The 144,179-nt window shown below is 40.0% G+C and overlaps 1 protein-coding gene across 3 annotated transcripts; it reads left to right on the top strand.

Moving 5' to 3' along the window:
• Positions 1 to 48,531: 48,531 nt before the first annotated feature.
• Positions 48,532 to 126,446, top strand: Amot (angiomotin). Of its 3 annotated transcripts, none has more exons than XM_045140108.1 (14): positions 48,532 to 48,547; positions 58,570 to 58,636; positions 65,108 to 65,256; positions 68,162 to 69,095; positions 77,080 to 77,533; positions 82,729 to 82,873; positions 84,383 to 84,475; positions 90,600 to 90,745; positions 106,702 to 106,851; positions 109,571 to 109,761; positions 119,309 to 119,431; positions 120,392 to 120,624; positions 121,712 to 122,374; positions 122,711 to 126,446. In XM_045140108.1, exons 4-14 carry the CDS (start codon positions 68,224 to 68,226, stop codon positions 122,806 to 122,808), a joined length of 3,168 nt encoding a protein of 1,055 aa, XP_044996043.1. In that variant the 5' UTR covers positions 48,532 to 48,547; positions 58,570 to 58,636; positions 65,108 to 65,256; positions 68,162 to 68,223; the 3' UTR covers positions 122,809 to 126,446. The 3 variants fall into 3 exon arrangements, with proteins under 3 accessions (XP_044996043.1, XP_044996042.1, XP_004659173.1); XM_045140107.1 differs by lacking the exon at positions 48,532 to 48,547 and adding an exon at positions 49,078 to 49,501; XM_004659116.2 differs by lacking the exons at positions 48,532 to 48,547; positions 65,108 to 65,256 and adding an exon at positions 49,078 to 49,501.
• The last annotated feature ends 17,733 nt before the right edge of the window (positions 126,447 to 144,179 follow it).

Raw genomic sequence — 144,179 nt, 5'->3', positions numbered from 1 at the left:
ATTTGAAACTATTGATTCACTACTTCTTCCAAAAGATATTGTCTCCCATTCATTTTGGTTAGTTCTCCTAGTGCTATTAAGTGTCTGGCCCTTTCTCAGTGGCTCTCTCCTCTGACTCCAAAATGTGAGCTTTCTCCAAGGCTTGTTGGCATATTTTTTTTCTCTTTGCTGTCTCCCCTAAGTCGTCTCATTCTTTTGGCCTCAGCTTTCTGCTTAGTCTCTTTTCTCTACAATTGAATTACTATCCTAAAAGACCAACATACATTAAAACAAAATGCTCATAAAGAATACTAAAGTACATTTAGGTGGAATTCATTCTGTTTTTTTCTTGTAGCACAGAAGGGTAACTAATGCTTAAAATAATCTATGAATATATTTTAGGATAACTAGGAAAGAATAGTATGACATTCCTAATACATGAAATTGATTAATATTTGAAAAAACAAAACATCTTCTAATAGAGTTTGAATATAAAATACCCCCAAAGACTAAAGTGTTGAAAAACTTACTCTCAAGCTACTAGCACAATATAGAGATGACCAGATCATGAGGGTTCTCAACCTGCACAACCTTAATAGAAAATAAATAAGGAATGCAGACTTCACATCCAAACACACTAGGTAAAACCACTTACAACCCGTAATCTATGCAGCAGAAACCTTAATGTTTCAAATATTAATGCCTTATACTGACTAATTTTCTCTCATCCATTCTGCTAAATTCCAAGGTCATCATGCCCCAGCAGCTATAAGAAGTTCACAAGAAAGGAAGGTTATGTTACTTGTTTTTTTTTCTTTTTTATTTATCCAATAAATTTATTTTGTACAGTCAACAAATGTGTTCAAAGGTAAAAATCAAAGTTTTCCATTAAATTGCATTGGAACAAATTTTCAAAAGTAAAAAAAAAAAAAATTCCAATATTTCACATTAAATTAGATATGTTTATACTTAAAGTTTCTATGCAATGATGGACAGACAAAACCCTATACAATGTACAAAAGTCAGTAATAACAAGAACATTTAAAATGGGATTCATCAAAACTTAAAATGTATTGCGAATTATGATTTACAGATTGTAAAAATGGTCATAATATATATCTATAAAAACCACTGTACTAAGAGTACAAATAATTACAATTAAGAAAAATAATCATAAAATGGCCAAATCATACAGTATTTTATATTTTTATTGTTAGATATAGACATATTTTGTATGTAAACATCACATGTTGGTACATTCTTTCCCTCCTCCCTGCCCCTTTTCTGAAGAGACTTCCTCATTAAGGATGCAGCTCAACCATATGGGGATTGTGGGTCATGCACTATGGGTTAGCAGTCAGTTACGGGGGAGAGGCAATGTCTGTGCAAAATGTCCCAACTTGTGGCTCTAACAATCTTTCTGCCCCCTCTTCCACAAGATTCCCTAAGCCATGCTGGGAACGTTTTAAGTCTCCTTCAGTGATGGGCACTTCAGAGCATCTAGATGTCTTGTTTGATAGGTGTTGACTGTCCTTAGTATCTTTCTCCATCACCCTTGTGATTATATCAGCTTAAGTAAGAAAGCAGCACTCTTGTTCATTTCCCCAATTCCTCTGTGGTTTCAGCTGGGGCTGGGGTGGAGTGTGCTGGGTTGTTTATCTCCTCAAGTCCAGTTCCCATCTGAAAAAGAGAAGCAGATTTTCCAAAGGAGAGGAAGTCAGTGCCAGTTAAATGGGATAACCATTATTAAATTAGAGAGAAATATAAGGGTTTAGACACTTTTATAGTCTGAGGTTAGTAGTAGCTTGACAATGGAAAGAAGAATCATTATCTGGATATGATTCTGACTTGCTTACAAATTCCAGATATGGTTACCTTTCCACTGAGCAGATCTGTTAGCCCATTGAAGAGCAGTTGTTTACCCACCATGGCTGTATGCCACTATTACACTTGTGTGACTATCACTTCAGGTTGTTTGCTTCTGAGTTGCTTAGACTTTGAGTTACTTGGACAGATGTTGGCCACTGTCCCCTGGTAGCTCATATAGTGCCTTCCAGTACTAGATGGACTAATTATCAGAGGGCTGACTCTCCTCTGAATTCCAATCAGGTCTTTCCATGATCCGTGCCAATAGTGATTGGCATCTTCAGCAGTAGGATCTTACCATTAACCTCTGGTGGGTAATCAAGTATGGTTTTTCAAGGTAGATTCTCACTCTATTCCAGCCTGACCCAGAATTCACTATGTAGTCTCAGGGTGACCTCGAACTCATGGCAATCCTCCTATCTCTGCCTCCTGAGTGGTGGAATTAAAGGCATGCACCACCACGCCTACCTTGTTTTCTTTCTTTTTACAAGAAAAGTATTTGCTTTTTTTGAGAGAGAGGGACTCTTATTTTTTAATATTTATTTGTTTACTTATTAATTTATTTATTTGAGGTGGAGAGACTGTGTGTATAAAAACACATCAGGGCCTCTTGCCACTGAAAACAAACTCCAGATGCATATACCATTTTGTTTATCTAGCTTTAGATGGGTACAAGGGAATTGAACCTCGGGTGGCATGCTTTGCAAACAAGCACCTTTAACCATTGAGCCTGTTTTATTTATTTTCTTTGGGGGGGGGCAGGGTGTTGAGGCAGAGTCTTGCTGTAGTGCAGGTTTGCCTGGAACTCAATTTGTACTTCCAGGCTAGCCTTGAACCCACAGGAATCCTCCAATTTCTACCTCCTGAATGCTGAGATTAAAGGCATGTTCCACTACCCTCGGCTTGTTTTCTTTCTTTAATGGACACTAGTGAGACATCTAAATAAGCTCTTTATTGAACAAGATAAATACATAATTTTTCATCCATCCATTTATTTATTTACTACACATTTATTTCACTTGTTCTATGAATCTAAACCTGCAATTTGCCATAGGACAGAAAAACAAATAATTGAAGGGTGGGGACTCTTATGAACACTTTGTAGTTTCTTTTGAATTTTCATGGCCAATAAATACTTTGACATGGAAATTCACTACCTCTGCTTATACCTTTTGATCATGAGAGCATTAAAGTTTCCCTCTTTATGTCAATACAAGTAGTGACATATGAATTTAACTAGAAACATGAAGACATTAGTCATTTTTTACTCTCCTATCAAGAAAAGACCTACATTGAGTTGCATCCAGTCTATGTATATCACCCTCTTACACTGATTCTGTATAAACAAAAGCCTCAAGGGAAAGGATCAGGAAGGAATATGATGTCTTCACTCAACTGAACTGCACAGCAGTCATAACTCATACTGATGTTGACACTGCAAACTTCAAAGCATGCTAAACAGAAATATAATGTCACTTTTTTGCCTCCGGTGACGTGAAAAACTACTAATTCTATCACTCAGGCATACTTCCATGGATCCTAAATTATACCTTTACACACTACCCTAACACCTTCTGCCAATTTATTTGCATTGTTGATCATTCATTCATTCATTCATTGTAAAATACTTATTAAACCCCTACTTGTATCCAGCCACCGTAACAAGTGCTAGGAGTCAAATTGTTTGCACAGACACATAGTGCTTTATTTTACTGGGGCTTGTTCTACCACTATCTTAATCTGTTTGGAATGCTATAACAGAATAATATAGACTAAATGGTTTCAACGATAAGCACTTATTTTTCACATTTCTGGAGGCTTGAAGTTCAAGATAACAAGGGCAAGTATGGGATTTGAGGTGTGGCTCAGGTTAAAACACTTGCTTAGCATGTGCAAAACTCTGGGTTCAATCCCAAAATCTGAAGAAAAAAATGCACCAGCCTGATAAAGTTCTTGCAAACACACTGAACATGAACTGGTTTAGATACATTTAGAAGTGATTTTATTTTCTTTACTGTTTCTTCACAAGGTACACAGAAATAAAAAGCAAATATTCCTTTGTATCTCTATTTTGGCACTAATCTCATGATGAGGATCCTCAAATTCATGACTTAATTACTCCTCAAATGCCCTACCTCTTAAATCAACACATTTGTAGTTCAAATTGCAGTGTCTTCATTCTGGAGAGACACACAAAAAATATAAGTGTAAAACAACCACCACAACAGAACTCTACAACATTATCAGAAGATAAGTGTCCAATCTCAACATTACTGGTTCCTATACCAGATGCATCCCTTCAAATTTAATATTTTGTTTGTTCTCTCTTAGACATGAAGGTTAGTATTTCTGGAATTGGGCATCACAGGTTAGTTCACTAGCAAGTCTAATTTTATACTATCTGCATATTTGGCACCTTATCCACAATATCCACTGGGTCTACTGCTTATGGAAACCAAAACCAGATGTTGGCTTCCTTTTAGATCAGTTCTCGCCTTTATATCTTTCTGTTTTATTCTATTATCCTTTCTTCCATATCGGTCTCATTGCTTCTTTCTTCCTTCTTGAAATGCTGTATTTGTCCCCTATCCTACGTCCTTTAAAGCCCCAATAATATACCTTGCTTATCTATGGTAAAGTCTGAAAACACACACACAGATATATACATATATACATATATATATATGTATGTATATATATATATCTTCTTTGCTGTGCTCAGGATCGACTCCAAAGCTTTGTTCCAGCACTATACCCCTGAGCCATAGCCCCAATCTCAAAAATATGTTTCGTAATGAACTGTGCATATTTTTCAAACTTCCTTAATTCCAAGGCTGCCACAGCTGTTATGGAAGCCAGCTTGCCCAACCGGAGAAACCTACAATATATGATATCAGTGATATCATCGGTCTCTCAAAGCCAGCTCATCTTTTCTGGAATGTAGGGTTTGTTTTTTTTTTTTTTTTCCAGTAGTTAGCCTTCTAAAAAAACATCATTTTCTGGGTCATTTGTTACAGTCACCATTACTTCATGAATAAATACCCTTTTTTTTTTTTTTTTTTTTTTTTTGGTTTTTCTAGGTAGGGTCTCACTCTGGCCCAGACTGACATGGAATTCACTATGTAGTCTCAGAGTGGCCTCGAACTCACAGCAATCCTCCTACCTCTGCGTCCCAAGTGCTGGGATTAAAGGCGTGTGCCACCACGCCCAGCTTACCACCCTTGCTTTTTGAGCACAGAGTGTTATGGATTCAGTTTATGATCCTCATAAAAAGATTTTGAAAACCTCTCAATTTAATAAAAAATGTCCATAATGCCCCTGTGGAAAATTGCGCCCCATGCCCATTCTCCAACATCTTCTAGAAACAATGGAATGTACTAGAACAGCACTGGAGTCAATATCAGCAAATCTGTATTCTCCTTGTTATGCCATTGATTTACTTACAGACTTTGGACAAATCATTTGCAACAAACTGAAGATAACTCATATGCATGATAACACCGTGTTTTTCATGAAATGATGTCTACGAATTCATTTCTGTATTTTCTGTTATAATAAGATAGATGTCTGTACCCATTTTATTCTATGTGAAAGTACATATAATTTCAACAGCTTTCAAGAGTACTCTTGTGTTCTTGGACAGAGCTATACCTACAAAACAGACAAATGAAACAAAAACAGAATAAATAGCTGGCTGCAGGTGCTTCGGTCTTCTATTCAGATATAGTCAAATTTCAGATGACAGTGTCAGTGTCATGGAAACTGCTGGTGAATGCTGTACTGATGGCAGGTAAAGGCCTCATTGCTGTTGAGGACCTGGAAGTGGAGACCCCTCTGTGTAAATGATTTTCATATTTTAATGAAAGCACTTCAGTGGCAGGAACCAAATTGCAATTTCCAAAGACATTTAAATGGCTCCACACATATTTCAGGGGTTGAACATCAGCTCTGTGAATACCTAAAATGGGACTAAGTGAAAATAGGATAACATTTGTTTGACATTGTCATTGGCCTTTCTCTAATGTCAAAGATGGATTTGCATAATTATGCTGAAAGCTAGGAAAATGCACCCAGCAGGAGGCTTCCTGGCTGGTGTTAGGTTTTAGTTCTACTCCAGCTGTGATTCTCAAGATGAAAAAATCTCCTTTCAGAAATGAACAGAGTGCACACTCTCTAAGGCAGGGTAGTAACTGCTTAACCACAATTTGCTTTGCATACTGATTTCTCAAGTCTAATTAAGATAGGTCTGATAAGCAACTGATTGACTGGGCAACCTTGCACTCAGTATGAAAAGGGCTTCAGAGAGGACAGAGTCCAAGCGATGTTACCTCATAAACCTCTTCCTGATTAAAATTCTTTTCAAGTTGGCCAGATGCCTGATAGAAGCAAACTTCTAAAGACTGCCACTGGAACAGGTGTGGGTTTGTGGTGCAATCATGTCTTCCCAAGGTCACCACAGTCATAAAAAGTCCCTTTTGAATGTGTCTACAATGGGAAAACACTGAAGCCAATAAGGCTTCTCCAAAGGTCTCCAGCTTTGACATGTTCCACAGGACAGTAATTCAGACACTCCATACAAGCTTTTTCATTGCCTGTCTCCTCTCACAAAGGATTTGAATCTCTTCTTTAACGGCCTAGAGAGTCACATTTCTTAGGCATTGAAGAAATCATCTCCATTTTTTAACATCTAGTGGTAAATAACAAGCCTATTCTGCTAAAATTTTCAATAACACAAATATTTGAGCTATGTTATTTAAAAAGTTGAGACGAGTAAAATTCTTAAGCTCCTGGAATGAAGTTACAAGTCAAAGGAAATTCATATTACAGTCAACTCAAAGACAGTGAAGACAGCAACAAAGTCACCTGGCACTTGTGAGGTCATGGCATTGGGAACAGCAACAAAATCTGTTTTCCAAAGCAGTGTTTTTATGCAGGCTCCCAAAGTGGTAGATGCTTACTGATCACTTCCTCATGGATCAAACAGATTTCTTTTGTTTGCTTTTGTTTTATCTAAGATGGGGGACTCTATGTTGCCATGGTTAGCCTTGAACTCCTGGGCTCAACAGAGTCTCAGCCTTAGTCTCCAGGGTAGCTGGAGCTACAAGGACAGGCTATGTTCAGCCCTAAAAGGATTCCTTTAGCACTGCTGGATTTCACTAGGAAATTCATAAATACCCAGGATTCTGTCATAAGGAAAAACAGATGAAAAGTAGCCCTTTCCCTTTCTCTTCCACAACTTCTAGGTTCATAGTGTGGTTGTTCCTCTCTTTGGCTTTACTGCTTATGTTGCACTATTCCTCACAACCTGCCTGTGTAGATCTCTGCCAGTGTTGTCCGGTCTATTATAGGGAGACTTTTTTAACATACTCCAAATGCCACAAAACCAAGCAGACTTTCCAGCTTATTACTGGTTTGAACCTGGGGTTGCAGCTTGTGCAATTTGCTAAACAGCAGTTTGCCTTGGAATATCCTCTTAAACACAGAACAGACAGACTGATTGAAAAATCCTGACATTTTAAAGGGCAAGTGTCTAACTTCTGAGGCAAAAAAAAGCAGCAGTGAAAACAAAAGCCTCATACCTTTTAAATACATTATTATGGTTTTTACCATATTGGGCTTGTATAGCACTTTACAGAGCCTTTTTCCAACCACTGGCTCATGTGATATTCATACCAGCTCTAGAAGACAGGTGTTTGTTACTATAGGCATTTAACAGATGCAGAAATTCAGACACAGAAATGTAAACTGACTTACCCAAGGGTACCCTGTGCACTGGGATGCATAAGAAGCAGTTGCCTTTTGTGCCGGATAAATGAAGAGCAGGATATCTGAAGAACTCACAGTTTAGTCCTCTGAGGAAAATCTCAGAGACATGCAGAGGATTCTGACCTTTATTTCCACTAGTGTTTTCATCTTTATTTCTACCAGTGTTCTCATTGGTATTGCCACTACTGTTTTCATCTTTATTTCCACTAGTGTTTCCAGCTAAAGGCTGTGCAGAAGCAGCAGACAGGTTGTTCAGTGCCACTGACATAATGGGAATATGATAGGTCATATTCAGTAATGAGCTAAGGATCACTATAATCCGCCACAAAATCAATACATACTGTGACCTCAGTACCAGAAAACACACAGTAAAGTGCGAATTTATTTCAATCTCATGATTTTTTTTTTCCTGACACATATGGGGAACTAAAAAATCTGCCCTTTGAGCTAAACCTGGTGGCATGTGCCTATAGCCCCAACTACTTGGAAGACTGAGGCAGTAGGATCATTTGGACTCAAGAGTTCAAAACCAAGGGCTGGAGAGATGGCTTAGCGGTTAAGCGCTTGCCTGTGAAGCCTAAGGATCCCGGTTCGAGGCTCGACTCCCCAGGACCCACGTTAGCCAGATGCACAAGGGGTGCAAGCATCTGGAGTTCGTTTGCAGTGGCTGGAAGCCCTGGCACACCCATTCTCTCTGTCTACCTGCCTATTTCTGTATCTCTCTCTCTCTCTCAAATAAATAAATAAAAATAAAAAAATATCAAAACCAAGATAAAGGTGGAAGCTCTGTCTCAAAGCAAAAATATAATAAAAACATAATGTAAAATAAAATAAAATCTTCTTCTCAAGCAATTAAGTAATAATTTTGTTATGACTGTTTATTTATCATCAGCCAGCCTACTTAACAAATACTGAGAAGTAGCCTGTTATTGAATATTTGCTATGAGAACTATATCTCAAAGGTACTTGCCAGCAAAAGATATTATGAAATATCTACTAGAAATTATTTTCAAACTTTAACTATCCATGTTCCTAATCTCTCCTGAGTCTATCAACAAATACTAATTAATGAGAACATAGGGATACTTCCTGATCCCCCTTGTACTGAAATGTTTTAAAGGAAAAAATAATGAAATAAAGGTTATAGCATAATTCATGTGAACACTCTTTGAGAAGCAAGAAATGGGAAGTTTGAGGCATTTCTAGCAAGAGTTTGCATTCCTTGGAGATATTTCTAAAGAAATTTAATATTCTGTGTTTTACAGGCTACTTCTTTGGGGAGAAAAGATTTATTCACCAAATTTTATTATTGAAAAATAGCTACTAAACCTGCTAACAGAAATGTGTTTATGAGAAAAGGTACACTCTGACAAATGCAATTACCACTTTTATATGTTTCCATTGCCCACTCTTCAAGTCTCATTCTTATAGTTTAAAAAGAAAAGAAAGGACTGGAGTGATGGCTTCATGGTTGCTGAAAAAGCCAAAGCACCCAGGTTTGATTCCCAGTACCCACATAAAGCCAGATGCACAAGGTGACACGTGTGTCTGGACTTTGTTTACAGTGGCTAGAGGCCCTGGTGCACCCACTCTCTCTTCCTCTTTCTCTTTCTTCATTTCTCTCTCTCTCAAATAAATAAAATAAGATAAATAAAAACAATTTTAAATAATGAAATTCTTATTAACATATGAATATAGATGTAATTGTCCCCTTTTTACTCTAAGAGATATTTGGGAATGCCTTATATATAAGTGGCTTAAGGAATGTGCCACATGCACAATTATAACTAAAAACTTTCATTTTGAGAATTGCATCCTTATCCCACTTTGTTTTATTAACATAATAGCTGCCTACCCCTGCACTTTCCTTAGAAGAGCTGTTGTAGGAATATGTGTACACCAGTGAAAACAAACACCCTCAGTGTGTATCAGGATCCTGTAGCCCTCTGTAGTACTGCACATACTCACATACTCCAGGTCACACCAAACAAAGCCTTGAATAATTTTTAAAAAATCAAAATAGCTATTTGGCATCAAGTAGACCCTGAGATAGCCCCTTTTTTATGTTTTGTTGGATTGAGTTTCTTTTTGAACCGGACAAAGCCATTCAAGAAGTTACACAGAGCTGGGCGTGGTGGCGCACGCCTTTAATCCCAGCACTCGGGAGGCAGAGGTAGGAGGATCGCCGTGAGTTCAAGGCCACCCTGAGACTACAGAGTTAATTCCAGTTCAGCCTGGACCAGAGTGAGGCCCTATCTCAAAAAAAAAAAAGAAGTTACACAGCCTGACAGTTCTAGGAATTTCTAAGAAATCTCTCTGATTACCTTTTCTAAGATTCAATAAAAAGTGTTTCTATATAACACTATAAATTTCTCCTTCATGCCAGGTTTGAAAAAAAAAAGTTCTATTTCATTTAAAGACATGTACTTGATACCAATGAGATTTTAGTTAATTTCTGTAGTGATTATAAATATTCATTTACAATGTTGGGCTAATTTGTCTATATGACTGCTCAATCTATTAAAGAAAAAGTTATCTTGTATATTCAGATCTCCTTTAAGTTGTTTATTACCAAATACGAGTTTGACAAATTGTAATTGTTTTGTTAGATGTTTATCCAGAATGACTAATCAAATTGTCATTTCATAGACCCTATATATTTTTGTTTTCAAAAATATCCTTGCTACTATATCCCATACAGCTACTCTTGGGTATATTTGTTCTGCTATACTGACATCTATGGACTCCATAAGAGAAATTCAGCTTTTTAGAAAATTTGTTTTGGCTGCTTATAAGCAACTTAAAATATGCCCTAGCTATGTACATTGAGTGTCCTCTAATCTATTGTGGCTAAGCCACTAGTCAACCTTTGAACCTTATCTTTTGGCACAAAATCATTTTGAAGTTCTTTTCCCTATGTACCCTCTAAACTAGAAGGAGAGGCAATGAGTAAGTCTCCATTAAAGACATGTTAGGATCTCCTCTTTGAAGAACAGTAGCCTTTACTGATGAGACAATCGAGTCTGCTGGTGCATATACATCCATTTGTGGTGTTCATTCAAAACTACCTATTATAATAATTGCTGTGTGCTTTCTGTACTAAACACTAGAAATACAATAATGAATAGATTTTGCCCTAGACTTACCCTCAAGAAACTCACAGTTAAATGTAGGAGGTATAAATAAAACATGCAACAAACAAAATATGATAAGTACAATGATAGAGTATATTTGTCATGATAGGCTAAATATGATAATAATCCTCAAGATTTCAGGGGATTGACTTACTGAGCTTGTTCATTAAGTCAAAGTCCAATGTGGTCAAAAAGTAGGCAGAGGGGCCTCTTCTTAAACCAGTCATATGGGGACCCAGACTCCTTCAATTTTACAGTGCTGCCACCTTCCACACATAGTCTCTTAGATTGTTATGGAATGAAAAATGAGTGTGGAGAAAACACATTCACTATTACTTGTCACAAGCCAGATGAGGCACATCATGTATACTAATATCCTATAAGAGACAATCAGTTATGTGGCCTTACTTATGGAAAGGGAAACATGTAGCTCAGCTCTGTACCAAGGGCTTGGTGATCAACTCTTGATAACTAGGTGCAACAACTGATAGCTAAGCAATGTTAACTACAGATAACTAGATATAATGAGAAATTCAAGGAGAAAATGTTAAAAATCCTTTTATATATAACTTATTTCATGTGAGAATCAAGAATGACAACTGCAGAAAAATAGAAAAGTAGAGGATCAAGTTAATTAGTAACCAGCTAAACACATAATCAGAATAAGTGGAGTAAGTGAAAAGACACAAAATGAGGTCTTGGTGGGGGATTTGAGACAAGGACTCATTTAGTCCAGGCTTGTCTGTAATTCCTTATTTAGCCAAAGATGACTTGACCTTGAACTACTGATTCTCCTGCTTACAGTTCCTTATTGCTGATTATAGGCATGTACCTAATGCCTTACATATAATGATATACATTTATCTCAAGTCCAAAATTAAACATACTGCTTGAATAACTATTGATAAGTATATACACTAGTTTTTATTAGATATCTAGTTGACTAGATATAACAAGAATAAACCAAAAAGATATAAATTCATTCTTCTCAAATATAACTTCTTGTTTCTTATTAGAGTAGTAGGCTAATTGGTTTTTCATTCCAAAAACCCAAGAGAAAATACTAAAAAGGAATAGAAATAGATCTTGGTTCATGCTGTCAAAAGTTTCAATCTATGTTGGCTGCCTCTATTGTTTATGAGTCAGGACCAAGCAGAACATCATTGCAGAAGGGCATGGAAGAACAGTTTCTAGAAAATAATAATATGAGAAGGCACAGGGGACAGACTATCTTTCTAGAGTATTCTACTTGAGACCTACTTTATTCATCTAGGCCCCACATTTTGTTTTCTAGCACCTTTGAATGACATCATCAAATTTAAAGACATCAAATGGTTTACCCACTGATGAAATAAGAACACTCTTAATCCATTTACTCCCCAAAGCCATACCTCTGAACACTAAATTTAGAACAGAGCCTTCAAAACATAATTTTTAAGGGGATACCCACAAATAGCAAGTGATAACTATAAATAGAAAAATATATAATTAGATAGGTAGTAAAACTTAACAAATAGCTACCTAATAGACACCACTAAAAGGAACAAGCATGTAGGATGAGAACCCCACATTATACTTAATACTAATGTCTTGTTTCTTTCTTGAGTTATCATAGCTAACTAGATGTAACTAAGAGTACATAGTTGACTAACAATGGCATTATTGAGAGAAATCCCCCAATATATGAAAAAAAAAACTCTTCTCAGTTTTAACCTCTTATTTTCATATTGTGAATATCAACAACTTCTGGATTATCTTACTATTATACAATTTCTCCTTATACTAGGCTGTCCCATTTTTACATTATAAATGCTGTCTGGTCCTATTTCATGCTACCCTAGTGCTGAAGATCAAATTTCTCCAGTGGATGGATAGTTCCATAATTTCTATTCCAGTGTCACTTGAAAAAGTTCACACAACAGAAACCTATAAATTCTAGTCAATATTTGATTTGCGTTTGATTAATACCTATATATATGAAATCTGGATTCATTATGATATGAGAAATATTATGTTTAAAAGCTTTAATGTATGTACCATTTTGGAGTTATTCCTTGAATCAGTGTTGTCCCAAAATGTGTATACAAGGTAATATTCTACTCAGTCAAGTGAAAATATATGATGACATCACAATATTGTCCAAGAACACTCAAAATCACATGCTGTTTTCCTCTTTTCTAGTGAAAAACGATATTCATCAGTGAGTAAAAGGCTTAAAGGCTATTACAAAGAATAAAATGTCTAAACTGGTGTTGTGAAACACTGCTCTCTGGGCATGACATAGTCATTGCCCTCTTGAACTCTCAGAAGCTGTGATTACATTCAGAAGACCTGGACAAGATTGGAAGGGGAGAGGAGCTCACCAGGCCTTGTCCCTCTGCAAGGATATATAAGCAGTTAGTGTTTACTAGGCTGGTGGTATTTTCATTTTGTTTTCTTCTCTTTTTTTCTTTTTTCTTTATTCTATTTTTTTTTTTTGAGGTAGGGTCTTACTCTAGCCCAGGCTGTCCTAGAACTCTCTCTGTATTTCCAGGCTGACCTCAAACTCACAATGGCCTCCTACCTCTGCCTCCCTAGTGCTGGGATTAAAGGTGTCTGCCACCATGCTCAGCTAAAATATTTTTTTAATTCTGTTTCTTTTCATTTATCTATTTGTTGTTGCTTTTGTTTTTTCTAGGTAGTGTCTTACTCTAGCCCAGGTTGACCTGGAACTCACACTGACCTTAAACTCACAGTGATCCTACTACTTCTGCCTCCCAAGTACTGTGATTAAGTGTGTGCCACCAAACCAGGCAGCTGGTGGCATTTTCTTTACTGGTATAGCTTCTGCGTTGCCCATGACCTCACTCACCAAACTAAACTTAGTTGGAATCATTGGTCTGTTGTTGGTGTCCTATCTACAGTGAAGTTCATTCATGGCTCCCCAGGAAAAGTTAACACAACTGGATTCTACATTGTGTCTTCATTTGAAAGATAGTTTTCTCTTCGTCTTCCTTTCAAATATATATCAATCTGGAAGTCTTTCATATATCAAGGAAAGAAAACAGTCTAGTAAATCGTGGATAAGAAAGTTTAACTGCCAGGTGTGGTGGCTCATGCCTTTAATCCCAGCACTCAGGTGGCAGAGGTAGGAGGATCACCATGAGTTCGAGGCCACCCTGAGAATACAGAGTTAATTCCAGGTCATCCTGAGCTAGAGTGAGATCCTACCTTGAAAAATCAAAAAAAAAAAAAAAAAAAAAAAAAAAAAAAAGAAAACAAAAAAGAAAGTTTATTCATCAACACTGAGCAATGGTAACTGAAGCCCCAATAACAGTTATAAAACTTGAGAAGAAAAGTGAGAACTAGAAAGTAGAAGGCTGGTTCTGGCTAGGTAATCTTAAAGAATTTGAATTTATTGATGTGAAATTAAGTTAAATCTTTTGTCAAAATTGTCTTTGCTAGCATTTTGGATATAGTCTATTAGGACTTGAATAGGAAAATACCTGACTTCTTGGTTATTAAGCCCAGTTTAGAATCTTGATTGGTTTTGGATAGTTAATATAGCCTAGTTTAGATGACTTCTTACACATTTCTTGTGCTATACATGTCACATATATAAAGATGGTGCTAGGAAGAAAAGAAAAATGAGATATATTGGCCAAAATACCTGGGAAACAGTGCTTTATGTGATCAACAAATTGTCTATTCCAAGACTTTTTTGGGGGTTAATAAGCTTATTTTTACCATCAATCTTTAAGAGTGCTATCTAAAATGAACTGTATCTAAGTGTATTTTACTACAGATTATTTCTTGTATCTTTATCAGGAGTACATACTAAGATGAAATAGAACATTTTTTTTCATAAAATCGAGCTTGGAAAATGCTGACCTGTGGTGGAATAGATACAGCACAGATGGCATTCATTGTCATGGACAAATGCACTGCCAGAAGTTTCTAGCAGCCAACTCAAAAACTCTTAAATTATCTCAGAGACAGCTTGATAAGAGTGCTTTCCTCACCAAGCATTATATCTGACAAGAGTCAAGTTCAGCCACCAGGGTATCTAAGCAAGATGCTTTGAACCCTGATCCTTCTAGGGTTAAATATCCTTCCTTTGCCTTGCTCTGGGCTGGAGAACAGACTTGTTGGCTTCCTCAAGTCATGAAGGAGGCTCCTGTTTGCTCTTTGATTCAGAAGTTCTTTTCTACACTTCATTCTTCATGGCATTAACATTGACCTCTTGCCTAATTCTTGTCAGATCCCTCTCCCTAGTGACTGTCAGTAATTAAATGATGAAGCATTATTAGTCAATGATATCACTTATGTTTTAAGATTGTGTGTGAGTGTGTGTGTGTATGTGTACAAATAGAGAAGGATGAGAGAGAAAGCAGTCAACAATGTCACATATGCTGGATGTGGTGGCACATGCCTTGGAAGGCAGAGATAGGAAGATTGCTATGAGTTCCAGGCCAGTTTAAGACTACATAGTGAATTCTAGATCAGCCTAGGCTAGAGAGACCCTATCTTGAAAATTTAAAAAAAAAGTATCATATGGAATACATTTAGCATGTGTTACTTCCCAAAGAGATAATGGAAATGTCTTTAAAATTTTTTTCTACCTGGCCTATGCTTTTACTCTTCATTTCACACATTGAGCAGTATTTGTAATTTTTAATCAATAGAAATAAATTATCTTTAATGTAAGAAATAAAATAACAGAATAATGCAGCCACATAAAGAAATGAATATTAGATGATTTCCCATACATGAAGTACATAGGGTATTCAAAGCGACAGAAAGTAGAAGCATAGTTGCCGGGGAATGTGAAGAGGAAGAAGTAGAAAGTTAATGTTTAATGGATACAGAGTTTTACTTTTGTTAGATGAACAGAGTCTGGAGAGTAGTTGCACAATAATGTCAGTGTACTTAACATTACTGAGATGTATATTTACAACTGGATAAAATGGTGAATTTGTTGCTATGAATATTTTAGCACAATTATAATGTTATAACTCATGATAACTAAATGAAAATGTTTTCTTTCTTTTATGCTTTTATTAAAGATCCCTGTCTTCCTTTTGTCTCTCACTCAATCTTGTTTTTAGATGCAATTAGAATGGTGACTTCAAGCACAACGTTCCTTATTAATGACTACAGGGTAAACCACAAAGATTTTTTGGCTTGATACAACTAGGCTCTCCACCTGATCTCATTATCTAACCTCATCTTCTAACATTATTCTCTTTTGAACCTTTGATCAAGCCATACCAAATTTTTCTTATTTTTCTAAGAATGGTATTGCATGATTTTTGTCTCTGCCTAAAATAAATTCTCAGAACTCCTTGTTTACCTCATGAGTTCCTTGTCTTTGTAAACCAGGCATAGTGTTTGATCTGGAAAGCTTTCAATTTAATTTAATTTTTTGGTTTATTTTTGTCCATTTCATACATGAATATTTTGATCATATCCACCTCCCCATATTTACTCACTTATGTCATTCTCACTCCTGCTAAACCCTGTCTTCCCACCTATTCCCCTTATTGCTGTCATGTCTTTTTTGAGGGGTGACGCATTGAGTTAAATTAGTGTTGCTTGCATAAGAATGGTTAGGGAGTTGAGTATGGACAACTTACCAGTGGCTACACCAGTGAAAAACATGTGACTCTTCCCCCAGAAGACAGCAAAGTCCAATAACTCCTCTGGGAGGAGTGGGTTCTCATGAGCCCCTTGGGGAGGTATTCAGCCCGAGAAGAACATTGCCCCTTTTGTCCCAACACTTTTCAAGTAGAACACCCCATCACTGCAGGTAGCATACCATATTACAATGATGGGTTTCTATACCTACATCCCTCAGTAGACTGGGAAGGGCCTCAAGGACTCACTCATGTTTGCCTGCCCCCCCCCACATGTTTCAGATCACAATGTCTGCTGCTGAGGAATTGCTCCGCACATGGCTATTGAAGTAAATAGACATAAAACACTGGAAGCACAGACCCAAGAATGTTAACCCCCACATCCACTACTATTATAAGTAAAAAGTAATAATAATAGCAATGGAAAAATTAAGACTTTAAAGAATCTCTCTGCATTGCTGCCCATTGTGGCACACACTTGCAATTCCAGCCCTGGGGAAGCTGAGACAAGAGGATTGTAAGTTTAAGGCCAGCTACAACTCTATATCAAGTTCAGGCTAACCTGGTGTCCATGTGAGACCTCAAAAAATGCAGAGCAAATATCAGCATAGAGGGCAAAAGAAACACTGTGTTGTCAGGACAACAGAAAATCCAGTATCTGAGAATGCAAAAGAAAAGATGATGCCAGTCCCAAATGGCTTAGAAACCCTGTAGAAACACGCATTTCTGTCTAGGAGCCCTAGGTAATATCTTTCATATTTGTTACATTGAAAAGGATGAAAGGCTGAGGTAACTGGTAAGACTGAAAGAAAGTCACACAAGAAAGAAAAATGCATTCTATTTTTCTCATATTCAAACTGAACTTTATTTTTCATAATGTCAGTATATATCATGAACCATACTTAAAGGACAATATAGATTAAGTACCATTGAGTGAACTGGTTTTCAAACAGGCCTATAATTTGTAGCCTTGCTTACATAGGAAACTTTTGTCTGAACTAGGAAGAAAAGCAGACTTTTGAAACTTAAGTAGAGGATTCCATGAACTCTTTTTTTTTTTTTTCCATATTCGTGGAAATCAAGAGATATATGAAAAGAATTTTGACTGGGGGAAAGTGACTATGGCAGAATGTAGGTACAATATTACAGACATTGTGGTGGTTTCAATTAGATTGCCTCCATAAACTCATGTACTTTGAATGTATGGTTGCCAGCTAGTGACAATTTGGAAGGAAGAAGTTTGTTGCTGTAGGTGGGCTTGGGGGCGTTTTAGCCCAGTTTCCGCTTTGCCAGATCTCAGCTCAAATCTGCTGCTGCTGTTTTCCAGTTGCTGTGGCATAGATAATGTCCAGCCTCTGCTCATGCCATGCTTTCCCCTGCCATCATGAATCTTCCTCTTGAGACTATAATTCAAAATAAATTCTTCTCATGAGCTGCTTTTGGTCAGGTGCTTTGTCCCAGCAACAAGAAGGTAACTACAACAGAAATTATGACTAAATTATACTAAATCTATTCTGCAGTGTTTAAATGACCCACTCTTGCAACTGTATTAAATTGTAAGACAAAGCTTGAAAAATACATTTCCATCATCCAATGTAACCTATGCTGTCCCATATAAGATGTCTGACTTGCTTCAGGACAAAAGCAGCTTGGAAAACTGTTGCCCTAGCTCCCAAACACTTTACAGCAAAATGTCAGGCCATGCCAACTGCTTGCTGACTGATAGTTTGTCATCAGACTAAAATACTTCCTGAAATGAAAAAGTGTTCTGTAGGTCCCTCTCTGCATAAACAGTTGCATATGAAAACCTAAATGGCTATCCCCCTTTCCACATCCAAATGTTTATGATATGTTATTATGCAGTTGAATGCTACAAGGCAATCTGCATGATTTGAGGGGAAACAGTTCATTTGCTGACAATGTACAGAAAAGTTGATGAAAGAGGCTTTCTTTAAAAAAAAAAAAGAAGAGTTTAAAATTGCTTTTAAGAATTACCCATTTGCTTGTTAGAAAAAACAATCGTTGATATCTGTCAAATACTAATGGCAGTGTGTCAATCACACCACAACCCCATTCCTCCTAGTTTTCAAAAACTTGTCTTCTTATTGTAAAACTAGCTTTTAACTATTTCTAAAGCAACAGAATTATATTGCTGCTATGTGTGAGTGAAATGTGTGACAGGTTGTTTGGATTGTAATTCCAAGGCCCCAGTTATGACCTAGCAGCTAACACACTCACCTTATTCAATAGAGCTTTGTGTCTACATAATGTCAAACAAATGGTAGGGCACTAAACAAATAATGAACTGATTCAGGAACCTACAAACTGTCTCAAGTTGTGATACCCCATAACTTGGCAACCTGAAATACTTCTGAGAGGCACAGTGCAGTCTGGCCCATGGAAGCCCTGTAATGTTAAGGGACTGTCTGGGTCATTCTGCCACATCTTGTCTCCATCATAGAACCAAGCTGTACTCATTTCTTCCCTAAATTTAGAATGAATGATCACCATAGAAAAGCACACTAGTTTTTTGAGGTGGACTAAATCATCTATGCTTTTCCCATTTTAACCATGTGCTTCATTTAAAGTTGTCAACTATTCAGACATTAGCAATGTTTTCTTAAATTTCCCCCCCCCCCCCGAGTGTCCTTAGACTATGGGAAATTAAGATGATTTCTTCGTCTGTCTGGTGACTTGGGTCATGGCTGTTTATGTGTGTGTGTGTGTGTGTGTGTGTGTGTGTGTGTGTGTGTGTGTGTGTATGTATATGTAGAGAGAGAGACCAACCCATGGAAAGCAGCGTTCAGGGAAGGTAATTTTGAGGCTTGGCCCCTATGTTTAAAATGGGTCAAACTTGTCTTTGTCTCTACCTCTTTGTCTCTAAATTCATTTTTTCTTACTTTATACTTCCCTCCAATTTCAATCAAAATGTAAATTTCATCACTTCCCAATCTCAACCTTCCTGTCCTTCCTATGAACATTAACATTTCTTTTTCTTTTTTTTTTTTTGTTTGTTTGTTTTTTGGTTTCTTAAAGTTAGGGTCTTACTCTAGCCCAGGCTGACCTGGCACTCACTCTGTAGCCCCAGGCTGGCCTTGAACTCATAGCAATCCCTCTACATCAGCCTCCTGAGTGCTAGAAATAAAGGTGTGTACCACCATGTCCAGCTCCAACCAACATTTCTAGCACTATTACCACATTTAGAATGAACAACTATGCTGACTAGAGTGGCTAGCACTAGGTCTTATCTACATAATTGGACTTTATTCTACTCAAAGAGAGAGACATTACTATTTTTTACAATAGATATATAAATTTCTGCTCTTACTGAATGTTTTTACTCTCTTTGTTTACTGGAATGTGCAAGCCATTCTTTTATTTGGAAATTTTAATTTTTTGAGAGAAAGAGAGAATTGGTACACCAAGGCCTCAGCCATTGAAATTGAACTCAAGATGCTTGTGCCACCTATTGGCCATGTGCCACCTTTCACTTGCCTCATCTTTGTGCATCTGGCTTATTTGGGATCTGGAGAATTGAACGTGGGTCCTTAGGCATCACAGGCAAGTACATCAACCACTATGCCATCTCTCCAGCCCTGGATTATTTTTGAAACAGTGTCTATATGTACCTATGTACATATGTACATATATATGGCCTATGTAGCTGAGGCTGGTCTCAAACTCACAATGTTCCCTTGTCAGCCTCCCAAGTGCTAGGACTACAGTTCTCTACCACCAGGAACTATGTATAAGATATTCTGACTGGTAAAAACTACAAATGAAACATGGCTCTGCCTTCTCTAAAGTTTTTCTTCCTACTATACTATTTCCATAGGTGACACCAACCACTATCAGGATGTCAACTGTAAACTGTGGGTATGGTCTGTATTTAGCTGTCTCCAGCCATGATTTTGCCTCACAATTTCCTAATTCTTCAAATTAACTAGTGACTTGAACAATTAAATTTTCTCCATTTTCTTTTTTCATTTATTTATTTATTTTTTAATTTGGGAGCGACAGACACAGAGAGAAAGACAGATAGAGGGAGAGAGAGAGAATGGGTGCGCCAGGGCTTCCAGCCTCTGCAAACACACTCCAGACGCGTGCACCCCCTTGTGCATCTGGCTAACGTGGGACCTGGGGAACCGAGCCTCGAACCGGGGTCCTTAGGCTTCACAGGCAAGCGCTTAACCGCTAAGCCATCTCTCCAGCCCAATTTTCTCCATTTTCATACTTCATCTAGGAACAGTATGTTCTAAATTAAGTTCACTTTTCCTATTTGACATGCAGATTTTTCCTAATGGATTATGGCCCTCCAAATTATTGTAAATTCAGTTTATTTCAGCAAATGTAAATTAGATACTGTACTAGTAACCTTTTTTATTGCTGGAATGAATTAATTGATAAAATCAGTCTAGAGGCTAGGGACTGGAGAGATTGCTTAGTGGTTAAGGTGTTTGCCTGTGAAGCCTAAGGCCCCAGGTTCAATTCCCCAGTACCCACATAAACCAGATGCACATAGTGGCTCATGGGTGTAAAGTTCATTTGCAGTGGCTAGAGGCCCTTGGCATGCCCATTTTCTCTCTCTCTCTCTCTCTCTCTCTCTCTCTCTCTCTCTCTCTCTCTCTGTCATAAATAAATAAATAAAAATAAAATATTTTTGAAAAAAATCAGTTTAAGGAAGGTAGTGTTCATTTCGGCTTACAGTAAAAGGTTACCATCCATCATGGCTAGAAGGGCATGGTAGCAGGAGCACAAATCAGACAGCTACATTATGTCCATAATCAGAAACTAGATAGTGATAAATTCTTCTTCTCACTTCATTTTTTTTTCTTTTTATTCAGTTTGAATACAAATTCATGGGATTATGCCACCCATAGGATAGGTCCTCCCACCTCAATTAATGTAATTTAGAAAATCCCTCACAGACATGCTCAGAGTTTTGTTTCTTTCTTTGAAGTAGGGTCTCACTCTAGCCCAGGCTGACCTGCGATACACTATGTATTCTTAGGGTGGCCTAGAACTCACAGCGATCCTCCTACCTCTGCTTCCCGAGTGCTGGGACTAAAGGCATGTGCCACCACGCCCAGCTTCAGAGCTTTGTTTCTATGGTGATTCTAAATCCTCTGAAGTTGACAACCAGAAATTAACCATAACAGATATTTATCATGAGATATGGAGCCCAGGATGGAGTAAAAAAAAGGGGGAGGGAGGTGGGAGGAGGATTAATCAAAATATGTCATGAAAAAGCCATATGGAAATCTACTTCTTTACTAGTTAACAATGTATATATTTTAATAAGAAGAGTTTGGGCAGAAGTATCTTGTGGGAGTAGATAATGTTGTACTCAGAAGCCATAGATTATTATGATAAAAGATTCAGTGCCACTGTTGGATACCTGCCAGTGTGTTGTTGGTTAAGGAGGCCACTGATGCCCCCAAAACATTACAGGCTCTTGGTTGCCCACCAGAACTAGGTGGTCAGACCCTATTCCTGAATATTCCACATGCTTGGGCTGCAGGACACTGAGAAATCAAGCTGGAGCTGAGCTGGAAGTCTCCTGCCTGTTGACTAGCTGTCAGGATACTGGAAAGATCTATGCAGCCTGTTGGGGGAGAAAAGTCATCAGTGATGTTAACCAGCAGTGGATACTGCAAGCTTATAGCTGGCCAGCCAGGCCAAATGTACCAACTGGTGCAATGATGGCATATGTGTCTTGGGGGAAACAAATTTCTCTCTGGACTGGAGGCTTTTCCACAGGAGGGAATTCCTACCTGGTACTGAAAACCTAATCAAATCCTATGGTAGAAAAAAGGAAAGGGGTCGGGCATGGTGGCACATGCCTTTAATCCCAGCAATACACTTTGAAAATTCAAGTCATTCAGAGCTGTGAAGTATGCTCTATGCCTTGTGCACAGCTATTAGGGAGGCTGAAACAGAAGGGGCACTTGAGTCCAAGCATTACTGCATGGCCTTGACAATACAATCAGACTCTGTCTCCTGAAAGTTTAAAAAAACAGTCAATAAACAAGTTGAACCAAGTGGTCTAATGCTCCAGGCTCAAATATGTTGATAGATTGGTGTCCATCCTATCATAAGAGATGTTTCAATCAACATACAAACTAATTTTTCAGGTTCATCACATTGTGGTCTGATTAATCACTATTGATAGTAGGCAGACTGATAGCAAATGGGACATCCAATAATTTCAGATGAGGTTGCTGGAGTTGAGTATGTCCAAGACATATGTATGTAATACATATGCAATAAATGCAAGGGAGGCTATTAACAATGGCACCTTTCCTGTTCTTATACTAATGTTAATATCACTCATCAAACAAAGGAAAAAACAGTATTCTGTTAGTCTAATCTGCTCCTTTGGGCTTCTCAGAACCCAAGGCTATAATCACTATTAGAACCAGAGAAAGGAAAAAAAAAAAAAAAAACACCTCCTACTGACCTTCTGCTGACTGGGTCAGAAAGCCAGGTTGCCAATAAAGATTTGAATGTCCAGAAATGTTGAAATGGGTCATTTATAACAGGAAGCAGCTGTGGGATTGTGTAAAGACCAAGAGACCTAGAGGGAAGGAGCTGAACTCTGTCAGTTAAAATGCCTTTGACATCAGGAAAGTTACTGAGCCTATGTGGTTCACATTTTCTCAAGTGAGATCAGGAATAAGTAGCATAGTCTCTGGAAAAGTATTAAAGAAGAAATGGTAGGCATTCAATGAGTATGAACAGGTTTAAATAACAATTCAAATATTCAATTTATACACTGAGCTCAAAATGCAAATACTGAAACAAAGGGAACTATCTATCTAACTCTTTCAACCACGTTTGATGCAGTTTTTCTTTAAAAGCATATCTTTGGGCTAGAAAGATTGCTCAGCGGATAAAGGCACACTTACTTGCAAATACCCATAGCCTGAGTGCTATTCTGGGTGCTACCTATATGTGTGTGAATGCACACAAGCACATACACACACACAAATAAATTTTATAAAACAGATCTTTAACAGCTGCAGTTGTAGATCAGTGGTAGCTCATATGACCAATATATGCAAGTTCCTAGAATCAATCCCCAACACCAAGAGCAAAATGTAGTATTAAAAATGAGCTTCTGGGCTGGAGAGATGGCTTAGCGGTTAAGCGCTTGCCTGTGAAGCCTAAGGACCCCGGTTCGAGGCTCGGTTCCCCAGGTCCCACGTTAGCCAGATGCACAAGGGGGCGCACGCGTCTGGAGTTCGTTTGCAGAGGCTGGAATCCCTGGCGCGCCCATTCTCTCTCTCTCCCTCTATCTATCTTTCTCTCTGTGTCTGTCGCTCTCAAATAAATAAATAAATAAAAATTAAAAAAAATATTAAAAAAAAATGAGCTTCTTTTTTAATGTTGAAAATAATTTCAACCTTAGAAAAATTGTAAAAATAAAACAGCACGTAAGCCGGGCGTGGTGGTGCATGCCTTTAATTCCAGCAATCGGGAGGCAGAGGTAGGAGGATTGCTGTGAGTTTGAGGCCACCCTGAGACTCCATAGTGAAATCCAGATCAGCCTGGGCTAGAGTGAGACCTTACCTCGAAAAACCAAAAAAAAGCACATAAAATACCTGCATTCTCTTGTTTGCTGTTGAATTCTGAGAGACTCTCACTCTAGCTCAGGCTGACTATACACTAGAGGCAATCCTCCTGTTTTAGCCCCTATTGCAGTTATCTTTTCATTGCTAGGATAAAGCACCTGACCAAAAGCAGCTCATTGGAAGAAAGAATTTTGATTTACTTTCTCAAGGGGAAGCTTCATGAAAGCAGGGGAAAGCACAGCATGAGCAAAGGCTGGGCATCACAATCTGCCCTTGCAGGTGGAAACAGCAGCAATAGAAGGAGCAATCTCTAGCAAGTAGTAGCCGGCTATAACCCTCCAAAGTCCATCCTCACCAACACACCTTCTCCAGAAAGGTTCTACCTCCCAAATTGCCAGCAGCTGGGAACTAAACATTCAAACACCTGAGTTTATAAGTTTATGGGGGAGGGCATCTGATTCAAACTGCCTGTTGCAGTCAGGTTCACATTGTGGGCAGAAAACACCAGGCCAAGAGCAACTTATGGAGTGGGAAGATTTATTTTGGATTACAGACCTGAGGGAAAACTCCATGATGGCAGGGGCAAACAATAGCATGAGCAGAGGGTGGACATCACCTCCTGACCAACAACAGATGGACAATAGCAACAGAAGGGTGTGTCAAACACTGGCAAGAGAGTGCTGGCTATAACACCTATAAGCATGCCCCCAGCAATACACTGCCTCCAGGAAGATCCAATTCTCAAATCTCCATCAGCTGGGAACCTAGCATTCAGAACACCTACATTTATGGGGCACACCTGAAGCAACCCACCACACCACCACAGCCTCCAAAGTGATGACATTATAGACATGCTCCACAACACCTGGCACTTAGACACATTCCCATTAGCCAGATTGTGCTGTTGCTCATCTGCACACCATTTGCTCTGCATTATTATTTCCCTTTTGTTTGTTTTTCTCGAGATAGGGTCTCACTGTAGCACAGGGTAACCAGGAATTCACTACATGGTCTCAGACTGGCCTCAAGCTCATAGCAATCCTCTTGGATAACCTAGATACACTGTCAAATGATGACGAGTGCCCTTAAAAGAAACAGATTAGAAGGAAAAAGGAAGATGTGGTGAAGGAAGAAGAGATTGTACTGATAAGGCCTCCAGACTCAAGAAATCTTGACAGCCACTAGAAGTTGGAAGAGTCAACGAATGGATACTACTACAACCTTCTCAGGAAACTTGACCCCATAGTCACCTTGCTTTGGATTTTGGCATCTCTGTTGTTATAAGTTACTAACTTTGTGGTCAAGTATAGGACTACTGAGAACTAATCTAAACTCAGTCATTCCTACTGGTGTAATCTGTAGGCCAGGTTGAGAAACCGTACTGCTATCCCCTTTTCTTTTCTTTTCTTTTCTTTTCTTTTCTTTTCTTTTCTTTTCTTTTCTTTTCTTTTCTTTTCTTTGTAAAAATATTTCGTTTATTTGCAATGAGAGAGCAAAAGAGAACGGGCACAGCAGGGCCTCTATCTGCTGCAAGTGGACTCCAGATGTACAAACCACTTTTTGCATTTGGTTTTATGTGGGTACTGAGGAATTGAATCCAAGTCGTTAGACTTTGAGGGCAAATGCCTTAGTTGGTAAGGCATCTATCTAGCCCTATCCTCTTTTCTTATCTACTGATGTAGAAATTGAAATTCAGATAGACCCATAGCTAGTTATTGAACTAAGGAAGGGAGGGAGGAGTGATGATTGTAACCCAAAGGCCCTGGTGTGGCATGGAATGCAGCTGAATCTCGATAAATTCAGCCACATTATCCGGGCTTAGCAAATTAAAGTCTAAGGCTGAAAATTTCTCCCTGCATTTGCTGTGAGTTCGAGGCCATCCTGAGACTACATAGTGAATTCCAGGTCAGCCTGGGCTAGAGTGAAACTCTACCTCGAAAAATAAAAAAAGGAAGAAAGAAAGAGAAAGAAAGGGAAAGAGAAAAAGAAAAGCAAGCTTTTATTCAATGGGGGTTGGCATACCATTTTTCCAAGTAAAGAGGGCTGGAGCAATTGCTCAATGGTTAAAGTGCATGCCTGAAAAACCAGATGACTGGGTTTTGATTCCCTAGTCCCCACAAAAAAAAAAACAAAAAAAACCAAAAAAAAAACAGTTGTATAAAGTGTAGCATACATCTGGAGTTTGTTTGCAGTGGATGGAGGTCCTGACACACCCATTCATCCTTTTTCTCTCTCTTTTGCTCTTTGCAAAAAAATATTTTTAAAAAGAGACTGAAATAGTGGAAACTATAAAAAAGCATACATTATTGCCTCAAAAAAGAAAGTGAGAAAGAAAAAGAAGAGCATTACCATGTCACAGATCAAGCCTGAAGTTTGGTCTAAAGAAAATTTGTATTTTGCCAACTTACAAACCAGAAATTATTCTTAGGGATCTGGGCTCATCTGTGCTCTGTTATGAGATAAATTATGTTCCCTGAAAAGATATATTATCGGGTTGGATGATATCTCACTCTGCAAAATGCATGTATAAGCATGAAGGCCTAAATTCAATGCCAGTACCTATGTAAAAATGCTGATCATGATGGCACACACTTATAATGTCAGTGCTAGGCAAGTGGAGACAGGAGGGTCCCTGGGAGTTCCTAGCTAGCTTCACTTGGCCAATTGGTGAGATCCAGGTTTTGGCCTCCACACACACACAAACACAAGTCATGTACATTCACACACATACAAATACAAATATACACACCACACACATATATGCATGCAAAAAGTTATATTTTTTGTTTTTATCGAGTTAGGGTTGACATAGTAACTCCTACATTCTCTCATTTGCTCACTTACATAGAGTGCACAGGTCCCTTGCATGCTGCATTTCTCCTGACATTTCACACTATTCTGTTTATGGAGATACACAGTGACTCATACAACTCCTCCTGAGATGATCAGCAGGAAATCAGGGAAGGGGAGAGAGGCTCTGGACCATTTTCATTTTACTCCCTGACCTTGTACTTCCTGGTGAATTAATTCATATTCCCAATAACATCTTCTCTCCTCACAAAGGCAGATACACTTTAGGGAACTATGTGTAGGGACCACACTGTGGCACTGTTTCATTCCCAGAATTTAATAAAATGCACAGTTTATTTTATGTCACAATATGAAACATTCACTTCAGAGTTTATGTTTTCTGTGTATGTGACACACATATAAAACCAATTACATGTTGATCACTGAGCTTGAAGTGTAGCTCCATAGAAGAGTGATTGGCTAGTATGTGTGAGGCCCTGTTTTTTATTTCCAGCAAAATACAGATGCACACACACATACATACACACACACACACACACACACACACACACACACACACACCCTACAGACATATATGCCAACTTCAGTAACATAAAATAGGCCTTATGTCTTAGTCCCTTGCTGGCACATGGTAACTAATAAAGTATAAAACGTTTATGTTTACGTCACTCCCAGAGTCATAATTAGACACTCCATTATTGGTGGATGCTGATGATAGAACCCAGGGCCTTGTTAGATAGATCTCTACCACCAAGTTATATTCCCAGCCCAAGACCTTATTTGAATAAGCAATATTTGTATATGTACATAATGCATTTTAATCATAATCCCCTCCCACTACCGTTCATCCTCTCTCCCCTACCTCCCTTCCACTTAACCTCTTTTTCTTTCCAATTAGTCCTTCTTCTATTCTGATGCCAGGGTGGGAAGGACAGAACCTCAAGTGTTGAGAGATGATTATCCCAGGAGCCTGCAAACAGAGACAAAAAGCTCCCCCAAAACCTGTGAGCAACCAAGCATTTTAACCTGGCTCCAGGGCTGAATCCAGAAGCCAGAAAACCTGGTTGTAGCACCAGGAAGGGAACAGGCTGAACTCCATGCACACCTGAGTAATTCCAACTCTGCAGCAGCTGCTTCAGACAGCAGTATGAATGTGTGATGTTAACCAGCCACCATGAGACTACATAGTGAATTCTAAGTCAGCCTGGGCTAGAGCAAGACCCTACCTCAAAAAAAAAAAAAAAAAAATAAGGCAGCTCACACTCCTACTGCTATAGATGGAGTTGCCCCAGCCATTGTGCTAGCCCCAAGTTACTTACAAGTGGGTAGCATATGCAGCATGTGTACATTGGCCAAAGACATGCTTCATGTTCCAGGCAGTATAAAGGACAGTGTTAGACTGTATAGTGCTATTCAAATTTGAACTGATTTCTTTTTGAGATATAGTCTTACTCTGTAAGCCAAGCTGGCATAGAACTCACTGTGTAGCTCACACTGGCTTCAGAGTCATGGTGATTCTCCTGCCTCAGTTGCTCCATTGATAGGATAACATGATGAACCATTACACCTGTCTTGAATTTCTTTTTATTTGCAGAAATGTCTATCTTTTTCAGATCTTGTTAACTATAGGTAACTAAAATCACAGAAAGAAAACCATAGATAAGGGATAACTACTGTATATCATGGTCATGTTCTGTACGCATGTAACATCTATCTCCATAAAATGATACAAAGTAGTCAATACCTCAAGGCCAACCTGCATCTCCAGGTTTTCTCATGGATTGTTTTTCCAAGGGATATGAAATGAGAATCATCAGGGTTGGTGACAAGGGGGAGGTGGTTAGCTATGCTTTTACTCAGATGCTTTGTGGTGAAGGAAAATCTGCAAGCTTTTATTCTATGAGCAAAGTCTATTTTCCCATGGTAAGCCTTTGGTTAACCTTCAGCATCCTGTTAACCTCCAATTTCCCAAGCAGTTAGCTGTTTCATGAGGCTGTATTATTATTATTTCTCTGTTGAAACACAAATTCCTGCATTGCTAGGGTCTTCTTTCTCTAAAAATGAGAAGTGTCTGTGGGACCTACTAACACTTCTGCATTCATGAGCATCTCCTAATATACCAGGATCATACCCAAATCTTTGAATCCTTGTCAACTTTATGTTTTCCTTGTCCTATACCTATTAACCAGCTCTCCATGAGGGAGTATGATATCACCTTCTATAAGTCACTGAATTTGTTTAAATCATTCACCCATCCATTCCGGTTATACAAACTTTGAATGAGTTACTACATACAGACACTATTTATGGAATAAAGAACATGGACTCTTTCCCTCAAGCAACCCATTGTCTAGTGAGAGATAAAGATAGACAGACCATTACAGTTAAGTACAATATTATTAGTTTTATGTTCAAAGAATGGCCAGGGTACCACATGGGCCTCAGAAGAACATTGAAGCCATATTAGGATTGTGCCCAAGAATGGTTTCTCAAAAAGTTAATTGTTGGGGACTGGAGAGATGGCTTAGCAATTAAAGCATTTGTCTGCAAAGCCAAAAGACCCAGGTTTGATTCCCCAGGACCCATGTAAGCCAGAGTACAAAGAGAAACATGTATCTGGAATTCATTTGCAATGGCTGGATGCCCTGGCATGTCCATTCTCTCTCTCTCTCAAATAAATAAATAAATAAAGTATAATTTAGAGATGGATAGATTGCTTAGTGGTTAAAGCACATGCCTGCAAAGCCTAAGGACTTGGTTTCAATTCTCCAGGTGTCACGTAAGCCAGATGCACATGGTGGCACATGCATCTGGAGTTCATTTGCATTGGCTAGAGGCCCTGGAATGCCCATTCACTCTCTCTCTCTCTCTCTCTCTCTCTCTCTCTCTCTCTCTCTCTCTTTCTCTCTTTCTCTGTCTCTTAAATAAATAACTAACAAATCTTTCTGTTTCTCTCTCATATTTTCCTTCTCTTATTCCTTCCTTCTCATCCTCCATCTCTCTCCTTCTCTATCTCTTTAAAATAAAAAATGATAAAATAGATTTTTTTAAAAGTTAATGGCTAAGCTGTCTTGAATTCCAAATTATAAAAAAGCAAGGAAGTAAGAAGGGGTGAGCGATAGAGAGAGCATGACATGTGCAGTGAGCAATATTAATATGTGCAAAGGCACTGAATCATGAGCAATAATTTAAGGAAGGAGTAACTGCTCTGTGAAAGGCATGCATGTTGAAGAATAGTATAAGCTAGAAATATGTTTGTGAGCCAAGTGATTTTAGGCTTCATCTTAAAAGAAATCTGGAAGCAAACAAGTGCCTTAACCATTTAGCAATTTCTCCAACCCTATAAAACTAGAATGAAACCTGGAGAAAGAAGAAATAATGAGAGAGAAGAGAAGGAGTTATCTGACAGGTTAGGGGAGAGACAAAACATCAGGGGGTAGGGTTTGGAGGAGTAGTTGGGGAGGTAATTACAAAAAAATTAAGACAACATGAATCAGTTCCATAGAAACCTTCATTATGGTTAGTATTCTACAAGATATAGCCATAAATCAAAGGGGAGGGTGACAGTACAGACAGAAGTTGGAAAAAGCTTAAACTTAAAACCATGGACCCTTGGGGCTAGACAGATTGCTCAGTGGTAAAAGCTCTTGCCTGAGATGCCTAATGACCCTAGTTTGATACCCCAGTACCCACAAAAAGCCAGATCAGATGCACAAAGTGGTGCATGCATCTGAAGTTTGCTTGCAGCAGCTGGAGGCCATAGTGTGCACATTCTCTCTGTCAATCTCTCTTCTCTCTATCTCCCTCTCTGCTTCCAAATAAATAAAATTATTTAAAAAATAACATGGACTCTGGCCAGTAAATCCCAGGCACAGAATTGGGTCCCCCCACCCCCCGCACAGTGAGCTGTTGGCCAGGAAGATCCATGAGGTCCCCAAAACAATGTAGACAATTGCCAAAACACTTGATTATCTGCCAGAGCTAAAAGTGAGACCCTATTGTTGAAGACCCCACAGAATGTAATCATAGGACATTGGAATATTATGCTAGAAACAAAAGGGAAAGTAGCTCCCACCTGGTTATCCCTCATAGTATTGGAAAGCCTTATGGGAGCCAGTGGAGGAAAACGGTTACCAATAGCAATAATGGCACATAGCCTCTGTGGGTAACCAACTGTTAACTGTTCAGACATGAGACCCAGCCAGTGGGAGAGAACTCATATCTGATACTGGAAACCAAGTTAGGATCCCATGGTTTGGAAACAAAGACTTCAGAAAGAAGTCCCCACTGCTCTCTGAAGAAGAGTAGGCTTACATGCCCAAACAAAAATTCTCAAATAAATTTGCATGCCCTCTTTTACCCAAGCTGCTCTTACCTTTGTTTGGATAATCTGCTTTACTTTACAGGTAGTAGAGAAAATGGAGGAGAACCAAAATCCATCGATAAGACAAGAAGATAGTCAACTGCTCACCAATAGATGTGCCACCTCTTTCACATCTGCCAGGGCCCAGGAGAAATTGCAGAGGAAGTGGTGAGATGAATACTGCTCTTATTGCTAGCCTGACAACCAGCTCCAGGGTGATGGTGACAGACATAGTGATCAAACAAAACCTATCAAAGCAGAAATCTAGAGGCTACAGAGAACTCAGTACTAAATCAGACTGCCAACATGCCTTCCATGCCTCAGAGAACATTGTGGAAGAGGAGGGCGGAAATATTGTAAGGGCCATAGAGTGGGTAGGAATACCCTGAGGCGTAGTCCCCCACTAACCCATAGGGACTGACTGAGGCCTTCATGACCACACAATGAGTACCATAACTCTACTGAGGAGGGTCCACAGGGTAACAGGGGCTGGGATGAGGGGATAAAAGAGTAAAATGTGTTATGATTTATATAAGATAAAAAATTAAATTAAAAAGAAAGAAAAAAAGAAATATGGGGTACTCTTGAAGACTCACAAATATTGGGGGTTGGAGCTGAGGAAAAGAATACTCCCAAAGAATGCCATCTTGATACAATGAATATTTTCAGTTAAAAGTAATCTAAAGAGCCTCAGAAACTCTTTTCTGTGTCTCCCCATGTCTCTTCCTTTTTTCTCCACCAAAGTGACTCAAACAAACCAGAATTCCTCTTCTTCAAGATGGGTCATGGAAACTAGAACCCCACTTCCTCAAAACAGAGCACAAAGACTAGAAAGGTCATCTTCTTCCTTTGTCCTTCCCCCTTCTACCTTGATGACTCATTCCAGAAGGACCATGTCCTATACCCAGGAGGAAAGAATGTTACAGAAAGGCCAGAAAGAATCTAGACAAACAGGCCTTGCTAGGTTTACCCCTCCATCTATGACCATTAGATCCATATCACTTTGTCCACTCACATTTCCACATATCCAGATCCACTCTTCAGTGAACCTAAGCATAAAAACAGTTTCTCTGGGATCTTTGGGCATTAGTTTATGAAGGCTCTGTGTCACACAAAACTTTATGCTTCTTTTTTATTCTGTGGTGCTAAGGCTCAAACTCTGGAGGTGTGCATATTAGGCAAGTGCTTTACTCCTGAATGTGTCAGACCAGTGTCACATAAAACATTGATTAAGCCAGGAATGGTGGTACACACCTTTAATCCCAGCACTCGGGAGGCAGTGTATGTATATATATATGTATACATATACATATGATTTGTTTATTTATTTATTATTTATTTATTTATTTATGAGACAGGGAGAGAGAGAAAGAGAAAAAGGCAGATAGAGGGAGAGAACAGGCATGACAGGGCCTCTAGCCACTACAAACGAACTCCAGAGGTAAGTGCCACCTTGTGCATCTGGCTTATGTGGATACTGGGGAATCATGCGTGGGTCCTTAGCTTAAGCTTTGCAGGCAAGTACCTTAGCCACTAAGCCATCTCTATAGTGCCATATTTGTGTTTTATTAAGATGCACTTTTCAGGCTGAAGAGAAGGCTCAGCAGTTAATGTGCTTGCCTGCAAAGCCTAATGACTCAGGTTCAATTTCCCAGTACCCACATAAAGCCAGATCCACAAAGTGGTGCATGCATCTGGAGTTCTTTTGCAGTGGATAGAGTCCCTGGTTTGTCATTATTCATTCTCTCTCCTCTCTCTATCTCTTCCATTGCATATAAATAAATACAATATTTTATAAAATGTGCACTTTTCTTTGATGTGGCTGAGACTTGAGGATGGGATGAAAGTCACAGAGTAGGGAAAGCCAGGAGTGATTTGGGCCTGAATGTAAAACTATGACATTGAGACTGGAAAAGCAATTTGAGACACAGCCATGATGGATTTAATATGGGTGGTAAGGGAGAGAAGAGATTTTTGTAGATCTACTGTGATTTTGGCTTGGCTTATTATGTAATCAGGTGGTGTCACTCATGGAAATGGGAGATGTAGGCAGAGGCTGATGACAATGATGTGTAATTATGGAGACAAGTGACATATTAGGTTTTTTCCTTTTAATGCTCCAGTGGAAGTAAAAGCAGATAGTTTGATACATTGCTCTAATTACAGATCTAGCCAATGGTATTGATTTTGAATTAGCAGTCACTGTGTTCTTTGTCTTCTTTTTTTTTTTTTTTTTTTTGGATTTTCAAGGTAGTGTCTCATTCTATCCCAGGCTGACCTGGAAAATTCACTATGGAGTCTCAGGGTGGCCTTGAACTCATGGCGATCCTTCTACCTCAGCCTCCCGAGTGCTGGGATTAAAGGTGTGAGCCACCACGCCTGGCTTACTTTGTCAATTTTTGATGCAATAAAAAAATCCTTGACTTCTGAATCCTTAAGAACAGCTGGAAGAGGAACTTTTTTTTTGGAAGAGGCATTTTAAGGGGAAATAACTTTCATGTCTGCATGCAGTACTTTCATGGGCTTGGCCAATGGCTGAGTATACCCTCCTAGCCCAGTCTAGTACTCTTGGCCCACCATTGGTGTGTGTAATCTGTTTTACAATATGACAGATACAGCTGTTAAGGTATTCTTCAGAGGATAGAAAAAGATCTAAGAAAATCTAACTTGGTTCTTCTCAGTCTCATTTCTAGCTAAATAGCATGCATGCACCAAAGGCAAGAATGACCTCCACAAGAATAAGTTCCAGTTTCTCTAGATGACATTCACATTCCTCAAAACTTTGTTCATATCTTAAGTAACTGAACTCACCTTTTCTAAACCTCTATGGAAACTGTCTGCTTCTAGCAGCCCCATTACTGTAAACAAACCACACTGTGTTAGAGCATATAACCCTTTTCTAAGGGTATTATTTGTAGGTCGAGAAAGATGCTATATTTTTCTGTAATCATCATATGTATAGCAACTGTTAGTGCAATCGCAAGTTATGTTAATGAAAGACATTACAAATTTAGTGAATCAAAAATATATGAATTAATGTCCTTCAGAAATGAAGACCCTAAGACTCAAGGAAAACTGGTTTTATACTTAGATTCAGTGAAGAATGTGTAGTCATGTAGAAGTGAGAAGAGGACCAAAAGGAATGATTTCCTGGGGACAGACTGAGGGAAAAATCCAGCAAGCTTTGTCTGTTCACATTCTTCTTGGTCTCCCTAGGTAACGTGCCTTCCTTCTGGATATGGGACAGGAGCCTTCTGATCTAAGTCTTCAAGGAGAAAGGAGAATGTGCCCTTTATAGATTTTATGCCTTGCTTTGGTCTAAGAGGAATTCTAGTTTTTTCTTTTGTGTGTGTGCACATACATGTAAGTATGCATGTTTGTAGGCAGGCAGGCACATGTTTTTGTACATATAAGTGTGGAGGCCGAAAGTTAACATTAAATGTCTTCCTTTATCACTCTCCACCTTATTTTTAAGATAGGGTCTATTACTGAGCCCAGAGCTCACTCAATGGGCTAGACTAGTTAGCCAACAGGCCCTGAGAGTCCTCTTGTCTCTGCCATCCAGCTCTGGAATTACAGATGCATACTACCACACCCTGGGATTTTATATGCATCAGGGGATCAGAACTCAGGTCCATATGCTTACACCATAAACACTTTTCCCACTGAGCCATCTTCCTAGCTCAATTCTAGTTTTTCTGCGACCATCTTAGGAAAGAGGAATTCAGATTTTCATGACACACTTTGGGGAGAGAAAGGTTAGGGTGGCCGTAGGGCAGAAAGGAAGAAAAGAGAGAGAGGAACTTTGCTTCTGACAGTTTGCTATCACCTTCAGTTCAAAGTATTCAGCATGCCAAGGCACTATACTTTGGGCTGCCATTTTCTGAACCCCAATACAGTCTATAAGCTTCAAGTGCCTTCCTCTAACTACTCTTCCTACACTCATTCATGAAGTCTTCACTGAACAATTACTATATAGCCTGCTTGCTAATTAAAGTACATGTAGTTATCTCTGTTTTCTTCCTTATTATAACAAGCAGGGTTACAGAGACCATGTAAATATTCATAAGTGCTCTGTGACAGTCAGAAGGTTTTGAAATGGAAGCAGGTTATTCATCAGAATTTTTTTCACACAACCCTCTGTCTACTCATTTAAGCACTTCATCTCCTCAACAGCAGTGCAAGTTTTAGAGGCTGAATCCCAGTTGAGACTTCATGGCTCCAATCACATGCAAGGTATCTGCTAGTCCTTTAGTTAGTATTTGTGTTCGGACTAAGGGCTAATGTTCTTTGTTTGAGTCAGACAGCATTCGTTAGGTGTGGCCCACTCTCAATAACTATGAAGGGACTGCACAAGGAAAACCAATGAGTAAGATTAAATTCAGCAGAAAACACATTTTAACAGAGATTAGCCCTTCTGCTGAGTAAGCTGAGCCCCAGTAAACTGATCCTGCCTTCTTCCAAAGAGCTATGGAAATAAATCACCTTATGGGTAAAACAGAGTTAGTCTCCGTTTGCAGGGGGATTTTAAGTGTCTCCGTGGTTTTTAGCCTTCCTCAAAAGTCTCCCTGTATTTAACATCTGCTCTCTCTTCAAATTACCATGAGCATTTTCCTGAGACTCTGTGAACATGAGCAAGGAGCACTCATTTTGCAAAGTGTCCACCAAAGCCAAAGGAACATTAATTAGAGGTGGAAGAAGGGAGCTAGCTTCCTGAAGAAAGTTAGCTCATTCGCTGGGAAAGAAATGAAACGTGAGTTTAGGAGGTAAAACAGAAAGGCTTTAAACTCTTTGTAGCTAGACAAGCCCTTGAATAAAAGGGATCAATTAGATGGTAAAATGGGGTGATAAATGAATCATAAATTTCCTATAATCTTGAAAGAGAAGGTGATAGGGTCACAAGTGCTCCAAATTCTGTTTTAAGATATTAAGGAATTTGAAGTCAGCAAGCTTTATCTGGACAAAGATGATAGTATTTTAGGCTTTACAAGCAACATTTCTGTTCTCTCTCTCTCTCTCTCTCTCTCTCTCTCTCTCTCTATATATATATATATATATATATATATATATATATATATTGCTAACTAATTACTATTACTAATTTTTATATCAATTTTATCTGGAGTAGCCTAAAAAGCAGTCACTGGTAAACCATCTTTGGCTCACTTTTGCTCAAGACATAGACATTGTTTCAATTTCAATTCAATTTCACTCAAAGAATACTTATTGGGAACCTACTGTACTTTGGGTAAAGGCAGAAAGAATTCAGAATGAAAAACACTTACCCTGCCATTAAATTGCCAAAAGTCAACAACTCTCAGCAGGGAGAATTAGCTAGAGAGGGGACAAGTTTGAGAAAAATCTAAGAGTCTGTACAAAAGCTATTCAAAGTGAAAAAAGTAACTGGTGAGTGTGATTTAAACAGGACACTGAGCATCTGGCCAAATTAAAGCTGGGGAACTCCCTCTGGAGCCTTGAGAGCAGAACCAAGCACAGGCTGGAAGCTGGGGTCAAGGGGAGGCAAATGGTGAGGGTGTTTTTTTTTTTTTTTTTACCATAAAGGCAGGAAAAGTCCTGGGTTTTGTAATTACCAACGAGCTGAGCAGGCACTTTGGGAATAAGTGAAATCTCTGCAAAATGTAGCTTACCTGCCTGGGATCCATCTAAAATACCTCATAGGGTAAACCTTGAAGAATGTAAAGAAATTATACCTGAAAAATTGGAGTCTGGGGACCTTGAGAGTTCTGGTGCTGAGGGGGCAGAAATTGGAAATGTGCTCTTTCCCCTTCCCCCTCAAGAACTTTTCACTTTTCACAAAGCCAGCTGGAAGGTAGAAGCAACAAGATTTGGAAAGAGCCCTTGATAATAAGCTTTTGAAAAAGTAAGGGAGGGGTGCCCCCAGATGCTGACTGAAAAGACCTGAGGGCAACAAGTCTTAAGCCAAGATCAACTTGTCAAGATAGGAAGAACAATGCTTCCCCCACCCAGCAATAGCCCTGGGCTGGGGGGCTTAAGACAGGATCAATGCTTGGTGCCTAACTGGGAGGGGAGGGAGGGACAGTGTGGGTGGTAACCATACTAACCACAGGTGTCCTGAATATAGCCATTGAGTTCATGTTCCAAGATGTTTTCCTAACCATTGTTTGATCAGAGGCTCACAACAAGCCAGTGAGATACCAAGACATGACAGCACTTATTCACTCCACTGTGATTTTAGATTAAGAAGTTGAGAGTCAGAAGGGTTAAACTGCTTGCCCAAGTTTGCACAGTTTTTAAGCAGCACCACTTCTTTCTCTCTCTGTTTTTAGTTCAGTTTAGCTTGTTTTGTTTTTTGAGACAGAATTGATAATGCAGTCCAAACTAGTCTTCAGCTCCTCATTCTTCTGCCTGCACCTCCCTTCTCTCTTATGGTAGGATTGATTATAGGTGTGCACCTCAACACTGGGTGTTAGTTTTGTGTTTAGTTGATACATCCTAATTGTACACATTTATGAGATATGGTGTGATGTTTTCATATATATTTATACTGTGAAATTGTCAGATCATGTTGTTCAGCATATCCATCACCTCATAGGCTTACCATTTCTTTGTTGTGAGAAAAATCTTCTAGCTATTTAGCTATATATAATGCACATTTGTTAACTATCATCACCCTACTGTGCAATAGGACACCAAAATTTATTGATCCTACCTGACTGTAACTTTGTACCTGTTGAACCACTTCTTCCTACATTGTAAATCCAAAGTCAAGGTAGGAGATGACTGGCAAAGAACATTCTTGGGAGAAGTGATCCAGCTGGGAACCTAAGGTGTGGAATGCAAATGAACAACTAGATGAGGGGACCTTGGAGTGGGAGAAGGCTGTTAAACTGAAACAGTTCTGAATCTAAAGTCTGTGTTCCAGGGAAACAGGGAACTGAGTTTGCAAAAATGTTGAGGGTAACCAGAGAAAAGCACTGGGATGGAATTAGGACAGATTGCAGGGGTTTTCATAGCAGGCAGAGGCATGCTTCAGAGCTATAGTGTCGCCTGTTCAGTTGACGATGACGAGAAAAATAGCTTTGTTTCTGCCTTATATGGAAGATAAACTACTCACACACACACACACACACACACACACACACACACACACACACACTCATCATTGAAATAGGATGGCGGGAGGTGGAGGACCGGAGAGATGGCACAACAGTTAAGGTGCTTCTTGCCTGCAATGCCAAAGGACCTAGGTTTGATTTCTCAGTACCCACATAAAGCCAGATGCACAAGGTGACACAAGCATCTGGAGTTTGCAGCGTCTGTAGGCCCTGGTGTACCCGTTCTCTCTCTCTCTCTCTCTCTCTCTCTCTCTCTCTCTCTATATATATATATATATATATATATATATATATATATATGTATGTATATATATATATATGTATGTGTGTGTGTATATATATATATATATATATATATATATGGGAGGGTCTACCTCTTTCTTTCTCTCAAGTAAATAAAATCAAGGCAAAAGCCTAATGTCCTGCAAAGCCGGATGACTCAGGTTTAATTACCCAGTACCCATGTACAACCAGATATACAGTGGCACATGCATCTGGAGTTCATTTACAGTGGCTGGAGGCCCTGGTGCATCCAATCTCTCTCTCCCTCTCTCTCTCTCTCTCTCTCTCTCTCTCTCTCTCTCCCCTCTCTCTTTCTCTTTCTCTCTGTTCTCTCTACTTGCAAAAAATACTTAAAGTACTTTTAAAAAGTAAAAAGAAAACTAAAAATTGCATTATCATGAAACATGTTTCCTTCACCCAGCAAACCTTTACTGAATACTGAGTATGTACATGCCTGATGTAGCATGTGGCAGGTGTGGGGGACACTGCAGCTAATCAGACAGTTCATGACCTCGAGGGAAACCTATAGTCTAGCTGGCAATACAAAACAATGTGATAAGTAATCTGATAGAGATAGGAACTCAGATGAGAAGGAAGCCTAAGGAAAGGGGGAACTAGGTAGGACTTGTGCAGTGCTGTCTCTCTGAACACCCTGACCTAATGCCTGCTCCACTCCTGTGGGAGGTGTGGAGGGATAATTGAAATGCAGAAAATGCAATAGCACAGGAAACATGACACTTGCTGAAATTAAACCCATAACATGTGAAACAAGTTGTCATTCTCTCTTTTTTTTGACCGTAGACAAAGAATTTTAATTTAATTTATTTATTTCAGAGTGAGTCAGACAGAGAGAATGGGCAAGCCACTGCAAAGGAACCCCAGATGCATGCACCACCATATGCATCTGGCTTACGGGGATTCTGGGGAGTCGAACCTAGGTCCTTAGGCTTCTCAGGCAAGTGCCTTAACTGCTAAGCCATCTCTCCAGCCGGATCCTCTTCTTTAGTACGGTAAAAATTGCCATTTTAAGCCACCAAACTGGAAATAATGAGCCATGTAAAACTACTGAGTGCATTGCGCTCTCCTCCCATCTTGACATACTCTGCTCTGGATAAGAGACAATAGAAATATAGGGATGGGACATCAACTTTGTGAGAAATGCCTGGTTGGTGAATGTCACCTGAGTCAGAAGGTAACAAGAGCAGTTGTAGGGGAATGTCATGATTCCACATTCATGCTCTTTTATCTCCTCAAGAAAATGGAGGGGGCTGGAGAGATGGCTTAGCAGTTAAGCGCTTGCCTGTGAAGCCTAAGGACCCCGGTTTGAGGCTCGGTTCCCCAGGTCCCACGTTAACCAGATGCACAAGGGGGCGCACATGTCTGGAGTTCGTTTGCAGAGGCTGGAAGCCCTGGCGCACCCATTCTCTCTTTCCCTCTATCTGTCTTTCTCTCTGTGTCTGTCGCTCTCAAATAAATAAATAAATAATTTAAAAAAAAAAGAAAATGGAGGAAGTAAGCTAATCCAAATAGAGGTAAGCCCTACTTCTGAGGCCTACCCTGGGCTAAAGTTTACCACACAAGCAGCTGCTACTGAGGAAACTATAGTAGAAATAAACACACACATGAACAGAAACTCAGAATGAAAAAAAATATCTACATGTCACCTGCTATTACTAGACCCACAAGCGCTTTGTTTAAGCCATTTATTGTCCCTTGCATAGAAATTACTGGCTTGACATAAGATTTTAAAAAAAATATTTTATTTATTTATTTAGTTGAGAGAGGAAAAGGCAGATAGAGAATGGGCATGTCCAGGCCTCCTAGCCCCTGCAAATGAACCTCAGAAGCATGTGCCACCTAGTGCATCTGGCTTTACATGGGAACTGGGCAATCAAATCTGGCTCCTTTGGCTTTGTTGGCAAGTGCCTCAGCCACTAAGCCATCTCTCCAGCCCATAAGTTTTTGATTAAAGTGGAAAAAGTGATTATTTCTTTATTAAATTATACTAATACTGTTATTACTACTAATAGCTACTATTTATTAAAAGCCTACTGTGTTACAGGACTGTAAGCACATCTGTAAACCTTAAAAATTCTTAAACATCTACCCACCATTCCAACATCCTTCCAAAATGTAAGCTCCATAAAAACATGGATTTTTTTTTCTGCTGTGTTTACCAAGCATTCCAAGTGCTTACAAGAGTATGCCATGCACAGGGGATGTTTAGTACACATTTATTCAATCAATAGGCTACCAAATTCAGGCTCCCAAGGTTAAGTCAATTTACCTAATGTCATACAACAAGTTGGATGTGGGGATCTTACTCCAGGCCTGATTCAAAGTCTCTTTGTTTTTCTACTATATTAGGCTACCTATTGATCAACCTATCCCTGGTTTACTGTCTTGATGGCAGCATAGGAAATGACACAATACATTAAGTCATGTGGAACTGTCTTCTTGCCATCAAAGACATTGAGCAACCAATCACACTATAATTGAGTACTTATCATTTGTGCCTTTCTCATTTGGTAAGTACTGAGTAAACATTCCATTTTCTGCTTAAACAACTCACACCCACATTTTCTAGGTATATTTAAAAATTTCCCATTATATGTTAAGATCAAAGAAGTAAGATGTAGATGACACGTCTGATGCAGGTTTCTACTCCAGCATTCAGAAATCTTGTCACCATTCAGACAGGTGCCATCAGTCAACAGCTGTAAGGAACCCTAGGGAACATATAGTCCAAAGTCCCTCCCTAGAAATTCAGGAGTAAATCGAAAGATACCACTGACTTGGACCACCTTGTAGTCATCCTAAAAGGGGCATACAAGAGGATCCCACAGGATTATACCAAGCTGCAGAATGAACATGAAGTTTCTTTGTGGAAGAGTCAGTAACTAGATTGGGAAACAAATGATTCAGCTATTAAATATTCTCAATCTTGGGCTGGAGAGATGGCTTAGCGGTTAAGCGCTTGCCTGTGAAGCCTAAGGACTCCGGTTCGAGGCTCGGTTCCCCAGGTCCCACGTTAGCCAGATGCACAAGAGGGCACACGCTTCTGGAGTTCGTTTGCAGAGGCTGGAAGCCCTGGCGTGCCCATTCTCTCTCTCTCCCTCTATCTGTCTTTCTCTCTGTGTCTATCGCTCTCAAATAAATAAAAAAAATATTCTCAATCTTACTGTATATGAAAAAAAGAAAAACAAACTCCCATTATAGTGTGTTGGAATACACAATTTTCATGAATGTTTAAAGAGAAACAGGAAGTGAGGATAGAGGCTTTCTTTTTGTTGTTGTTGTTGTTTTTTTCAAGGTAGGGTCTCACTCTAGCCCAGGCTGACCTGGAATTCATTATGTAGTCTCAGGGTGGCCTCGAACTCACGGCGATCCTACTACCTCTGCCTCCCGAGTGCTGGGATTAAAGGCGTGCACCACCACTCCCAGCTTTAAATTTCTTAGTAGAAATCAAAAACTCATAACTAACATTTATTTAAAGATGTTCAACACTTTTCCTAAACCTGCTTTAAGTTAGAGACTGTTCTATAGAGAAAGCATACTCTAACATGGGCTTGTCACCTTATGCCTGTAGTCCCATCCCAGCACAAAGGAGAATCAGGTGGGAGGTCTGTGAGTTCAAGGTCAGCCTGAACTACATAATGAGTTACAGGCCAGTTGATGCTGCATGGAGAGACTGTACAAAAATAAAGAAACAACATTTAGCCAACCTCCTTTAGGCAATCTTACAAATAACAAAACCAAAAAATAAAAATACAAAAGCTGTATTTGCATACAGCTGTCATGTTATCCTTGCTACACCCTCTGAAATAGGTGTTTTTAGTATCTTCATTTTAAAATCAAGGAAAGGAGGGCTCAAAAATTTCCCAAAATCACAGAGATGGTGAGCAACAGAACCAAGGAAAGAGGAATGAAGTCTTTTTGATGTTGAAACCACCATCCTTAGCATCTGACCACCTTGCTGATCAGGGCTAAAAGAGAAGAGTGAGTAAGGTGGACCTTCCTATTAGGTGCTACTAGTCCCTGGAAACCACAAAGCAAACTCTTCATCCTACCTCCTTAAATGTCCTAAAAAAGATTCAATGGAGGAGTGTAAAGTCACTGTACCAGGCATCATGATAGGACTTCCAACTATATCATTTCACTTCATCCTCACAGCAACCTCTTATAGCATGGAAATTGCTCCTAATTTTATAGGTGAGGGAGCTGCAGTCCATGATGATGAAGTAATTTACCTCCTCAATAAACTGTGGAGCTGTGTTGGAATCCAGGCTTGAGTAACTCTGAAAGTCTATACCCTTCCCACCAGAGCTCTCAATTATGGCTTACTATTTAACCCTTCCCAGGTTAGGTATTTGCTCTTTAACAAGGATCCTTCCTGTGCGAATTTCACAGGACAGTAGCAGACCCCAAAAGAAGGCTGATTGGGGCCTGCAAGGTGGGCCTGCTTTAAATCACACCGGAATGGCATTGACCTGCTTCCCTCCCCAGAGTTCCTAAAGTGGGGCAGTGAGCCAGAGAAGATAAATCTCTACTCCAGTCACAGATTTCTTCTCCTCCAACTGGGATAACAACTCTCAGACACTCTGGCAACTGCAGAAACAAAGAAAATGCTGAATCAATCAGGAGTTTATTTGCAAGGGATAATGTCAGAGGATGAACTTCCTTTAAATCTTGCTAACTGTACATTTAGCATGCTTACTGGCTTGGGGGTTTGATTATTTAGCTGACTTACTTTCTGAGTTGTGTTTTGTGTTGTTACTTATGTTATAGTCTCCCTCACAGTCCACTGCCCTTCACAGCACATATTTTACTGTGTGCTCTTCAGGATCTCCACCTCCCTCTTAGTCCAGCTAACCTAGGACTTTGCAAACAAACCCTACTGAGAAGTACGGCCAGCCTGGGTATTTCCAGAAACCAAAGCTACTAAAGGAGATATGGCATTTAGTTAAGTTGAAGTGAAGCCCTGCATAAATCATAAAGAGGCAAACCCAGGTTACTCAAACAGGACCCTAGGACATGCCTGGGGAATACACTTGTAGGCAGTTTTATTTTCCTACAGCCGATCTGCTTCCAAATTCCTGAGGCCCACAAGTACCCCAGGAGTAACTTGGCTTCCAAATGCTGGAGCAGGTCTTGGCCTTGGAGCAGAGATCTGGTGCTGTTTCCTGAAGTTCCACATTGCTGTTTTCCACGCACAGATCAGGCTTCAATCTTCCTGTGTCTGGACTGTGTGTGTGTGTGCGTGCGTGTGTGTGTGCATGTGCGTGTGTGTGTGTGTGTGTAGCACGTGCTTGGGAAGGAGAGAAGGGGAGGAAGGGGATCCAAAAGGAAGAGTAATTTTACTCAATGCTGGTATTATTTATATATCCCTTTGTTCCTTTCCTGTCCAGATAAAGCAATTATTTTCTCATCAGCTACCTTCTACATGCACAGGGCTGTAGACATTGAAAATAAATAGAACAGGTCCATGAATGTGGCTTGTCAGCATTTTTCTGATATATCTGTAGGGGCTTAAGGGGTACAAAAGGAGAGGGCTATGTGTAGAGATGCAAAACCGAAAGATTTATTTTGCGTAGTGTATGTGCTTCCCTCTGCTTTTATTCCTAAATGCATTTTAATACTTTAGTTGTTCACAAGGCGATTAGAGGAAGATGTGCTCATTTCACACCCCCAGTCAAACTCGTGGGTGGGGGGAGAAAGTCACTCAAAGCAAAGCACTATGGCTTTACTTTTCTTTCCTTCATGAAGAACCTACCAGGGGTTGGGAAATGGACTACAAACCATACTCTTTTCTGCTTCTCCTGAAGGTTTGGCAAAGTTTGACTGCAAAGTACAGACTTGTTCCCTCCCTCCCTCCCTTCCTCCCCCCCTCCCTCCCTCCCTCCCTCCCCCCTCTCTCTCTCTCCATATATATACACACACACACACACACACACACACGTGTGTGTGTGTGTGTGTATGTATATGAGAGAGAGGTAAACAGGTAGAGAATGAGCCCCAACAGAGTTTTTTTTTTTTTTCAAGGCATTTATTAGCTGCCAGAAAAGAGAATTATCAGGGGTGGGAGAAATGACTTAATTGTTAGGGCACTTGGCTGTGAAGTCTAGGGCCCCAGGTTAGATTCCCCAATATCCATGTAAGCCTCCCTTTCTCTCAAATAAATAAATAAACTTAAAAAGAACTTTACCAAAAAGCGGGGCATGGTGGTGCAAGCCTTTAATCCCAGCACTCGGGAGGCAGAGGTAGGAGGATTGTTGTGAGTTCGAGGCCACCCTGAGACAACTCCATAATGAATTCCAGGTCAGTCTGGGCTAGAGTGAGATCCTACCTCGAAAAACCAAAAAAAAAGAACTTTACCAAACAAACAAACAGAAAGAGCCATTCCATGAAGATATTTGACTGCTAATTTCTCTTGAAAAGTTAGAAATCTAATATGGGCCTGTGTTGACCTGTGTTAGTGATCTAACTGCCCCTTCACATGGGTCCTACCATCTATTTCTTGGTAGCCCAAATCATTATATTCACTTAAGTGTATTTTAAAAAGCACAGTGTAAGCATCACTGTTATGTTTCCACCCTTCTTTATCATCCAACATAAAATGTCCCTATTAAACATTGTCTTCTCATGACCCCTTTCACCACTATTTTTCCCTATGAATTTGCCAGTTCTAAGTCCTTTTCTAAGTGGAATCATACATTTGCCCTTTTGTGTCTGGTTTATTTCATTTCACATAATGTTTTCAAAGCAGACATTTGTTTCTCTAATAGACCATACATTTCCCAAAGAACAGACCTTTATTTTATTGTTTGCTAAAGGAAGAGTTGCATTTTATGAAAAAATAAAGGTCAAACAGAGCAGGTAGTTTGGCATGGAAAATCTTGAGTTTGGTGCTTTGAATGACCCTCCTTTATTCCTTACGATGATTTTTTTTTTTTAAGCACTCAGTACTTAGGCAACGAAGTGTCTTTACACAGGTGTTTTCCAGCAAGTGGTTAATTCTCCTGGTATCCCCCAGAGGGCTTTCCATATTTTATAGTCAGGACATGAAGACATAGGGATGCTGTGGGGATTAGTTAAATGTGTGTGGCATAGTTTGCTATATAAACTCACTCTCTGGAACTAGTTTTCACTCCCTGCACTTAACTTGCACAGCTTTTACTGTCAATACCATTCATTTAGCACTTAGCAGACCCTTGTTAGTTGTCTTTTTAGGTATGTATCTTGGGAGGCAGGAGCCAAGTCTCATACCTTTTTGTTTTTTCAGTCCAGTCCATAATATCAGTTCAATCAGTGTCTGTTGATGTTGCCTCCCCACCCCCCCTTCTAAGTAGAGCAGGAAATGCATAGCTTTAAATTCTCTCTCAGTTTAAACACACTTAAAGGTTTTCAGGGTAAAACACAGAAGCCTTGCATAGCAGGAGAGAAGACACGCTTAAGACCCTAAGACACTTAGATGACCCAAGGAAAGAAAAAGGACCTACTTGTGTGTCACAGGCTAACAAATAAATGACTCACTATAGCCAGAATCACCATCAACATTTGAAACTGTTGGAGAATCATACCCACCATCCACTTTGCATATGCTCCTGTCTGTGAATTAACAGCTCCTAGCAGAGCATGCTGTAGTCTACAACATGCCAACCACCCAATACTTTCTTGCACCCAGAGGGGTATTTGGAGACCTTGTTTTCCCTGAGACAGTGTTTCTTTTCTTAAAAATAATTTATTTAAGTTTATTTATTTAGTTATTACTAGAGAAAGAGAGAGAGAGAAAGGCAGATAGAGAGAATAGGCATGCCAGGGCCTCTAGCCATGACAAACGAAGTCCAGACATATGTGTCACCTTGTGCATCTGGCTTTACGTGGGTACTGGGGAATAGAACTTGAGTCCTTGGGCTTTGCAGGGAAGTGCCTTAACCATTAAGTCATGTTTCCAGCACAAATGTTTTCTTTATTTTTGTTTATTTATTTATTTTTTGTTTTTTGGAGTTAGGGGCTCACTCTAGCCAAGCTGACCTGAAATTCACTATATAGTCTCAGAGTGGCCTCAAACTCACAGGAATCCTCATTTAAAAAATACTTTATTTATTCATCAGAGAGAGAAAAAGAGAGGGAGAGAGGAAGAGGCAGATAGTGAGCAAGACAATGAGCACACCATAGCCTGTAGCCACTGCAAACAGACTCCAGACACATGTACCACTTTGTGCATCTGGCTTTATGTGGGTACTGGGGAATTGAACCTGGGCTCTTAGGCTTCACAGGCAAGGACCTTAGCCACTAAGCCATTTCTATGCCCCCCCCCACAACCAATCCTCTTTTTTTTTTTTTTTTTGATGTAAGGTCTTTCTCTAGCCCAGGCTGACCTGGAATTTACAATATAGTCTCAGGCTGATCTCGAACACATGACAATCCTCCTATCTCTGCCTCCTGAGTGCTGATTGATGGCATGCATCACCATACCCGGGCAATATGTTTAATTTATTTATTTGCAAGCAGAGAGAGATTGAGACAAGACAGAGAGAGAGAATGGGCCACCAGTGTCTCCAGCCGATGCAAATAAACTCCAGATGCATGCACCAGTTTGTGCATCTGGTTTTACATGGGCACTGGGCAATAGAACTGGGGTTGCTATGCCTTGCAGGCAAGCACCTTAACCACTTAGAGGTCTCTCCATTCCCCAGTGTTTCTTTTGAGCACACTTCTTACTTGTGTTGATCCATGGTCTCTTACAAGCCTTCCTTAAGGCTGACTTGAATTTGATGTCCCTCATTCATTGACATGAGTTCGTTCTAACAGCTATGTGATCACAGAGTCTTTCCACTTAAACATGTTTCCTACTCCAAATGTTTTCTAGGAAATATGGACCTGTAGAGAATGGAGGTTTGTAAGGCAAACATTCCCTCATATTTATTTCTGTTCTTGTTGATGATATACAAAGCCTGATTTCTTCTTTCAACAGCAGCACCTCAAAAGATTTAGTTCGTGGTGCAAGTGCAAAACTATTTGAAAAAGAAATCTCACCATACCTAGTTAGAAAAGGAGTAATTTATTATTTTGAATACAGGGAAGCAATTTCATAGCCTCCCTCCAAACTGTACAAACAGTTGACTTTTCAAAATAAAGCCACAGAACCTACACAAACCGGGATGTAAATGCTTAGAATATACCAGTGCACTACCTGAGCCTCAAGCGCATGTGGGTCTCCATCGTGTGTCATACACTAGCAGAAATACACATGTGTGGTTAACAATCTTCACATGTTTCATTTTCATACAAGGGCCATTAAGCTTTATAACATTTACGTGCAGATAAGAAAATTAAGGCTGAAAAGTTAAGCCACTTAAAGTTGCACAGCTAGCCAATAAGTGCCAGAGCCACTGTAAAGTCTTCCTTTGGTTCCAAATTCCTTGTAATTTTGCTAGCCCTACACTAATTCTTTGTGCTTTCGTTTTCCCAGATGTAAAATGGTAGATTTCTCCGTGCCCCAAGATGCTGTTGTACTTAACCCTCCGGGTTTTTAAGCAATGTCAGTTTTTTTTTTTTTTCCAGCCAGGAAATGAGAACACCACAATGACTTAATGAATTAAGAGGGAAAAGTTACCTATTCCCAGAGAGCTGGACAGTGCTATAAATATAAAGGTGTACCAGAGTCGGCCGACACACTGTCGCACTCTTTTACGAGACTGAGAAACCAGGCGTCTCATCTTTCTATTCCCAGAAGGACCTGGGGGAGAACAGAGCTAGACAATAGTCTCTTGTTTAGTTTTATTAATTTTGAGGGCGGGTGGGACAAAAGGATCGCATTGGCAACTAAAGAGACCAATCGCAAGCGAATCCCAGGCTCGGATCGGCCAATGGGTAATTGCAAAAGAATAGTAGGCGGGATTTACTCTTGGGAACCAGCTCCGCCCAGGCCAGTGCGCCTAGCCTAAGAGGCGGAGCCTCCACTATTTCCCGCCCACTCCCCTCAGCCAGCGCTGCCTGCCTGTGGGAGGGGTCCGGGGCCCCGGGCCAGCCTGAGGGGTGGGCAAGGAAAGAACCGGTGAGTGAGGCTACGGGGGAACGAATAATAGAGGGTATTTTGGGGAGCTGTGCCTTGGGTGGGGGCCTGCCTGTTAAAAGGAAGCCAGAGGGGAAGGAAAACGGAGGAGCGCTGCTCCTTCCTGCGTTATTTTAAGCAGGCTTCGGTGGAAGCTGCCCGCTTTGCAGCGTTTTGCCTTCCTCCCGTGGCACTGGCTCTCCCACGCGCCTCTGCTACGCTGTTGCTGTAGATGATCATTGAAAACCCTTTGCCTTTCTCCTGGGAAGTTCCTGCGTAAACTTTCGAGACTACAATCACCAAATGTTGTTCAGCTAATTGGAAAGGCTGGAGCCACCGGAGGGTTCCCGGCTTGCACTTAAACTCTGGACCCCGCCGTTCAATTGTTTGAAAGTTCCCCGCCCCTTAGCCCCGCCTCTCCTCCGTGCTCGCCCCGCCCCCTTTTCAGGATCCAGGCAGCCTCCCGCTCTTCTCTCCCCGCCCTCCGCTCCGCCTCCCTTCAGAGTCCACCCCCACTCCTGGGCGGTCCTAGCTGCTCACCGCAAGAAGAAAAGCCACCCATTCCTCCCCCTCCTCTACCTCCCATCCTTTGCTCATGAGCTGCCTTCATAGCAGTCACGCCCCTTCCTTCCGAGGAGCTTTTTGGCTGCCTTAGCTGGTAGACCCCTGAATTACTCCTCCATCTCCGCTTCTTTTCCTTCTTCTCCCCTTAATTCTCCCTGCCTTCCCCGCTACCACCACCTCTAGTTTGTCTCGCCTCCCACCATCCGCTGCTCCACCCTCCGGCCCGGTATCCTGCCTGTCCACTGCCACCAAGGAGATCCCAGACGGAGCAGCGAAGAGGGGAGCCGCTGGGACCTGCGGCTTCCTCCCTGCCCATTCCTGGCCTCTGGCCTGGGACTAAAGCCACTTGAGGGAGCAGGGATAGTCGTCACCTTGTCTTCGTTGCCTCCAGGGGTAGGAGATGCATGGTTACTTTCGCGGGGAACTGGGGCAGGAATCTGTGGTGTTATGAACTTGATCTTGCCCTCACCGTGAGTGAAATTGTCTATGTCCATGTGGGATGCCCATGTATTCTACTTTCTTTGCAGCTTGGCCTTGAGTTTTCTGAAATGTTGTAGGGAGTTCAGTGAAAGAACATGGGCTTCTCTCCTGTCCTACTTAAGAAGATGATAGAAGGTACCACAGCTTGATGGTACTTTCTTGCCTCATGGGATCTTTGCAAGTTTCTATAAAATAATTCACTTGAGGAAATAAAGACAGAAGGGGAATCTAAGGTCTACCTCTGGTGCATAATGTAGGTTTGCGCTTATCTTAGATAACTAGATGGCTTTCTCCTAAATGCTTAGGCTTGGGGTGGGAACTCACCCTCCCTGTCCCCAGGGCTATGAATTCTTGAAGTTTTGAAATGTGAGAGCAATCTAGCACACAGCCACTCCATGCATGCATGCATGTTTGTGTGCATTTGTGTGTTTGTGTGTGTATTGTGGTGGTGGTGGTGTGGAGGAGGAGGAAGGGTTGCTCTTATTTGCCTTATAAGATAGGGAGATGTTATACTTAGTTTTGTAACATCAGGCATTTATTTTCAAGGCCCAAGCTGGGGTCACTGAGCAGTGGACTTCAACAAGATCAAATACATGGATATATGAAAATGAAGATAAAGGAAAGTGAGAAAGAAAATGACAGACTTTGTGGGTTGTTGGCAGTCCCTGGTAAATTGCTGTTAATTATAATATGCTAATAATTTGCAGCAAGGGACTGGATACAAATTAATGTATGAGTTAAGGGAAAGTTTGTGAAAAGGAGTCTTTTCAGTCTCTAGTGTTTAGTTCATGTCTAGTCCCTCCGTATCATGAAGAATGGACATGGGGAGTCAGTTTCAATCCTTTTTGAATATACTTTTCTTCTCCATTTAGAGAGGAAGATAATTAGTCACCATAATCTTCAGTGATGAAGGGCTAAGGGTATTTAAATCTCCTTGAGCTTGCCTTTCTGAGAAGTTCTTTCTCAGGCCAGCTTTTGTGAAGTCTTCTCAGTCAGACCTTTTAGTACCTTCATTTAGTAGCTAAAAATAGTCTGAAATGTCATTTTGGACATGGGATAAATTCTCATCCATCTCCCACTTATCTTCAATTGGACAAGTGCCTCAATCTTATACTGGTTGAGTTCAGAGATCTGTTATTAAGATGACTCCCAATCCATTTATTATTTTAAGGAACTAACTACGTATATTTTTAAATAATTTCTTTGGTTGATTTTAATGTGGAAAAGGAAAGCAGGAAGGTAGAAAGGAACATTAGTTACATGGCGACAATTTTAAAGGCTATCATGTTTCAGATCAGCTGGGAAGGGAAAGTTGGCCTGACCCAACTACATTTTAAAACTGGCCTGGGACATTTTAATAGCCAGGTGGTTGTAGAGTAGTTGCATCTATTTACAGATTATAACTCAGGTTCCAGCTATTCTGTAAGGGTTTACCCAGTATCATTTGCAGACACTTTCTGGCACTATATCATACTTCATTTTAAGTTTGCTTCTTTCTTTAGAAAAGTTTGTGTCTTTGTAAAATTGAGTGTACCTTTCTAACATCACAATCTAGGTATAACCACACTATTATATGCAGTAACTTTTACATGGATATTGCAGATTCACTTATCTGCTGAAAAAGATTTTAGAAGGGGTATTAAAATATTTTATATTGTTTGGGATTTGGACATTCGGATCTTTTTATTCCCTTTGTGAAGTAGAATTTATTAATCTAACGCATAACTAAGCATCTTTTGAGGTTGCTTTTCCAGAAGTTTTGTAAAGAATGAAGTGGACTATTTCTACAAGATTTTGAGAATCTTCTAATAAGAAGGCAGAGGGATGACTGTTTTGACTTTGAGGTCCCACTGAGTGCTAGAATTCTAAGTGGGTACATCTGCTTCTATGCCTCTCCTAAGAGCCCTCTCCCAAGGTCTGTGCCTTCTTCAAAAGGGTGTCTTTGTAATTAAGCAGCCCTTCCCCCCCACCCCTTTTTCTCCTTTGATCTAGCCTTTTTAGGCTTGTTTTCCATTTGGAGACAAGGGGACTTTCTCACACTCTTCTGCTTCCCTTTCAGTATTTCTTTTCCTTTACCCCAGAAAAGTCCTCCCATGTTCTCAAGAAGGTTAGACGTTACGTTGTTTATTGGGGGGCAGTAGGGGGCAATGCTACCAATAAACAGGAGTAGAGAACATATTCCCTTTTGGGAAATGCTTGTGCCCAGTTGTCCTCCTCCATGGAGACTGATCATTTGGAATGCATGAGAACAGTCTATTCTCCTTGACTGTCTGGTAGAAATTGTCCTTTGCACCCATTAAGCCCAGCTTAAACCCACTGAATGGGGTGGAGGGAGGTGTGTGTGGTCATGGCCTAGACTTTTAGGATGGTAAATGGGCAAATGTTTCCAAATCTCCTATTATATCACCTCTTTCTCCCATGGATTCAGTGGATTTAGAGATCTGCTTGACAAGTTAATTAGCTGAGGACTAAACCAATTTGTTTAGAATTGTGATCCACTGATTTCCTGTCCCCAGGAATTTTTGTTGGTATTTTACTATGACGTGTTGTCTTAAGCATTACTTACTTTTCATTCCTTTGCATTTTGTGGACTTCAGTCCAAAATCTAGGGTCTCACCCCCAAGTCAAAGTTTAGAATTTGCTCCCAGGAACTAACAGGGCATTAAACAGTCTGGACCTACTGCATTATTCTCCTCCATGGTGGGCTTCTGACCTGTTTACACTAAGAGAAAGGAGGAAACTTGCCCCTTCCACATACAACACGCACCATGTGAACAAGAGAGAGAAAGAGAGAAGGTAGAAGGAAGGAAGAAGGAAGAAAAAGTAAGAAAATAGGGGTCATTTATTTTATAAAAGAATCTACAATAGGTTTCTTATCAAGGACTAGCTTCTCTAGTTAGTTCCTTTAAAATATGACTTGATGGGTGAAAAATTCACTATAACTTTCTCAGCAACATATTTATTGCATAAAGGATTTGTTGTGATATGACTATTGTCTGAACTAAATGAGACCTGTATTTGGCTTTTGAAGTCTTTTTGTTATATGGGATGGAGTTAACTGTCTAAATCATTATGGCTTGCAATAATGTTGGCCACAGGAGACTCAGCCCACAAGTTCTTATAGAAGGGAGCTAGTATTACTTTCTGGAAAGAAATGAGACTGTGGATTTTGATTAAGTCTAAAGATGGACTATCTCCCTCACGTAGGGAAAATGTTTAATTTGGAGTTGTTATATTTGACTAACCCAAGGGTCCAGAAAATTGTTTTTAGAAAATAATGACAACTACTGACATTCTCAATCTAAGAATCTATGAGACATAGGCTTTCTGAATGAGTATGTTGGTGAGAAGAAACTGGGCTCTAGATCAAGCTCTAACTTGGTTTACCACCCATGGCAAGTTTCCTCTACAGTAAATTGTGGAGATGGGACAGAGTGATTTTTTTGTTCTGGTTTTTCAAGGTAAGGTCTTGCTCTAGGTGGCCCCAAACTCATAGTGGTCCTCTTACCTCTTCCTCCCGAATGCTGAGATTGAAGATGTGTGCCACCAGGCCCAACCAGAGTGATTTTTGAGTCAGTTCTGTGAAGTTTATGATTCTCTTTCAAGGCTATAATAATCTGCTGTGATTATGAATGATTACTACTAGAAAGAAGTGCAACAGTTGTTAAAAATACAATCATGTCCCTGAGACTACATAGTGAATTCCAGGTCAGCCTGGGCTAGAGTGAGATCCTACCTCGAAAACCCAAGGGGGCGGGGGAACAACAACAAAAAAAAACCCATGTGGCCATGTAGGTATCCTGTAAAAAAAAAAAAAAAAAAAAGGCTGTAAGAGCCGGGGGTGGTGGCTCACTCATGCCTTTAATCCCAGCACTCGGGAGGCAGAGGTAGGAGGATTGCCGTGAGTTCGAGGCCACCCTGAGACTCCATAGTGTATTCCAGGTCATCCTGGGCTAGAGTGAGACCCTACCTCGAAAAAACAACAACAACAAAAAATCTGTAAGAGTGTATGAGTAGAAATGTGTTGTGATATATATATATAATTATTTTTGTTTTTTCAAGGTAGGGTCTCACTCTAGCCAAGGCTGACCTGAAATTCCCACTCTGCAGTCTCAGGGTGGGCTCAACTTGTGGTGATTCTCCTACCTAGGCTTCCTGAGTGAGTTGGGATTGAAGGCATGTTTCGCTACTCCCAGGCATGATTTATATATATTTTTAATCAATTTATTTATTTATTTATTTATTTGAGAGCAACAAACACAGAGAGAAAGAGGCAGATAGATATAGAGAGAATGGGCGCACCAGGGCCTCCAGCCACTGCAAACGAACTCCAGACGCGTGCGCCCTCTCGTGCATCTGCCTAGCTAGCATAGGTTGTGGGGAATTGAACCTTGAACCAGGGTCCTTAGGCTTCACAGCAAGCGCTTAACTGCTAAGCCATCTCTCAAGCCCATGATTTATATTTTAACAGCATCAAAAACAGATCTAAGACTCTGTCCAAAATTCATCAAGAATCCTTTTCATTTTTTCCTGACTCTTTATCCAATGCTAATATGAAGTTTACATAGTTTGGATCATAGGAACATACAAAGCAATGTTGCTTTCAAATAGGAGCTCACATACAACATAGACCTGGTGTGGAGGAATGAAGTCAGAACCTGAGAGAGTCTGTGTGCAGGAAGAATCCCATACATTTTGTTTCTGGAATGCTAGGAAAGGCAAATAGATTTAAGTGATCTCAAAACATTTTCTGTGATTTAGGGTTTGTTTACAAATCTAGCAAGGCAGTTAATCCTATTCTTTTGACCTCCTCTTACACTTTCCCATTCTTATACAAAATGAATCTACTGTTTACTTTTTCTAAACTGGAAGGGATTTTTTTTTTTTTTTTTTTGGTTTTTCAAGGTAGGGTCTCACTCTAGTTCAGGCTGACTTGGAATTCACTATGGAGTCTCAGGGTGGCTTCAGACTCAGCGATTCTCCTACCTCTGCCTCCTGAGTGCTGGGGTTAAAGGCGTGGGCCACCATGCCCAGCTTGGAAGGGATTTTTAAATAATTATATCAGGGTAGCTCATTAAGACAGTACACACTTGGATAGACTGAAAGACAAAGGCATAGCAGGAAGGGATATGTGTGCTTGTTCTATAGCTTCAAAAATTATGTTCATATCAGGCTGAACAAAATAGTGAGGAAATTAAGGATGGTAGGCATTTGAATATTCAGTATGTAGGTATAGTAGAGTGGCCCCACACAATAGATTCTTCATTTGAGGCCTTCACCATGTAGTGAAAGTTCAGTTCTGCAGACTTTTAATTTTCCTTTGATAAATAAAATGCAGTATAGTGTGATCTCTAATTTTTATAGACTCAATCTATAAATTCATAAATTCAATGAATTTTCTCTAACCAAAATGGGAAAGTTGAGATCTGTATTTTTAGCCCATATAATGTTCTAGGTGAAATACAAGAATAGTTTTTGTACTATGTGTTCATGGGAACAAATGCAAGTGAATCTCTTTTCTAATGGTTCCTAAAGCAAGTTTTGAAAGATCTCACTTAAAATCTCTGCAAGCTTGCCTTGACATTTGTAAAGTCACTTTCACTCTTGTCCTGGCTCCATGAAATGGAATTAGCCCATGTGACTTGAAGCCAGGATCTGGGATTCTCTGCCCAGCCTCTCTCAGACTGGCCCTGTGACCAAGGGTATATGAATTAGCTGCTCTAAGCTTCAGTTACCCTTCTGGGAAACAAGGATATTAATACTTCACAGAGGTGTTTAGGCATCCTTCATATTGGGCACATGCTTTGAGGTCATTGGATGAAAGGTGTTTGCATGATGGCAGAGCAGGCTTATTATAGGGTCCTGAGCAGGTGTTCACTTTTAATGAGCTTTACTCTCTTATAACATACAGTGCCCTTTGGTGCCCCATTGCCTTACTGACTATAATTAAGCATGACCCTACATTTGTATTATTGACCCTCTTGGCTTAAAAAAAAATAAACATTTTCTTAGTCTTGAAGTAAGAAGCCTCTAGTTGCTGCCAGCATGAGAGGAAAAATAGTTTCAGCAAGAGACATTAGCTGGAATGCACCATAGTGACCAGTGAGTTCCTCAGAGCTCCATCAGAATGTTAGAGGAAAGCAGATTTTGGTGTGTCTGTTTAGGGGAGAAAGTCTTGAATAATATTTGCTTGTAACAAATATTGATGATAGCCAGTAACTGAAACTCGGCCATTGTTGTGTATTGTTCACAGCTGGTTTTTATTAATGATGGAATATTTATGCTTGCTGTACAATTCGTGGCTCATTTCCATGTGTATGTCAGAACTTAAATACCCCCCAAGGCAACATTAAGATAACATTAAATATAAATGTGGCCAAGCTAGAAAGGGTAGATTTGGCAGAGGGGGGTCTCCTTTACTTTTATTAGTGTTGCTTTAGCTCACAATAACTGCCCCCCCTTTAGGCACTGATGCTGATCTTTTTCTCTTTATAATATTCCATAGCAAACTTAACATTCTTATGCTTTTGATATGGACAAATAACTGCACCCCCAGTGCAGATGAAACTGATGTATGTGTTTTTTAAGAGCATATTTTTTCTGCACATGCTTCTCATTATCCCAGAGGCCTGGACTCAATCAGGAAAGGAGCAGAGAAACCACATAATTGAAAGGAGAATGACGGTGGTGCATACTTGGAATATTTGTGGGAAGGGGATTGCTGACATCAGAAAATGTAGTGGCCTGAGTGTTAACAGCATTGAAGAGAAATCAGCTTTCTGTGTTTTTGTGTATTGAGAATTATTTTAAGGGGTTACAAATATGGGCCTGCTTTGACATCTTTTTTATGAAGTTGCCCTGGAAACTTTGATGAAGGTTCAAATAGAATATAGAATAGTTCAATTAAAACCTTCCCTATTAGGAAGGTAATTAGTACATCCTTTACTCACTTTGGTTGTTTTCAAATAGCATGGATGTGCATTGAATTAGTGACATTTTTTTTTCATGTGATAGCAAACTGAGATAAAAATCACAGATGGGGAAAATTATTTAAATTGCCTATTTTGAAGAAATCTACCTTCCTCCTTATTACATTTAAGTTTCCAGTTCAGATCTTTGTTTTACTCCCTTTATATACAGTGATCACATTTTAGTTTAGTAGTTAGTTTCACTGGATCGTAGGTTGTAAACCAAAGTGTACTAATTTAAGTTTCCTGTGTGAATTGGATAAATGCAGTGAGTCATAATAACCATTTTATTAAGGTAATATTTGACTTTCTTTCCTTCTGAAATCTCTCTCTCTTTCTCTTTGTGTGTGTGTGTGAGTGTGTCTGTGAGAGAGAGAGAGAGAAAGAGAGAGAGAGAGAGAGAGAGAGAGAGAGAGAGGAAGAGGAAGAGGGGAGGAAAAGAGGGAGGGAGTAAAATATTGAGGGAGGCAGATTGTTTTCTTTAAAGCAAACAATTTTTGGAGTTAAGAAAATATTGATGACCCGCTTTACCCTAACAACATTCTTTCTGCCTGAGGCTGCCAGTTAGGCTTGTGTTAGGGCAATGTGATGAGTTTTCTGACCTGGTGCTTTTTGTGCCCAGGCTAAGCACTTCACCCTTGGCAGCCTGAACAGGAAGGGTAATGTTGGGGCTTGGAGTACAGGCTTCCTTGTCATTTCTTTCTGTTGCATGTCATCTTTTTTTAGGAAGATGAATGTTGGCTTGTGAGGTCTCAGAGCAACTTGCAGAAAAGTCCCTACTCTGTAGCCGAATCAAACATGCATCTGCCATGATCTTCCAGTTTTCCCTCATGTGGTTCCTCATACTTTGACCCATACCTGCATTACTTTCTGTGAGTGGGGCACTTAGTTAGGATTTGTGTCTTCATGGATCTCTCCTTACTTCTTGAAAAAGCAGAGTTCAGATTCACTTCCACAGTGATAATAGAGTCAAGCCAGGTTACAGCTCCCAGATCCATAGCAGGAGGAGGGGCTCTCTCTGCCTTGGGAAAATGACTCAGGCCCTTTGGCATGAAGATATGAAACACTGGCTCCTATCCATGCACCTGCTGGATGCCACACCTGCAGTCAGCACCTGAGCCTCACTCAAACCCAAAACCTGGACTGAAGGCAGATGTGGTTCCCTTCCAAAGATGTATAGCAAAATGGGTAGCTCCCTTTTATGTTAGTGGAGAGTTCCATTCAGCCAGTCATCCTAGGCTTACTTGCATACTTTCTCCTTGGAGAAGCCCACTAATTTGAAGATAACGTGAGAGTACTAAGGGGGCTGACTTTTTGAATGAATTTCTTCTTGTGAACTAACGTGTTCTGTTTTTCTTTCTTTTTTTTTTTTTTGAGGTAAGGTCAAACTCTAACCCAGGCTGACCTTGAACTCAGGGCAATGCTACTAACTCAGCCTCCCTAGTTCTTGGGTGAAAGGCATGCAATACCACACCAGGCTCATTTTGTGAGCTATCTTAAAAAAACTGACATAGCCGGGTGTGGTAGCGCATGCCTTTAATCCCAGCACTCGGGGAGGTAGAGATAGGAGGATCGTCATGAGTTTGAGGCCACCCTGAGACTACACAACTCCAGGTCACCCTAAGCTAGAGTGAGACCCTACCTTGAACCTCCCCCCCCAAAAAAACAGATAACTAAACCCGGTGTGGTGGTGCACACCTTTAATCCCAGCACTAGGGAGTCAGATGTAGGAGGATCACCGTGAGTTCCAGGCTACCCTGAGACTACATAATGAATTCCAGGTCAACCTGAGCTAGAGTGAGACCCTACCTTAAAAAAACAACAACAAAAAGCAAATACTCTGTGGAAGCTTTCACCTTATAACAGCACATAAGGCAGGAATTCACAAGACTGTTTCTAATCCTGGCCCTACTAGTGGGCTATAGTGAAAATCTGATGAAATTAGTCAACATTAGCTATTTGTTTTCATTGTAAAAAGGAATTAATCACATCTGCCTTTACTTCCATTCACAGCTGCTGAAAAGGATAACTGAAACGAAAGTGCTTTTGACTCCTTACAACCAAGGCTGAGGAACTAAAGGTAATATTTGCTATGATTATCATTATCATCATTGCTGTTGTCATTCATTTGTTTGCTTCTCCTGCTTTTGCTTCTAGCAAAGTCTTTGAGAAGTTGTTATTCATTCACTGTGCAATTATTTTTAAGCACATTGAATATACATGTTAGTGTGTTAGGTATTGAGACAGAAAAATCACACACCCATGTCCTAGTAAATTTTCACTTCCATTTCCACTTCAATCCCTTGTCATGATTTCTTCTTGGGTACTCAGAAGCCTAAATGGAGAGAATTATCTTTTATTCCCTCTGCACTACAGTTTAGAACTAACATCCCTGAAACAAGGTTAAGATTGAAGTTATATGGAAGAGGGATTCAGGAAGTGAATAAAGAAATTTGTTTCATATTTACAATGTGCTAGATCTTTGAGTAATTATTTTCTTTATGGATTCACTTTATGTTCCATCCTTGATTAAGTACTGCTCCCTCTCTGTCTGGTCTAGTGCCCTCTTAGGACTTAAGCTGTTACCCATATGCTAGCAGCTTCCAAAGGTATATATCAGCCTGTCTTTGACATCAAGTTGGTCAGCAAATTTGATGTCTTCTACTCAGCTCAGAGATCTTTCCTTTTGTACTTCCAGAGCTATATGCTCATACCTCTGTTGTCTCATTATACCGGGCCTGCTCTGCTTGCCTGGAAGCTTCTTGAGTTATTGTTCCACTGTTTAGCTATAGTACATGCTCGCTAAATGTTTGTGGCAAATACACAGCGATTAGTGTTGTGATTGATGTGTACAAAGTCCAGAAGCCTCATAGAAAGGACATAATTTATTTTTCAGTTAGGGAAGAAACAGAAGGATGGGGAAGAATCTGTCAAGGAGAAGGTGAAAGGTAAAACTTCCCTTTTCTGAGAGTTCTGGCAAAGATGCAAAGAAAAAAAAAATGCCTGTCATGTCTGTTCTGGCAAATCCAGGGTTATCTCTGGCCTGCTGCCTTCTCTGTCTAAGGATGGAATGACTTTTATGGTCATGTTTGCAAATAATCTTTCTATAACACACTGACCACTTAAACAGATGCTACTTAGCCATATAATATTAAGTAGGTTTGGCATTAAAGTGCCACCTTCACTGAAGCTATGAATAGAGGTAGGCACAAAGGTTCCTTGATCATGTACATTCAGTTTTGTATAGCAAAATGCCCAACAGGAAAAATTTAAGATTGAGATCCAGAAGCTAACCAGCTCAGTTCTCAGAATGTAACAGGCTGGGTAACTGGAACTACATGTCTTCAAGCAGACTGTCAGATCTTTCCAAGGGCAAAAATGAAAGATGATATAAGCCATTACAGGCCATGAACCTGTTCTCACCCACCTGATGCTTTTGCTAATTAGCTTCTTGGCTGAGTGGCAATTTGGGGCAAGTGCATACAAGCTGGATTCACAGGGGAGCGCACATTCCACCCTGACATTTCGCAAGCCACTGGGATAGTACACTACCTCTCTTCCCTTAGGTTTCCCTAGAGTCCTGCTCTGCCCTAGTGGAGAAATGAGTATAGGAAAATTTTCATTAAGTGAGGAAAATGTTTCATATATTGACATTTTGGGGGAGTCTTCTTCTTACTATTATTTTTTTGTAGACAATTATACTTGACCCATTAGTTTTTCTTTCGGGATTCTGTTATTAGGAAACAATGCAAACTATTGATGTTTTGTAACATTATTTAGAGTAGCACAGGAGAGAAGCCATTTGAATATCTTAATAATTAGAGACTTGTAAGTGAATCTTGATAGACTTATTTTTTGGACTATTGCACAGCAATTACAATGTTTGTTATGAAGTCTATCCCACAGTGTGGAGAAAGTGCTTATGAAGAAGTAAAAGGTAGGATCCTAAATTATGTGTACATTAATATTTTATTGTCACAGGTACTAGGTATCCCACTTGTAATTCCAATTCTCAGAAGGCTGAGGCAGGAGAATTTCTATGACTTTGAGACCAGTCTGGGCTACATAGTGAATTTTTGGCTAGTCTGCCCTGTACAGTGAGACCCTGTCTCAAAACAACAACAACAACAACAACAACAACAACAACAAACCAAAATACAAATCAACAACAACAAAAAAACAGACAAAAGCTTCATTGCTTTATTAAAAAATATATAAATATGAGGAGAACATTGAGTGATATTAACAATGCCTAGATTGATGTGCTGGGATTGTGAGGTACTTTATATATTTGGTTTGTGGATATAGGGTTTCACTCTAGTCCAAGCTGTCCTGGTATTCACTATGTAGTCTTTGGCTGGCCTAGAACTCAGTGATCCTCCTATCTCTGCCTTCACAGTGCTAGGATTAAAGGTATGTACCACCACACCTGGATGTCTTAGTTATATATTTACTATAAGTATTTTCATGGTATGTCTAGGCTATGTGTGAAAATAGAATAACAATACAAACGTATGCTATACCATAATAGATAGGAGATTGTTAAAATTGACAGGTTCTAGCTATCTTCTTAAACTTCCTATTTTTTATGCTCAATCTGATTTTGTGGATGCCTTACAATTTTTACAAGGCAATAAGGAGTGGGATATGTTAACATGATCTGACCCTCCTGTGAAATGGATGTAGGTGGCAACAGGATTGTGGACACCACCTCCATACTTCACTACTCCCCTTCACTTTCAAGATGATCACCGTTGTTGTCTATTAATATGTGCAGGTTAATTGCTTCAGAGCATGGATAAAGTTAAAAAAATGACCAACCCTTTATTGGAATATTCTAGTATTTAAGTAATCCCACGAGAATTTCAGCCTTTTCTGGAATACTTAGAAAGCACCTTGTAAAGATAGATGAATCCAACTCAGGTCTTTTTTTTTTTTTTTTTGAGGTAGGGTCTCACTCTGGTCCAGGCTGACCTGGAATTCACTATGTAGTCTCAGGGTGGCCTTGAACTCATGGCAATCCTCCTACCTCTGCCTCCCCAGTGCTGGGATTAAAGGTGTGCGCCACCACGCCCAAGCTCCCATCTCAGATCTTAAAATGATTTTCAACCTAACCTAGGCAAAGATAGAGATAGGAACAAAGAGTTGAGGCCAAATCCTTAGGCTTTTTCTTACACTAGTGAAGAGTTAAATGAGAGCAAGTGCCAAACTGGTATATGATGGTCACAAGAGGTGGGTGTCCTCCCAAGAGCTTTTCCAGTTCTGGCTTGTGATAGCATAAAGACCTCTACCCAAAAGACTGAGTTGCAAATAAGTGCTTTAAAAACCCAATTTATAAAATTGCTACAACAGTGTAGAAAAATGAAAGCTTATTTGAAATAATGATTATAGTAATAACTAAGTTTCTTTAGACTGTAATATATATATATCCATGGTTGGCACTTTATATGGAATATCTCCCTTAATCTTTATAACGATTATATGAGTTGTGTGTACTATTCTCTCTATTTTGAGATTGAGAACTGGGAGGTTACTAGATATAGATGGGGTTAGTTAATAAAACTTTGATCCAGGATTTGAACTTGGGCCATGTGACTATAAGCTTCTTTTTGGCTTTGGTTTTTTGAGATAGGGTCTCACTCTAGCCCAAGCTGACCTGGAATTCACTATGTAGTCTCAGGGTGGCCTTGAACTCATGGCAATCCTCCTATTTTGGCCTCCCTAATGCTGGGATTAAAGGTGTGTGCCACTACCCAAAGGCTGACTATAGGCTTCTTAACCATGATGCTTTTGCTGCCTATCCATACCAGTTACATTGTTAGAGATACCCTGCTAAAGGAAGTGAATGTGTGTCTTCTAGGATTGTTGAAAAAAGTAATATACATGACACTTCAGGCTGCAATATAGACCAAGTTGAGAGAACATAAGAAACCACCTGTAGCCTCTTGTTTATCAGAAGATATAGTGGGTGTATGTGTGTGTGGGGTGCACAAATACATATTATTTTTGACCAGTCTGCTGTCTCCTTAGCTGTTAATAAAGGTGTATGAAACAATTCAATTCCAATTTAATAGAAAAACAGGTTTTATCAGCTAGATTCTCTATCCCAGTCTTGGTGGACTAAGGCATGGAGACAGAATGAGAGGAGAATGTAGAAGGGATAGAAAGAAGATCTAATAACCATATTGCGATATTTATTTGAAGGGTGAAAATTTGGTTTGTCCTGGCCACCTTGTAATGTTGACTTTTTGGGGACTTGGCTTGGGAAACATCTGGGCTCTCACTGTGTTTTGGCTCGACCTCCCAGGTATAAAGGGAAAGGCCAGTGGCTGAAAATGGAGTAAGAATTTGGCTTGGCCTTTGTGCCTTGTTACAAGAAAGCTGAATACACACACACACACACACACACACACACACACACACACACACACACACTTGTTCATATGAACTTTTAAAGACAGAACTATTGGGATGTCCTTTCTTCTATGAAGCATTCTCAGGCCAGAGTGTGTGTCCAAGAGCAACAAGGTTATTTCATTGATTGAAGATGATGTCAGAGCTCTGGAAGGGACTTCATTAAAACTGTGGGAAGATTAAAAATTGCAGAGTTCGTATTATTTTAGTTCTTGAACACAAGACAAGGAATCTTTTCCTTACCTTTCTCACCAATAAACTGAGTAGTAGTGTTTTCTTTCTTAGACTACTCAACATGAAGAGAAACATATATTCTTTAAGAAAAAAAAAATCCTAAGATGGACAGGACTCGGCAAAGTCTTTTTTTTTTTTTTTTCCTTGAGCTGACTTGTTTTCCTGTTAAACAGAAACCAAAAAAAGCCTAGTATGAGAGTAGGAAAACACTGTCCAGTTGACATGAAGTGACTTGATTTTTGAAAAAGATGTGGAGGAGAGAGAACAAAATTAAGGGGGAAAGGGAGACATTGGACAAATAAAGTTTTCCCCAATGAAGAGCTGGGTGTTAGAAGAAAGCCAGTTACAATCAGCATGCAGAATCTAAGTAGTTCTGGAAAAGAATTGTGTGGTGGTTTCTCTCTAGGGGCTCCAGTTTAAAAGCCTTGAGCTGTTTTCTGGTGTTTCAGTTGAAAACCAGACAAATGTTTTGTTCCCAATCGAACAATAGAAGCACGGTGATATTTACCATCGCTTTGTTACCAGTCCAGCTTTGATTCCAATTAACAGTTGTTCCTCTGCTTTGAAATGAGGGGAGACACCCTAAAATAATTACTTTACAGATTGGAGGCAATTTTGCTTTTGATCATGATTACACATTGAGCCAAAACAAGATGGAAAGACAAATTTCCGGGTTTGCTCACTCTATATCTGCTCAGTTTATTTTTGGCAACATTGCAAGGAAATAATGTTAAATTAATCACTGTGTGGTTTTGTGGATTTTTTTTTAACTTGAAAATTTTGGACAAACTCCCAAAATATAGCAATGCTTGTGCTGATCCTTTGCATTGCCTTGCCTCTGATGGAGCCTTTGGTATGGATTAAAGTTTTTTTTTTTTTTTCTGTTTAAGTGATATGAGTCATGACTAGGCCAGGATGTGGTTCATGTGTACCTCACCTAAACACAAACTCCCAGGTATTAGAATAATTTGGCTTGGACATGGAGCGGTCCACAGCTAAAAGAAAAGAAATGTAAATGAAGACTACTGTATCAAATCCATACCTCTGGGGCATTTACACCTTTCTAAATAATGTGCGTGTAGTAGATTGCTGTTGCTGAGACGCTGGCTCATCGGAAGTGCTGAGAAAGCAAGTGGAGGCATGTTCTGCTTGAATAAACATGGTTGGAAGATTGTAAGCTCCTTGAGAGCAGGAATTATATTTTGCATGTCTTTGTATGCCACATTGTGACCAGCATGAGGCTGGAAAATGCCTGGAATAGTCAATATACAATAAATACTAAATGACTTGGTTGCAGTTTCGTTTTTCTTCTGCCCATTTGAGGCTGAGGCAGTCAAATGAAGAGCTAGATACTAGATAATGAGTGTTCTATTTAACCTGGAATTCACTCTCTAGTCCCAGGGTGGCCTTGAACTCAGAGTGATCCTCCTACCTTAGCCTCCCAAATGATGGGATTAAAGGCATGTGCCATCAAACCCAGCCAAGTACTCTATTTTGCTTTGACCCTCAAACCAACTTCCAATGACTGCTTCCATTCTGGGATGGAACCTGTCCTGCTACTGATAGCAATTGAAGGTTGTTCCCTAAGGTAATCATGGTTATGGCTCTCTTGTCATCACCTAACATTCCAATAGAGATAGCTTTCTAAGGCTGTGAGGCTAGAACACAGCTGTCAGGCTTGAGCCTTCCTAACCTCTGGAGACTGGCATGACCTTCTGTACCCAGCTGTTGTTCAGATACTTTTTGGTGTCCTAGTGGAAGTGAACTCTGCCACTCATTTAAAAGTCAAGTGCCATGGGACAAGTCATTCCCTTGGAAGGAGTGGTTTGGTTAATATTGGCTCTTGGTGGCAACATAGAAACAACTTTTATTTCTCCCTCCCTCCCCCTCCTGAACATTTCAGAGTGACCTGTTGTTGGACTCTTGGCGGCGCTTCCCCTGAACCTGAGTGTTAGGGGAGAGGGAATCTGGTGCTGCGCTTTCTGGAGCTGTTCATAAGCAAGAGTTCCCTATCCTGATCAAGGCTTCAAGCCTAAAAGAAAGCAGAAATAGGTACGAACACGGCTTGTGTATATGCATGTGTGTTTCTGTATGCGTATGTGTACATATGGATCTGCCCACAAGAGTGCATGCCCAAGTGCCTATGTATGTGTGCTGGATGGGGTGGGGGTGGCATGGGAGGGGGTGGCATATTCATATGGGTCTGATGTCTGGGACAACTCAATGTCTACATTTCCCTACTTTGCAGGAGAGGTTTGGAAGTGATTTTGATTTAATCATAAACATTCTTATTTCTGTCTTTTTTTTTTTCCTAGAAGTAAAGGTGTTTCATGTAATCACCTTTTTGGTTTCAGAGATTTGCTTATTAGAGTTTCCAACAAATGAGAGAGTCTCCATTTGACAGAACAAATATAGGAACCCCAGTGTTACTAGGGTAGAGGGAAATATGATTAAAGAGCAAGTTGGTCATCCTGTTAGTAGTTATCATGCACTTCACAAAAGAATATGGATGGAATTTTAAAATGCCTTTTCAGGCTGGGAGCATAGCCCAGAGGTAGAGTGCTTGCCTAGTATGCATAGACTCTGGGTTGTAAACCAGCACTACGAAATAAATAAAAAATTAACTGCTTAATTAAATGAAAAAATAAATGGCTTTTGGAGGGTGAAGTTTTGTGTCCAAGTGCTCCACAGAACAATTGGAAGTTAGGTACTGATGATAGCCATCAAAAATGAAAAATAAAAGACAATGAGCATGCGCATCTGCCATACACAGTGTGGACTGTGCCCTGCAGCACTGAGAATAGGGCTTTATATTTCTGTGGAGGTTGGAGGCTGTTGACTAGCAGAGATATAGAGGCCTTGAAGGCAAATTCCAGAGTTTTCACCTGAGGCTGGTTAGGTTGACCTTTACTGTGACTTTTTATGTAGCATGTCCATTCATGCCAAATTATAGAGTAAAAATTAGGTTACTTAACATTGGTATTTACTTATAGTTCTTAATGTGACAGATTGTTTCCAAAGAGTACATTTTTTTCAATTTTTTGTTCATTTTTATTTATTTATTTGAGAGTGACAGACAGAGAGATAAAGAGGCAGATAGGGGCTGGAGAGATGGCTTAGCGGTTAAGCGCTTGCCTGTGAAGCCTAAGGACCCCGGTTCAAGGCTCGGTTTCCCAGGACCCACGTTAGCCAGATGCACAAGGGGGCGCATGCATCTGGAGTTGGTTTGCAGTGGCTGGAAGCCTTGGTGCGCCCATTCTCTCTCTCTCTCTCTACCTGCCTCTTTCTCTCTCTGTTGCTCTCAAATAAATAAAAATGAACAAATTTTAAAAAAAAAAGGCAGATAGATAAGAGAATGGGTGCACCAGGGCCTCCAGCCACTGCAAAGGAATGTGTGAGCCCCCTTGTGCATCTGGCTAATGTGGGTCTTGGGGAATCAATCAACCGAGCCTTGAACCAAGGTCCTTAGGCTTCACAGGCAAGCGCTTAACTGCCAAGCCATCTCCCTAGCCCTTGTTTTGTTTTTTATTTTTTGAGGTAGGGTTTCACTCTAGCCCAGGCTGACCTGGAATTCACTATGTAGTCTCAGAGTGGCCTTCAGTTCAGGCGATCCTCCTACCTCTGCCTCCTGAGTGCTGGGATTAAAGGCATATGCTACCACACCCGGATTTCCAAAGAATTTTTGAGTCAGTGATTTTGTATGTGCTATAGAGTGCGGGGAAAGAGATATGTAAGTCACCTTCCATTCATTTTTTTTTTTCAGATGAAAAACTAGGAGTTATGCAAAGAAGGTTTGCCCTAAGTTATCATCCCAGTCAAGTTATAACTACAATTTGCTTTTTAATTTTGCTGCTATTATTACCTATTTTGCTAGATTTCATATTAGTTCATTAAAGACATTGATGGTGATAATGGGGGACATTGTGATAATGTTTCCAGAATGATGACCTTTTTATTTTTCAATTTCTAAACGTTGTGGGAGGCACATTTCAAAAGAAAGAAGTACTTCTGATTTAAGCTTCTCCTACCCAGCAAAAAGAATAAAATTTCTCCATTTCTGACCTTAGATGACTAAGGAAGAGACTGTGGCACTGGTGTTTATCCCATGTCATTCTCTTGTTAGGCTATGAACCATCCAAGTAGATGATCCTAAAAAAGATTTCTTAAGTTTTTTAAAGGGCATGTTTCAAAGACATAGGAGTGGGAAAAAAAAAAAAGTTTCATGAAGGCAGGGTTCATTTCTTTCGTCGTTGTCATCTTTTTTTTTTTTTTTTTTCCTTTTTGGTTTTTCGAGGTAGTGTCTCCTTCTAGCTCAGGCTGACCTGGAATTCACTTTGTAATCTCAGGGTGGCCTCGAACTCATGACAATCCTTCCTACTTCTGCCTCCAGAGTGCTGGGATTAAAGGCGTGTTCCACCACGCCCAGCTTGGCCCTTGGCCCGGTTCATTTCTATTTGGTACAAACTAAGGTCTACTTACACTTTATTTATTTTAGTACTTATTTCTTGTTCTATTTCTCCCACCACATGCTAAGCTGCTTTGTAAATTCTGTTTATGGAGTGACTTTCTCCATCTTTCAGCCCACACTGCCATAATAAGATGCCCATGTTTAAGTAGCCTACAGAGACATGGACCTTGTAAGAAAGGACCTTGGAAAACTGTTCACTCTGCTCACCCTACCTGATTGTCCCAGGTTTGCACATTCCTCTTAGAAATTAAGTCAAGATTCTTTAAATCATGCTAAAAGTTAAAGATAAAAACAGCTCTTTGGCCTACAAGTTCTTCAACATATCAGTACTAGAGCCAGGGATCATGGGAATTAATCTAGTATTTCTGAATTCAATTTTCTACTCTTTTCTGCAATGGAATTCTCACCTTCAGAAGCCCATTATCTTCCCCTTTAGAGGACTGAATTATCCATCAACTGGGTGTTAAGCTTACTGTTTCCCCTTCCCAGGTCAAGGGCAGCCCAGGTGCCCAATTTCTCTCTCTCTTCACAAAGCCCCACCAGCAATAGAGATGAGAAATTCTGAAGATCAGCCAAGTGGAGGAACCACGGTATTGCAGCGTCTACTACAAGAGCAGCTTCGCTATGGCAATCCTAGTGAAAATCGCAATCTGCTTGCCATACACCAGCAAGCCACAGGCAATGCCCCCCCATTCTCCACTGGCAGTGGGAACCCAGGCCCACAGAATGATGTGCTGAGTCCCCAAGAGCATCACCAACAGCTTGTGGCACATGCTGCTCGACAGGAACCCCAGGGCCAAGAAATTCAATCAGAAAACATCATAATGGAGAAACAGCTGTCCCCTCGAATGCAGAATAATGAAGAACTCCCTACTTATGAAGAAGCCAAGGTCCAGTCCCAGTACTTCCGGGGCCAACAGCATGCTAGCGTTGGAGCTGCTTTCTATGTCACTGGAGTCACCAACCAGAAGATGAGGACCGAGGGGCGCCCATCAGTTCAACGGCTCAATCCTGGGAAGATGCACCAGGATGAAGGACTCAGAGACCTTAAGCAAGGGCATGTCCGTTCCTTGAGTGAACGATTGATGCAGATGTCACTGGCTACCAGCGGAGTTAAAGCCCATCCACCTGTGACCAGCGCTCCCCTCTCTCCACCACAACCCAGTGACCTCTACAAGAATCCCACAAATTCCAGTGAATTCTACAAGGCCCAAGGACCACCGCCCAATCAGCATAGCTTGAAGGGCATGGAACACCGAGGCCCTCCACCAGAGTATCCTTTCAAGGGCATGCCACCACAGTCTGTAGTGTGCAAGCCCCAAGAGCCAGGGCACTTCTATAGTGAGCATCGCCTGAACCAGCCAGGGAGAGCAGAGGGGCAACTGATGAGGTATCAGCACCCCCCTGAATATGGCGCAGCCAGGTAAGAGAGTTCCCTTTCTGTCCTTGCCTGACCTCATTCCCAGCCAGCCTCTTCTGCTGCCTGTTGGGATTCTTAAGGGAAGGTGTTTGACATAACAAACTCTGCAATGCATGGCTCACCCCTCAGCTGAGTAAATTGTCAACCTGAATTTCTAGTCTCTTCAGCCATAATTAGCACTATATTAAAATTCCTTTCACTTGGTAGGTTGGGCATGGCCTCCCTTGACTGCCTAATGGATGAAGAAGAGAGCCAGGCTTAATTTTAGTACCTATTTGCTCTCCTAATTCCTAGGATATTAATGTCCTTCTTTTGAGTTTTTAAGCCCTTCCTTAAGAAACTGAAACAAATTATCTTGGACTTTAGTCTGTACTATCATATCACTTTCATGCATATCCCTCCATAAAATTCTCATTACTTTTTGGTGAACAAATCTGTTTTCTGTTTTTTGTACTTATCAAAGAATTATTGTGATTATTGAAAACAAATAGCCAGATATTAAGGTGGTGAAGGGGGAGGATTATCTGTGTGGGCAGTTTCCATTAAGTTCTTTGCTTTGCACTTCTTGCAATCCATGTAGTGTCTGGGTTGCTGCTTGTTTCTTCTATAGAGTTTGTCAGTTTCCTGTCTTATTTTAAACATCTAAGTTACATTCATACTATATCATGTACCAGTTTTGTCCAGATGCTAAAATGCGCAAGGTAAGATACTTCTAACACTTGTGTTTTATATATTTCATTCCTTAAGTATACATCTTAATCATTCGGAACACATTTCCTTTGGCCTTAGGGTACCACTCATTTTATTTGTGCTTTTAGTTTTTGGGCCATGTTGCTGATCAGTAGAACTTTAGCACCTGGGCAGGGGAAGGGTTTGAACCATGAGCATCAATGGTTGCAGTTATTTGTGGTGTCACTGCACTGGTTACAGGGTTATATAATAATGGGTGATCATAAGGTTTGTAGTCCTGCGTAGCCCGAAGACCAATTCTGTCATATGTTTCTTGTCTCCCTCTTTGCCTTTTTATGTACTCCTCATTCATTTGGGAAGTAATCTTTTTACTTGAAATCAGTGACTCAGGAGAGAAGGTGTTTGGAATGGAGTAGGGCAAAAGTAACATGAAGTTACTTAGTATTTCCTGATATTTTCATTTTCTCTCCCTGCAGATCCTGTTTATTTATTTTTAACCAGAGGCAGTTTACTTTAGGCTCCTCCCATAGCTTTATCTGTTTGGAATATTTTATTTTGCCTTTACTCAGGTTGGTTTCCTAACCCTTTTCAAGCTCCTTTGAAGCTCCCAAAGGACAAGAGCCTAAGTTCTCTTCAGTGTCTTAGAACAGGAAATAGGATAATGACAGAGCCATTCAGCTTTATTTTTAATTATTTTTAATTTTTTTAAAAAATTTTAATTTTTATTAATTAGTTTTGTATTCAGCAAATACAGTCAGTTTGGTACCATTATTAGGCTCATCCGTGATCTACCCCCTCCCTTTGGCCCCTCCTTGTTGAGGTATATGGTCATGCATTGTGGAGTTAGCCCACAGTTATGGGTAGGATAAATGTCTCTGCATATCACGACCCAACATATGGCTCTGACATTCTTTCCACCCCCTCTTCTGCCAAATTTCCCTGAGCCACGTTGGGTTCATTTTTGGTCTGCTTCAGTGATGAGGTGTTGGGGGCCTCTGGGTCTCTGGCTCTCTGATTTGGTAGGAGTTGATTTTTCTCTGTGTTGGTCTCCTTCACCCTTGTGCTGGTACCCAGTTCACCAGGAAAACAGCACCCTTGCTTGTTTCAACAATATTTCTTAGTTTCAGCCAGGGCCTTTTTGAGGTATGATGGGGTGGCTCTCTCCTTAGGATCTACATCTGTCTGAAAAAGAGAAGCAGATTCTCCAATGGAGAATAAGTGAGCACCAGGACAAATGAGATAACCCTTACTTTTTTATATAGAGAATCTAATAGGTGTCGGCCCTCTTGTAGCCCATGATTGATGGTAGCTTGATAATGGACAGTGGGCTTATGTTTGGATATGGTTCTGACTTGTTTCTGAGCTCCAGCTATAGGTCCCGTACGACTGAGGGGATCAGTTAGCCGAATCAAGAGCAGTTGGTTCCCCACCATGGCTGTGTGCCACTATTGCACTTAATGTGGGCATCACACCAGGTTATTTGCTGCTAAGTAGGTTAGACCATGAGTTGCTTGGACAGATATTGGTCATTTTTCCCCAGTCGCCCATGTAGCACCTTCTGGCACTAGATGTGCTGACTGTCTGGGGACTGACTCTCTTCCAGCTTCCAGCCATGCCAGTCCATTTTACGTGTCAACCGCATAAGGTGTCTTCAGCAGTAGGGTCTTCCCACTAACCTTTGGTGGGTCATCAAGTACTGGGACAGAAATCTGTCTTTCTTTTAGGAAACCTTGTAGGTCTCTCTGATCAAAAGCTCATTGTGGATGATAGCCCCGTGTTGGTACTGGGAGTTACAGGTCTGTGCCCATTAAGAAAAAGAAGAAAAAGATAACTAATATTCAAGAGTTAGAGAGAAGAAAGAAGAAAGAGAGAGAGAGAAAGAAAGAGAGAGAGAGAGAGAGAGAGAGAGGCAAGGAGAGGGGAGATGGAGGGAGGGAAGCTGTAGAAGATGAAGTTCAGTCTTCATCATACCCTTTCCAGTGCCTTGTGGTTCAGGCATTCCCTCTAAGGGCCTAGTGAAGGTTCAGCCATTTGGTCTGCCTTTTAGGAAGTAGAATTTTATGGTACCATTGCTGCTTGGGTCTAGATTTGTGTCCCCCCCCACTCCATTGCTCTCTCATTCCTCCCCACCCATCCTAGTGTCTAGTCCACGAGATGCTTGCTGGGTATGTAAGGTATCATGGGTAGATTCAGGTTAGGTGCTGTGGATGAGTGAGACTATGTGGTAATTTTTTTTTTTTTCTGTGATTGGTTAAGTTCACTGAGAATGATCTGTTCCAGGTTCAACCATTTTTCCTCAAATTTCATTGTGTCATTTTTTCTTACTGCTGTATAGAATTCCATTGTGTAGACCAGAGCAAGAACCCTATTTTCATCTGCCCAATGAAATGGAAGACCCAGGGAGGGGCTATGTTGATAAACTTCCTAGCTTAGTGGAAACCTATTCCAGCTAGCAAAATGTCAATGAAACTTTTTTTTAAATCCATCAGTATGGACAAGTCTGAGGTACTGTCTTCCTCCTGGTCTGTCAATAGTCTGACTTCTGTCTATTGCCTTATGGAAGGGAAGTGTCTTGGCTGTGGTATGGATCAGAAGCCAAAGTGCCACTCAGCACATGGCCTGCCTTCCCAGGAAAGCTATTTTCAGAACTCATTCACCAGTATTGTTTGTAATCTGAAATGACTCCCACAGTGTTTGAAGCTAGATGGAAAAGCCCTTTGATCTGCCTAAATAAATAATAAGGAGACAAAGAAGGATTTTTTCCCATGCTGATTAAACAACTAGAGAAAATTAGCCACATATACTTTATCAGAAAATATGTATATTTCCTCCTTTCTAAATTACTTGTGGACCTAACTTTTTTTTTTTTAATGTGGTGTGGGATACCTGTCTAATCCAAAGCCTCCATTGCTAGCTACACACCCAGCTCTTGATAGTATTTTAACACATCAGTATACTCTAACAGTTGTTTCTCTAATGGGGCAGGAGCTATGTAAATGACCTGCTTAATGATTTTTTGAAACAAACAATGGCCCAAGTCAGAGGATGCTCCCTGTGAAGTGAAGTTTGGGTCTATATCAGGCAAATTCTAGCTATAAGCTTTTTGCATGTCCTGTGTGAGGGAGTGGCACCTATTGACAGATCCTTGGCAAGAGGAGGTAGCTGAATGGCTTTCCAGAACTGTACTGCTTTTAGGTGGTGACACATTTTCCTCCTTTATTTCCTTTAGCCAGCTAGCTGTGTGGTTTGTGAATACCTTTTCAAGTAACTGCTGTTTGCAGCAAACAATTAGAATACAAAATCCTTAATTCTTAACCCACAAACAACAGATGAGGATGCAAAGCAAGTTTTTTGAACACACTGGGGTTTAAAAAGCAACTTCTATTTGACTTAGAAATTCATTGAAATGCTGGAGATTTGCTGTTAAGATGAACAAAAATGTTGTAAACAATCCTTTGATTACTTCATCTTCCCTATGCCCTCCTCCTTACTTTAAAAATAAATAAATAAATCGCTTGAATGCCCAGAATGGCAGATGGGAAACAAGGCTAAGCCATGTGAGGAATTTTAAAATTTCAGAGTCTTTGTCTTTCTGTAAGCTGAGCCTTTTCTGCAACCTAGGTTAATATATTTATTGACTGCTCTCAAAAATGTAATCATTTCTGTTTATAAAGCAGCCACCTCCTTTCAGTGGTTGACATCCTGCCCAGATATGATGTTTCTTGAAATGCTTGTTGAGTAGAGTCTCAGGGTGACCTAAATCTGTAGCTCAGAGCAGAGTTGTGCAATTGGAATCATCCAGAATTTGCAAGCTGCTTCGAGACTCACAGATTCACCATTGCAGGCAGTGTCCGAAGGAGGCACCGGTTCATTGGTGAGAAGCAGGCTGTTGCTGACACCTGCTTTGATGAGAGAAGGAGAGCAAGAGAGGGAGAGAGAGACACAGAGAGAGACAGATGGGGTGGGAGGGGGGGAAATGCGAGAATTCTGAGGACATTGTAGATCCCCTAGTCATGGAGATAGCAGGGTGAAAGGTGTGTTTGCACTGTGTATGTGTGTTACTTTCTTTTGTTGTCCTTACAAGCTGTCTCTGAGAGGTTATCCTGTCTCCCAACTCATCATTTTGGTGAGTCTTGCATGGCTGGTAGGCTCTCCCCTTATGCAGAGCAGTATTGGCCCTTGAGTATTAAGAAGGAGCTCGATGAAGGGAAACAAATGATAGGGAGGCACATCAGGGCTTCCATTGGAGTCATGTGATTCTATTGTTTGTTGGTGTTTTGTTCTTGATTAATGTGTTTTGGAGAGTGATTCCAGCTGCCCTGGGATAGAAGGACCTAGAGAGTATACTTCTCACGTGGCTGCCACTTTATTATTACTATCATTACTCTTTCTCTTATTTAACTTTGGGTATACTATTGCTTCCTCTGACATATTCCATTGTTCTCCACCACCTGTGTCTTCCATCAGCTCCCTGTTCTCAGAGGCAGCATCATCCTAATTTTATTGTTGCCCTGCCTTTTGATGATGGGATGATTCTTTTGCCTAGAGGGCTTCTCTTCTTGTGCAACTGCCCAAGCCTTTGCTTGTTTACAAGCCTGTCAGGGAATGATCTTTTGTCCAATATCACAGTGCACTGAGCTCTGCTTCCTCTTGCAGCCTGGGGACTGCTGGGACAGCTACTTTGTCTTTCCTTATCTTCTTCCTGGGCTTATCTGCCACAAGAGACCTCTCTCTGGAGACCTAGAAGTCTCCTTCTCTAGGCTTCAGAGCAGCTGTATACTGTCCAGAGCCTTGAAACACCTTTTAACCTACAAACAGGAGAGAAGCCAGTGGCTGGGTTTGACAAAGGACCAGTTTGCTTCATGGGTTCCCAGGAGAAATGGGGAAGAAACCCAGTTCAGAACTGGGTGTTCAGTTTTTAAGAGATACTACCTCCCAGGCATTGAACTTACAAATCTTGGGAATGAGGGTAAAAGTCAGTGTAGTGATTTTCCCCTTAAATTTTGACAAAAAGATTGAAGACTACAAAATTTATGACCATCTTTTTTTTCCAAGAGATACAATTCCATAAATCCCAGGATACTCTTAAATATATAGCATATAAATTACAACAGCTCTTACTCAAAAAGACAGCATATAGTCCGTGTTACCTATGAGGAAACTGAAGGTTCATAGAATGGAAAAGAGGAACTCATCAAATAAGTTTATAGATAGCTCTCAGTCTTTTGATAGAGGTATTTGAGCTCTCAGAAAGAAATCTTATATATGTTAGCAACTCTCCATTTGTAGTCATTAATATCATGTCATTTATCCTAGGGTCAAAGAGTTTATATGCTCCCTTCAATATTAGGAATACATGCGTGGGGCTGAAGGACAGAATGTAGGTTATAAGAAAGTTTTATGAACATCACGGTTATTGTATGTGTCCAGGAACAGGTATTTGGAAGGATTTTGTAGTTGTTAAAAGCCTTTCTAATGAGGAGGTCTTGTAGGGATAGATAGATAAGTGAAGGCCAGGCATGGTGGTGTATGCCTTTAATCCCAGCCCTCAGGAGGCTAAGGTAGGAGGATCGCTGTGAGTTCAAGGCCAACTATGAAAATACATAGTGAATTCCAGGTCAGCCTAGGCTACAGTGAGACCCTACCTCTAAACACCAAAAACAAACAAACAAGCAAGCAAACAAACAAACAAATAAATAAAATGAAGGACATGGTAACTGGAATGTGTGTGAGAGGGATTTAATGTCTGGAATGCCAGTAAAAGTGAATTGATCCTGGTAAGTTGTCCCACTTCCATTGTGAATTTTATGCAAATTGGCACAAAGGTAAACTGGGTATCCCATAGGCAAAATGCTAACAGATCCCAGTTTATCCCACTGGGAGATAAGAAAATCTAATTCTGGTTGAGCTGAAACACGTATTTTTGGAATTTATTTGTAACCTCAGAACAGAAAAAAGGCTCATGTAGATTAAGTAATTTGATCAAGGTTACAGAACTACTGAGTAGTAGAAAGTTTCTAGAGGCTCCCCTTTGGGGTCCAAATCCATGCTCTTAGCCATCTGCCTTCCCTGGATTGATAAATATCAACTGGAGGACTAGTATCACCCTGGATCTATCACTAATTCATCCTAATTAAATACTTGTCAGATCTCTTTCCTTCTCCCTCTCCCTTTCTTCTTCATCTCTCCCTCTCCTTGAATGTATTATTAAAGATGATCCAGGGCCTTACATATTCTAGGCATGTGCTCTACCACTGAACTACTGAATGATGATATTTCTAGCCCTTAGCAGATCACTTTCTTACCCTGGGCCTGAGTCTCCCCTGTCTAATAATGGAGTTGATTAAATAATTTATTTAATACCTTTCTATTCCTTACACTGGTGATTCAGTATACCAAAATTATGATGGTGTTACCTATAATCCAAACCAAGCCTTGATACTGTTTTTGTTAATGAGTATCATTACATCATCAATAACTGGGAAGAATAAAAGTTATTTTGTATCTGTAATATAATAAGTATCTTCATACTTTTGATGAGTATGTGAATTTTCAAAGGGAGTTCCAGATATGAAAATAAAGGGCATGTTCATGGATATTTGGGGTTCTCTCCTGAACAAGTAAATACATTTTCTTTTTTTTTCTTTTTCTTTTTTTTTTAAGAATATTTTGTTGTTGTTTATTTTTATTCTTCTATTTTGAGAGCAACAGAGAGAGAAAGAGGCAGAGAGAGACAGAGAGAAAGAGAATGGGCACGCTAGGGCCTCCAGCCACTGCAAACGAACTCCAGATGCGTGTGCCCCCTTATGCATCTGGCTAACGTGGGTCCTGTGGAATCGAGCCTCGAACCGGGGTCCTTAGGCTTCACAGGCAAGCACTTAACCGCTAGGCCATCTCTCCAGCCCATAAATACATTTTCTAAATTTAAATCTTTATATATGCTAGAACACATACATAAAGTTATTTGTAACATGTCTAGTCTTAAATCATGACAGGAAAGTTACTTTGTAGGAGAAACATTTCAAATGTGTAGACTTAGCAATGACTGTAAAGGTGGACATCCCTTAGATTTTCACAAAGTGACCTTAGAGGTATCTGCTTCCATCACCCATGGGGTCATACTTCTTTCTGTCTGTCCAGCAGATTTACAGAGCTCTAAAGTAGAGGTCTTTGAAAGGATTGCTTAGACTATCTCTGTCTGCCTTTTATTTGGCTGGTCTCCTGGGTACCTCCTCATGTCACATTCATGTTGTCTCGAGAGTGAGCTTGACCAAAGCTTGTGCTTTATGTTTTGTAGGCCAGCACAGGACATCACATTGTCGTTGTCAGCCAGGAACTCTCAGCCACACAGCCCTACTTCTTCTCTGACATCAGGGAGTTCCTTGCCCTTGCTACAATCTCCACCGTCTACCAGATTGTCTTCAACTCAACACCCCTTGGTCTCAAACCAAGGAGACCACTCAGCTCACCTGCCTAGGCCGCAGCAGCATTTCCTTCCTAATCAAGGTCACCAAGGAGACCACTACCGTCTCTCTCAGCCCGGCTTGAGCCCTCCACCACCTCTGCAGCAGCCAGAAGTCTATTCAGCTATGCCTCGGGCACAGCAGTCCGCTTCTTATCAGCCCATGCCAGCTGATCCTTTTGCCATTGTCTCCAGAGCCCAGCAGATGGTTGAGATTCTCTCAGATGAGAACCGAAACCTGAGGCAGGAGTTAGATGGATGCTATGAGAAGGTGGCAAGACTACAGAAGGTAAGGCTCCCCTTGGGAGGTACTAGGGACTTCTTTAAGTCTTGCTAGTGGGACTTATTTATTATTCATATAAAAATTCTACTTGTGGGTGCCTACTAGTACTCATGTTCAGGGCTTGAAAATTTTTCTATAGGCAGTATGGTCACACTTTGGGAAAAGCCTTTGTCTGTCAAGGGTGAGCTGCTTTTCTTTTTATTATTATTATTATTACATATTTTGGTATTTCGAGGTAGGGTCTCACTCTAGCTCAGGCTGACCTGGAATTCACTAAGGTCTCAAGGTGGCCTCGAACTCACGGCGATCCTCCTACCTCTGCTTCCTGAGTGCTGGAATTAAAGGCGTGTGCCACCACACACGGCTTGCTTTTCTTTTTTGTTAGCTTATATTAATTATATATTATATTATTATATTATATTATATAATTATATATTATATATATTATATTATTAAATAATAGGTATCATTATGACACCTTCATACATATATATCATGAATTTTGAACGTATTTGTCCCTCCTCCTTCCTACTGATCCCCTAAGGAGAAGTGATATTCTGCATTATTTTAGGAGAAAAAAAATATGTAGTTTTCCATAACTTTATAGCCCTAAAGAAAATGTACCTGATTATTCTAGAATTCCAAAAAGCATTTAGAGGAACTTCTTTATAAAACCAAGAAATATTGATGAGGCCTGAATTCAAGAACCTGCAAGCATTTAAAAGCTGTTTTATCTGTTATCAAAGAAATATTTTTACTTATTTGCAAGGAGAGAGAGAAAGAGAGAAAATTGATGAATGAATGAACAAATTAAATTAATTATTAATGAGGATGGGCTCAACAGAGCATCTTGTAATTGCAGACAGATTCAGACTTATGCACCACTTTGTGTATTTGGCTTTACATAAATACTGAGGAATCAAATTTCGGGCGTCAGGCATTGCAAGCAAATCCTTTAACTGCTGAGCCATCTCTCCTGCCCAAAAAGCTGTTTATCTTAACCATACTTTCCTCATATGATTTTGAATTACAAGCAAGAACCATAATTCTTATTTCTTCGAAAAAAAATTACACCAGCTGAGATATTGTCTGGTTTAAGAAAAGGCTGACAGTATTCTTCCTGGTGGGAGTTCTAGTAATTCCTTTGTGACACTGTGTCCCTTCCCCCTCCTTTTGCTTTGGTCTTTCTCCATAGCATCATAGCATCAATTCAACATCTGCTCTCTTTCTGTGGTGTGTGGTTTGTGTGTGTGAGGGGGGTACAAGAAGGGCTTAGCACTACAGCTGGATGACAGGTGACAGCCCTTGGCTAAGGAAATAGAAAAAGGAATATGTGTCCCCAGTTCCCATTCTTTTCTGGATCCCTCCTGTCTCCTGCAGCTGGGACTTTAGCTGTTGAGTGCCTCAAGCTAGGAACCTCAGCTCCTGGCTTCTAGTGGCTATTGGTGAATGGAGTTATGCCTTTGGCCTTCTCTTTGCAGCTTCTGTCCATGTGGAGCTCATGAAGCATGATCTCCATGCAGTGTGCACTGTTCTGGGAGGTGAGGCTGAAGGTGCAGGAGGGATAAGTTGCTACCTTGATTGCTCAGCACTTCTTGTCCTTACGAGACATCAGGAGTGGAAATTTCAAGGGCCTGAATGAGGCTTAGAGTTAATCTAACACCAGATCTAGGTCCTAAAGGAGGAAGGAGCATATCAGTACAGTCTGAGGTTTTGATTGTTTTGCTTGTGTATGTGGAGGTAAACATGTATGTGTATGCATGTTAGTATATGTGTAAGCATACATATAAGCATATATGTATATGCATATGTGTGGACATGTATGCATACGCCAGTCTTCCTCAGGTACTCTCCACCTTGTTTGTGTGTGTAGTAGATGTGATGTGGTGTGTGTGTGTGTGTGTGTGTGTGTGTGTGTGTGTGTATGTGCATACATGTTCAGATGTAGCACCCTTTGCTCATCTGGAGGCTAGAAGAGATTGTCAGATGCCCCCCTTTGTTGATCATCAGCTTGTTTCCTTGAGACAGAGTCTGTTAATGATTTGAGAGCTTTTGTGGTTTTGAGAAACCCAGTTATTCTCAGGGTCTCTCCGGCCCACAGGACTGGCCACAGTCAACTTTTTACATGGAGAACTCAGCACTCACAGGCCCACTCCAGCCCTCATGATTGCACAGGATGCACTCTTTCATGCTGGGCCATCTCTACAGCCCTCCAGCTTATGTTTTAGGACAAGATCTCTGAGCTCAGAGCTTGCCATTTCAGCTAGACAAACTGGCCAGTAAGACCCAGAGATCCTCTGTCTCTGCCTCCCCAGTGTTAGGATTACAGATTTTTATGTGGGTGCTAAGGATCCAAACTCAGGTCCTCATTCTTGCAAGGCAAGCAAGTTTACCGACTGAGTGACCTGCACAGCCTCCAGGACAGGATTTTTATTCATGTGTGTTCCCTAGATGAGGAATGGTACATCAAATAAGTACAAATACTATAGCTTGAGTGTCCAAAGAACAGTCCTAGCTAATGCTAAAGTAGAGGGAAGTAGGGGGGAAGAGGAGAAGGACAGTGTGGAGAACAAGGTACACTTCACATAAGGAAAATGAAAACCACCAGAGGCTCATGAGGGGAATAAGTAGAGCAAGTCTGGAAACCGACTGCCACCCTCCTTCTGTCTTGCTCCTTCCGTCACTCACAGCAAGCCACTAGATCTACCCTTCTTTGAGCTCTTTCCTAGAGGGCACTATTAATGAAAGTGCACCTTGCCTTGCTCTTTTGAAGGGTACATTATATGCCGCAGGACCTGGGGGCGAGGGCAGGGGTGGGGATAGCAGCAGATCCTGAAACGGCAGACTGCACACCTTAAGTACAGGGCCTGACTTCCTGGTATTACATCTTGTGTAGAAGTGGGAAGTCTTCTTCTCTCAAGGCTGCCCAGAATGGACCAACACCAAGCCTGTTCTTTAAAATGGAAACGTTTATTTTCACCACATAGCACTTGAATTTCATGACCAAGCTTCATCAGGCACAGGCCTTGCTGATCTTGTCTCTAAATGCCATTCACCAGTTTTCACCGTCTGTGCTGCTATCTTGGTGCCATCTGCAAGGAGACAAACACTTTCAAGTCTGCTCTTTTCAGTGGTGTAAGCCTCATTGGCTCATAGGGAATTCTGTCTATGGCAGGATTTTAGAGAAGGGGCAGTTTGAATCCAATTTGTTTGGTAACCCTACCTTTCTTTTCTCCCCACTACTCCACTGAGTGCCTGATGTTTCTCCCTGTGAAACACACCAAGTGGGGCTTTGTTCAGAAGGAGAGTGGGAAACTGAGAAGGAATGCAGAACGTTTGCAGCAAACTTAATTTGAAAATTGCTTAACAGGCTATAGGGTTTATTTGTCTTATACAAATTATATGCAAATAATCTCTGTGGTTATTGCATGTACAATGGAGCTATACTGGTTACAAAAAGACTCCAGGGTCTAATTTCTTGTTTTCTTCCTTATTCTGGCTAATCCAGGACAAGACCCTTTGTTTTTGATTTTTCTTTTTCCTTTCTTATTTTTTTTCACTGTTTGAGATTTGCAGGGGTGTCATAAAACACAACTCAAGCCATGAATTTCAGTTGGAAAATCTGTTCTGGGTTTTCACTGACTATGGGTTAAAGTCCAAATGCCTGGCATTGAAACTCTTTTATGATCTGACTTCACCTTGGTAACCATAGCCCTCCAGCCTCCTTCTGTCTATCTCACAGTCAATGTCCAACCAAACAAGACCACTGGTGATTCTGGGAATGCATTTGCCTACTCAGAATAGAATACCCTTCCCCTGAACTCTTCCCATTGAAATTAAACCTCTCTTTCAGGATCAGACTCTAAATACCACCTCTCACTGGAACTATTCTCCTTCCTTTTCCCCAGCCAGGAATACTATTTTCCCTTTCTTTACTATGCTTCACAGTACTACTCATTCTTTCTTAAATATGTATCATTTACTGTATTCTTTGATTTCATTAGATTGAAAGCTCCTTGAAGGCAATGATAATGTGAATGTTCACTGCACTGTATATTTTAAGCCAGTTTTTGTTAACTCTTTGACTCATAGTTGATTTTTTTTTTTTTTTGCTAAATTGGCTTGCGCTATATAGGGTTTTTTAATTATTTATTTATTTGAGAGGGAAAGAGAAAGACAGAAAGAAAATATGGGTGTGTAATGGCTTCTTGCTACTGCAGAGGAACTCCAGACATATGTACCATCTTGTGCATCTGGCTTATGTGGGTCCTGGGGAATTGAACTGGGTCCTTTAGCTTTGCAGGCAGGTCCATTAACTGGTAAGCCATATCTTTAACCCTCTTTTCTTTTCATTTTTTTCCCTTTGGCTTTTTGAGGTAGGGTTTCACTCTAGCCCAGGCTGACCTGGAAGTCAGTATGTAGTCCCAGGGTAGCCTTGAACTCATGGCAATCCTCCTATATCTGCCTCCTGAATGCTGAGATAAAGGCACATGCTATAATGCCTGGATTATCCCTCTTTTTTATATTTTATTTTTATTTATTTATTTGAGAGAGACAGAATGAGAGAGGGGGGGCTCTAGTGGCTGCAAACAAACTTCAGACACCTGCACCACCTTGTGCATCTGGCTTACATGGGTTCTGGGAAATTGATCCAGAGTCCCTTGGCTTTGCAGGCAAATGCCTTAAGCAATCTCTCCAGCCTATATTTGGGTTTTATGTGTTATTTCTTCTAGTCACTTGCTATTAGGGAAAGACAACTTAACTTTTTTCTCTGCTAACATGGAGCAAAGTAACCTTGCTTAAGTGGAAGTCAGGACAGATTGAAATAAACATGTGGGTTAAACCCTTTATGTGCTTCAAAGTAAAGGTGGGTATCTACATACATTATACATTATTACTAGGATCTTCAAAATAAGGGCAAGAATTTATTTAGAAATTAAACTAATTTATGTTTTTGAAGTTCATTCTCTTACCAACTTCTGTGAAGTTGGAAACAGTACATGCACATATAGGACATTTCTTTTACCCTGAGGAAATCTCATGAAATAGTAAAGTAGTTACTGAGCTTATAGCTGAACTTGGGAGACTTCCTTGAAAATTTAACCATGAGAGAAGTTGTCACTGAGTTTTTACGTATGTTTCCAAAGTAATTCCCCTACCAATATCCTACTATCACCACCATCTTTCCTTTTTATGTTAAGGTGGAGACAGAAATTCAGCGGGTCTCAGAGGCATATGAGAACCTAGTAAAGTCTTCTTCTAAGAGAGAGGCTTTGGAGAAAGCCATGAGGAACAAGCTGGAGGGTGAGATTCGGAGGATGCACGATTTCAACAGGGATCTGAGAGGTGAGAGAATAGATGGGCTTGGCTCTGTAGCTGTTCTATTTGTTTGTCACTTGGTTTGTTTTTCAGACAGTGTTTCTCCATGTAACCCAGGCTGCCCTGGGACTTATGTAACCCACATCGGCCTTCAGTTCATAGTCCTGGCTCAGCTTTTTCAACACTGGGGACACAGACATGTGCTACTTCACCTGGATTTTGGCTGGTTTCTTCCCTCCCTCCCTCCTTCTTTCCTTCCCTCCTTCCTTCCCTTCCTTCCTTCCTTTCTTTTTTTCTTTTTCTTTCTTCTTCTTCTTCTTTTTTGAGTTAGGGTCTCACTGTAGCCCAGGCTGACCTGGAATTCACTAAGGAGTCTTAGGGTGGCCTCAAACTCACAGCAATCCTCCTACCTCTGCCTCCCGAGTGCTGGGATTAAAGGCGTGTGCCACCATGCCCGGCTTTCTTTTTTCTTTTTTTCTTTTTTATTTTTTTGAGATAGGGTCTCACTTTAGCCCAGGCTGACCTGGAATTCTCAGGCTGGCCTCAAACAACTCACAGTGGTCCTCCTACCTCTGCCTCCTTAATGCTGAGATTAAAGGTTCATGCTATTATGTCTAAGGGAAGGAGGGTGGAGGGAGATAGAGAGAGAGGGAGACAGACAATGGGCACACCAGGGCCTTCAGACACTGAAAATGAAGTTCAGATGCATGTGCCACCTTGTACATCTGGTTTATGTGGGTCCTGGAGAGTTGAAACAGGATCCTTTGGCTTTGCAGGCAAACGCCTTAACCACTAAGCCATTTCTCCAGACCCTGAAATAATAGATTTAAGATTGCTTAATCTAAGTCAGTGTTTCTAAGTGACTGGTACTATAGTCTGTCAGTTAACTTTTCAGAAATGCTTCCTGTGACTCCAGGGCCCCATCCCCAGCATTGGGGAAGCTTTCCTTCCTTTACAGACCTGTCAGAAGTACATCTTCTGGTTGTGCAGTCTGAAAATTGTGATGCCCTCTGCTATTTCTAGGCTTTGCTTCCCTCCTTTTACTTTTACCTTTACTAGATAATGTTGAAAAATGTTACTACTTTAAATCACCATGAAAACCACCAAGACTGCTGACCTTGGGGATATTTTCTGTCTTTCATTTATTTTATCCTATCTATAAAGAAAAAGTTTTCAACTAGATGTTGCCATGGTAACTAACATACACATTCTGCAATGTTAGAGATTTCATATTAATTGTGATAGTCTTTTTCCCCAGTTAATGAAAGATAGGACTATATATTCTGAGATAGATTCTTTTATTGAAATTTAGAATTCTACAGGAGCAAATGTGTTAGTTACTTATGTCCTTCTTGCCTACTATAGTCTTATATATAGTTTGGGGATTCACATCTGCAATCCTGGGTCTGTTTCCCCCATTCCTGTTTGACAAGAAGATACACACTTGTTTTTCTAAAGGTCATTATTCAGAAGGCAAACAATGTGTGCTTGCAAGTTTTTATCTATGGTCCTGTTGATTGTCTTCAAATTCCACAGAGCGTCTAGAGACTGCCAACAAGCAGCTGGCAGAGAAGGAGTATGAGGGGTCAGAGGACACCAGGAAAACCATCTCTCAGCTCTTTGCCAAAAGTAAGTCTGAAAACTCGAGGAACAGGTATGAGTGTGTGGATTACAGAGAGGTATGTGAAAATGTTGCACTGTGGGGCTGGAGAGATGGCTTAGCACTTAAGGCATTTGCCTGCAAAGCCAAAGGACCTCAGTTCGATTTCCTAGACCCATGTAAGCCAGATGCACAAGGTGCCATACGCGTCTGGAGTTTGTTTGCAGTGGCTGGAGACCCTGGCACACCCATTCTCTCTCTCTCTCAAATAAATATATAAAAATAAAGTTTAAAAAATGTTGCACTGCTATCTTTAGCCTTCTAGAACAACCAGTATAGAATGAATGTTATGTAGAGATTATTTTTCCTATGACTGCATAAAATTGGAAGATGCTGTTCTTTTTCTCCCAGGTCAAGACAGTTATTGCCATGACTCTATATCAAATGACTCCCTCTGCATTAAGCCAGAGAACTCGGTTCTTAATGTTGAATGGATTTTTGTAAGACATTCTATGTGGCTCTGGTACAGATAGGATGAACATTTAGGATTGTTAGTTAGTGTTTGGAATCCTTAAACTACTTGTACCTGGGTTCTCTTAGTTAATACACTTAGTGTTACAACATGTCATTGAACATTGACAGTGCAAAGGTAGCAAGAGAAGGGTCACTGCTATGGCTTAAAATAGAGGGTGTGGGGCACAACAGAGCTATGTCTTCCTCATAATAGTGTTTCCATTGTCTGGAAATACTCCTAGGACTGTAACAATGAATTAATCCTCCTCTTTATCGGTCTCTAATGTACTCCACCCAGCTAGACAATGCCTAATTCTTTCCAATTGCCATAATAAAAGCAGCAATAAAAACTTCATAGTGGATTGAGTCCACAGGGAGAATGAGTTGCAGGGGGATGGAACAGATGAACTGCCCTCACTTCTGCAGATGGTTGAAGTTGGTTTCTCCCTACCCCCAACCTCCCTCAGTGCAGCTCCTGTTGAAGTCCTGCTTGGTGGGGACTTGTCAGTCACTCCCATTTTTGCTGGGTCTCCCCATGACCCTTTCATGTATTTCTGTGCAGATTCTAGTCAGCTTTGACAAGTTTGTTTGATCTTCCCTTACAGTATCCCCCTCCCTGCCTAGGTTACTCTGTCATGCTGTGGCTTCAGAACAGTTTTGCTTCCTCTTTTCCCTTTGCCTCCAGTTCCTTTGTAAGTAGTCTCAGAAGAAGGAATGTTGTTTTTCTGGTGTCATCAGAGCCTAGGGTGAATTGTTATGAAGTTGCTTTTGTGGTGTCACGGTTACCCTGGAAGCTAGTTCAGTGGTAGAAAGACGGTGGCAGCCTCCCAGAGTAAAACAAAACATATGGATTCTTGCCCTGGATCAGCTAGTTTGTGCTCTCCTCTGTGTAGAGATAGTATTTCAGGTACCTTAGGAACACTGTTGTGGATTCATAAAATGTGGTACTTCACTACATCAAACTGCATTAACAGTAGGCTGAAAGACTGCCAGTAGCTCTACAACTAGGTGGGGAAGAGAGCATGCATGACTCTTGGCCCCTTTATTTATTTTGCCTTTGGGCATCCACAGGGCTCTGCAAGGTCAGAACTGTGGCAGGGAGAAAGAAAGCTCTTAGGAAAAGCCTTCCCAGTGAGTGAATTCCAGAAACCCTTGACAAACGAAACCAACTCAGCCCAGAAAACAGGTGAATATAGTAGAAAAAGTATAGAATACGCTGGGCTTCAGTACTGACTGTATTTCTTATTTACCACTGCATGACCTCATGCACATTGGTCATGCTCTCCAAGTCTCTGTTTCCTCATATGTAAAATAGAGAAGCAAATAATACCAGCCTTGTATCCTCATTCTGAAGATAAAGCTTGTACAGTACCTGGCATGTGAGGAGCTTTCAACAAATATTAATTTCTTTCCAAGGTACATCTATTCAGATTAATATATGCAAAGTCACAATGGGAAACTAGGCATAGTTTTCCTGATGAAATTGTTCCTATACCTTTAAAAAAATACATACATGTATATATATTTGAGAGAGGGTGAGAGAAAGAAAGAGGCAGATAAGGAGAAAATGGGCACACTAGGGCCTCTAGCCACTACAAATGAACTCCAGACATGTGTGCCACCTTGTGAATCTGGCTTAACGTGGGTACTAGGGAATCAAACCTGTGTCCTTAGGCTTCTCTGACAAGTGCCATAACAGCTAAGCCATCTCTCTAGCCAAAAATATGGAGTGGTGGCACATATCTTTTTTTTGGGGGGGTAGGGTCTCACTCTAGCTCAGGCTGACCTGGATTTACTATGTAGTCCCAGGATGTCCTCAAACTCATAGTGATCCTCCTACCTCTGCCTCCTGAATGCTGGGATTAAAGGCATGTGCCACTATACCAGGCTGTTCCAATACCTTTAACAATGTTTAAAATCTTGTGAAGAAGAATGTTTGATCTTCAAATTCAATTCTAAACTTCTTGTTTGAGTTTCTGGTATGAGATCTGTTGTAGGGAAGAAGAGTGAGGCCTAGGAAAGCATGGAATATAACTGTATATGCCATGTTCCCAGTGTTGCTACAATTTAGCACTAAATTCAGTAGCATAAAATTGTTAATCTTAGGTGTCTCAACATTCTTATTTTAAAAATCTAGTATAAAAATCAGTCATGGAGCTAGGGAGATGGCTCAATAGATAAAGCACTTGCTATGCAAGCATGAGTATCTTAGTTCAGGTTCCCAGAACCCACATAAAGCCAGACATTGTAGTGTGAGTGTCTGTAATCCAAGCATTGCCTATGGTGACAAAGGAGCCAGAGACAGGAGACTACCTCAAAAGCTTGTGGGCCAGCTAGCCTAGAAATACAGTAGTGCACAATGAAAAATGATGCCTCAAGCAAGGTGGGAGGTGCGGATCTATACCCAAAGTTGTTCTCTCACTTCCACACATGTGCTGTAGTACATGTGGGCCTGCACTCCTACATATGACCATGCACTTGCACACCAAAAAGAGAACCAGTCACACCCAGTAAAAGGCACATTTTGAAACTACAGATACCTTTTCTTTATTATTCATGGAGTATCATCTTCTTTAGTAAATTCCTTTGGTATTTTGTTTGTGTTTTTTAATGTTTCATTTAAATGCATTATCTCATTGGATCCTTAACAAATATGAGTTAAACAAGGTGGTATAGTTACTTGTGTTTTAATCTCTACAGTTTTTTTATTATTTCTTAGAATTTCCATCTTTCTACTTATGTGACTCATCTTGTACACTGTGTATTTTTTTCTTCTGAAGCCTATAGTATATAAATCATAGTTGTTTCAAATTCAGTCTGATCATATCAGCATCCTTGATTTATATGGATGTAGTTCTGATACTTCTTATGTCTTTTCCAACTGTGTATTTTGTATTTTAGCATTCCCTGTCATTTTGTTGTCAATTGGTTGACATAATGAACAGGGTAGAAAGCACTGTGATAGGTCTTTTAATAATATTTGACTTGCATGTCTGTTGTTGTGTAAGGCATTGGTGAAGTGAAATGTTACCTAATGAATAGAGCTCCGCTTTTTTTTTTTTTTTTCGTTTTGCGAGGTAAAGTTAGTTTCACTCTTGCCTAGGCTGACCTGGAATTTACTATGTAGTCTCAGAGTGGTCTTGAGCTCACTGGGATCCTCCTACCTCTGCCCCTCAAGTGCTGGGATTAAAGGTGTGCGCCACTACACCTGGAGATCTCAGCTTGTTTTTTTGTTGGTTTTGGTTTTGGTTTTACAAGGTAGGTGTCTCACTCTAGCTCAGACTGACCTGGAATTCACTATGTAGTCTCAGGATGGCCTTGAACTTGTGGTGATCCTCCTATCTCTTCCTCCCAAGTGCTGGGATTAAAGGCGTGCGCCACCATGCCTGGCGGTCTCAGCTTTTTACTGAGCCTCTGGAGCATGAATTACACAAGTGTGGTTCAGTCCCTACCCTTGGACAGTGCAGAGTGATAAGAGTGGTCTAGAGCTAGGCATTTCCTTTTCTCATGTGAAACACTAGAACTGGAAGGAGTTGAGTATTGTTCTTTGTCCAGGCTGGCTAGAATCTGGAAAAAAAATCTAGTAAAGTTAGGTTTTAGTTACATATTTTCTCCTGAGGGTACTCTGGTATATTTCACCATGGTCCCCTTTCTCCTCTACCTGTTGATAACACAAGGAGATTTTTTTTCTGACCCTCTATGATAGAATCTGGATGAGTACCTGGAGGTAAAACTCATAAAAGAATAGGAATTCCAATATGACTAGGTAACCCTGGAATTAGCTCTCAGGCTTGTCCACATGGAGCCTCCAGTAGTTCATCACTTAGTTAAGGTTAACCAACCAGCTTCTGGTTTCCCCTAGGGCTCTTTTAGTAGGTTTATAATCTGGTAAATTATGGTTCTTTATTTGCTTATCTTTCTCTCCAATTTTGAGGGCAGAGTTTTGATTTCTGACCTTATTTCTGTAAGGGAGTCAAAGTCGAATTTTGTTCAGTTTTTTTTTAAATATGTTTAAAATATGTTATTTATTTATTTGAGAGAGAGAGAGAGAAGGAGAGAGAGAGAGAAAGAAACAAATAGAGATAGAGAGAGAATTGGAGCACCAGGGCCTCTAGTCACTGCAAATGAACTCAAGGTGCATGCTCTACCTTGTGCATCTTGCTTATGTGGGTACTGGGGAATTGAACCTGGATCCTTAGTTGTTGCAGGCAAGTGCCTTAACTGCTAAGCCATCTCTACAGCTCTTGTTCAGCTTTTCAATCATTGTTAGGAATGGAGTGGTTTTTTTCTATATTCCTTATATGCTAAAGGCTCTATCTTAGAGGAAAAGAAATCAAACATGATTGGTACTTGGGACAGTTGGTATCCATGTTGAAGTTGACAATGTCAAGGCAAGGCAGAGGCTACAATCAAGTTCTTATTTCAATGTCTCAGAACAGATTCAGGGCTGTGATAGTTATTAACCATCTTTGCATGGCTGAGATTATCCTCATTTTGTTTTGGTTTATCATCTGTCAGGTACAAAGTTTGGTACACTATAGTCTCAGAAAAGAAATACAGGTTCAGACAGGTGTTTAGCTCTATCTGAACAAATTTTCACAAAGGCCCTACCACCTTTAATAGCATCACCTTGCTAAATAGACACTGAGTAGTTCACCTTTTTTCCTTTTCCTGTATGTTACCCTACTCCTGAATGTAACTAACAATTGATGAAATAGGATCAACTTCTTTAAGGCCTTTTCCATTCTAAAGTCATAGATTTTATCAACATATTTAGCACACATGAAAAAATGCATATACATGTGTGTGTGTGTGTGTACATAAATGTAAAATATAGTGCCCATACAAGCATATTAGAATACTATAAAAATTTTAAATTTTCAAACTCTAATAGGATTAACTGCTAATTCAATACAAAAGGGACAAGGTCAAAAGAGAAGAAAGCCTTAAGTTCAGGATATTTTTCTGGGTGAAACAACCACATGTATTCCCATGATTCAAGTTATTTTCCTGCTATAACTCATGTCATTTCCAACAGTCCCTCCACACCCAGCCTATCCTACAGGAGAAGGAATAGATGAGAAGATAATTTAGCTTCCAGTTTTACCTTACTACCTTTATAAAGACACTGGGCTTCCAAGGGAAGCAGACTGTGAGGTAAAGTAGGTTCAGTTGTTGGATCAGGCTTTTCCTACAGAGGCTATGTTGTCCATTAGTATTAAGCTCAGTTAGGATATAATGGTTATGCATAAAGGATATTATTTGAGTTGCATCCACTTTATGGAGTACCATTTTCAAATCTATGTAATATGCTATCATAGGAGATAGTGGAGAAAAGTTTTGTTTGGCCCAGTTGCTTGTTTTCAAATACAAGAACAATGTGAATAAACAAAACAGGAAAAAAATTACTTTCTCACATGTATGTATGTTTTCATGTATTCTTTGTGTAATGTGCACTATTTTTCATTGTATTTTATATCTACTTTCCCATTGATTCTGATTTTATAGAGAATGTTATTGGTGGAGCCAGTGGTAGAGTCTAGATTTTGTGTTTTTTTTTTTTTTCTTTAGCCAGTTTTGCTCATTTAAGTCTTTGAATCAATTCCAGCATGGCAGTATTAATATTTTGTGTCCTGACAGATAAAGAAAGCCAGCGGGAGAAGGAGAAGTTGGAAGCAGAGCTGGCTACTGCCCGGTCTACCAACGAGGATCAAAGGCGACACATTGAAATCCGAGACCAGGCATTAAGCAATGCCCAGGCGAAGGTGGTGAAGCTGGAAGAAGAGGTATGTTTTCTTCAGGTAGCATATGAGTCGGAGGATGGATGAACTGAGGGCACAGACCTTCCCCTCTAGGTATACTGGCAGCTTGCACCATCTTCTGACAGGAGCCATCTTTTGCTTTTAGTTATAGCTGTGCTGATATGAGTGAACTTTGTTTTATTCTTTTCTTTTCTGAAAGTTTTGCTGCAGAGTGGGATATCTCTAGGGTCAAGGGGCAATTTCTATTTGCTCATTCATATAATAAGCAAACTGTTCTCCCACTCCAGGTTCTTCCTACTACCTATCCCTGCTTTAAGCCTGTTATTACAGAGCTTTAAATTTTATTTTGAAAAACCATAAAATGATTCCAGATATTCTAAACTTCTTAAAGAATCTTGAAATTCGAATGGTACTTTTCTTCCCATTCTCAGTGGGAAGTGGGTCTTGTCCTTGCCTTAGGTCAAAAAAAATGCATCTTGACAGCCAGTTTTTGGTCTTGGATTTGGTAGTTTGGTTTGAGGAAAGAAGTTGTCTTTAGTAGACTGGGATGAAATTAGTTCCAGGGACAATTTTCAGTTTATCTCAGATCTTTGCTATGAAATAGAGACTATTTTTTAGTGTCATGATGTTATATGGTTGAATTGTCAGCTCTTTGTGTGAGTGGATGGATCCCTCCCTTGAAAAATGTAAGGGTCCTCAAACTATTAGGCATGTGATTAAATATGCATCTGATTAGTCTCTATAGAGAAGTTATTCTGTTGCAACACTAAGCAATGCACATGTGAAATACGGGTAACTTTCTGTTGGATTGTCATTAATGAATCTTGGATGTCATTGTATTAGACTATAACTAACTCTTAGATGTTTTATGCTTTCAGGAATGCCTATGTTCTAACAGGCATTGATGCTAGTGTGTAATTTAGGTAAAAGATTTAAATCTCACTAAATCCTATTTTCAAATTCCAATTGTTTTAAAGGTAATAACATCCTTCGTAGGTTGCTAGTTAGGGACTATTTTGGTTATATAACAAGTCTGAGGTCAGCCTAGCTACATAGTGAGGCACGGTCTTAAAATAAGAATAAAATAATGATGATAATACTATACATTATAACAAGTTGAAAGTGTTATCATGCATGTCGTTTTAGTGACTGAATAGCATACTAAATATCATATGTATAATGTCCTTCCTGCCTTCTGTTCTCTGTCTGCTTCCTGTTTCTCAGTAACAATGACCCTTGTTCCTGGAGATCTTCAGACTTACATATTTCCTCTGCTGTCCATTTTGGGGATTAAAAGACTGGTTGGGGTTGGATTGTGGGTTCACAGTTTACTGGGAAGTAATGTTGTATAATTCATGATACCTTTTAGTCTGTCTTACCTAAGTGTTAACTTCAGGTTGTTTAAAATGAGGTCAATATCTTGTTTCATAAATTGCTTATTTCAGAAACTTCTAAGTTGCTTCATAGAAAATGAAGAAGCCTTGGCTTTGCCTGATGTCTGGGTCTCTGGAGCTTTGAATGTCCTTTAGTCTGTTGCCACACCTTATATATTCATTTTCCCCCTTGTTTTTGCATAAAAATTATAGAGCAAATTATAGCCCTGAACTTTGAGAGACAGGTACATTTAAAGACCAACTGAGAAGTAGGTTGCTGGTGATCTCATGGCAAGTCTTTGGCAGAACCAGGAATAAACCTGGTATCTCATGACTCCTCATTCCTTAGACCCTGTCTGAATCATCCTTTGGTTCAATTCCCAAAAAGTTAATGTGGGTGCTTGTTCAGATATAGTAACCTCTGCATGTTTTTGTTATGTTACTGACAGATAGTAAGTGTGGCTCTTTACAAAGTACAGTGAGTTGTTTTAGTACATTTTACATGTTGCACATTTAGCAAGTCAGGCCCGGTAAATTATATATAATCCCAAACATTATCATTTGTTTATGATGAGAACATTCAATATCTTATATTCTATTTTTAAATATGTGATACAGTATTGTTAATTCTACCCCAAACCATATAATAGAACACTAGAACTTATCCCTCCTATTAGACTATTGCCTTGTCTCTAATAAGCAGTCTCTCCCCACAACCTTTGTATCCTACATCTTCTTGGCTTCTTCTCATAAGAATTCGTACCTCTTCAGCATAGTTTGCACCTTAATATGTCCAGTTTAATGGACTATGAGAAGCTTGCCCAGACTGCTTTGAGATTGGGGTATATACATAGCTCTCCTGCCCTTCCAGGAAGGGTGCTATATACTTGGAAATAAATGAGCACAACACTGCAACCTTGGTTTTCAGTCTCTGAGGAGATACAGTGCTAACTGGTTGCTAATCATGTCAATATTCCATATATGGAAAGAACATGTGTAGTTCCCACTGAATAGCTCTCACTGAATGAATTTCTGGCTTCAGAATTTTAAGCTTTTCTGGGCTTTCCTTCTAAAGATGTTTAGTGATTTTCTAGGGCCTTCTCCCAATATAGGTAACCTTGTATTTTATAGAAGTTTCAAATGTTAGCTAGGGTTCAATGTATGGTATTTAGTAGCTCAGTATGTCAAAAAGCTCATCTATTATCATCATATTTTAGTCTTCCGTGTAGCTTTTGCTTTCACATGAAATCTAATTGTCAAGAAATTCTGAGTTGCTGATGTGAAAAGAGGTGGAACTTTTCTTAAAAATATTATTGTTATTTATAACGAGAGAGAGAGAGAGAGAGAGAGAGAGAGAGAGAGAGAGAGAGAGAGAGAGAGAGAGAGAGAGAGAGAATGGATGCCACTAGCCACTACAGATAAACTCCAAGTGCCAGTTCCACTTTGTGTATCTGGCTTTATGTGGGTCCTGACTAATAAAACCTTGGTCATTAGGGCTTGAAGACAAGTGCCTTAGTCATTAAGCAGTCTCTCCAGCCCAGGTAGTAGAACTTTTGAGTGGGAGTATAGGATCACAGCCCCCTTTCCACCCAGTGTAATCAAGTAGGGCACATGGCATCTTCTAGTCTCTGTAGATAGATCACTTTTTGCATATATAAGGCTTGCAAGATCATGTCTTAGTGAACAGAGACTGATTCTTCTTCTTTTTTAAAATTTATTTTTATTTATTTATTTATTAGAGACAGGGAGAGGGAGAATGGGTGTGCCAGGGCCTCTAGCCACTGCAAACAAACTCCAGATGCATGGCTCACCATGTGCATTTGGCTTACGTGGGACCTGGAAAATCAAACTTGGATCCTTATGCTTTGCAGGCATGCACCTTAACCACTAAGCCATCTCTCCAGCCCTGGTTCTTATTTCTCATTTTGTTTTAGAAGCCCATCAGTGTCAGATTTGTTCTTGGGTGGGACTGGTCCTGTCTTCTCTGTACTATTCAAAGGAAAATTCCCTTTCCCTCATGCTCAACAGAGGATTTGCTAAGTGAAATTTTGCTTTGTCTGCTGTGATTAATTTCCTATTAGACCTTGGTCATTTTGGGTTGAAATTTCTAAATATTATATATTATGTATTGCTAGCTTTGAAACAGATATGATAAGATATTACTAATGTGATTCCTTCACAAAATCAATGGATACTTCTAACCCAAGAGTGGTATTTATAAGTAGATAAGTGTTTCTTCTGTCTGGTGCATATAACCCAAGAAAGGCCATATTTGAAGACAGAAGGATATTTTGGATGTCTTGCTTGTTTTTTTTTTTTTTTTTGTGTAAAACCACACAATGTAAGGCTCAAAAAAGGTACTATGAACCTTCAGTTTTTTTCTCCTCAAGCCTTTGAAGTGCTTCCTGGGAAAACTTCTCTTGTCTACTTAGTAAATTAGAATTAGAAGAATTTTCTTAAAATAGTGTGCTGGGAGTATTTTCTTGACTTTCCAAGGTCAGGGTCACTCAGGTAAGTAGTTTTCATTGTATGAAAATGGTCAGGGAAAGATTATGACTTCAATGGCGCAAGGGACTTTTTGTTCTTTTAAGTCTTCATCTCTAGAAAGTTCTTATTGGGATGAATTTCCTGAAATTCTTTCCATCCAGCTAATCCCATTGGGTCTGTCACTTAGGTTTCTCTGTGATCACCCTGCTCGGAAGGTCCATAGAAGTATTACCTCAGGAACATAGAGAACTTTTCTCTTGGAGTCACATCATCCTCTTTCAAGTTCAATGCAGATTCCTCTGTGAACTTTGCTCTGCTGATGTCCTGGAGATATCTTGCTGGGGAGGGGGATGGATAAACTTGTTTTCTTGGAGAGTCACTGTGATCTATGAAACCATTTTCTATGCTCTACAGCAGGGAGCCAGATGAGGTAAATGGTGTGTTTCCATCCTCCTGCCTTATCTTTCGGGACACGTACGTCCTATTGAAGTGGAGGCTAATTAAACTCTAAGTCAAAAGAGCTCTCTGTCTTACAGCAACCACATCCATGGTATTCTCACATTCATAGAAAGCCTCCCTACCCTTTCTAATTTAACCTTACTGGAGAGGTTCGATGGATGTCTGGCATACCCTCTCACAAGGCTCAAGGCAACCCAGGTTTCTGGCTGGTTTCTGTCTTAGAAAATACAAAGTTGAAACCATTTCTTGGGTAATTGTTTCGGGAATGGTGGGAAAATGGCCTTGGCAAGATCAAAGAGGGAAGATACTGTGGGTGGGCTGCTTAGTGAGCACAGTGTACAGCAAAGTGTAGAGCTGTCTCTGGGAGGACTGGCAGAAACATCCAGTGAGCTTTGTTCTTTGGTTTTAGGCTAGAATTAAAGCAACACAGACTGAGGAAGAAGGGACCCTACTGTTAGCCTGCCCCAAACTACAGTGGCTGGTGTTTTCCCCATCATCACTCTTGTTTGGGTAACTAAGGCACTTTTCAAAGTTCTGTTGCTACTTCACCCATTTATTCGAAGTAACCATAACTTTCTCTTACTCAATTTTCATCATTGTTCTGAAGAGTTAACATTTCACTATCCTTCTACATGCGTTGCTGCTTAATTAATTATTTTTTTGTTTTAGTGAAGCATAATTTTCTGCTACCATATCTGTCCACCAAATAGCATTGCCACTTTCATCCTTCTCAATATGGGAAAAAGACGTCTTAGGTAAACATATCATGTCTAATACTCCCAAATAATTTTTTTGGTATAGGTTAAGCTTAAACAGTAGTAATGATGTGCTGTAGATTTAGATGGAAGTCTAAGAGAGTAAGTTACATGTGTGTTTAGAGGATGAATTGGGTTCAATTAAAGTATATACCCACCCAGACATCTTGCAGAGTGTGCTTCTGATTAATTGCTGATTTATTTGAAGGACATTTCATCACAGGAAAATGCTTCTCACACTCATGGAAATGCATTTTCTTTATAGTAGATGTTGCTTCTTTCAGCATGTTAAAGAGAAAAACCAAATAGAGATGGAGTAACCCTGCTGAGCTACTTCACTTAGTCTTCTTTTGATTTTGCTGTTTTAAATTCCCAGGGTATGAGCCTTGTGGATTTCTTTAGTCATCTTTGCAACCTGAGCTACATTTCTAAGGTAGAAAGATTTTAGAGGTGGCTTTTTTACTTTGTAAGTCTTTTAATATCCAAAAGTGGACCACAGCCTTTTGGCAAAAGGCAGAGGCAGCTTGTTAATACCAGGCTAGTGTTACCAAATTGCTTCAGTGTTAACCCTTACTTGGAGCTAGGAACTCTGGATAGGGCTACATCAGATCAAACTACAATCACTGAATGTTCCTAGAGCAACACAGAACTAGTTGTATAAAGGCAAGGAACAAAGACAGTGCACTTCAGATGTGACATGTGTGAATTAGTGAATATTTGTAGTGTAAACAATAGAAGGAAGAGGCAAATCAGAGATAATGAAGGAAATCAGCTTGGTTCTATCTAACTTCAATATCCTTGAACAGATGGGTGTTTATATATGTTGGTATTCATTTAACTAATAATGTGTTTCCTACCTACCTATCTATATTTTGGAATCTTAAAAAAATAGTTACAAATAGACAGAGATGTGGCTCAGTGGTATAGCATTTACCTAGTATGCCTAGGGCCTGGGATTGATCTCCAGTACCTCCAACCCCATGGCAAATATATTTTATACTCTTTGGCAACCTTGTAGTTGTTACCCTCTTTCAAAGATTGAGAAATTAAAGTATAAACAGGCAATATCCTTAGTGATACAATCCAGGAAAAAAAAATTCCCCAAGATAAATAACCTGTTCCTGGTCTACCAGTGAATAAATGGGGAGGGTAAGGATTAAGTCATTTCCTTACAAATGCCTGAGATAGTTAGTTTCAGGAGTCCTAGAAGTAATTTTATATATAGGTATCCTTAAAAAAATAAGTTTGAAAGACATTCACAGTTGTTGGAAGGAGGAAAGAGATGCCATCATGTGGTATTCATTTGTAGGGATCAGATTTTCCTGAGTCAGAAGGGGGTATGGGATCTGCCAAATTCTTGGGAACGGGTTCAAATTATTATAGAAGTGCAATGGAAAAATATGATTGATTGAGCTCAGGAAGATTTGTCTCATTCTTCCCCAGGTTACTTTCCTGCTAGTCTGTCTTCCAGTTTGTGTGTGTGTGTGTGTGTGTGTGTGTGTTTGTATTTATTTGGTTTGTGTGTGTTTGGTTAGGTCTCATGTAGCCCAGGCTGGGCTCAAACTCATTATATAGCTGAAGCTGGCCTTGAACTGATCCTTTTGCTTTAGATTCCCAAATGCTTATATTCTGTAAACCCAGCCTATGGCACCAGGATTGGTTTTCTTCTTTTGAAAACTTGTCCCAAAAAAGGAATGGTTTATCACATTTATTTTAGAATCAGTCAAGAAAATTAACATATTTTGTGAAGGTTTTTGTATCTTTTTTGTTGGCCTCCACCCTTTTTTGGAGGGGGGTGTTCAATGTAGGGTCTTACTGTAGCCCAAGCTAGCCTCGAAATCACAATGATCCTCCTACTCGGCCTCTAGAGTGCTGGGATTAAAGGTGTGTGCCACAATGCCTGGCTGTTTCTCCTTTGTATTAGCTAAACTGTGTCATGCTCAGTTTTGTATGTGACAGTTTGGTTATTTAATAATGACTGGTCACCAACAACATAGTGATCTGTGAGCTGATACTAGAACCTAAGAGAGCCACCAAGGAAAATGGTAGAGACTTTCTCTCTTTTTTATGTTTTATTTATTAATTGATTATTTATTTGATTGAAAGAGAGAAACAGGGAGATAATGGATATGCCAGGGCCTCTATCCATAGCAAGCAAACTCCAGATGCGTGTGACACCTTGTGTGTCTGGCTTACATGAGTTCTGGAGAATCAACCCTGGGTCCTTAGGCTTCACAGGCAAGCACCTTAATCACTAAGCCATCTCTCTAGCCTGAGACCTTCTCCTAAGTGAGTTCAGTAATAATAACTTTCAGTGGAACAGAGACTTTGCCTTGCTTCTGACTATATGACTCCTGCCTTCAGCTGTAGACTAGGGCCTAGTATATCAAAAAAGCATTCAGTCAATATTTGTTGAATGAATGAATGAAGCCACAAATGGATAAAGTACTACAAAATGACTGATTACAATGTATATATGATGAGAAACTATCAACCAAGTAACAATTAGAGGAAGATAAGGTTATTCAGAAAAGAGCTCTTTAAGAGGTTTTAGTCACTTTGTGATAAGAGATGAAGTGATAATCAGAATGACTCAGAATTTTATCATTTGTATACTAGACCTAGTAGAGCTTGAAGGCAGTAGAAAACCAAGACACTGATAAATGAAACCTCTCCATCTCTTAAATAAATAAATAAAATATTTTAAAATATGAATATACACACGTGTTGTGGCACACACTTTAATCCCAGCACTCAGGAGGCAGAGGTAGGAGGATTGCTATGAGTTAGAGGCCAGTTTGAGACTACATAGTGAGTTCCAGGTCAGCCTGGGCTAGAGTGAGACTCTATCTCAAAAATACCAAATAAATGAATGAATGAAAAGTAATATGTATATATGTATGTATGTATGTATGTATGTATGTATGTACAAATTTTACAAGGGTGGCATGAAGGGGCCACGCAATAGTGCTGAATGGTTCAGCACGGTGTCTCAACTTTGCCGTTGTTGACCTTGGGGACTGGATAGCTCTTTGGTGATTGGTGGAAGGGAGGGTGGTCTTGTATATTATAGGATGTTTTGCTGCATCATTGGCTTCTATTGACTAGAAGCTTCCCTCCTCTGGCTGTGACAATAAAAAGTTGCTAAATGCCCAGGATGGGAGTGTTAATCAACTGCAATTGAGTACAAAAGCACAAAAAATTACACTATTACAGACTAAAGCCTTGAAGTTCCATAGTAGGTTTGGAGATGGTGGACCTCAAGATAAGACAACGTAAGGATAGTTTAAGGAACCACATTGAGAGGACATAGACTCCTGGAAAGCAAAAGAAGGAAAAATACTAGAGGAGGTTTTAAATGTTGGCATTTACTAAGAAAACTTAAATGGATATCCAGAGGGAGCTAGGTAGAAATGATGGATTTATTTGGCTTTATCTAGGTACTCATGCATATGGGTCACAATTAGAGACCCAAAATGACTGATGTGCGGTTCTACAAACTCATTTTCCACATGAAGAACTGAGCCACTCCTGTGGTTTTGGAAATTTTTCAAGTGAACCTTCATTCCTTGAACACTGAAGACACAGAAAACTAAATCATTTAGGATCCTATGGAAAGTACATGCATTCCTTGGAGAGAGAGAGAGAAAGAGGAGAAAGACAGATAGACAGATAGACAGACAGATAGATAGGGAATGATTTTATTTTTGCTTTATTTTTACTTTCAAGAATATACCTATACAAAATGCTGGGACCCTATTTAAGACCCCATTTTACTTTGTCCCTTTGGATATTACTAACTGTTGATTAAGGAAAGAGGACTCCTAGATTCACAAAGTACCCTAGGGAACTCTAGGGGCCATCATAAATTATTTGCCTTGCCCAGGTTTTTTAAAAATTTCTTAAAAATTCATAGGAGAAGGTATCCCCAAGAGAGAGCATATTATGGACCGAAACTGATGTGGGAAACTTGAGTGTCATTTAGCCTGGTAATCACAATGATGCTCACCTGTAATCTTAGCAACTCAGGAGGCAGAGGCAGGGAGTATGTCAAGTTTGAGGATATCCTGGGATATACATAAGAAATATTTTCTCATAAAAACAAGCAAAAAAGATGATTGAATGATATAAGGTGGGGAGACCATTCTGTAAGGAAAGGAAAAAAAAAACATAAGAATGAATATGCATGTGCCTACACCCAGAGACACAAAGCTGTGACAATCTTTATTTTGCAGGATGTTTCATTTGGAACCTTAATAAATACATTCATACATAACACTCATAACAATGGTCCAGTAAGTTCTTCCACAACATACCAGGACTCTGGAACATAGTTTGAGAACCTCCAAGGAAAGGTGAAATTTTTGTCTGTAAAATACCAGAGCAAGTAGTTTTGATTTCGTGAGCCATGTGGTTTCTGCTGCTAGTACAAACATTCCACTCTGCTACAATGACCAGAAGACAGCCATCAGGACCGCACAAATCAGTGGGCATGACTGCCCACTCCTGCTGGCTATTTAGGCTTGTTGATTACTGGATTCCCCCCACATGTTTTTTAAACTAGAACCCAGGTCTCTTCATTGTTACCTGTTCTTTTAACTTTCATTTTACTGTCAAGTAGATTTTTAAACATTTTTTAAGTATTTATTTGCAAGAAGATTGAGAGAGAAGAGAGACAGAGAGAATGCATGCACTAGAGCCTCTAGCTGCTGCAAAGAAACTTCAGATGCTTGTGCCTCTTTGTGCATCTGCCTTGATGTGGGTTCTGGGGAATTGTACTCTGGTCCTTAGGCTTGGCAGGCAAGTGTCTTAACTGCTTAGCCATTTCTCTATACCCCCTCCCTTTTTATGAGATAAGGTCTTTAGGGCAGGATAACCTGGGACTCACTATGTAGTTCAGGGTGGCCTTGAATTTATGATGATCCTTCTACCTCTTCCTGGGATTAAATGTGTGTGGTGCCACACCTGGCTCAAATAGAATTTTTTTATGTGTGCATGAATATGAATGAGAAAGAGAGCAAGCTTTTCTTTCTTTGTTTAAAGGTCTTTACTACTACTATTTTTTTTTTTTGCCTTAAAGTAGAATTACCCTTTTGATCATGCCCACTTTAACACAGTTTCGTATTATTGTAGGTACTCAGTGGTTGTTCTGACTGGATCTCCAATGAACAGCTTTGTTCTGTGTAGATATGTTTAGCTCCATTGCCTGAACTTTTTGAGGCCTGACATTTTTCTGGAGGATAATGACTATATAGTAGTTAAATGATGGTATTATTCTCAGGGTCACTGAGAGAATAAGAACCACATTAAGGCCATCTGGAATGAATGCTCAAAATTGAGAGGATTGGAACCTGTCTGACTAGGTATTAACTTTTTTTTTTTTTCCAAAGAAGGAAAGAAAAATAACTTGGAGTACTTTTTGTACCAGACACACTACTATCTATGCACTTCCTGTGTTATCTCATTTTATCCTTATAGAGGTACAACACGTTATCATCATGTCCATGTTACTGATTAATGAACAATGAAAGTTCAAGGGAGAAATTTAAAAAAAGAAGCACAATAATATTTAAATAATTTTCATGGTTCAATTTGCGTAGTTCTTGAGTGGGAGAGCAAGGATTTGACTCAGGCAGTCTGAGAACACATGACCTTAATCATTTGTCTATATGGCTTCCTTTTTCAGATAAAAAACACACTAACACTTCTGATGGGCTAGGAAGGTGAAGCGGGGATCTAATATTATAATTGGTAATTATAACATTTAAAGAGTTCACCACCAAAGACAAATTTGTAGATGAGAGGCAGGGAAGGGATCATGATGATGAAGGTAAAAGTGAATAATGTAAAATGCAGGATAGTAGTGGAGATCAAGCACAGAGATCACTGTCCCTTTCTATACATAGTTAAGACCTCCAAAGCACAGAATATGTGATTTAGAATATGGTTGACTGTGTTGGTTGCTATTTTATTGGTAGCATCCAAAAGTCATCTTTCTATTTTTATTTTGCTGTTTTATTTATTTATTTGAGAGAGAAGAGAGAGAGAAGGAGCAGGACAGTGTCTCCAGCCACTGCAAATGAACTCCAGATGCATGTATCACCTTGTGCATCTGGCTTACATGGGTACCGGTGAATTGAACTTGGGTCCTTAAGCTTTGCAGGAAAGTGCCTTATCTGCTAAGCCATCTTTTCAGCTGCTTTCTATTTTTTTAATGATTATATTTTTCTTTTGAGTTAGGATCTCACTCTAACCCAAGCTGACCTTAAACTCACTCTGTTGCCCCAAGCTGTCCTTAAACTCACAGCAGTCCTTCTACCTCTGCCTCTTGAGTGCTGGTATTAAAGGCCACCACACCTGGCATGATTAATTAGTGACAAATTTTATACATGTGTATAATGTATTTTGATCATATATGCCCTCACCCATTACCTTCCCTTATCCCCCTCCCATATCCTGCTTTTTAAAATTATTTATTTATTTATATTCACAGAGAGAGAGTGTATGGGCACACCAGGACTTCCTGCCAATCCAAATACACTCCAGACACATGTACCACTTTGTGCATCAGGATTTACGTGGGTGCTGGGGAATTGAACCCAGGCTTTGCAAGCATATGTGTTTAACTGCTGAAACAGTTCTCTAGCCCTCACCCCCATATCCTGTATTTTGACAACTAGTTCCTCTTATACTCAGATGTCTTTCGTTTTTGATGACCCACTGAGTTAAATTAGGGTTGGTTGCTTGAGCATTGACAAGTGGTTATTTGCCACAGCATGGGCAAAGTACCAGTGGCTACACTGCTACAGAAAATTTCTGTCCCTCCTCTAGCAACCAAACACTGGCAAAATAGCTCCTCAGGGAAAGGTGAGGCCTCGTGAGCCTCTGTCTCATCCATGACAGAATGTTTAGGGGCCCAATCTTGCCAATTTAGTGAAGATTTTATACAGATAATCCCAATGTCTGTGAGGTCATGAGGGCAAAGCCTATATCTGAAAGTCAGTATTCCAAAACAGTCTTCCCTATCCTCCATATCATACCTTCTTTTTAACCCTTTTCCATGATGTTCTGTGAAATTTGTAGTGCTGTGAGGCAGGTAGTTCATTTAAGGCTGAATCTGCATTTGTTGTTTATTCTCAGTACTTTAGCAAGTTTTATGAGTCTCCGAAGTAAAGCACCATCCACTGGAAAAAGATGCTTTTGTGACCAAAGGTGAGAGCAGCACTAATCTATTGGCATAAAGATAACTATTTAGAAGGCAGCTTGATAAAGTAGCTATTTAGCATAACAGTAGTAGTAGCTTCCTCACTAAGGCCTGTGACCTCACTAGACACACAGACTTTTCATCAGGCTTCGTCTCTTTTCATGAAGCAAACCTCAAATATAACCAGAAAGTGGTTGGTTACCCCCATCCCATGCCTCTTTTGCAACAGGGGTCACATAATGCCTGGCAGGTAGGTGGTAGAGCACACGGGGTTCAAATCAAATCAAGACTTTAGCAAATCAATGACTTTTCTCTCCTAGCAATCTGCATAGCACCTTCCAACTCTCTGAAAGCTTGCCAGCAGGGAGAAAGTTTCAAGCTTAGTTCTAGATTGATTTCTCTGTGTTCTGTAACCCAAAGCATGATGTCTTCAGCAATAAGGTCTTACCATCTAGTTCTGGTGAGAAGGCATCCAAGAGTAGTTTCAGTAGCCTATATTGTTTTCGGGCACTCAGGGGCCTCCCTCACCAACAACTCATAGCATGGTATCCCACACTTGGTACTGAGATTCAGAGTTGTCATTTTTCTATCCTGATTTATGTAGTGATTAAGCATATACCAGGTGGCCATGATGTTTATGGATGGGCTATAATATTTCTTATTTTTTAAAGGAGGTAGAAGTATGCCAGCAACAATGGTCTTGAAACATTGTGGAAAAATATCCCAGGGGCAAACCATAATGGGAATTTATTTTTTGGCTTGCTCTGTGGAATTAGTCTGACCTGCATGCCTATCTTCAATAAACTCAGAGAACTCCCTGAGCCTCTATGCTTTTTTCCTTCCCAGAAGTTGGCTTAGCAACTTCTTTTTCTGAGGGTGCTTTTCGTGAGATATTTTGTCTCCCTTTTTCAGAAAGGCAGGACGTGGAGAAATCAACATGACCCTGGACTGCTTGTTGCTCAGTTTTCAGAGCTTACATTGCAGTACTATGTTATGAAAGCAGGAGCTGTGTGCAATCTATGTTTAACTGCCTTTAAGTAGAATTGCTCTGAGCCTTCATAATTACAGTTAACATTCTCTACATTAACATGCACTGCTTAGGGTTTTCAGCATGATTCACAAATAAGTGCATTCAACTTTAAATAGCTCATGAAGATTATACAACCCAGAAGGTGAAGGATAGAAAATATTTCCTGCTATTTAAATTATTCAGCAGCTTAGCAAATATGAAGACAGACGTATCCATGACCTGAACATTTGATTGCCCTAGTGAGGGGAGAAAGATTTAAGCTTATTGAGAGAGATTGTGACATTTTTTATAGCATATCACAAGAAGACTTATAGATTTAAACAAAAATCTACGCTTAAAATTCACCTCTATTGGCTAGACTGAATGAAACCTTAATTGAAAGGAAGTGTCAAGAAAATCATAGAATTAGTTTTCATGTCTTATTATACAACCTGGAGGGCCATACCTTTCCCACAGACCCCAAACTTTAAAATTGATACTCTTCTCAAATTCCATCCAATCCCCTATATGATTTCTGTGTTGGCTCTTGAAGATAATACAACCAGGAAAATTCATTTTTTTCCCTTAGACACTGACATCATTATTTACAGAATCTATGCTTGAACTGATAATAAAAATAGTAGAATTTATCAGTAAACCAAATTCTTTTTTCCCCCTTAAGTGTTCTTATTAGATATTTTCACTGTCCCAGTGACTTCTTGTTCTTTTTTGTTTGTTTGTTTGTTTGTTTTTCGAGGTAGGGTCTTGCTCTAGCTCAGAAATTGCCAATTGACAGTCTTTGAGATTTCCACGCTTTTCTTGGGCACTTGCTCCTCCACTGCTGATGCCTGGGAGAACTCTCTCTACACTCTAGGTCTCAGACACAGTGTCTTTCCACTGACTTTTCTCCTTAATGTGGACTTCTTGGCTCCATTTTCCAGGTTCTTTGTGGTCTTCTTTTCATTTTTCTCATAGAAAACAAATTAAATGTTGTAGCTTCCTATCACCTAGGCAAAGGATACCCCACAGATCTGGTAGGACAATATAAGATAGGTTTTTTTCAACCTGAATAAAAGTTCAGCCAATTCTAAGTTGAAGTGAGAAGTTCTAAATGAGGTGGGTTTCCCTACCAATATAGGATAGTGCTGTCAAACTAGAAATAAAACAAAAATCTTGAGTTAGATTCATTATCATGAAGGAATTACTTCGTTTCTGCAATGGGAGAGTCTGATTGGTCCTATTGGCATGGCTGTGGCCGGTGTTGGTAGAGCGAGTAACTTCTTAACATGCAGTTGCTTACCTAGGTAGCTCAAGGTCTGAGAATTAGTTAAAACGTCACAATTGTATGCTTAAATTTGTTTCTGTTTTAAACAGGTTATCAGGGGCTGGAGACATAGCTCAGTGGCAGGAGGCTCTGGTGTGACCATTCTCTCCCTCCCTCCCTCTCTCTCTCTCTCTCTCTCTCTCTCTCTCTCTCTCTCTCTCTCGTGTCTGTGTGTCCTTGCAGATGAGAGCCTCACATCTGCTTTTGTTATTTTTTGTTGTTTTTTGTTTTATTTTTTGGCTTTTGGGTTTTAGTTTTTTGAGGTAGAGTCTCACTCTAGCCCAGGCTGACCTGGAATTCACTACGTAGTCTCAGGGTAGCCTTGAACTCACAGTAATCTTCCTACCTCTGCCTCCCTAGTGCTGGGATTAAAGGCATGTTCCACCATGTCTGGCTTTGTCTTCTTGAGTTTTAAGAGTATGTAGATCTTCTTGAAATCTCTCTGAGGGTCTTTTCCTTATGTGATGGAACTAGGATTTGGCTTTCCAATTTGCTTCTACTTTTGCATGAGTATCTGGATTAAGGGCTTGTAAAGGAAAGGAATCATGTTTGACTCAGGTATTCACTTAGATTTGATTGGCAAATTTAAGTCGTTAAGATCTTTGAAACCCCAGAATAAAAACAAAGTGAGTATAATCCAGAGGCATCAACTTTGGCTCATGGAATAGAAAAGTCACAAATTATTTGTGGCTTTTTAATAAAGAAAAAGTAGGGGTGTTTTGATCACAAGGACAATAAAGACATTTGAACCCTTGCATGATACCTTCCTTTTTAAGAAGTAGAAAAAACATCTTAAGAGAGCTATCATAGATTATATTGGGTATCTACTTGGGAAATCTTTCAGAAAGACACTTCTGGCTTCTTTGTATCTTTAGCAGTTGCCTACTCTTTCTTTCCTACCTGGAAAGGAGACCATATTGCCTTCCTGTACATACCAAATTAAACTTTTCAGCCAGTTACCCCTTCCTCCATCCTTCCCTTGTAGCATTTATGTACTGTGACAACTAAAACAAAGCATACCTTTCCTCAGAATATTGTTGGTTAGAGTAAAGAAAAGCAGAGTGAGGACATCCATCATTAAAGACCCAAAAATCTTGGGCTCAGAGGCATTATCTAGAGGAAAGTAAATAGAGATGGTGAAGGAAAAAAATATTCAAGAGGGCCTTGTATCCATTTTCACATCATTTGTTTGAGAAATACAAGGCAACACTCTACTCATCACAAAGGACTTTCTCACTATTCTTTCTTATTTTATGGAGTTAGACTGTGGGGCAGGAAGAAATATAAACACAAGGCTGTATTTAAGAACTACATAACTGACCTTGTTGCTCTTCCTTCCATTTGCAAATCTCCCAAACTGAATTTTTAGCTGAAAAAGAAGCAAGTATATGTAGATAAGGTGGAGAAGATGCAGCAGGCCCTCGTGCAGCTCCAGGCAGCATGTGAAAAGCGAGAGCAGCTGGAGCACCGACTCCGGACACGACTGGAGAGAGAATTGGAATCACTTAGGATCCAGCAGGTACTGTTGCGTGGCTTTTCCTGGGAGAAGTGAACAAACATCTGTTATTCCCAGACAGGACACTGACAACAGAGCAAAGAAATGATTCCAACCCCATCTATCTTAATGGACCAGTGAGTTTATTAGGATTACTTATAGGAGTATGACTGAGGGATTACTTAGAGGAACATGGATGACTCAAAGGCAGGTGCATCGCTGAATAGCCTACCCCAGTGAGCATGATGAATCATGAAAACTGCATCCCCAGAAGTCCCTACATAACTGGCAGACAGCATGGCCATTAGGAGAGTCTCCTCTCCCCAGCAATTGTAGCTGCTTATATAATCTAGGAGGGAGGGGGTCTTGTGGATATTGTATGTTTCAGGGGGTTAAGATTTTACTTCCTGAGTAGTATGAATCTCTCTCCTCCTTTCAAAAGGGAATGTTGGGGCTGGAGAGATGGCTTAGCAGTTAAGCGCTTGCCTGTGAAGCCTAAGGACCCCGGTTCGAGGCTCGGTTCCCCAGGTCCCACGTTAGCCAGATGCACAAGGGGGCGCACGCATCTGGAGTTCGTTTACAGAGGCTGGAAGCCCTGGCGCGCCCATTCTCTCTCTCTCCCTCTATCTGTTTTTCTCTCTGTGTCTGTCGCTCTCAAATAAATAAATAAATTTTTTTTAAAAAAGGGAATGTTTCAGGTGGAGGAAATAACCACATAACAAGTATGGAGGATAGGAAGTTAGGAAAGGAGACAAGGAGGAGGAAGAGGAGGAAGGAGAGAAAGGAAGGAAAGAGGGAGGAATGGAATGAAGAAGGAAAAAAAAGGGAAGAAAGAAAGGGAAAAAGGAAGAAGGAAGGAAATGAGATTATTCCTTGGTGTTTGGCATGACCACAAAAAACAAATGCTCATCTTTTCAGATTTTGTTACCCCTCATCTTTCAATAGCCTGCCTCCCCAATGTAAATATAAAGCCTACTTACTTTCTTAGCATCTATATTTAATTTTGGAAAATTTTATTAATTTATTGTATTTATTTGAGAGAGAGGGCGGGGGAAGAGGCAGAGAGAAAGAGAGACAATGGGCACACCTGGGACTTCAACCACTTAAAGTAAATGAACTCCAGATGCATGTGACATCTTGTGCATCTGGCTTATGTGGGTCCTGGACACCAAACCTGGGTCCTGTAGATTCACAGGCAAATGCCTTAACCACCCAGCCATCTCTGCAGCCCGTTCTTCGTTTCTTATACCAACAAAATTCTTAATACTTGGGATTTTTAACTTTTTGTACATGAACCACAACAATAGACTCTCAAAGAGATGAAGCTGCTATACAAGTATAGTCTCCTAGAAGTCCTAGAATTGGGGCTGGGGAAATGGCTCCGTGGTTAAGGCGCTTGCCTGAAAAGCAAAGGACCCAGGTTCAATTTCCCATTACCCATGTAAAGTCCAATGCACAAAGTGGTATATACATCTGGAGTCCATTTTCAGTGGCTAGAGTACCTGGCATACCCATTTTATCTCTTTTTCTCCTTGCATATAAATAAATAAAATATTTTGTAAAATAAATAAATAAAAGAAGTCCTATAATTGGAAGTGGTCTTTCTCTTCATATATGTATATTTGGGGGGGTCATGGTCTCAGATGGCCAGGCAGGCTCACCTCCAACTTCTTGTATAGCTGAGGTTGGCCCTAGACTCCTGATTTCCTTTACACCTATCAAGTGCTGGAATTTCATGTGTGTGTCACCATGCCCAGCTGCAAGTGCCTTTAAAAGTCTGTGGCTATACAACTTCTTTGGCAGAGACTGAATCAAGAGCTGAAAATGTTGTGAAGCTAACTAAAGAGACTAAAATCCAAAGAGTACAGAAATCAGGGGCAAGTTAGTAACCCAATTTTAGGTTTAAAAAATTCTCATCATGGGCTGGAGAGATGGCTTTGTAGATGCCTGTGAAGCCTAAGTACCCCAGTTCCATTCTCCAGGTACCATGTTAGCCAGATGCACATGGTGGTACATGTATCTGGAGTTTCTTTGCAGCGGCTAAAGGCCCTGGTGTGCCCATTCTCTCTCTCTTTCTCTTCCCGCTTCTCTCTGTCTCTAACAAATAAATAAATAAAAATAAAATCTTTAAAAAAAATTCCCATCAACTTTGATTACCTTGTTGGTAGGCAGGGAGTGAAATTTTGACACCATTGATCCACCTCCTGAGTGGCATGACAGTTTGATACAGTAAACCTTTTTCTTTATCAAAGGAGGCCAAGCCTAAGTCCTATGAGCTCAGGAGGATATTTGAATTGCTCTTTCTTCTTGAGTCTATATCCACAGCAGAAGCTGCACCAAAGATTAGCTTAGTGGCAGGGCACTTTGATAGCATTCACAACACTGAAAAAAGAACAATCTAAATAGCATGGAGGCTAGAGATGTGGCTCAGTGGTAGAGTACTTGCATAGCATGCGTGACCCCACTAGGTTCAATCCAGGGCACCACAAAAACAAAATAGTGGTTCTTCACATTGGTGGTGGGAGGGAGGCTGAAGCAGATCATTCATGAGTTTGAGGCCACCTTCTGCTGCAAACTTAGATGGTCTTAAGAAATTAAAAATAATAAATAAATAAATAAATAGATAGATAGATGATACATGGTTTGATAGACAGATAAATTAGAGGTTCTTCAAATGGGATTTGGACACTATCACCATCCTCTTTTGCTAATCTTAAGGGTTTTTTTTTATGTCCCCCAACAGCGCCAGGGCACCTCTCAGCCCACCAATGTTTCAGAATACAACGCAGCTGCACTGATGGAGCTCCTTCGGGAGAAGGAGGAGAGGATTCTGGCCCTGGAAGCTGATATGACAAAGTGGGAGCAAAAATATTTGGAGGAGAATGTGATGAGACATTTCGCTCTGGATGCTGCTGCAACTGTGGCTGCGCAGAGGTAAATACTTGGTAGGAGGGACAGTGCTTGAAAGGTGTTAGTAGTAAAGACCAGATAGGTTTCTCATTCATAGGTTTCCTGTCATATTCTTTTCTTGCTCCAGTTTCTGCTCAAGTGTATTTTCTTTCATCTAGTTATGTGTTGACAGAGGTTTGAGGATTTGAAAAACATGCTTTATGGACTTACTGTAATCATAGTTGAACTTGCCACAGGAACCCTTGATACTACAGGTGCACTTGGTTGAAAAATTGCAGATTTCTTTCTGCAGAGCTACAGAAACATTCCACCACATGTGTATTTTGCTTAACCCCAGGACTGAAGTGAAAGCCCCCCAGCAGAAAACAATGCCACTGCAGAAAGTAAATGTCACTCAAGAGTGGCTGCTGCCATTTGATAGCTTTGGCTCATCCTGAGTATGTCAGAGGCTGTGCTAAACATGAGTCTACCATTGCCCTTTGAGAAGGTCTATATTTGAAAGCCACATTCTCTGTGTGCCTGAGCTCATCACATGCAAGCATCCCATTCCATCTGGTACCAGAGAGAAAGTGACAGGAGGGCTTTCAATTTTGACTTATTTGTCCCTTCTGTATATTATAAAATAATTTTTAGCCCTTATAGGAAATAATTCCTCTTACTGATTTTGTCTATTTCATCTTGCTCATATTCACAAAAAATAGCAAAAGTAGAAAGAAATTCAAATCAGACGATGACTTAGGTTTTGGTGATAATGGATTGAACCTTGGTCTGGAGTTGGTTATTGAAGGCAGGCTGTGCGATATTGCATTCATGTAGGCTTCTTATTATTACAAACAGCATTGTCATGTTTAACATTCTCTCAAATGTGCTAAACCTGTAGAATACAGAAGAACATGCCAGTTTGGGGCAGTAATAGCTATATAGAGAGGAGTTGAGGGTTACATGTACTTTTGAGTCCTTCTCATGCTAAATCTGATGAGAAGTAGTCAGTGCTTAAGACATGAACTGACACTTTGTGAGTGTGTCTGTGCATGTACAAGTGCACATGTATGTTCTGGTGTGTGTGCATATAGAGCCTTGGCTGTACTTCCTTAGGAATACTACCCACATTTTTTGAGACAAGCTGGGTCATTGGCTTGGAGCTCATTGAATAGGCTTGGTCTTCTGGCCAACAAGCCTTGTCTCCACCTTCCCAGTGCTGGGAACTCAATTACACTCCCACCCACCTGTCATGTTTTAAATGGTTTCTGAAGATTGAAATCAGGACCTCATTCTTGCATACAGCATGCACTTTACCATCTGAGCTACCCTAGCCCCTAGACTGGCCATTTCTAAACCTGCTCATGATTCTCCAGGAAATATCTTCCAATTCTGCAGTGTGATAGCCTACCTCCAGATATGTATTGTGTCTTTAATAGATTGAAGCTGCATGTGGCTTGCTTTTGAGGGCTTCATGGATTGAAGCTTCCCTGGCTTTGTTTTCTGAGAAAGTCATGTTCAGTAAAAGCCAATGTTGTAATGGAGTACAAAGAAACCCCAGCTATGCCAGAAGATGGACACAAGGATTGGAGGCTAATTTGAAGCAGAAGTGTCATATCACCTGTGAGCTCCCTAGGTAGCCCCTGTTTCTCAGAATCCTTTAGAGGTTGCTTATGAAACACTGACAATGAATACCTTGTTATTAGGAGGAATCTGGGAGATCCAGGGCAATTTTGTCATCTTTGGGCAGAAGACCCTAATTTTGTACAACATAAACAAATGGTAGTAAGCAGAGGTTGTTGGTTCTGACTTCAGAACAGACTCCAAGGCAAAGTTAGAGAGGGTCTGCTCATTGAGGACCTTACATAAAGAAATTTCTCTTCTCCTTTCTTGAAAGCACTAAGTATGGGGAGAACACCCTTTTAGGTGGATGTACAGGATCTACTGGCTCCTATGAAGTAGGTGGTCACTGTCAAAGAAATAGAATGGGGAAGAATAAAAGAGAAGGACGGGCACTGTGTGTTCACTTAAATAACTAGGTAGAACACAAAAATTGCTCTTTTTAGCCAAGTGTGCATGATTTTCATTTAATGTGATAAAATACGGTTTGTTTCTAGCATTTTTAGCTAGTAGGAACAGCTTCTTCCATGGACTAACATTCCAGATCTGGACTGTGCTGTTAATCCTACCCATAGGAGAGATGGAAAGGCAGAGATTATATTTAGGTTCCAGTAAGTGAGTGGTTTGGACTAGGTGGTTCCTTCAGATCCTTTTACTTCTAGGCCTATGCTTTATTTGCAAAGACTACCTCTGTGTTTTACAGTAAGACTGGTTTTCCCTGTCCTCTGTTTCCATCATGAGATGATAGATTGTTTTCTTCTGCCTTTCTCAGCAACATCTCTTCCCCTTCCATCTCCACTTGTTACCTTTTTAACCTCCCAACCCTAAAGGTATGCATTGACTAAGATTTTTCATTTCCTCCTTTTCTATAGTGAAAGCTTTATATTTTCTTTTCTTCTTATTTAATTTACTTATTAGAGAGAGAGAGTGAGAGGCAGATAGAGAGAATAGGCATTCCAGGGCCACCAGCTACTACCAAAGAACTCCAGACATATGTATCATCTTATGCATATGGCTTACATGGGTCCTAGGGAATTGAACCTGGTCCTTAGGCTTCACAGGTATGTGCCATAACTGTTAACCCATCTCTTTAGCCGATTTTATTTTACTTTAAAAGAAAATTTTTAGTTCCTAGGGTTATAGCTAATATATGCTCAAATTTAAGTAAAGAAGAAAAGTAGAAAAAAAGGAGGAATGAAGGGAGAAGGAATAAAAGGAGTAGAAGATAATTTCTAAATGTATAACATCTCTATGAATTTGATACCACATTTTTAACATTGTTTAGTAGTAATATTGTGTCAGTATCTTAAATTTAATATATTCCAAACTTCACAGACATATGACAGGTAACTCAGGTAGATGACAAGTTTCACAATTAAAGCATTCTGTTTGAGTAACATCATTGACATAAATGGTAGTTACAGACAACAGAATTATTTTTCCATTGAAGTATCACACATTAATGATTACCCATTTCAAGTGTACAATTTGATGACTTCAGGAAAATGAATACATTAGTTTAGCCACTACCACAGTCCAGATACAGGACACATCTAAAGTGTCCTAGTATCCCTAAAACATGGTGCTTTCCTCTCTGCACAATGACCTGTTTGGTTTTTTTTTTAAAATATATTTCATTTATTTATTTGACAGAGAAAGAGGAAGTGAGAGAATGGGCGCACCAGGGCCACCAGCCACTGCAAACGAACTCCAGACGCGTGTGCCCCCTTGTGCATCTGGCTAATGTGGGTCCTGGGAATTTGAACCTGGGTCCTTTGGCCTTTCAGGCAAATGCCTTAACCACTAAGCCAGCCCTCCAGCCCTGTTTTGGGGTTTTTTTTTTTTTTTGATCATATAATTATAAATTTCTAGAGTGTCAATAAAAAGAGTTATATTATGTTTATACTTTTTGTTTGACTTCTTGTACTCAGCATAATTATTTTAAGATCCATCCCAGTTAATGCCTGTATTAATAGTGCATGCCTTTTTATTGCTGAGCAGTGTGCCATGGAATGGTTGTATCATAACTTATTTATCCATTCACCTGATGATGGATATTTGGATTGTTTCCTGGATGGGACCATTGAGAATAATAAAGTACAAATTTTAGCCTGAGAGCAAACAAGGTTCCCCCTTCTAATGTTAGCAGACATGTTTGTGGTCTGTTTAGACCTTTTCCAGTAATTTGATTCTGAAATACCGCTTTTTAAGAAGCAGCTATTGAAGCTGATGGTATGATGATTTTTGGCAGGAGCAAGACATGAGAAGCTAAGTTTAGTTTTAAAGGGTTCAGGAGTATATTTTGAATCCATATAGAAATTGCTGAACTGCCCTTCACCTTAAGATATGCCAAGGATACAAATACAACTCTGTGATATTGGTCAGTTGTATTCACCTATAAGTTGAATTTTACTTGTAAAAAGTGAAGAGGTAGAGGGAAAAGAGAAATAAATATTTCATATGGTTTGACTGGAGTAGTTCAATATTTTTTTTTCAAGGTAGTGTCTCTAGCCCAGGCTGACCTGGAATTCACTATGGCGTCTCAGGGTGGCCTCGAACTCACAGCACTCTTCCTACCTCTGCTTCCTGAGTGCTGGGATTAAAGGCGTGTGCCACCACGCCTGGCCAATGTTTCTTTTTGGGTTATTTAAAATTAGTGTTTGAGCTGGGTATGGTGGTACTATAATCTCAGCATTCAGAGGATTGTGAGTTGCAAGACATTTTGGGCTATATATGAAGACTCTGTATAAAATAAATGAAATAAAATAGGGTTTAGGGAGATGGCTCAGTGATTAAAGGCACTTGCTTTGCAAGGCTGCTGACCAGAGTTCAAATCCTCAACACACATGTAAAGCTGAACACACTATGGTATGTGTATCTGTAATCCTAATGTATCTGAGGCAATAGGAGGTAAAGTCAGGGGAACCTGAAGCTCACAGGCAGCTGGTCTGGTCTTCCAATTGGCAAAAAGACCCTGTCTAAAACGAGGTGGAGGGAGAGGATCAAATACACATGTATGCAATAAAATAGTATTTGAAACTTTAGAATAGTTTTTGTTCAAACAGTACTGCATTTGTTTTATTTTTATTTGTCAAAGACATGTAGGACTTACTATATGAGGTGTTCTCAGAACATTACACTTATTACTTATCCTCATGGAATGTTGAGGGAGGTCCTTTCATCCATTCTATAAAGGAGAACACTGAAGCATAGAGGAATTAACTGATTATGCATGATCACACACTCCTGCCATAGGTCACTGGATCCAGGATTTAAGTCTGTATATTTTCACATTTGCTACTACACTCAACTTCCTCCTAAATAAGATGTGACTCAGTGATGGTGAACTCAACATCTTCATCTGTTCAATAAGGTATTATTTGAGGCTTATCATTTAGGAAGTTGGAAATATAAACAATTACAGGATGATTGTCAACATTTAGGCTCTGAGTTATTCTGTCTCTACAGTCCTTTCTGGTTGCTCAATATGATGAATGGAAATCACTACCCAGAAGGAGGCCCTGTTGTGTCCCAAATGACCCATGTGGCAATGCAAATTTTGAATTTTAGCTTATAAATGATGAGTTTCTTTCTGAAAACCAGCCAAAATAAACTAAGACAGTATAATCCATCAGCCATATAGCTTATCAGTTTACATTTACTGAATCAGGTTGTTACCTCTCTGAGCTTGCTATGTATTGCTTTTGTTTTGAACAAAGTAAGTCCAGGAAAGGAGCAGACATACAAAGGGAAAGCAGGAGGCAGAAGCACTTCACATGTATCACATATGGCAACCTGTTCCTTGCTTGATGACCTTTCTTGGTTTCCATCCTCTGCTTTCTTCTCAACCTGCATTCTGCCAGTTATCTTGTCTCAGCTATAGGTTCTCTGTAATAAGAGAAATGATAATTCGATAATAGGAGCTCTGACATCTCTAAGATTAAAGTTAGTATCTACAACATGTTCGATATTGTAATACAGCTGTTAATAACTCACTTTCATTCCATGGTTCTTAAAATCAAAAGTGACCACTGTACTTTCAAAAAAAATCTTTTCCTTAATTTCCTATGGCAGCAGACTAATTGAATTGGAAACAACAAAGTTCTCATTATTTTCTCTAACATTCCCATTGAAGTGGTCTCCATGAACTATCAAATCTCCCTTCTGTAGTGTTTCCATTTCCCCTATAACTTCAATGGTTCATGTGTTCATTATCTCTCTTTTACTTTCTTTTTCTTTCTTTTCTTTTTTTTTTTTTTTTTTTTTTTTTTTTTTTTTTTTTTTTTTTTTTTTAGGGAGTGGTTGAGGTAGGGTTTCACTCTAGCTCAGGCTGACCTGGAATTCACTCTGTAGTCTCAGGGTGGCCTTGAACTCATGGTGATCCTTATACCTCTGCCTCCCAAGTGCTGGGATTAAAGTCAGGTGCCACCTCGCCTGGCTTGTGTTCATTATCTCTTGCTGGCATTATTGCAGTCACCTCCACAATTGGTCTGCCTGATGATTCCAGAGTCTCTCTCCTCTAAATCCTCCATCACATTTCAGCAATGGGTAATGCTATCTCCCTAAAGCTTGGTGCAGGCCATTTCACTCCCTTCGACAACTCTAATACTTTTCAGTGCCTCCTGGAATAAAGTCCAAACTTATTTCTGTAGTGGTTAATCATTTACTTTTTGTCTTCCTTTCCAAGTTTCCTATAGCCAAGTGATAATCACATCTCTATGTACATGTCCAGTCTCCCAGTAACTTCAAGCTTTTGCTGTACTTATGAAAAAGTACATATACTGAGTAAACAAAAGAATTTTATCCATAGAAAATGATGAAGCACATTTATTTAGCAATTTATTTATTTATTTATTTATTGCCCATTTGAGACAGGTTTGTCCTATATAGACCTGGAAGACCTAGAACTCACTATGTAGAATAGACTGGCCTTGAACTTTCAGTGATACTCCTGTCTCTGCTTTCCTAGTTTTAGGATTATAGGCATGAGCCACCTTGTTCAGTTGAGGTAAAGTTTAAATTGCCACTTGGTGTTTTGTTTCATTTTATTTTATCATTATTTTTTAAATTTTCATTGTTCCTGGGACTATATTTCATGGAACTCTGTATTGCAAGTTGAACATATCACCATCACACCCATCTACTGTTTTCTTATTTTGTCACAGCTGACATTCTTCAGAAGCATTTGAGTATTATGATTAGATAAAGTTGCTGGGAAAAGAAGAGAGAAGATGAGCTTGTGAGGGGATATTGGCAAAAGCTGTTTACTTAAGAATTTGAGATGGGGGCTCAGGGTTTGCAGGCTATTTTCAGATGGCACTCAGTTATTGCTTTCCTAATATTTTCAGAATACTGGAATTTGCTCCTTCAAATACTGTGCTTGCTAGCTTTTGCAAAGCCATTGGCTTTATAGCCCTAGTGTTCTACAAAGAAGATTGATGTTGAGGGCTGTCCTGGCAGCCCCATAGGAATTCACTAAGTGCCCCACATTTTCAGGCTCCATTCCTGAGGAGTTCACAGTGTCCATATCAATTAGCTGGCAGGGCTGTATGCGCCCAAACTGGTCTTTTATGCAATGAAAGTGGCAATAGGCCAGCACTAGTTCCCCCAGTGACAAACCGTATGTTCAAGTCCCCAGTGTCTGTAGACACCACCTACTTTTTCAAGAGGCTTGACTGTAAAGTCTCAGCAATCACTTCACTTTGGCACTCTGTAGAGCAGGAATGGTTTCCGGAATTGCACCAAAGAGTAAATATGTTAAAGTCATACTCCTTTCTTTGTTATTCTCTTCTAACTATGCACTTCTCTCTGTTTTGTTTTGTTTTGTTTTTTGAGGTAGGGTCTTACTCTGGTCCAGACTGACCTGGAATTAACTATGTAGTCTGAGGGTGGCCTCAAATTCTCAGTGATCCTCCTACCTCTGCCTCCCAAGTGCTGGGATTAAAGGTGTGCACCACCATGCCCAGTAGCACTTCTCTTTAATATTATTTTTAAACTGTTCATGGAAAAATTTTAAATATTTTATTTATTATTCATTTGCAAGCAGAGATAGGGAAAGGGAGAGAGGGAGAAGGTGACAGCGAGCACACCAGAACCTTCTGCTACTGCAAATGCACTCCGCATGCATGTGCCACTTTGTGCATCTAGCTTTATATGGCTACTGGGCAATTGAACCTGGGCCATCTTGCTTTGCACGCAAGTGCCTTTAACTACTTAGCTGTCTCTCCAGCACCCAGATTTTCATATGTGTATATATTATATTTTGATCATAATCCCCTCTCATTTAATATTGAGTGCTTTTACTGTGCCTAATGGTATGTTTTCATTTGTTTGTTTTCCAAGGTATTGTCTCTCTTTAATCCAGGCAGAGCTGGAATTCACTGTGTAGTCTCAGGGTGGCCTCAAACTCATGGTGATCCTTCTACCTCTGCCTCCCAAATTCTGGGATTAAAGGCATGTGCCACCATACCCAATTTTATTTTATTTTTTGGCTGATGGTATGTTTTATGTCCATAAGTTTATTTTATACAAAGTGAGAGAAAGATGTAATTATAGTTGCCATTTTGCATATGAGTAAACTTAGGCATAGAGTGGGTAACTGAATCTCTGAATTCAGAAAGATGATTAGTGAAGAATACTTGGGGAAGCTTAGAGTTGATCCCAGTACTATCTACAGTCTGCCCTAATCTCAAGCACTGTGTAGTGCTGTTTCCTATTGGAATATCTAGTAGGACCACAGAAAGGGAGTTGTACTAGAGGAATGTAGAATTCTGAAATGCGGAAATGGTTTGAATGTAGTAACTGAAGTCAATGTCTCCCTCCCCTTCATTATTTTGTAGTGATCTTTCCATTTCAATAAAGGATTTATGGTCTTGTAGATGAGTTATAGATGTTGACACAACAGTGATTTAAAGAGACTCACCAAACTTCCCCAACCTTAATGTGAATTATCTGCCTGCTCATTCCCTTGCCACTTTACCTCAGCTGCACTGATCACAATCTCTGCACTAAGAAAGCATAAATAAGTGCATGCAGATAATGTACCGGGACTTGGAGGAAGTAGAGTGAAGCAGGTCATTCATTGTTCTTCAGTCTGTTGTCTGATTGAATGCATGGTCACTGTAAGCCCATCTATATTCTCCTTATTCCTAATACCCATCTCTCTACCTTGTTCCCCGTTTCTGTCTGTCTGTCTGTCTGTCTGTCTGTCTCTCTCTCTCCTTTCTCTCTCTCCCTCCCTCCCTGCCACCTCTCTCCCATGCATACAACATGAGTTTTTCTTGTTGAGTGGCCTCATTGAGTTAATGACTTGAGACAATTTCAGATGGAACATGATGATCCCTTATGCATTTGGGACTCTGGCAAGAGAACAATCCCTTGGTTGGGATAAACTCATGGATTTGGTGATAGAATGGATCAGACGCAGATTAGATAAGAGAGCACTGAATCAAAATCTCGCTTTTCCAGCTCATCTGACCTACCTGATCTTAGCTGTCTATGTGCTTTTTGTTTCTAGTCCTCACATGTAAATGGTATTCATAAATCACAAAAAGCTACTTAGTAGCCCTTTGTTTTTCTCCAAAGCTTAGCCTTTCACCTCATGACTATTAGAAGAATAAAATGGAAAGAGAACATAGTTCTTTTGCTTGGTATGGGTGTAAAACCTTGAATGGGTTATATTCCAGAAGGCTTGGGAAAGGTGCTTGTCCAGTTTTGAAAGCAAGCATGTGCATATTTCATAGAATCCCACTCTGACTGTGCCAGCCACACTTATACCTACATCTCTAGTACTCTGAAAACTCACTTACTGGAGGATACTGCCAGTAAGTCACCTAGAAACCAGTCATTCCTATTGAGATTGATTTCAGTTTAAGGCTTCCCAGCAAAACCTCTTTTGACATAAAGGGAAGATAGCATGTATTGATTTCTTTTGCTGCCTGCTCATTATCATCAATACCTTTTCCCTTCTTAGGGACACAACAGTCATCAGCCACTCTCCTAACACCAGCTATGACACAGCTCTGGAGGCTCGTATCCAAAAGGAGGAGGAAGAAATCTTGATGGCCAATAAGCGTTGCCTGGACATGGAGGGCAGGTAAAATATGAATCTCGATGCAGATGGATATGACAACTTGATATTTAGACAAGCTAGGTCACTAGGAAAGAGTAAGAATGTTTATTACAGCTGTGTAACCTGACTGTCACCACAGTTTTCACCACTGCCACCCTGTCACTTAAGAGTTTGATATGCAATGAAATGGACCTTGAATATTACCTGTAACTCTAGAATTCCAAGTAGGGTTGCTTTTAGTTACTTACCATCTGCCTTTTGCCAAAAATGAATTATTGACAGTCCCAGTGTGGGGTATTTTTTCTAGCACTGTGTCTCAATTCTCTCATAATGGGAGACTTATTAGCAAAATGACATCCATGCTAAGCAAGGAATAAGACATCTGATATATTTTCTAAATAAAGTCAGGAGCATTTACTTATTACCTAAAGGCTATGACACATTTATAGAAGAACACATCTTCTCACTGAACACATTCATACCATTAACACAGCTTCTTGTTTTTCTTTTGTGTGTTTTGTTTTGTTTTGTTTTTCGAGGTAGGGTTTCACTCTGGCCCAGGCTGACCTGGAATTAACTATGTAGTCTCAGGGTGGCCTCGAACTCATGGTGATCCTCCTACCTCTGCCTCCTGAGTGCTGGGATTAAAGGCATGAGCCACCACGTCTGGCTCTAACACAGCTTCTTCATGAAAGCATAAGTATAGTCTATGACATGTCTTATATACAACCTTCATTATTGCCAGGACTTAACTTTGATCTTCTAAGGTGTAAGCAGTTCTTATAAATTGCTCTCTTGTATTTACTTGGGTTTGCAGAAGGATGTGCTTTTGTTAAACAAGCTGAAGCACATGGACTCTTCTAACTCAGAACTAACTAGACCAGTGCTTAGTTGAAAAGATAGTAAGATGGCAAGTCCATGTAGGAAGATCAGAACACAGAGGGAGCAACAAGGTATTTAATGTGTTTTCTCATTGACTCCTAGGATTAAGACTCTTCATGCCCAGATTATTGAGAAGGATGCTATGATCAAAGTGCTGCAGCAGCGCTCCCGAAAGGAGCCAAGCAAGACAGAACAGCTCTCGTCCATGAGGCCAGCAAAGTCTCTGATGTCCATTTCCAATGCTGGTTCAGGCTTGCTCTCCCACTCATCTACCCTGACTGGTACACCCATCATGGAGGAGAAACGTGATGACAAAAGCTGGAAGGGGAGCTTAGGTAATGACAGCAAATTAAAAAGAACATACTGGTATTCCTAGAAAGAAGAGGGCTGTGTCACACACAGAAAGGATAAGGGGCATCTGTCGAGGTTCTAGAGAGTAAAACTGGGGATTCTTCTCCCAAGGGAACTAGCTGCATGTTCAGGAGCTCCTCCAAACTGTGAAATCTCATGGTGAGATCAGTAACTGAAGACAAAGCCTGAAAAAATAAAAATGCTCAGATTTCAGGTTGTAGGAAGGGAGATAAATTTTATTTTAAAAAAAAATCTCAGATTTGGCTTTTGCCATGTGGGAACTTTATTCAAAGCCCGAGGGGTTTCATGTCATACACAATTACAGTATCACCCTATTCCTTCCTTCTTACCCAAGGAGGACCTGGAGTTCTCTTTTTAAGCTCAATTGCGTCGGGTGGCAATTTTTTTTTTGTTTCCCAAGTGTTCCAACATGAGAACAGAATGTACTTTTATGGTTCCATTCCTGTCCATTTCACCCTCTTTAATTAAAACTTGAGTGTACTGTAGATACCAAGGGATGTATTTTTTATCCCAAGGAAGCAAACAGATATATATTTCAACTCTTTTTTTGTTGTTTTTAGTACCTTTTTTGGCCCTCTGACAGATGCAGTATCCTTTAGTTAAAGTAAACATTATGGGAGCCATGGTCATGGATGGGATCTTAGATTACATGATTATTAGCTCCATTCTGTGTATCCACAATCCACAGCCACTCATCCTTTTCAGCTCTCTGGTAATATCGTATATTGTTATAAGTGCAACTGAATAGAACTCTGACAGAGAGGTCTGATACAGTCACCATAGCACAAAATAAAACAGACACTGGGGACACATGTAGGCTTAAAACATTCTACTGGAAGTTCAATAATGAAGACAAGAAGGGATCTTCCAAGTCCAAATGTGACTCTTAGCCTTGATGGTGACACCTGATGCCAGTGGTTCTTTAGGAAAAAATAAAGAATTCAGACCTATTCATTTTTTTCTTAACTCCTTCAAGGGAGAATAGATAGCAAATCCATATCTGTATTGGAGTCACCTGTTCTCTAACCGTGTCCCCTGCTTCATTTGCAGGAATTCTCCTGGGTACAGACTACCGTGCTGCTGAGTCTGTCCCATCCACACCTTCACCTGTACCTCCATCCACTCCCCTACTCTCAGCTCACTCCAAGACAGGCAGTCGAGACTGTAGCACCCAAACTGAACGTGGAACGGAATCGAACAAAACTGCAGCTGTGGCTCCCATCTCTGTCCCTGCTGCTGTTCCAGTTGCTGCTGCTGCCACTGCTGCCGCCATCACTGCCACTGCTGCCACCAACACCACCATTATGGTAGCTGCTGCTCCGGTTGCTGCTGTGCCAGCTTCTGCTGCTGCTGTTGCTGCCGCTCCATCTCCAGCCACTGCTGCCGCTATTGCTGCTGCTCTTTCTCCAGCTTCTGCTGCTCAAATTCCAGCTGCTACTTCTGCTGCTGCCTCTGCAACTGTTCCTGCTGCTTCTGCTGCCCCTGCCACTGTTCAGGTTGCTCCAGCTGCTTCGGCTCCAGTTCCAGCTCCAGCTCCGATTCCGGCTCCAGCAACGGCTCCGGCTTCTGCTCCAGCTCAGACTCAGGCACCAGTTCCATCTCCAACTGCAGCTCCAGTTTTGGCTCAAGCTGAGGTTCCTGCAAGTCCAGCTACTGGTTCTGGACCCCGTCGTTTGTCTACGCCAAATCTGACATACAATTCGGACAAGCCAGGTAACAATGATTATTCTCTGTAGCTTTTGGTTGTCCCCTCAAATGCATATCTATTTGCTGGTTCTTGCTAATTAAGAAGAGTTGCATGTTTGGATTTTGGGTTTCATGTTCCAAAGGGGATTCATCAGAGGAAATGAAAGAGTTTATGAAGGGCCTTCTCTCACTCATTGAGATAGGAATGGCCATGAATCGAAGTCATTCTCCAAGTATATTACATGACATGGGATGGCAGGCAAGTCACACTTAGCCATCAGTTTTGTGATTGCTCTTAACTTTGTTGAAAGCTAGGTTTTTACATTGTCCCTAACTCTCTTCTAACCCCTTGTTTCCACTTAGATGGTCCTGTTTTCCACTCCAGTACTCTGGAAAGAAAAACTCCCATTCAGATCCTGGGACAAGAACCTGATGCAGAGATGGTGGAATATCTCATCTAAAATGGCCCAATCAAGAGCTGCAGTTGATCAGCAAGAATGCTTTTAATCATTTCCCCCTTTTGTTTGTTCTTACTCTGAGGGTGAAGACAAGGGTTGGGGTGGGGATATTTTTTAATGGGACTTTATTGGAATATTCTAGTACTTAAGTAATCCCATGTGAATTCCAGTCTTTTCTGGAATACTTAGGGAATACCTCAAAAAAGATAGATGAATTTGAATATCTTCTAAAGTTTATTGTTGGGATTTATGCAAATCTTGGACTGTTGACAGGAAATGATGTGCATTGATGTTTTTAATGTGCTTACATTGGTTTGAAATTTCTCTATTTGAGGTCATTTTCATTGAAGAGCACAGTATGTGTGGAAGGCAATGGGTAACATGTAGTTCAGAAATGGGAAGCCAGACAGAATTTGAAGACATGCTGCTTTGTCTGGTTATTAACTAGACAGCAGTTACAGAAAGCTCTTAACTTTACGCTCAAGAAAAGGAAGTGTTTTCGAAGCTGTGGAAGCTGGAAAAAAAAAGTGTGGTGTATTGGGGTGTAGAAGGGTGCTGGAATCAGTTTTCTCTCCCAGTTGCCAGCCATCCTGCCCCAGCAGATTGTGTTTAATCTCCATTTCAAATGGTGCTTTGGAAGTGGATTCTTTTGGTTCCCTCCTGGAGGCTCATACATTCATATATATATATATACTCTGGAGTAATTTATGCATTTGAATAATTAATATATTGCTTTCAGATGCTAGGAGAGTAAATGGACTGAGTGATGTACAGCTTCCTGTCTCATAGGGAGAAAGATGTCAGAGGCCTTGATGGAGGGTTGCATGAGATGCTGCATGCAGACTTGTGGTCTGGCGTAGCTATGAACATGGCTCGCTTGATTTTCATAAGGCCAGTAGACTTAGTGTTTATTTCTTCCACACCACAGATTCACTGGTTAGGATACTAGTCTTCATTTGGCAGTATTTGGCAAAAGGAGGAAGCATTTTCATTGACAGGCTGAGTGCTTTGTATTTCTGGCAACTACTTTAAAATGTTTCATTTTGTTTCCCCACATTCTCATCATGTGTCTTCAAAGACATATGTGACTACCACCTCCAAGGGAATAGCATCAGAAGTCCAAAGTACCAGGCTGCAGTCATGGGAGAGGTTGATTGCAGCAGTCTCCTTAACTACCTCTTCTCACTGCCAGTGACTCCATCTTGGAATCGGTTTGGGCAGCAGCAGGAAATGTGCATGTGGGTAGGGACCAGAGAAGGCTGCAGCCAAAAGCCTTGCCATAGTGCTGCCTCTAAGGACACAGTGGGTGCTATTTCCCACAGTTCCCTGCCCTGTGTCACATCTCTGCCCTTAATTAAGGTGATAAATCTAAAGATAGTGTCATTAAGAACAATTTTCAGGGGTATAGGGAGGGGGAGGGGACCTTAAGTAAAAGGGGTAGAGGTTTTAGGAATATGCTAGTTAGAAACCAGACTAATAGAAGAGTAGCCTGATATATTTACTTCATGAGCTATAGCAGTGGGAAGAAACATTAGCAATATAGCCCAACCCTCTAATTTTAGTGATGAGGAATCTGAGACTTGGAGAAGTTTAGTGACTTTTTCAAGATCATACAGCATATCTATCCACATTGTCGATTACCATGACTATTTTTGGAAACATTTATCTACAAAAAAAAGAGTCTGTTTGAACAAAAGGCATTCATGGTCCAGGGTATGCATACTTTATAAAATGCCCCTGGTTTGAGTAAATTGTCTAGGGTTCTAAACTCTTAGCTTGCCTTTTCCTGCAGTGCCTTGTACAAGGGTTTTCCTTTCTTGATCCCTATTTTAACATTGAACCATGTGAAATGTGTCCCTAAGAAATCAACCCCTCTTTTTTTCTCACTATGAAATTGAGAGTCTTGAGACATTTTTATGAGTTCCTCTGTGAATATAGGGCTGTTTTATTTACCTATATTCTTTTGTAGTTCTGAAGTATCTTCCAAAGGAATTGTGTGTGTGTGGGTGTGTGTATTTGGGTGTGTGTATGTGAGTGTGGTATGGGTGTGCATGCTTATATAGAGTGGAGGGAAGGCAATGTAACTTTCAACCAGTCTTTTCACATATTCAGTAACGAAGTGATCGTCTCACACAAGAAGTCCTTAGTTACAAAGTGAATGCCAAATAGAAGTTAAAAGTACAGTCGTGCTTATACTATTCAAAATACCTTTAGTTGTGAGGGGAACAACCCTTCAAAAAGTAGGATCAGCAGGTAGCAAACATAAGCAGAGCTACATTCCATCTAAGCAAATACATGAAAATAAAACTAAATTATGTCATTTCATGGTAATGACACTGACAGAATTTTGCCTGGTTCTGGGAGCCATGATTGTAATCACATTGTGTAAGGTGACAGGCATCATGAATTCCTTACTGAGTGACAACTATCATTTTGTTAGAATTAGAAAAATTATGTGATTGGGGTAAAGAAGAAAGTTCTTGCTGAAGTACTACTTTGAACTTTCCAAAACATATCTGCCCTCTCACATCAGAAGCAGTCCCACTCTGTTCAGTTTTAAGTACCAGGTAATTTGCCTAGAACATTGTACATCTAAGGATTACTATACTAGAAAATAAAAATTCTGCTTTGTCAGAAAACTCTTTACTAGATATTCTAATCATACAGGTGTATGGAAGGCATCTCAAGTTAGCCAAATTTTTGCAGTTATGTGGAAAGAATGTTTGGGGGATCTCTTGGGACTCCCAACTATCTATTCATATTACTAGAACCTCATGTCAGGAGGGTGAACTTGTTGTCTTAACCTATACTGCATAATGGCTGATGAGAACCTTCTAATTCATTTGTACTTTGATGCCCATTGTCCAGGAATGGTTCATTAGAAAAAGCTTTACTTGATACAAAATTCCTGTTAACCATGTTTTGGAAATAAATGCAGCTTGAGCTTATTATTTTTTTAAATCATAGATACATATTGTTATCATAAATGAAGGTTTTTATTTCAGCGTTGCTTTTGGGTCTCAAGAGCAGCAGGGCAGTAGGGACTTGCAGCATTTGCTATTACCTGTAATTAAAAAAAAATACCAAGAGACCTGTTGTGTTCTCTTTTTGTTGGTACACTGTTGGATGTGTCTAACAACTTGCTTTACAAGCTACTTTTTATGAAGGGTCTAAATGATGTGGCAGCTTAAAGTGTAGACACATGTGCTGACTTTGACAAAAATATTTTCATGTTTGTTATCACAAATGTTCATTCATATATGGGATGTGTTACTTAAAATGGGGTTCTTCTGACTGAAAATGCTTTCAATGGAAGGCATCAGATGTGGGATCACTGCCACCAATTTAGCCCACCCCAATCTTTAGAAACATATCTTATAAGTGCCATCCATCATTGCTAGGACAAGTGTTGGGAGCTTATTTTCTTCTGGTAGAAAGAATGGGTTACATGAAGCTATCAAACGACCTTCTGACCTCCTTTGGGATTAATGACATATGTTTGTAAAATGGATAGGTGGGGTTGGCAGATGGTTAGAGAAGAATTGCCTTTGGTTTGAAATGTATGTGATCTCATAATGATTGTGATCCTATTCTGTAATCAATGGAGCTAGTTCGAATAAAGTTAAACAGGTTTAAACCCACTCTGTGTCTATCTTGTCACTGATAATAAAGTTAGCTATTTTAAAATACAGTGGAGTGTGGAAAATGCTTTGGTCTTTACTGGACACAGGTTCTGTTTGTGCTGTGTCAGTGAGTCCTTTCAATTCAATATGCATTCATTTTGCATTTGCTTGAAGTATGGAATAGGATTATATATTATAAAGAATTAAGACAGCACCAGGGGCCACATGCTTTTATCGGTCTCTGTATATACTCAGGAAGTGTAAGAGTTAATTTCTCATTTCTGTGACAAAATTCCCAACCAGAAGCAGCTTAGGGAAGGAGATGGTTTAATGACTTCTTTATCTCCCATACAGCTACATGCAGTGTAGCTTTTTCCAACTTCCTAGCAGCTGGTCTACAAAGACAAGGTTTTCTGCTCAGCTCCAGCAATATTTCTCAGTGATTTTACAGCCAAAGCACGTGGAGCCTTCTGGCTTACAGTTTGGTTGTTTGTTTGTTTGTTTTTTTTCTGTTTTTTCAAGGTAGGATCTCACTCTAGTCCAGGCTGACCTGGAATTCACTCTGTAGTCCCAGGGTGGCCTTGAACTCACAGTGATCCTCCAACCTCTGCCTCCTGTGTGCTGGGATTAAAGGTGTGCACCACCATGCCTGGATGGTTTACAGTTTTAAGAAGAGTCCATCATGGCAGGAAAGCATGGAAGAAGCAGGAAGCCATTAGCATGATATCATTAGGGAGGAAATATAACAGAAAGTTGTGAAAATTATAAAACCTCAAGTTCCACCTTCCAGTGACACACTTCCTCTAGCAAGGCTCTACCTCCTAAAGATTCCACAATCTTCCCAAGTAGCATCAAAAACCAGCGGTTAATTAAGTATTCAAACATGAGCTTTTGAGGGACATTTTATATTCAAACCTTCTCAGATTTGTTTATTTTAAATATTTTATTTTTATTTATTTATTTAAGAGCGAGATACAGAAGTAGGCAGGTAGAGAGAAAGAGCAAGAGAATGGGCACACCAGGGCCTCCAGCCACTGTAACTGAACTCCAGATGCATGCGCCCCCATGTGCATCTGGTTTACATAGGTCCTGGGGAGTCAAACCAGGATCGTTTGGCCTTGCAGGCAAGTGCCTTAACCGCTAAACCATTTCTCCAGCCCAGCTTTGCTTTTTTATGAGGTAAGGTCGGTCTCAATTCCTGGCTCACATGGAATTCACTATGTAGTCTCAGGTTGGCCTTAAATTCACAGTGACTCTCCTGCCTCAGCTTGCTGGGATTGGCCTGGCAAGCTTTACTTTTTTTTCAAGATAGGGTCCCACTCTGGTCCAGGCTGACCTAGAATTAATCATGTAGTCTCAGGGTGGCCTTGAACTCACAGAGCTTCTCCTACCTCTGCCTCCCGAGTGCTGGGATTAAAGGCGTGAACCACCATGCCCGGCTCAAGCTTTGCATTCTTAATCTCCTGGTTCTGAAGGATAAAATGATGGCCACCCAAAGCAGATAATTTATCCTTTGGTTAACATTTTGTATTTCAGTACTCAAAAAGATGAAAATTTTTACTAATAAAAAAATAGGGCTGATACTAAGAAAAATTGGCAAAACAAGGAAGGGTGCTGTTTCCCTGATGAACCACATACCAGCACAAAGGGGAAGGAGACCAACACAGAGAAAAATCAACTCCTACCAAATCAGAGAGCCAGAGCCTCAGAGGCCCCCAACACCTCAAAACTGAAGAAGACCAAAACTGAACCCAACATGGCTCAGGGAAATTTTGCGGAAGAGGGGGCGGAAAGAATGTCAGAGCCATGTGTTGGGTCATGATATGCAGAGACATTTATCCTACCAATAACTGTGGGCTAACCCCACAATGCACGACCCATATACCTCAACAAAGAGGGGCCAATGGGGAGGGGGTAGGCCATGGATGAGCCTAATAATGGTACCAAATTGCCTGTATTTGCTGAATACAAAAGTAATAAAAAATAAAATAAAATAAAAAATTAAGTTAAGGGGCCAAGCGTGGTGGCGCACACCTTTAATCCCAGCACTCAGGTAGGCAGAGGTAGGAGGATCATGGTAAGTTCAAGGTCACTCTGAGACTCCACAGTTAATTCCAGGTCAGCCTGGAACAGAGTAAGACGCTACCTTGCAAAACAAAATAAATAAATAAATAAGTTAAGGGCTGGAGAGATGACTTAGCAGTTAAGGTGTTTACCTGCAAAACTAATGGAGCCACATTGGAATGATTCCTCAGGTCCCATGTAAGCCAGATGCACCAGGTAGTAAAAATAAATAAATAAATAAATAAAAAATAAACCAGAATTCTCTCTGAAAAAAAAGTAGGGCTGGAGAGATGGCTTAGTGGTTAAGCCACTTGCCTGTAAAGTCTAAAGACTCAGGTTTGATTCTCCAGGTCCCACGTAAGCCCGATGCAAAATGGTGGCACATGCATCTGGAGTTCATTTGCAGTAGCTAGAGGACCTGGCATGCCTGTTCTCTCACCCTCTCTCTGTCTCTAATAAATAAATAAATAAAACTAAAATCTTTAATAAAAGTTATGGTCTATACCTGGAATGTAAATTTAAAACCCACTGAAGAAACAAAAATGAGAGCATATTTGTACTTTTCCATGTACATAGCTTCTTCATCTAATCCCTCAAATTTGCACTAGACCAAAACACATAGTTTCACAAAGTAGGGCTTTATTCTCTGACTTCCCACATATCAAAATGCAGGATACTTTCTTTAAAAGCTCCTCAATGTAGGTTCTAAGATATTACTTCTATACTCATGCAAAAAGCTCTAGCTGCTTGTTATTCTTGTCATTAAATGTTCCTGTCACCAAGTTCCTTGTTTAATCTATTGATTAGGTGACTATCTCAAGTGGGGCTGATGACTTAGGCTCCAGAAAAATAGTTTTATCCTCACCCCTACATGACTCAACCGACATCCTGGCCTGTCAGGTTTTGGGCCTCCCCATTTGCACTAACATCCATGTTCACTCAACTGCAGCCTGCTGTGCTTAAAACCATCCCAGAGCTGATAATGATTCAATATTGCTCCACTCTGGGCATTATGTCCTCCAGTGCCCAACTTCTAGACAGTCTCTCATTCTCCATACTCTGCCTCTATCTGTCCTTTGGCTTCAGAGAGACCTAAAGACCCTTGACGCCTCCATTTTCTTCCAGGATTTAAGCACTTACCAACCTGATCTGGGTTTCTAGCTCAATCATCTGAATCTACAATGCATTCATACTTCCTAAAACTTCATCCACTCATCACCAGTCAGAAACCTTTGAGTCATCCATGACGATCTCTTCTTCCTCACATGTAGTCCATTGCTGGTGCTACCAAAGTGAATGTCAAGACAGACCAATTCGCTTCCTTCCTATTCTACTGTCAACCTCTTCTAAACTACCTGTTGGACTATTTCAATAACCTCTCAGCATCATTTTCATGCATTGTCTCTTCTCTATCTTATGCTCAAAAAGCATGAAGGACATAGCATCATTACATATAACTATTATGCTATTATCATATATTTTGTTTGAAGCAGTTTCCCACTCTAGTTCAGACTACTGAAACTCACTCTATAGCCCAGGATGGCCTCAAGATCGTGGAAATCCTGCTACCTCAGATTCCCAAGTGCTGGGATTAAATGTGTGCAACATAAGGCTCAACATATTTTCTGAAATTAACTATGGAAGTGTATTTCTTTTGAGATAGGTTCTTACTATATAGTACAAGCTGGCTTCAAACTTACTGTGTAGTAATACTGACCTAAGGTTTGTGATCCTTTTGCCATAGCTCTTGAGTGCAGGAGATCCTTCCTTCCTTCCTATTAGCATACAAAGAACTAGGTTTCTTATGTTTTGGTCCAAATGATACTTTTTTTTTTGTTTTTTGTTTTTTCAAGGTAGGATCTCACTCTAGCCCAGGCTGACATGCAATTAGTCTCAGGATGGCCTCGGACTCAGTGATCCTCCTACATCAGCTCCCCAAGTGCTGGGATTAAAGGCATGTGTCACCATGTCTGACCAAATTATGTGTTTTGTATCTCTTCCTCATCTTTTCCCTCTTTCCTTCTCTTGTGCCCTCTCCCCACCATAGCTTCCTTTCTGCTTTCCCACTGCATGTTTCCTTTTTATTTTCCACCCTCTTTCTCATCGTATCTTGTTCTGCTCTTATGGTCTTCTATCTCTTTGTCTTTAATTTTTTTTTTACTGGCAACTTCCATAATTATAGATAGTAAACCATAATTCCATCCCCTTCCACACTTTCCCCTTCACAAATCCACTCTTTATCATAACCCCTCCCCCTCTCAATTAGTCTCTTAAATTATTTTTTATTATTATTAACAACTTCCATGATTGTAAACAATATCCCATGGTAATGCCTCCTTCCCCCCACTTATCCCTTTGAAACTCCTTTCTCCATTATATCCCCTCCCCCTCTCAATCAGTCTCTCTTTTATTTTGATGTCATGATCTTTCCCTCCTCTTATGATGGTCTTGTTTAGGTAGTGTCAGGCACTGTGAGGTCATGGATATCCAGACCATTTTGTGTCTGGAGGAGCATGTTGTAAGGAGTCCTACCCTTCCTTTGGCTCTTACATTCTTTCCACCACCTCTTCCACAATGGACCCTGAGCCTTGGAAGGTGTGATAGAGATACTGCAGTGCTAAGCACTCCTGTCACTTCTTCTGAGCACCATGATGCCTTCTGAGTCATCCCAAGATGACTGCCATCTGAAAAGAGAAGGTTCTCTACCAAAAATGAAAGTAACATTACTATATGGGTATGAACATTAAGAGAAGTGCTTACCGGGCAGTTTGATGAGCATAGTAGATACATTTAGCCAGACAGCAGCAGATGTTACACCCCTAGGTCTCATGACTACCCCTGTTGTAGGTTTTCAGTATCAGGGATGTATTCCTTCCCATGGAGCAGGCCTCCAGTCCAATTAGAGGGCAGTTGGTTTCCACCATGACAGAAGTGCTACTATTGCACCCATTGGCTCATTTGGCCTGGCTGGCCAAATATAAGGCTTGCAGTGTCCATCATTGTGTATCTTCACTGGTGATTTCTCTCTCCTCCATTGAACTGCATGCAGAATGGCTTCTTCCAGCTTTCTGTCAGATGATCTACATGGAGGAAGTTATCAGTCCAGTTCTAGCATGGTTTCTCAGTGGCCTTGCAGCCCAAGTATGTGGAGTCTTTAGCAATAGGGTCTTACCATCTATTCCTGGTGGGAAACCAAGGGCCTCAGCAATGGCCTGTAATGCTTGTGGGGCACCCAGGACCTCCCTGGCCAACAACTCACTGAAAATTTTCTAGTAACAATCTTCAGCTCCTGAGTATTCCATTATCTAAATAACTATGTTTCCATATGATTTATTTATATCCTCTTCGATTTTGATAAGCCCTCTCTCCACCTTTCCCTTACTCAATCTCTTTTCTTGACCTCACTTAGGTCTTTTCACCCCCATTAATCTATTCTTCTACTTACATATATACAATACCATCCTATTACGTACCCCCTCCCTTCCTTTCTCTTCCCTTTATATCTCTTTTCTTGCTTACTGGCCTCTGCTACTTAGTTTTCTTCCTACTCACACAGAAGTCCAACCATCTGTAGCTAGGATCCACATATGAGAGACAACATGCGATGTTTGGCTTTCTGGGCCTGGGTTACCACACTTAGTATAATCCTTACCAGATCTGGTCTTTATCTTGATTTTCATTCTCACATCCTCTTATCTACTTTTATACGAACATTAAAAGTTAGGATCTGTGTATGAGAGAAAGCATGCACTCTTTTCTTTATTCCTTTTTAAATATTTTTTTTATTATGAATAAACTTTGTATGAACACATCATGTGCTGTTACCATCATTTCCCTCCTCCCTACCCCCATTCAGCTGAGGGCCCTCTTTAGTGGGGTTGCTGGCATTCCCCATGGGGTTGTGGGTTATGAGTTGTGGGAGTACCAGTCAGTCATTGAGGAATGGGCGGAAATGCTTCTGGCTATGCTGTTCCAACTTGTGACTCTTACAATCATTCTGCCACCTCTTCTGCAAAATTTCCTGAGCCATCTCCCCAGCTGATTTTTGCAGTTATTTATATATCAACACTATGTGAAAAATAGCTTGAAAAGATTTTCTCCTATTCTGTAGGTCTTCTGTTTCCTCTGCTGATAGTTTTGTTTGCTATGAAGGAACTTTAATTTTATGTAGTACCATTTATTGGTTCTTGGGACTGTTCCCTGTGCTATTGGAGTTCTGCTCACAAAATTCTTCTCTTTGCCTATAGCCTCCAGTGTAGTCTGATTTCCTTTAGCATTTTCAGCTTTCTACCTTTAAATCAGTCTTATATCTATTTTGAATTGATCTTGTGCAGAATGAGGGATGTATAACTAACTTCATATTTGAAATATATATTTTTAATATCTATATGTGTTTATTTATTTATTAGAGACAGAGAAAGGGAGAGAGAGAGAATGGACATGCCAGGACCTCTAGCTACTGCAAACGAACTCCAGATGCATCTGCCACCAGGTGTGTCTGGCTTACGTGGGACCTGGAAAATCAAACCTGTGTCATTAGGCTTCGCGGGCATGCTCCTTAACCACTAAGCCATCTCTCCAGCCCACTAACTGCATTTTTCTGTGGTTACATATCCAGTTTTGCCTTTGTCAAAAATCAAGTAGCTATGTGGATTTATTTCTGCATCTGTTGTTTTATTCCATTGGTCTATGTGTCTGTTTTTGTGCCAGTACCATGCTGTCATGGTCACCATTGTTCTGTAGTATAACTTTAAGTCAGGAATTGTGGTATTATCATCAGTGCTCTTTCTGCTTAAGTCTTTTGCATTTTTGTGGTATTTTGCATTTCCATATAAATTATTGCTTTAGGTTCTAAGAATAATATCGTTGGAACTTAGATGGGGATTGTGTTGAATCTGTACCTTACTTTGGAAACAAAGCCATTTTCTTAATATATGTATATTATATATCAAGTAGAAACTTTGTGTGGACACATCATGTGTTGGTACCATCATTCCCCTCCTCATTCTCCCATTCCACGGAAGGCCCTCCTCAGTGGAGTTGCTGGTATTCACCATGGAGTTGTGAGTTATGAGTTGTAAGAGCATCAGTCAGTCATTGTGTGTGGTGGGGGACAATGCCTCTGAATATTCCTTCCAGCCCTGTAGCTCTTACAATCTTTCTGCATATATATATAATTTTCAAGCAGAGATAGAAAAGAGAGAGTTGGAGGGAAGAAAGAGAAGAGAGACACAGAGAGAATGGGTGCACCAGGGCTCTAGCCACTACAAACAAACTCCAGATGCATGAACCACTGCACATCTGGCTTTATGTGTGTACTGGGGAATCAAACCCAGGTCATTAGGCTTTTCAGGCAAGCACCTTAACAGCTTAACCATCTATCCAGTCTGACATAGTCATTTTTGTAATATTTATTGTACCAATAATCAAGGAATATGGAAAGCCTCTACAGCATCTTCTATTTTCTTTTATTTCCTTTTTTAGTCTATTAACATTTTCTTTGTTGAGCACTTTCATATCCTTAGTAAGGCTTTTTCCTAAGTACAGTTTTGGTGGGGTGGGGGATCTATTGTGAATGGGACATTTTGCATCATTTCTTCCTCAGGAAGTTTATTGTTGGAATATGTGAAAACTACTGATTTTGCCTGTTGATTATATATCCTGTAACTTTACTGAAAGTGTTGATTAAATTTAAGGGATTTCTGGTAGAATCTGTAGAGTCAATTAAATATTTGGTTATGTCATCTGCAAATAGAGATAATTTCAGGTTTTCCTTTTCTTATTTTTACCCTGTGTATGTCTCTTCTTATTTTATTATGGAAAAATCTAATATCAATACCTCCCAAACTTTTACACTAAATAGAATGGGAACACTACCAAACTAATTCTATGAAGCCAGTTTTACTCTGATACAAAACCAGACCAAGATACAAGAATATGAAAATTTAAACTAACTTCCTTAATAAACATAGATGCATAAATTCTCCACTTGATCTTAGCCAAAAGGCCGAGAAGCAATTAGATGCATAAATTCTCAATAAAACACTTGCAAACAGAATTCAAAAAGCAAATTAAGAAGATTATTCATTGTAACCAAGTTTGTTTCATCCCAGTGATGTAAGATTGGTTCAATATATACAAATCAATAATCCTAATTCATCATGTAAATAAATTTAAGGATATAAATCACATGATCATACCAGTAGACTCAGAAAAGGCATTTAAAAAATTCAACCAGTTTTTCAAGATGAAAGTTTTGGATAAAATAGTAATACATGGAATGTACCTCAACATAATAAATACTATCTATGATAACCTTAGAGCTTTCACTATTTTGAGTGGAGAAAAATATTTCCTCTAAAATCTTGGATGAGACAGGGTTGCCACTATCTCCAGTATTATTTAATGTAGTTCTCAATATCTTACCAAGAGCAATATTTTTGATATTTTAAATTAATTTGCAAGGGGGAGAGAGAGAGAGATTGGGCATGCCAGGGCCTTGCCTCTAGCCACTGCAAAGGAACTCCTAATATATGTGCCGCTTGTGCATTTGGATTTATGTGGGCACTGGGAAATTGAACTCAGGTCAGCAGATTTTGCAACTAGCACCATTAACCACTAAGCCATTTCTCTAGACCCTCTCCAATATTTTTGGTTTTATGAGGTAAGGTCTCATTGTACTCTAGTTTGAATTTACTATGTAGTCTCAGGCTGGTCTAGAACTCATAGAGGTCCTCCTATCTCTGCCTCTTGAGTGCTAGAATTAAAGGCCTGCCCTGCTATACCTGGCATAGAGTAGTACTTTAAAACTTTTATTTTTAAAAAATATGTTCAAATTTATTTTTAATGAATGGATTAAAATTATAGACATAGGTGCTGGAGAGAGAGCTTAGTGGTTAAAGATTTTGCCTGTGAAGCCTAAGGACCCAGGTTCTATTCCCCAATACCCACACAAGCCAGATGTATAAAGGGGCATATGTGTGTGGATTTTTTCTGCAGTGGCTGGAGGCCCTGACATACCCATTCTATCTATACCTGCCCCTCTCCCTCTCAAAATGGTTAAATAAATAAAAAATAAAATTTGGGGAGATAATATGATGGAAAATGGAATTTCAAAGGAGAAAGTGGGGGGGAGTGAATTAACATGGGATTGTTTTTATAATCATGGAAAATGCTAATAAAAATTTTTAAAAAAGAAAAAAAAGAAAATTAAAATTATGTACATAAATGGGATAACATGTGGTTCCTTGACAATGTTGAAGTCTGGGTAAACATACCTATCTCCTCAGTCATCTATCATTATTTAAAATTTTATTTATTTACTTGCAAGCAGAGAGAAAGGTAGAAAGAAGAGAGACAGACAGAGAAAGAATGGGCATGCCAGGGTCTGTAGCCACTGCAAATGAACTCCAGATACATGTGCCCCTTGTGCATCTGGCTTACATGGGTCCTGGAGAATCAAACCTGGGTCCTTTGGCTTCACAGGCAAACACCTTAACCACTAAGCAATCTCTCCAGCCCCTATTGATCATATTTTATTGTAAAAATTCAGTCTCCTTTTCTAGATTGAGATAAATAGTACATTATTCATGTCTATCTTCCCTCTACAATGTTTGTACACATGTGACTGAGGTCAAGAGCTGCATTTCTAGAAGTCCTCTTTAAGCCAGCCATCTTGGAATCACCTCAAGTATTTGTTCAATAACATGACCTGACCTTGCCACCAGAAATAGTTATTTTGTAATTATAGAGTAAGACCCAGGAAGTTTCAATGTTAGCTATTTCCCAAAATGCACTGAGAAATATTCTCAAGGATTTTGTGTCATTTATCTTACTTCTACTCCCCTTTATAGTTCCCTTATACTAAAACAGATCCCTAACTGTATGTAACCAAATAAGTAAATCCAGTTTAAATGTTATCTATCAACATCATCTTATTTCAATGAGCAGCAATTTTATTTTCTTCATCTGCCTTCAGAAATGGCTGCCCATTCTTCTCACCAGATATGACTCTAAGTAGTTGGATTTACTGCTACTGTCAAACAGGGCATGTTGTTAGTTACTTTTGTTATTGGTTTACATGGTTGATAGTCTTTTGGGCAACCACAACCACAGCCACATCTGTGATGTTGGCCAGCTCCTTTAGCTCCAGTGACCTTTCTGTAATATGAAGTCACTGGATTATGATCTCCAGTGTCCTTTCTGGCTCTTACACTACATGATTCCATGAGACTAAGTACTGCCACTGATGTCATACATTCTTTCTCATAGCTCCAAAATCAGCTATGAGGCACACATAAAAGAGATTTTAGAATCTGAATATACTGAAAACATTCTATATACCTGTACATTTATTCATGATTCTCAATTTTTTCCTTCTGGTTCTGTCCACATTTAATACTTTATTCTCCCATTCTTGCTATACCTTCTCCATTCTCCTACTTTGGAAATACTTTCCTTTTTCAAAGAAAATAGGTCCACAAGAATCAATTTTCTAAAAATCCCAGACATTCCCCTCTTGTGGTCTTCTCTTCCTATACTGGCTCATAACCCATGTTTAGCCTCACATCCCCTTATTTACATACATACAAACTTTGAAAGTAAGAATCCACATGTGAGAAAGAACATGTAATTTTTGCCTTTCTGGACTTGGGTCACCTTGCTTAATATAATTGTTCCCATTTCCATCCATTTTCTTGCCAATTTCAAGGTGATAAGAAGGAGAAAAAACAAAGGACACATGTACTACAAAAGCAGAAAGCAAAAGCTCAGGGCCCATGGCAGAAGAGGTGGCAGAAAGAATGTAAGAGCCAAAGGAAGGGTACCACTCCTTACAACACGCTCCTCCAGACACAAAATGGCCTGGATATCCATGACCTCACAGTGCCTGATACTACTTACACAAGACCCTCATAACAGGAGGAAAAGATGATGACATCAAAATATAAAAGTAATTAATTGAGGGGGGTGGATTTGTGAAGGATAAAGTTGGGGAGGGGAGGGAATTATCACTATAATTATGGAAGTTGTCAATAAAAAGTGAAAAATTTAAAAAATAAGATTTTTTTTTAAAAGAAGAAAGGAGGCTACATTTGAGAAAGCTTTAGTGGGAGGGGAAGGCAGAAAAGAGAAGGGGAAAAGAGCTTCAGTGAAAATACAATAGTGAAACTAAATTAGTTGTAAACTAATAAAAAAAATAAAATTTTAAAAGTCTGAGATTTCTAAGTATGGAAAAGTAAGATATTTAGCATTTCTCTTAAGCATTAATGTGTGTCTACCTGCCATTATCCATTTGTAGGGGCACAAATGGCACAAGCAAGGAATAGTACAAGGGAAGCATTCAAGGCATGTGTTTTATTGCACTAGATGGCTGAGAAGAATTGGAGTTCCTGGGCCATCATGGTATTCATGGGATCAACAGAAGCTAGAATTGTGGAAATGACATTACTATTTTGTAATCTGCCAGATGCTAGGAGCTAGTGCGACAGACATCGAACTTAGCTATTCTTTCCTCTAGACATGCGTATTGTACAGGTCTAGAGTAATACCCATGAATAGTAAATTAAAAGATCAAAAATTTTAAAATGCTTTTTTCTTTCACTCACACTGAAGGAAGAGAAGATCTACAATTCATAAAACCTGAGGCTTAGACTATTTGGAAAGCCTTCTCTAGGAAGAATTTTAAATTGTGACCATATAAGCAGACATTAAAGCATTTATTAGGAATGAGAACTCTATATACATATATGAAAACCATAACATCACAATGAAAAAACTGAACATTTTTGGTGTGGGTTTGCAAGGTAGGGTCTCACTGTAGCCCAGGCTGACTTAGAATTCACTATGTAGTCTCAAGGTGGCATCGAACTCATGGTGATCCTCCTACCCTTGCCTCCCAAATGCTTGGATTAAAGGTGTGTGCTGCCACACACAGCTTCTGAACAATATTTTTATTATCTATTAAACATAGAGGGGATATGATGGAGAGTGGAGTTTCAAAGGGGAAAGTTGGGGGGAGGGAGGGCATTACCATGGGATATTGTTTACAATCATGAGAGTTGTTAATAAAAAATAAATTAATTTGGGCTGGAGAGATGGCTTAGTGGTTAAGCACTTGCCTGTGAAGCCTAAGGACCCCGGTTCAAGGTTCAATTCTTCAGGACCGACGTTAGCCAGTTGCACAAGGGTGTGCACACATCTGGAGTTCGTTTGCCGTGGCTAGAGGCCCTGGTGGGCCCATTCTGTCTCTCTCTATGTGCCTCTTTCTGTCTGTTGCTCTCAAATAAATAAATAAATAAATAAATTTTTTAAAAAAATAAATTAATTTAAAAAATAAAACTAAACATACTAAAGCATGTAACTACATATATTGATATTATCCATACTGAGAGAGAGAGAGAGAGAGAGGGAGAGAATGGGTGCTCCAGGACATCCAGCCACTGCAAACGAACTCCAGATGCATGCACCACCTTGTGCATCTGGCTTACTTGGGTACTGGGGTGGGGAATTAAGCCTTGAACCAGGGTCCTTAGGCTTCACAGTGCTTAACCACTAAGCCATCTCTCCAGCCCAAAACATAAGTTTTGATGAATTATACTTTTTGAAACCTCATTGAGAATTAATAAAGTGCAATTTATACTTGTTTATCTTGTATAACTGAACATATTTATAACAGAATAGAACTTCTTCTATAAGTAGATATTTTCACCCTTTAAAAAGAATTTAATTAATTATATATAATAATGGGTCTCATTATGAAATTTTCATGCATACATATATTGTATTTTTATTATATTCATTCCTATTACCTCCCTCTTATTTTTCCTCCACTTCAATTGATCCCCTTCCTTTTTTCTAAATAGTCCTCTTTGGACTTTCAAGTCTTTAAAAAAATTTTTTGTGATTTTTTTTCTTATTCGGTAGAAACTTTGTATGGATATGTCATGTGTTGGTATCATGATTTCCCTTCTTCCTGACCTCCTTCCACTGACAGCCCTCCTTAGTGAGATTGCTAGTATTCATTATAGAGTTGCAGGTTATAAATTGTGAGATCAGCAGTCAGTCATTATTGGGGGGTGATGCATCTGGATATTCCCACCCACCCTATGGCTCTTACATTCTTTCCACCCCCTCTTCCACAAAATTCACTGAGCCGTGGTTGGTGTGTTTTAAGTCTACCTTAGTGTTGAGCTCTCAGCAGTTTCTGGATTTCTGCTTTGGTGTATTTTGAGTATCCTCAGTGTCTGTCTCCATCACCATGGTGCAGGTTGTCAGGCTCACATGGAAGCAGCACTGTTGCTCATCTCACCAATTCCTCTGCAGTTTCACCTGGAAACTAGCTACTGTGCTGCTGGTGGTTCGTCTGCTGACAAGGAGTCAGATATTTATTTTTGTCTTGTTGGTAGATGTTGGTTCAAGTTTCATATTCTTCTGCTATATCACTGTTTCTTCCATAGTCTATTAATCTGTACTTTGTATTCTTCATTTAAAGAGTTTATTACCTCATTAAAAACAAAACCTTTTCTGGATGTATGTGCATTGCCTGGTATGGCTTAGGCCTGGCCCAAAGACAGTACCACATCAATCAAGCAACTCCCACAATCCCCTTTGGAGAGAGGGCAGAGATGAGGGTAATGATGGTACCAATATGTGCTGTTTACATACTGAGTATGCTAACTAAAACAATAAAATAAAACTTTTGTGGAAGAAAGTTTGGGCTTCATTTTCCTCATTCTAGGGCATATGTTTATGTTTTTTTATTTAATTTTTTGAGGTTGGATCTCACACTAGTCCAGGCTGACCTGGAATTCACTCTGTAGTCCCCACACTGGCCTGGAATTTACTGTGATCCTCTTACCTCTGCCTTGCAAGTCCTGGGATCAAAGGTGTGCACCATAATATCCAGCACATAGGAGTTTTTGTTATACTCTTCTACCTTTCTTCATTTTTTCTTGTTGTTTTTTGAAGTAGGGTCGTGCTCCAGCCTTAGATGATTTGGAATTCACTATGTAGTCTCAGGCTGGCCTCAGACTCATGGTGATCCTCCTATCTTGGCCTCCCTAGCAGGAGAGACAGAGAGAGAGAGGAGAGAGAAAATGGAGGTGAGGAAGCACAGAAGCTGACAGGCCAGGATGTCAGTTGGGCCATGTAGGGGTGGGAATAAAACTTCCTAAGTCATCAACACCCCCTTGAGATACTCACCTAATCAACAGATGAGAGAAAACAAGGGAATTGGTGACAGGAACATTTAATGACAGGAATAAAAAGCAACTAGAGCTTTTTTTGTGTGAGTAGAAGAGTAATAGTTTAAAACCTACATTGGGGAGCCTTTAAAGAAAGTATCCTGCATTTTGATATGTAGGATTTCAGAGAATGAACCCCTATTTTTTGAGACCATGTGTTTTGGCTTAGTGAAAATTTGAGGGATTAGATGAAGAAGCTTTGTACATGACAAAGTGCAAATGTGCTATCATTTTTGTTTCTTTGGTGGTTCATGTTCATAATTAAATGAGATAATAATGCACACCTAAACAAAGTAGACTATGCTTGACAAATTTCATCATGAGTGTCACTGTACAGATACTTCGTTTTTTATGATCTTTTGATACATAGCTAATATTCATTTTTCGTATTGTGCTTACAGTTGGCACCCAGTTTTATCCAACTCCTCTTTTTTCCTTCCTAGAAGAAAAATAATTGAGCCCTAAAGAATGTAGGTTTAGCTGCAGTGGTTGCATAAGTGTGGGGCAAACCAGACATCCTTTTGCAGAGGTTATACAACTTGTCATTGAGGACTACAACTGGATGGATATATGGAATGGTGCATAAGGTTGGAGTGGGAAGACTAGCAACTTGGCTGTTTCCTTATTGACATTTGCTACTTTTTCGTAATTGGGCTTTTCTGAAAATTGCTTGCTGACCTAGGTTTTTGTTTTCAGTTTGTCTATGCTGTTTTCCTGTGGGGCCATTCAATAGGCAGCATGGAATTGACCCAGCTTTCTCCTCTTTCCTTCTTCCTCTTCCTCTTCCTCTTCCTCTTCCTCTTCCTCTTCCTCTCCTTCTCCTTCTCCTTCTCCTCCTTCTCCTCCTCCTCCTCCTTCCCCTCCTCCTCCTCCTCCTCCTCCTCCTCCTCTTTCTTCTTCTTTTTTGAGGTAGGGTTTTGCTCCAGCCCAGATTGACCTGGAATTCACTATGGAGTCTCAGGGTGGCCTCGAACTCACGGCGATCTTCCTACCTCTGCCTCCCAAGTGCTGTGATTAAAAGCATGTGCCACCATGCCTAGCTTCTCCAATTTCTTGCTTGTATTTAAGAATAACTGTAGAATTGTTGTGAATGCACCATCCTTAGATAAGAACAGAGATGCATACATTGAACATCCTAGGATTAGTTCCAGACTCTCCTAGTCACTAGATGCCCTTTACCATTTTAGTCCAGTCAGTTATGAACTCCAGGATAGGCAGTGTTGCAGTCAGTTTCCCATTGCTGGCAAAAAACATCCAACCAAGAGCAGCTTGTGAGGGAAAAATAAAACATTTATTATGGCTTATAGACTTGAGGGGAAGCTCCATGATGTCAGGGGGAAAACGATGGCATGACCAGAGGGTGAACATCATCCCTTGGCCAACATAAGGTGGACAACAGCAACAGGAGAGTGTGCCAAACACTGGCAAGGGAAAACTGGTTATAACACCCATAAGTATGCCCCCAGCAATACATGGCCTCCAGTATGGTTCAATTGCCAAATTGCCATCAGCTGGGAACCTATCATTTGGAAGACCTAAGTTTATGGGGGGGGCACCTAAATCAAATCACCACATTCCGCCTCTGGCCTCCATAAACTGATAATCATACATCATGTAAAATGCAAAGTATTCCCACATTAAAAGTCCCCATAGTTTTTGATCAATCTCAATGATATTCAAATATTCCCATAGTCCAAGGTCTTTAACTGAGCCATAATAAAAAAACAAACAAACAAAGTATAAAACCCATAATGGCATAACGAGGGCAAACATCAAACTCTGTAGCTCCAAGTGCAATAACTTTAGTCAGTGACTTATTTCCAAGTCTGATAATTCTAACCAATGAAAAGTCTCTGGAGTTCCAATTTCACCCCTCCAGCTAGGTTACTCACAGTCCCAGAAAATTTCATCTGGTACCAGCAGCTCTCCTTGGCAGCCATCTCGTGGTCTCAGCATTTCCACTAGGTCCCCACTGCAACCCATGGTTCATCTTCATGGCTCCATCAGGTTTTCATGCAGGCAATCCAGTAAATCTGCTAAAACTTGCCCATGGCCATTTATAAAATACAAGATAGTGACCTTTTCTTTCCCGCATTTCTTATACTCCACAATATCAGGTAGAGTGACAATTTGTTAATCTAGGGGGGAATAAAGCCAACCTTGAAGAACAGGACACTCTTTCAACATCCGGACCCCTTCAAAAGACAAAAGGAGAAGAAGAAGAAGAAGAAGAAGAAGAAGAAGAAGAGGAGGAGGAGGAGGAGGAGGAGGAGGAGGAGGAGGAGGAGGAGGAAGAAGAGGAAGAAGAGGAAGAAGAGGAAGAAGAAGAAGAAAGAAAGTGGAGAAAGCTGGGTCAATTCCTTGCTGCCTATTGAATGGCCCCACAGGAAAACAGCATAGACAAACTGAAAACAAAACCTAGGTCAGCAAGCAATTCGCAGAAAAGCCCAATTACAAAAGAGTAGCAAATGTCATTCTTTCCATTGGCCCAATGTAGGTCAGCTGACCCAATCTCAATGGTTGTAATCTCTCAAACATTTGCAGCTGAATGGGCAGAAGGTTTGGCCCAAAGATTTTACTTTTTCTGTGCCATATCATTGTGCTCACACCAGTCCATTTCTATGCAGTGCAACCTTGCACAAGTTCACAGGACATGGGTATAACAGCAAGTGTCTCTCACAAACTGCTTCTAGCCAGTCCAGGCAAAGCTTTTTCTTCTCTTCATAAGCCAAACCTCATAGTCCATAGTTCTTACTGCATTTAGGTCTTTCAACTCTGATCAGAATCCATCAAGCTGTATTTACAGAACTTAAAGGAGTCTCTTTGGTTAAGGCTTCAAATCCTTCCACAATTCTCTAAAAAAGTCATCTCCAAAAGGCCAAAAGCCAAACAGCAAGGATTCTACATCAATGATCCCACTTCTTGGTACCAACTTTACTATTGCAGTCAGGTTTGCATTGTTGGCAGAAAACACCTGACCAAGAGCAACTTGTGATAAAACAAAAGTTTATTTTAGCTTACAGGCTCGAGGGGAAGCTCCATGATGGCAGGAGAAAACAATGACATGAGCAAAGGGTGTAAATCACCTTCTAGCCAATATCAGATGGACAACAGCAATAGGAGAGTGTGCCAAACACCAGGAAGTGAAAGCTGAATATAATACCTATGAGCCCACCCCCAATAATACACTGCCTCCAGGAGGTGTTAATTCCCAAATATCCATCAGCTGGGAACCTAGCATTCAGAACACCTAAGTGTATAGGGGGTACTCGAATCAAACCACCACAAGCTGCTTTCTGGAATTTCTCTTCTGTGGTGCAAGTGGGGCCTGTCATTATTCAATCTGTCCCAGGAAGGTTTGTGAGCATAGGCTCAAAATGAATTCTAGGTTTTTCTGAGTCTTTTTTGTTTGTCTGTAAATGATAAACCTGCTTCATGTAACTTG

Source organism: Jaculus jaculus, chromosome X, assembly GCF_020740685.1.
Source record: "Jaculus jaculus isolate mJacJac1 chromosome X, mJacJac1.mat.Y.cur, whole genome shotgun sequence".
NCBI classification, from domain to species: domain Eukaryota; kingdom Metazoa; phylum Chordata; class Mammalia; order Rodentia; family Dipodidae; genus Jaculus; species Jaculus jaculus.
Note: the sequence above shows the minus strand (reverse complement) of the source record. Positions and strands in the feature narration are given on the sequence as shown.

Bases quoted from the DNA above. Each gene is read 5' to 3' on its own strand.
- Amot (XM_045140108.1), top strand. From the start codon at position 68,224: ATGAGAAATTCTGAAGATCAGCCAAGTGGAGGAACCACGGTATTGCAG. The intron at 77,534-82,728 runs GTAAGGCTCCCC...TTTTATGTTAAG, and splicing joins AGGTGGCAAGACTACAGAAG to GTGGAGACAGAAATTCAGCG. The intron at 109,762-119,308 runs GTAAATACTTGG...TTCCCTTCTTAG, and splicing joins GCAACTGTGGCTGCGCAGAG to GGACACAACAGTCATCAGCC.